Source organism: Haliotis rubra, unplaced genomic scaffold (assembly GCF_003918875.1).
Source record: "Haliotis rubra isolate DU_JTF1 unplaced genomic scaffold, ASM391887v1 Scf4, whole genome shotgun sequence".
Classification (NCBI taxonomy): Eukaryota; Metazoa; Mollusca; class Gastropoda; order Lepetellida; family Haliotidae; genus Haliotis; species Haliotis rubra.
In genome coordinates, this window is record NW_025767079.1 from 5,916,494 (window position 1) to 6,038,389 (window position 121,896).

At 39.9% G+C, this 121,896-nt stretch overlaps 5 protein-coding genes and 1 long non-coding RNA gene across 11 annotated transcripts in view; 4 read left to right on the forward strand and 2 right to left on the reverse strand.

Annotated features, from left to right (window-relative positions):
* LOC124287199 (dimethylaniline monooxygenase [N-oxide-forming] 2-like) overlaps positions 1–2,239 on the forward strand; it is a 6,833-nt gene extending 4,594 nt beyond the window's left edge. The window contains exons 5-6 of the mRNA XM_046723686.1: positions 149–390; positions 1,629–2,239. Of these exons, the coding sequence (XP_046579642.1) occupies positions 149–390; positions 1,629–1,826 (440 nt within the window). The 3' untranslated portion in view covers positions 1,827–2,239. The remainder of the gene's footprint in view (positions 1–148; positions 391–1,628) is intronic.
* Positions 2,240–9,433: 7,194 nt separating this feature from the next.
* On the forward strand, positions 9,434–16,132 carry LOC124287294 (flavin-containing monooxygenase 5-like). The gene is made up of 6 exons (XM_046723793.1): positions 9,434–9,590; positions 10,357–10,815; positions 11,611–11,666; positions 12,309–12,699; positions 13,423–13,664; positions 14,397–16,132. The coding sequence occupies exons 1-6, from the start codon at positions 9,473–9,475 to the stop codon at positions 14,730–14,732; spliced, it is 1,602 nt and encodes a 533-aa protein (XP_046579749.1). The 5' UTR covers positions 9,434–9,472; the 3' UTR covers positions 14,733–16,132.
* A 13,810-nt stretch (positions 16,133–29,942) lies between these two features.
* On the forward strand, positions 29,943–37,602 carry LOC124287295. Its single transcript, XM_046723795.1, has 6 exons — positions 29,943–29,979; positions 30,760–31,020; positions 31,674–31,701; positions 33,780–33,983; positions 35,329–35,447; positions 37,331–37,602. Exons 2-6 carry the CDS (start codon positions 30,901–30,903, stop codon positions 37,460–37,462), a joined length of 603 nt encoding a protein of 200 aa, XP_046579751.1. The 5' UTR covers positions 29,943–29,979; positions 30,760–30,900; the 3' UTR covers positions 37,463–37,602.
* On the reverse strand, positions 30,607–44,135 carry LOC124287296. The gene is made up of 3 exons (XR_006901245.1): positions 44,038–44,135; positions 43,390–43,395; positions 30,607–30,618 (listed from the first exon to the last, which is right to left on the reverse strand). It is a non-coding gene; the product is annotated as an uncharacterized LOC124287296 (long non-coding RNA).
* LOC124287293 (flavin-containing monooxygenase 5-like) lies at positions 39,280–46,281 on the forward strand. Its single transcript, XM_046723792.1, has 6 exons — positions 39,280–39,411; positions 40,780–41,235; positions 42,130–42,185; positions 42,873–43,266; positions 44,526–44,767; positions 45,618–46,281. Exons 1-6 carry the CDS (start codon positions 39,294–39,296, stop codon positions 45,963–45,965), a joined length of 1,614 nt encoding a protein of 537 aa, XP_046579748.1. The 5' UTR covers positions 39,280–39,293; the 3' UTR covers positions 45,966–46,281.
* A 1,991-nt stretch (positions 46,282–48,272) lies between these two features.
* Positions 48,273–115,017, reverse strand: LOC124287062 (flavin-containing monooxygenase 5-like). Of its 6 annotated transcripts, XM_046723536.1 has the most exons (9): positions 114,959–115,017; positions 114,178–114,214; positions 69,882–70,072; positions 54,774–54,942; positions 53,496–53,951; positions 52,810–52,865; positions 51,714–52,110; positions 50,985–51,226; positions 48,273–50,271 (listed from the first exon to the last, which is right to left on the reverse strand). In XM_046723536.1, the coding sequence occupies exons 4-9, from the start codon at positions 54,886–54,888 to the stop codon at positions 49,963–49,965; spliced, it is 1,575 nt and encodes a 524-aa protein (XP_046579492.1). In that variant the 5' UTR covers positions 54,889–54,942; positions 69,882–70,072; positions 114,178–114,214; positions 114,959–115,017; the 3' UTR covers positions 48,273–49,962. The 6 variants fall into 6 exon arrangements, with proteins under 6 accessions (XP_046579492.1, XP_046579493.1, XP_046579496.1 ...); XM_046723537.1 differs by lacking the exons at positions 69,882–70,072; positions 114,178–114,214; positions 114,959–115,017 and adding an exon at positions 59,601–59,654; XM_046723540.1 differs by lacking the exons at positions 69,882–70,072; positions 114,178–114,214; positions 114,959–115,017 and adding an exon at positions 58,784–58,852.
* Positions 115,018–121,896: the final 6,879 nt, after the last annotated feature.

The following is a 121,896-nucleotide window of genomic DNA, read 5'->3' on the forward strand; positions in this document are numbered from 1 at the left end:
TAGCTGGAGTTTCTTGCTGAGTGAGATGTGAAACAGCAAGCCACAGTGAATCATGGCAATGCTGTAAGCCTGGTAAAAATTGTAGTCACCTCAAGTACAAAAAAAACAATATGCAATTTTACTGACGCGGGGTGAATTATCCTTCCAGATAAAGGAAACCTTCCGTTTTACAAGATGGTGTTCCCCATCGTCTTGCCGAAACAGAGCCTGGCAGTGATCGGCTGCATGGACCCAGACGGACCTATCCCCCCGGTAACTGAGCTCCAGTGTCGACTGGCTGTCAGGGTGTTCAACGGTAAACACCATCTTCCTCATCTCAAGGTCAAGATGAAGGACATCAGGAAGAGAGATGACTACGTTCTGAAGAAATATGGCCGTTTTAAATACAGGGTATGTACTTGGATATCATATTTTCAGGTTAGAATTGATCTTCAGTAACCCTTGCTTGTCGTAAGAGGCGACTAATGAATTCTCACCCTCGACTAGAATAATTGCACAGCTTATAAGTGAGATCTTTTGCTGTTGACGTTACATGATGTCAAAACGGTATTTGCACACAAACCGAGATAAGCTGATCAAATTGAAAAATACAATTGGTCATCAGCACCCATGATTGTCCTAAAAGGCAACTAACAGGATTTGATGGTCAGGCTCGCTGACTTGGTTGACACATGCCATAGGTTCCCAATCGCGTAAAACAATGCTCATGATGTTGATCACGAGATCGTCTGGTCCAGACTCGATTATTTACAGACCGCCGCCATACAGCTGGAATATTGCTGAGTGCGGTGTTAAACAACAAACCAACCAACCAACCAAAATTATATTTTCGGAATTGCTTTTCAATCAACCTATTTTCATTTATCTCAAAATGGATGGATCAATCGTGTAATTTGGGGTTGGCATAAGTAGTTTAATGCAGTGTAATTCGCCGTGAAGAGTTGTGTCCCTTGTGCGTATCAGGGTCCGATGCTGGAAGTTTCGAATCGCCATGATACGTAGGGTTCACTACAGTAGTAAATGTCCTCCTTCCGACCTGACTCACATCAGGGCTCTCTTTCCACATTATGCTGATAGCCGTAAATCTAAAAGACTCTTCTGAAAAAATGCTATTGCGTCGTAAAATATGTGTTTATTTTTTGATAATTTTCATCTTTTCTTTGTGCTCAAACTAATTCTCAAATATCAAATGGAACTTTCAATATATATGACATTTCTGATCATTCCCATCAGAAGTTTGTGAAGCCCATTACTGGTGTCCCCCGCCGTGATATTGCTGGAAATTGCTGAACTCACTACCATCAGAAGTTTGTGAAGCCCATTTCTGGTGTCCCCCGCCGTGATATTGCTGGAATATTGCTGAAAGCGGCGTAAAACTAAAACTCACTCACTACCATCAGAGGTTGAGCAGTGGAGTTCTGCAGTTAAATATCATGTTTTTCGAGATACAAACACCGTTTTATCGAAGAATTGGGGGTACTAATATATCCGAGTTTCGACACAACCGCAAACTAATGACTACAGGAATACACAAGGAGCAAGATTGTTCTTCGACACAACCGTCAGTTTGACTGATCAAAGTTCGACACACCCAGAGTGTTTAACTGCATATGTCTTCTATGTTTTAGCTTCCCCACATTCCTTACCGGGACGAGTTGGCCAAGGAACTGGGCGTCACCCCTTCCTGTTGGGATCTGGTCAAGGCTGGACCCAGACTGGCCTATCAGTACTTCCATGGTCCAGCCTTCTCTTACTTCCACCGTATGTGGGGTCCAAATACATGGCCGGACGCCAAACTAGCCATCTTCAACGCCCTGGGTCACTGACATTGTGCTCAACAGTCCAGAACATGGAGTGAGTGAGTTAAGCTTTACGCCGCTTTTCAGCAATATCCCAGCGGTGGACACCAAAAAATGGGCTTTACAAATTGTACCCATGCAGGGAATCGAACACGGAACGAGAGAATGTTTTAACCGCTTGGCTACCCAAACGCCCCTGGGAACGTGGAAAGTCAAACAGACGGAAACAGACTTTTAACAGTGTACATTGTGATCTTTATTTAAAAATATTTATTTCTCCGAATGATGGGGGTTCGAGACCGCACTGTTCTTATTGAGTAATAACGATTTACCAAATATTCATGTTAATTTAATATTTTGCTGTCAGATATGCTTATGCATTACTGTAACATATCTGTAATAAATATTGATACTGTCAAAAAAAATCTTTTTAAAATATTCATGTTTGTTACGTGTTAATTCCCATGGAAAATAAAAGTCAACCGGAAATCAGTCCGTAAAAAAAATATACAAAACCAGCAAACAGTGTGATATTTCTAACAATTGCATTCACAATTTGTAAATTAACTACGTTTTCAGACCAATACTAATCACTAGAAAGGATATACAATGGCAAAACAAATTCAAAAGCAGTGATTAAAGGGATAAAGTGTTGATGAAAGTGTAGGGGCTATAAAGTATCCGAGTCCCGTGCTGGGATTCGAACCACGGACCTTCTGATCCACGACGTGCTATCGCCTCGTCGCAACAGTGGTTGATTGGTTGGGTTGTTGCAATATTCCAGCTACTGACGGCGGTATGTAAATAAATGAGGCGAGGCCAGACAATCCAGTGATAAATAGACATCCAGTGATACAATGACATGTGTCAACCAAGTCAGCGAGCCTGACCACCCGATCCCGTTAGTGGCCTCTTTCGACAAGCATGGGTTACTGCATAGGCGGATCGTGTGCGTGCGTGCGTGCGTGTGTGTGTGAAGGGGTGCGCAGGACAAATGGGGTGTATGCACCCCACCCCCTTTTGCCCTGAAAGGTTATTAAATGACCATTGAACTTCGGGTGAAAATGAAGTCTGGACTCCTCCTTTCTCAATAGTGTGCACCCCCACCCCCATCCCCCTTGGAAAACACACATGGCATCCACGCCAAGGAAATTACCTCAAATGGTATGTTTAACATGCTTAAATACTTTCCTACGCCATAATGTTAATATATCCTGGTTATAAAAAAAATCAGGAAACCCAGGAGGACTATACAATATTGTGCACTTAAAAGAACACACGAATCCGTTGGTATATGACCAGATGGTGGCCACATGGATACGTGCAAACACCTAGTTGCGGGTACAGCAACAGTAAACTTGGACAAAGTACTGTCACTATGTGTCCCAGTCCACCCAGCTGTAAATGGGTACCTCGTAAGGATGGGAAAGCCACACTAACTCGGTGCGCCTAGTGGCTGCAAGAGTTGTATGATCCCCAGGGAGTTGAGATTGATAATATGACGTGCCGTTGAGATTGACATCCAGTGATCGAGGGGAAAAAACAAAGCGCCTTTGAGCAGCTCAGCTGAGCTTGATATCGGCGCTATACAAATGTTAGCATAATGATAATACAATAATTAGAATATACTTGAAGTGTCTGGAGAAAAAATGTGCAAGCCGAAATGAAAAATATTTCAAAGACCTATTTTGACCCAATTTCTTCAGTAGGAAATTATTCTGATTGGCTGGGGGGATATATCTAGCCGGACATGGCTACGAGAGCGGTACGAGTCTTCCTTCAGGTTACGGAATCGAATACAACCGATCGTCTGCTCATTCAGTAATTCGTAACTACTCGCCTCTTTCCGTGACCTACAAGACGGCTTGCCAGAATGACAAGAGTAGTTACGAATGCTCATTCAGTCTTCTCAAGGTAGATCACGTGTTGCATACCCAAAGTGCACGAGGAGCCTGTGCTTGTCAATGTCCCGCCGTTGACAGTTCACACTGCTTGTGGGACAACAGCGTATTGTTTCTGTGCGTGTTCAAGCATAACGAGCGTCTGACAGGATATCATAAATGGACCTGTAACATCAGAGGCAAGCGACACAGATGTCTTTTTACAGATGAAAATTATTTTTATTTTTATCTTTATTTTTACAAAAAATGAGAAACATGGATGTAATTTGAATACTAAATTCCCCAGTTTCAATGAGGACTCCTGCCACTGGCCATTTTACGTCGCATTTTATCAAAACAATTGCTTTTGTTATTGGGACACAAATATGTATTACAAATACTCACATATGAAGCGAAAGCAGGTGAGAACGCACGGATATTTATTCATAGGTTCAGCTGAACCCATTAAAACGAAAACTGTTTCCGTTCCACGAGGGGCACGTGCGTTATGTTCAAAGCCATGTGCAAAACATGTGACAGCGCCACTCTCGGCTGTATCATGGGACCCTCTATTATCGCGGTAGTTAATGTTGTCGCCATCGGGATTATGAACGGCTACTGACATTTAGCATTTTATATATATTTTCAGTTGACTGATGTTTAATCTTCATTTCTGTCACAAATAATGTGACACATAGTCGCAACTCGTTTAATACCATTGCGGCAATTCCGATTGTCTCGTTTGACCCGGAAATTGAAGCAACTCTCTATTATCGCGGTATTGCTATTTTCTTACTATGGCACGCGGTACAAGCAGATGACACTGTGAAACGTTTACTAAGACAAGTAACGAATCTAAATAGTTTGATCATTAAAAATATTTAGGAATTTCATTCACATTAGTAATATCATCATGTTTTTAACCCAAACATCTGAAACTTCTATTCATTTGGATACAAGGTAACAATAACGTTACAAAATATTGTTTTTCCGCCTTAAAACGTACCATACAAGTTGCTGCCGTGTGTAGAGTGAAGTTGCATAATACGTCACTTCCTGTTACATTTTTAGCAACGGAAAATATGCAAATGACCTTATAGTTGTCGCAGGATTACTCTTGACGAAGTAAGTTTTGATTCATGCTAGATGTAATGGCAGTAGGGGTCATACTAGTTTCAAAATGTTCCAGAACTTACTGAAAAGATGAATGCTTTAATATTTCTACGATTAGACATGACATTCCAATGAAATAAATGACTTTTTCAAGAGCGATGAATATATTTTACGTAATTTGCATATGTAAACAGCCGATGCGGGGCGTGGTGTTTCTGCTTTCCCGATGTTTTCGCGTGCCGCGATAATAGAGAGTCCCAGTATAATAGTGAGCAATCAACGTGTTATTGGTTAATCCTTTGATCGGGCGTCCGCCCGGAGAGAGGAAGGTCGCGGGTTCGATCCCCGACTGCGTCATACCAAAAGACGTTAAAATATAGTACTTGTTGGTCCCTGCCTGGCGCTCGGCGTTAATGGGTACAACAAGGACTGGTCGGCTCGGAGTCAGTATATTGTGTCTGAGTGGAGTATTCATGCTTCACTGCGGCATGGTATCTCAGTGGGCTAGCACTATGAAACCAGCTTCAGTCTGAGCTAGTACAAGCAGCCGCACATACACATACACACGCATAATACGTCGTCATATGAGCGAAATATTCTCAAGCACGACGTAAAACCCAATTTCACCTCACCTCACCTTTGATCGATGTTGTTGTTTTTTAACTCAGCTGACAATTCCTCTTGCTGCACTTCTAGTCACATGGACTAGGGGGGTCAGCACTTTTTTACATACAAATATTTTATAATTATGCTTAATATTTATTGGAACGGTGGGAGGGGGCATTGATTTTGTACATGACACGCGGGGGATGGGGGTGTCACTTACTTTGTACATAAATTTTAGGGAAAGCGTTCGCTCGTCACACTGAATTAGACCCGGGTTCGAGTCCCCACAAGGGTACAATGTGTGAAGCCCATTTCTGGTGTCCCCCGCCGTGATGGAATAATCAGCGTGAAAAACCATACTCACTCTGTTTTGCCTAAACTGATGTAGGAATAAATCAGCCCATCCAACACCCTGTTGAATCCAAACCTCTGCGAATCCACAAGAAAACAACAATGATTTCACCTTGAGATCTACTGGTAGAGCAAGATATGTTAACTGTTCACGCGAACACCTGGTGTCACGACTGAGTAGCTGCAATGATTCATTCACGTTGTTTCATAACCTTGCCGCTTAATGTCCCATGAAATCTGTTTCAACAGATAAATGATTTAGATCATTTCATGCATTCATGTAACCTAGTTTACTATTTAACTGCATTATGACGGGACCATTTATGTAAACATAACAAAAAAAATTAAAAAGTCTTCTTAAAGCGGAAATAAAATTTTAATTTCAAAGTGAAGTCGTTGTTATGGGCAGGAATTCTTTATTCCCATAACTGCTGACAATGTTCAGTTAATGCTTACATTTAATCCTATAAACAATCAAGAAACAACAAACCTCAATAGCCTTATGAACTTTGAACGTTTCAAACAAAAATGGAATCCATATTTATGAAACACTTTGTGTTAAGCAAGATAGTAAGACATGCAACAAGCTCTTACAATTCACCATCAGTATGATATTTGGATTATAATGGAATTGTAACTTGTTGCGCTTTCTTTACATATCCTGCTGACTAGGCATATATTTTCTTGGGTATTTAACATGTTCTCGTATAAATCAACAACTATGTTGGCCCAAGTATGAACTTCATCATGATCTGTGGGGTGATACTGTCATTACTATCACCGCAAGTCACTACCGTCACAATTCAAATGACCAGTGATATAAACAAATATCAAGATTCTCAAGTTACACATTGAGACTGTAACATTAAAAAATGTTGAATTTTTCTTAAAATGGTGTTTAGTAATGACAGGGATTCAACATACTCTTTGGTCTGACTTATTGCATTAGATTCTTACCTTCAAATTTGTCTTGTCATGCTGGCAATCATCTTGTTCGGCAAAAGAACGTGAATTAATCACAATTATGCCCTTCACATCATTTTAAGCATTTTTTTTTAACATTTTGTATGTACAAAGTTGATGATCCCCCTACCTCCCAAAAACAAAATGGGTTGTTTGACTCAAGTTGATGCTGCTGTGTTACCTGATGCCGAAGTGATGAAGAGCTTTGATGAATCCTTGTTGTACTCCATGGTCTATGTTGCTAGGTACTCTGCAAGGTCATCCTTGGTTGGTCATGAGATAAGAATCTCTTTGATGTGATGTGCCTGATTCATGTTTCATCAGTTATTTGGTTCTGGACCGGATCCTTGCCATGACGTCGTTTTTCTCAGGTTGCCCTTTTAAGTGAATCAGGTTTATAGGTATCAAACACAAGAATGACTTCATCAAATTCTCTTGTAAGGCTCATCAGTCGGTTATTGAAACACTGAACTTAGACCCTTTACTGTCTCCTACAGGAGGTAACTGTGTCATCTTCTGAAGGAAAACCATACCATCAACTACAGCAATGCACTGTAAAATTACTTTGGTCAAGTTGAGGGGCCATTTCTGGATCCCTGATGATTTGACTTTTACCCGGCTCCTCAAGGTAGCTGATGAACTTGAACTTGTCTGGGCATTGCAACAACATGCCTTTTCACCAGGTCCGAGCACTAAAAGTCTTTTCAAGTTAGGACTGGAATCAAAAAGTTTAACAATTCGTATAGAGCCATGTCGAATGATATAACAGTTTGGTGATCTTTTCCAGTTCCAGTTTTTCAGTTCTTTCAGATTCTTAGCCTGTATCATTACCATGAGTGGTGCTGACCATTTGTGAGCAACTTCAGAAGGTAATGGCAAATCACCAACTTGTCATTGTCTTGCATTCAGACAGCAAAGAATATTGTATGCAGCCCAGCCTGGAATCATACTAGCTTCTCTCTCTTCCCTCATTCTGGGCATCACTGATGCTACTATTCATCCAAAGTGTGTCATGTTATAACCTTGTGAAATACCAACTCTATTAAAGTCCTAGGGGGTTATATATGGTAACCAACCTCTGGAGAAGGTTGGTTATTTGATAACCAGTCCCTGCAGAGGTTGTTCACAAAAATTAATAACCCCAGATATTGACCCGATAATCAACCCACGTGGTATGTCTGTACTAAACCACTAATCCAAAACCCATTCCCTTTAAGGTGAGCACAGACAAGTAATATTGAGAAAATTTATCAGCTTTAGCAGTTTACCATGTTTTTTTGTAAAAAAATTATGAAGATATATTTACATATTTTCAGAGAAATTATGCAGGTGTATATAAATGTTCTCTTCAATTCAATGGAGCGTTGTGATAAAATGTATATGAAGGCTTTGCATTGCAGTGGCTTTTGTTAACATGCATGTGGATTTTTATCAGCAGAAAATATATACTCGGCGTCAATGTTATTAGATTCACAGATAAATGATGATAAGCATTGGTTACTGACGATCAGTTCCAGCACATATCTTCACAGATCCCAGGTCAGATGATAGATAAACTCATTTTCAAGAGTACCGAGATGTAAACAGATACACAATGTTTAGCAATGTTTGTAGATACTGATGGTGAAAGAAAAATGTTCAAGACCCGCATCACCCCTGGCTTTCCAGGCCAGATGTAACGGAAACAGTGCTTAACGCGGCTTTTCCCTCATCTAACTCCCTCACTCACTCACCCACTCACCCACCCACTCACTCACTTCCTCAGCCACATACTCATGACTTTCGTCTCGCAACAAGCTCACACGCCAGATGCAAAGAAATGAGTGCAGGGGCGGATACAGCTTTTTGAGAAAGACCCGTGAAGATCCGGGGTAGAATAGGTCTTCTGCAACCCATGCTTGCCACAAAAGGCGACTGTGCTTCGGGTGGTCAGGCTCGCTGACTTGGTTGACACATGTCATCGGTTCCCAATTGCGTAGATCGATGCTCATGCTGTTGATCACTGGATTGTCTGGTCCAGACTCGATTATTTACAGACCGCCGCCATATAGCTGGAATATTGCTTAGTGCGGCGTAAAACTAAACTCATCTCGCTCACTCACTTTCGTCTCACAACAAGCTCACACGCCAGGTGCAAAGGAATTAGTGCAGGGGCGGATACAGCTTTTTGAGAAAGCGGGGTGCACACTCTTGAGAAAGGGGGCTGCACACTTCATTTTCACCCGTTCTCACGAGAGTTTCATTGGTCATTTAATAAACACCCCTGCACCCTCCCCCCTCACCCTCTGGACCCGCCTATGTAGTGCTACAAGTGGCTTTACCCCATCTCAACCACTCACTCACCCACTTCCTCACTCACTCACTCACTCTGGACCTATAACTGATCAGTATCTCCCCCGACAGCTGACCCAGCAAACTATCAAGATGTTATCACCCACATCTTGTTATCACTTACCATTTCCATTTTCCAAACCGAAATCTCTCACGTGGCTGGGTTTGGTCCAGCAATCTGAAGTCTCATTAACATTTTTCACACTTATATTTAATTATTTACTGTATATTTATGACAGTCATTTATGACGCATTCATGCAAGGGTTGTATAAATATATAACTGGAGACTCTGAAATAATTTCTGTGTGTGTACACATATAAAACATAAACGTTTGTACTTCCGGGCTATGACACCTGATGTGAAATCTTTATTGAATGTTCAAAGAATTGTTTGAAGATTGTGAAAACCGATTGGAGACAAGAAGGAAATGGAGCCGAAGAAACAAGCAGCGATTATTGGAGCCGGGATCTCAGGTTTAGCGGCCATTAAGTCCTGTTTGGAAGAGGGTTTGGAGCCTGTGTGTATGGAACAGTTTGATGATGTCGGTAAGAAACTAGTATCTCAATTTCTAGTTGTTGGTAATGATCAGAAGTATTTCCTTAATACTCAAATATACTGAAAGGCAAAAGAAACGTAGTAATATTGGAAATGACATTTAGGTATCAATGGAGGATTTGAACCTATTTTTTAAAATATACACCGGACTTCCGGCGTACATTTGAAAAAAATAGGTCCAAAATAATAATTATATATAATTAATCAACATTAGTGACTTCAATCAAATAGAGATGTAACGAAACTTATACATTGAGACAATGTTTCTCTAAAACGTCAACATTCATCAACATGTTAAATGTGTTAAAGATTTGATGAGCAAATGCAACAAATGGTTCAGGTGAGGATGCTGAAGGTCAATATCTACTCGTAAATTCATATTTACTGAAACAACGTCGATCAACAAGAAACAGATATTCGAAAAATGGTTGAGGCAGGTAGTAAAGATAAAATGCGGAAACATTTTGAGGTAAACTGGGGTCACATTAAAATTTTAAAAACATTTATGTGCAACCAGGAATCAGAAATGGCATGGTATCTGTAAAACCATGGCACAGTATCTGTATGTACTATTAAACCAGCATTTGACCAGACAAAGGCAAAAAAGACCTCCCTCTCACGCATGCACACACAGACATGCACACACACATGCACACACACACAAAGCAATGATCCAGGTAAATCTCAATTCCACTACAACTTCCTATCTACATGGATCAGTACTGTCTTGTTTTAATACTTAGTTTTGTTTTAAAGGTGGGTTTTGGTGCCACACTGGAGAATTTCAGGATGGACAAGGCGCCATGGCATTTGACAACTTAACGACTAACACCCCTAAAGACATGTTCTGCTACAGCGACTTCCCCTACGACAATGACGTCCCGCCCTACCCCACGCGACCCTATGTGCACGACTACCTCTATCGTTACTGCGACAGGTTTCACCTCCGGAAGTACATCCATTTTAACACTAAAATCCGGAACATCCGGAAGTCTGATGACTATGAGGAAACGGGGAGATGGGAGATTGAGACAACCGATGTTTCAGAGGTCGTACACAGGCATGTCTATGATTTTGTTTTTGTCTGTTCGGGGTATTGTTCTGATGCAAAATATCCCATTACCAACGGACTGGAAAATTTTAAGGGATTAACGGAACACTCAAAGACCTTCAAGGACGGATCGAAGTATGCCAACAAGCGAGTTTTGGTAATTGGTAAGTAGTTCTAAGTCTGCCATCTTTGCTCTTTAAATGTCTACAAATACAAACTGGGGTCGAGCTTTTGGTTCTCGTGTACAGCGTGTATTTTCATGGAGTGAGTGAATGAATCAGTGAGTGTGTTTTAGCAGTATTCCAGCAACAGCAGGAACACCAGATATGGGCATCACATATTGTACCCATGTGGGGAATCGAACCCAGATCTTCGGCGTGACAAACGAACGCTTTAGCCACTTGGCTACCCTACCGCCCATCTTTCATGGAGTGGTGTGTTTGTGAATGAAGTTTGAAGTGACCATGTGTTGCAGGTTCAACCCGGGAAGAAAAATGAAATGCTATTATATCAGACTAATGTTTATCTTCGTTATCTTTAATGACAAAGAAGTTACCCATTATAAAGGTGACAATCACACCATCATTTTGGGGGTCACCATTTGAAGCTGATTGTCTTGAATGACTGCTATGTGGTTTTATTAATGTTTAGTGTGTACTTATGTTTTGGTTTGCTTTTTTTATGAGTGATTTTAGTTTGCGTTTTGAACCGCAACCATGAGAGCTTAGTTGGGAGGAAGGCCCAGCTTGGTACTGACAAAACTTGAAACATAATCGCGGCGAACAGGGGACTCAAAATCACAGGGTTCCGGAGTTTCCAAGGGACGTTACTTTGCAATGCAAATTGCGGCATCTCAATCGACTTGTAGTGCATGCCCCTATTGCTTTTGAAGAAAACAATAAAATTATTGGGAAATAATTAAATCTAGTGTAGATCATTGTATATTATGTTTGTTTCAGGTACTGGGAATTCAGCAGGAGATCTGGCAGTGATGGTTTCTCACGTAGCAAAACAGGTGAGCTATAGCATGAGGTCGCTGGGCGGGATGTTTGTTTATTTGTTTGTTGTTTAACGCCTCACTCAGCAATATTCCAGCTATATGGCGGCGGTATGTAAATAATCGAATCTGGACCAGGCAATTCAGTGATCAACATCATGAGCATTCATCTTTGCAATTGGGACACGATGATATGTGTCAACCAGGTCACTGAGTCTGACCATCCAATTCTGTTAGTTGCCTTGTAGGACAAGCATTTGTGCTGATGACCAATTTTAATCTTCAATTTGATCAGCTAATCTCGGTTTGTGTGCAAATACCGTTTTGACATCATGTAATGTCAACAGCAAAAGAGCTCAGTTATAAGCTGTGCAATTATTCTAGTCGAGGGTGAGAATTCATTATTAACCTCTTCTGTTCCGCTCAATGCACAGAAGTGCATATCAAATTCCTATACCCATTAACGGCACATATGGGCCGGTAGAGCAGCCTAGTGGCTGAAGCGTTCGCTCGTCACACCGAAGACCCGAGTTTGATTCCCCACATGGGTATAATGTGTGAAGCCCATTTCTGGTGTCCTCCGCCGTGATATTGCTGGAATATTGCTAAAAGCGGCGTAAAACTAAACTCGCTCACTCACATGCTGCCTACATGTTCCAGGTATATATGACTGTGGGGAGAGGAACCTTCATAGTGCCTCGGTTGTTGGAAGGAGGGGTCCCTTGGAGCTACGCGACACAGCGCAGGGCATTCTTAAGAAAAAAGAACAATTTTGCCAACATGGTTCGCGCCACGGCTAATTCCCGGATAAAGCACGTTGCAACAGGGATCAACCTTACCAATTCCATGAAGTCAACTTCGCTGATAATTAACGATTTCTTGCATATACAAATTGCCTGTGGTCGTGTGAAGATCGTTGGACAACTGATCCGTGTGGGGGAACATGAGGCAGAGTTCGAAGACGGCACGGTTCTGAAGGACCTGGACGCCATCTTGTTTGCGACAGGGTATATGCCTGGATTGCAGTTTCTGTCGGACGAAGCAAAGGGAGGTGGGTGCAAAAGAGTGAGTGAGTTTGGTTTTACGCCGCTTTTAGCAATATTCCAGGAATATCACGGCGATAGACTCCAGAAATTGGCTTCACGCATTGTACCCATGTGGAGAATCAAGCCCTGGTCATCAGCGTGACGAGCAAATGGTTTAACCACTTGGCTGCTCCACCGCCCCTTCGTGCAAAAGAACAGAACAGATATTACGTTGAACCTTGTTTCAGTGAGCGAGTCTGGTTTGAAGTATTTATAGGCTATTAGGGCTTTGCCATCTTGACGTGGGAAGGTCGCCCCCATTTAGGGTAAGCCTCAAACGATTTCATTTTTGGTGATATCATCACTGATATGGTGCTGACCTGATGGTGGAACCCGTGAAGGTCCGGGTTAGAATATTGGCCTTCCGTAACCCATGCTTGTCGTAAGAGGCGATCAGGTGGTCAGGCTCGCTGACTTGGTTGACACATGTCGTCGGTTACCAATTGCGCAGATCGATGCTCATGCTGTTGATCACTATATTGTCTGGTCCAGAGTCGATTATTTACAGACCGCCGCCATATAGCTGGAATATTGCTCAGTGCGGCGTAAACCTCAACTCACTCACTCACTATGGTGCTGACAAACCTGGACAGATAATAAGGGGCACAACTCTGCACAACAAATGTCTTAACAGAAGACAAAAGTCACACTGAACTTGTAATATTCAACCTATTTTATGCTTTCTAAAGGGACAGACAAGCAGTACCGGTACAAGATGACCTTCCCCTTGACCTTGACCCACAACACCCTTGCCCTGATCGGGTGTTTTGAGTCCGGGTCCACAGTTATTGCGGTGACAGAGATGCAAGTCAGATGGGCGGCCAGGGTCTTCTCCGGGAGATGCAAACTTCCGGGACATGAAACAATGATGGTGGATGTAGATAGGTGGAACAAGTTTGTTATAAGGAAGTATAGACGCTACAAATACAAGGTAATCACTTATGCTTGGGAATTATGTTTGGGACCATTGGCCGTATCTTGTAACACTCGGGGCAGTGGTAACAGCATCGCTTATTCACACCGTATACCTGGGTTTGATTCCCAACACGCCGTGGTATTGCCGAAATAGTCAATCAGTGTTGATATTATAATGAATGTTTTGAGAGTGCATCACCACATGTACTTCCTTATGACCATAGTTGTTTGTACAGTAATCGCTCTTGAAAGATGACAGGTGTATGACGTGAAATTTGCATGTGTATGATTTTCATTTTAAACACACAACCCACCCGAACCCCCACCCCCCGCTTCTGCCATGTGACTGAATGTAAACAAACCAGACAATCAGGTTTGGGCACCATAGACAGTGAAGCTCATACCAGATAAATATTCCAGATAATAGAAAGTTTTAATATTTACGAACCAATTTGCATTTCACAGTTGTTTTTGGCTGAACATGGGATGTTGGCATTGCAACTATTCTCAATAAAAGGAGTGGTGGTGGTCATATATATGTAATACAACTCCACAACTGGACACAGGCAATAAATAAATAAATGTATATATATATAATATATATGACAACGTATCCCAGCTTACAGGGATTAGAATAATCCATGGATCGTTCAATCTCTAGATTTGTCTGCAGTTTCACATGTAATAAGGACGTGCGTTTCTGTTGTTTTGCTTGATATAACAATACCATTCTGTTTGTCATCAACAGGTCCCAAATCTGAAAATCCGAGACGAGATGGCCGCGGAACTGGGAGTGGCCCCTACCTGGTGGGACCTGGTCAAGGCCGGACCCCGACTGGCCTACCTGTACTACTATGGCCCTGCCTTCCCCTATTACTACCGACTGTGGGGCCCTCACGCCTGGTGTGGAGCAGAGAAGGCGATCTACAATGCACTGGGCCATGGCTACATACCCAAACCAGTGATGAAACTGAAACCAGACGTTACACCGAGGTCGTTCGTTACACAGCATTTAGCTTTGACTGGTGCTGCGGTTGCAGGTGCCCTGATGCTGGGTTCCTACCAGTGGAAAGTTCTGCAATGATGGTCTAGCTGTGATGACGATTGAGATCTGTATGCTCCGAACTGTTGATGGCAACTCGGACTCTGTATATACCTTGTTATCCATGGTCTGGAAGAAAACTGGACACATTATGCCTCTGGCATCGATCTATGTCTTAATTAAGGCAATTTGTTTTCGAATATTCTTCTCTTTTTTTTGTTACTCAATATCTGTTTTGAGAAAGACAAGAGGTGGGGGTATATTTATTACATTTATGGCACGGCAAGAGAACCCATCTGAGTCTTCTGATTAATGTTTCGATGAAAATTCCGATAGGTATGTTGCAAAGATAATCCTCATGGAAATGTTGCAGTTGTTTTATGATATTGGAGGATAATATTATGTATATGTGATATACCCTGATGAATATGTTCCTTGATTATCCGGAGGGATATGTTTCCATGATAGTCCTGGTGGATATGTTTCCATAGAGATATGTTTCACTGATAATCCTGAGGGATATGTTTCCAGGATAATCCTGATGGATATGCTTCCATAGAGATATGTTCCATGGTAGTCCTGACGGATATGCTTCCATAGAGATATTTTTCAATGATAATCCTGATGGATATGTTTACAGGATAATCCTGAGGGATATGTTCCCAGGATAATCCTGACGGATATGTTTCCAGGATAATCCTGAGGGATATGTTTCCAGGATAGTCCTGATGGATATGTTTCCGTAGGAATCCAGATGGAAATGTTTTTCTATGTCGAGGAATGAAATAATACTGTACAAGACTCATGTAAGTTAAATAAGCTCTACTCAATGCCTGATATTGAACAATGAGTTCTATTCTCTACGTAGATACAGTGCGTGAAGCCCATTTCTGGTGTTCCCCGACGCGATATTGCTGGAAAATTGCTAAACGCGGTGTTAACCTACACTCACTCACTCAATCACATCCAAAAGTTCTAAAGCAAACATTCGGTTGCATCAACTTGTTTGATAGGATTATAGGGTCGATGGGGTAGCCTAGTGGTTAAAGCGTTGGCTCGTCACGCCGAAGACCCGGGTTCGAATCCCCACATGGGCACAATGTGTGAAGCCCGTTTCTGGTGTCCCCCGCCGTGATGTTGCTGGAATATTGCTAACAGCGGCGTAAAACCAAACTCAGTCAGTCAGTGATAGGATTATAAGTACACGCACCGTGTTGATGTTTAGAAATTTCTTATTTCTTTACTCTTAATTCAAATCGTTATTACCATTTGCTGTAAGTTTAAAATACTAATATAGGTGAGCTACAACATTGTTGACTTACATTGCCAGATACTGCACAAGTGTCGTTTGTCTTTCATGATATTATCAACACATTGTACCATAAATAAATCTGCCACTCTATAGTTATTCCTATGAGTTATTAAATACATTATAAAAACGAGTATATTCATCATGGTCATTGTCATTCTCATCTTCATGGTCATCGCACCACAGAGGAATCTCACGAGAATATTTACTCCTGTCCCACATTCATACACTCAAATATTAGTTTATGTGTTCCACCAGAGACCATACTCCTGTCCCGACATTCATACACTCAAATATTAGTTTATGTTTTCCACCAGAGACCATACTCCTGTCCCGACATTCATACACTCAAATATTAGTTTATGTGTTCCACCAGAGACCATACTCCTGTCCCGACATGCATACACTCAAATATTAGTTTATGTGTTCCACCAGAGACCATACTCCTGTCCCGACATTCATACACTCAATATTAGTTTATGTGTTCCACCAAAGACCATGCTCCTGTCCCGACATGCATACACTCAAATATTAGTTTATGTGTTCCACCAGAGACCATACTGCTGTCCCGACATGCATACACTCAAATATTAATTTTGTTTATGTGTTCCACCAGAGACCATATAAGAGATTAAATGGTCTCTGGTTCCACTACAATGGTGATGATTTCCTACCTGTTTCTTAGACATCAAAGTCCATGATTTTAACACGTATTTTCTCACATTGCGCCTTGTGAGTGAGTTGGTTAATGGTTGTTGTATTAGTTCGTTAATTCGTTAATTCGTTACAGCGATCCAAGTTACAACATTCAAGGCCCCAGAAAAGATTTCAGTAACCACAGGCAAACTGTAGCGCAAATAGGGCTGCGCAACACACACAGAATGACCAATTTTCCTACATGTATTCCTATATTCCTATATAATGCTTAAAGCTTGCCTTTTGATTCTATCCGGTTTACCTCTCCATTTGAATTTAAAACATTTTGCCTGAAAAGATGTGTTTTATCCGGAGGTGATGGTATGGTTGAAAAAAGATGATTAAGTTTAGCAAGTAAAAGTGATTTCAAAATTATATTTCTTCCTATTGGAGTTGGAGTACGAATTGACCATCGAAGAAATGAAGGAGATTTGGCTAACTTTGACTCTAGTGCACGGTAAGCCTAGACATCGCCAGAGCCAGGGTTCAGTCGAAAGGGCCTATATCGACATAAAGGACATGGTCTAGAAGCCAGACCCCCAAAATGGTGAAAATGTGGTGCAGTTCTGGCGACCAAACGGGATGTGATTTTTCACAATCAGGAATGATTTAGCTTTGATTTGAAGACGGTTGTCATCAGCTACCGTGCGTGACTACCGTGCAGGGGCCCTTTTAAGGTGCAAAATATAAGATAATTTCAGCTCCATGCTTTACAAAGTATCAACAATACTATATATGTCAAAGATACTGTTGAACTGTCATACATATGTGCGTTTATTGACATTCTGGCAGAAACAACAATTCAGCTGATGTCAGAAGGAGATATATTTTGATAGGTGTCAGTATTGCACTGACATGCCGTGAAACCCTTAAAACTGATGGATAATAATATGACATCCTAATGAAACATTGCCTTCATATCAATTCGTAGTTATTGTTCTTAATAGTCATAGCGCATTCCCAGTTGACATGTTAGTTAATGTCAACATTGTCAACATCACGGGAACATGTTTTAAGTCTACATCCACATGCCGAAATACACAACAGGTTTAACCTCTTGCAGCTACACCTTCCTGTACATTGATTTTTACATGCACAGATATGAAGTTGAAGAAGGTCCACGGAAACGATTTAGCCTTAACTTATTTGCAACTTTATCAATTTTACAAATTTCTGAAAATAGGAAATTTGGATAGCAGTATATAACTCCCTGTGGGGGTCTAGACAGGCTTCACTTTGGACTATTGCATTACAGAAGGGGTTGGGCCGAAAGTTTGGAGTATGAGACTACTGGCATGTGTAAGGTCCCAGCGACCGGTGTCAGGCCGGGAAAGCCACATTTCAATTACATGTACATGGTTGTAGCCGGTAAAGCCACATTTCTAATAGATCAAATAATTAATGGATTACCGTAACCGGTAAAAGACTGTTCCTACGCTAAACGCCAAAAGAAACGTTACCCTCCTACCATGTGAATTACGTTAATAAAAATATATGTTAGAAGGTATTAGCTTTAAAAAAAACCAACTTAACAACCCAGCTTTATGCAAATCACGAATCAAATTCTCAAACGCACTCATATTTAGGTGAACTGCATCTTTTTCAGAAGATTAAATAGTCCTATTTTCGACCATGCCGAAATAAACCAATAACAGTGTTTTAAAATAGATGTCCAAAAGAAAGGTTGAAATAAAATTCTGCTTAAGACAGAGATAAACCATTTTAAGTCACCATTTTTCAATTTTTAAAACAAGTAACACCTGTTGTAGAGTGTGTAAAAAATGTAAAAGGATCATTCCTATGAATTCAGTCTTTTAAAACATTTTCTGCTTATTTGCAATAGTGAAAACAAATAAAACGTGTCTTTGATATTGTGCAAAAGTGTTTAGGAACACCGAAAATGATCTTGTTAACATTTTTGCTTGCACAGTAACATCTACACACACAGCAATATCAATCGCCAAAACGTAGCAATATTTGCATCAATTTCACGTGTAGAATGATTCTATAGGGTATAAAGAGTCCCAAGAATGCATGATATGATACACAAGCACGAGAAATGTGCCACGAGTAACAGCGGAAGAGAGGGAAAGAGCCATTGGGATGTTGCAGATGGGGTCGACATACAATGCTGTCGCAAACGCCCTCGGATGCCACCATATCACGGTTATAAGACTTATTCAGCGCTACAGACAGACTTGGGTCACCGTAGATAGACCAAGAAGTGGACGTCCACGCATCACAATGCAGCAGAAAGTTTTCATGAGAAATGTACACATGGCAACAAACTAAACCATTATCATTATTATTATGTTTTTACAGATTAAGATTTTTTATTATAATGTGATAATATTATATGTAATATCATATATTATATTGTGCTAATTATAGAAATAAAATCTGTTGTGATCTGAATAAAATTATGAGGAAACATGTCTTGTTTTGTTAAATACGGTAACCTGTTTGAATCACTAAGCATGTTTTGACAGCATAGCCGGGAGAGCCACATTCCATGTTCACGCAACCATAACTATTGTCGGGAGAGCCACATCAATTTTGGCTATCTGTTTCGGAAATGTGGCTCTCCCGGCCTGTAACCCAGCGACCAGCGAGGGAAACGCATTTAAAAAAGCTAATCTCCTAGTAATATTAGCGTTCATATTTCGGAAGATAAATACATAGATCTGGGCAAGCAGAAGATGTCCTTCATTTGAAACACACTCTGCTGATCACACCTGGTGGTTTCATAATATCTGTTGGAACAATGCAGTTGACTACAGCCGACTTCGTAATAGTCATCTGGGTGAAGTCTGTCAATATTTTAGAGCTGACGTTGTATTGTCGACGTTCATCAGCTGATGAAGATAGTGATTCACGGAGCCAATTCCACTCTGCTTGAAGGACAACGTAGTCATGCGACATACTGAAATCGGGAAATGAACGACAGTTGGTGTTTTAGTATCCATCTAGACGAGGTCACTCAATACTTTCAATATGTATAGACGATTCAAGGTTTTCCGAGCAAATATAATTCTAAAGCGTCTGTCAACTTAAATACCACCTTCTGTGCGTGTATTGAATAGCTGACAGTAATTAAATGTAACTTGACAATTGGCTCTCTGAGGTACGACTTTTGCAGAGACCAGAACAAATATTGGCGACATACATTCAATAATAGCATTTGAAATGATCTACAACAGATATCATGAGACTGACTATACATTTATTCATTAACCATTCTCACAGGTTCACAAATATGTTGGGCCAAAATTAATGTTCAGCAACCCATGTTGTAAGAGCGAACTAATATGATCGGGTGGTCGTTCTCACTTACTTGTTTGATGCATGCCATCGTATCCCACTTGTGAAGATCGATGCTCATAGTGTCATGACCATGCTATCTGTAACTCCTTTGTGTATATCATTATATATTTAATTTACTAAATCCGAGGTAGCATATTTTTATGAAAGTTACAGTAGAAGCAAGATGTTAAATGAATATTGTCTAGGAATTCCTTTGAGTTGTCCATAAAAGCAGGCACTTAATGTTTTGTATTTAAAGCAGTACGTTTCTGTCGTAAAAGATCTTCATCAAATATTCCTCTGTTCCTCTGTGATAAAGTTGCAAATATGTTAAGACTAAATTATTTCCGTGGACCTTCTTCAACATATCTGTGCATGTAAACGTCAATGTACAGGAAGGTGTAGCTGCAAGAGGTTGAACCTGTTGTGTATTTCGTAGACTTAAAACATGTTCCCGTGATGTTGACAATGTTGACATTAGCTAACATGTCAACTGGGAATACACTATGACTATTATGAACAATAAATACGAATTGATATAAAGGCAATGTTGCTTGTGTTATGATGACATGACAGACTCATCATTCTTTGATGAATAAAGAAATACATCTTGAATAATTGAATTATACATTTGAGAGCTTTCTGTTATGTTGTGTGATTTTAATGATAGTCCAACAGTATCTTTGACATATTTGCTATCGTTGACTGTGTAAAGCATGGTGCTGTTACTGTTGAACAGACATTGTAATATTTTGCTGATCTAAATACAAAGTACCAACCTTTGTTTCCTTGTAATGGTTTTTCATAAATACAATGCCAACCAACGGTATATATGATCTTCAAATGTTATAGCTGAATCTGAAAAACATAATTTTGGAAAATTTACCTTTAATTTGTAAAGTTCAACTCATATTTTCTCATCAAATGCCCTTTCAATAATTTTTTTACCTTTAACCTTACCAAAATACTTTTTGGGATGAGCATATATGTAATATTATTGTCCACAATTTTAAATCATGGTCTGAGCATTCCAAAAATATTTTATTTAAAATCGGTCAAATCAAACCAGAGTTATTAAATTAAACCATCTAGTTATCGGTTAAAATATTGCGATAACTGCATGACATGTTGCACCTTAAAAGGGCCCCTGCACGGTAGTCACGCACGGTAGCTGATGACAACCGTCTTCAAATCAAAGCTAAATCATTCCTGATTGTGAAAAATCACATCCCGTTTGGCCGCCAGAACTGCATCACATTTTCACCATTTTGGGGGTCTGGCTTCTAGACCACAATGCTCGTTGCCTGGATGGCAGACAATTACTCTCAGGATTGGCCTATAGGTATTAGATTTGTGCAGTTCTCCAAAAATTCGGCTCATCATTCGGGTATTCGGTATCATAAACCCACTGACCAAAACAGTCATTTCACGAATTGACTGAAAGTTTCACAGTCTGACTGTTACACATATAAGTTGCTCTCAGTACCGTCTAAGGGTATGATAGTGTCATCTTAAAACTGAGCTAGGGCAAATTCTACATTTCGAGCTTTTATAGCTTTAATATTTTGCCAAAGTTTCAGCGCAAAGAATAAAAATATATGGGGATACTAGATTTCCTTGACGGCAGCCTCTGCTTACAGGGAAGCGTGCGATTATGGTGTCACAATTGTATATTTACCCCCAAGACCTCACGTTGACAGATTGAAATCCTTTTTCACGATTTTTTCTCATTCGATGTGTTTGCGTCACTTATGATTTATTGCTTGGTGGTCCCAGTTTACAAATTCAAAGACAGACGGTCTATATATTTCTGGGAAGATGTTTTTCAGTTGGTTAAAAACGTTTCAGTTGAAAATATTACTATTATTTTGACAGGTGATTTATGGTCCTTCAGCATTATGGAAGCACTGTGTGAAATAATCCATATTGCAGACAGCACCCTGCCCATCATATCAAAACTACCGTAACTTCTCAGTCTTTGTCATCTGTCACCAGTAAACAAATGCCACCTTTCGTTGTCCCTGTTGGGTTTTTTTACACGTCATTTTTCATACTGTGATGAAAACCTATTAACGACCAGTCATTTGTCAGCGTTATTAACACTTGTCGGTTGAACACATTGAACATTTGGGACTGCATAATGGTTTAGAATTTAATAGGTGATAGTATCGTTGATACTCCATTTTCTAAAGTTTTATCAATATTTTGTTCTCTGTTTTAATACTAAATGGCATAACTACCAAGTCACAAGAGGAACGTTCAGTCATATATTACTACTCATTCTGAGGACAATATTGTATTACTTTTCTATTGATAGCTGGTAGTTACTTATATTACATTATTATCATGTTCCTTTAGTGGAGGGACGTTCAAAAAGTTGTCAGCCTAACCTTATTCACGATGTGCAATGTTTGAAAAGCTTGCTTTTTATTTTGAAGGAATCATTAGCAAAGACATATCCAAAATTTCACTTGTGTGGGTAATTTGGTTGACAACATATTAGTCATCACAACACATTGGGGTATAATATTTCTTTCATATCTAAATATAAAGACGGGGATGATATTAGATCTCTGACGAATAACTCTGATAATGGTAAACATCACGTCATGAAATGATTGAAACACAGCTTTTATAGTGGTTAACATCACGTCATGAAATGATTAAAACACAGCTTTTATAATGGCAAAGTCCAAGTCATGAAATTTCCTTAAGTTGCATTTAGAAGCTGGTATGAAATGATTGAAACTCATAGCTCTGATAGTGATAAAGATCAAGTCATGAAATGGTTCAAACTCACAGCTCTGATAGTGATAAAGATCAAGTCATGAAATGGTTCAAACTCACAGCTATGATAGGAATAAAGATCAAGTCATAAAATGGTTCAAACTCACAGCTCTGATAGTGATAAAGATCAAGTCATGAAATGGTTCAAACTCACAGCTCTGATAGTGATAAAGATCAAGTCATGAAATGATTCAAACTCACAGCTATGATAGGAATAAAGATCAAGTCATGAAATGGTTCAAACTCACAGCTCTGATAGGGATAAAGATCAAGTCATGAAACGATTCAAACTCACAGCTCTGATAGTGATAAAGATCAAGTCATGAAATGGTTCAAACTCACAGCTCTGATAGTGATAAAGATCAAGTCATGAAATGATTCAAACTCACAGCTCTGATAGTGATAAAGATCAAGTCATGAAATGGTTCAAACTCACAGCTCTGATAGTGATAAAGATCAAGTCATGAAATGATTCAAACTCACAGCTCTGATAGTGATAAAGATCAAGTCATGAAATGATTCAAACTCATAGCTCTGATAGTGATAAAGATCAAGTCATGAAATGATTCAAACTCACAGCTCTGATCGTGATAAAGATCAAGTCATGAAACGATTCAAACTCACAGCTTTGATAATGATAAAGATGAAGTCATGAAATGATTCAAACTCACAGCTCTGATAGTGATAAAGATCAAGTCATGAAACGATTCAAACTCACAGCTCTAATAATGATAAAGATCAAGTCATGAAATGATTCAAACTCACAGCTCTGATAGTGATAAAGATCAAGTCATGAAATGATTCAAACTCACAGCTCTGATAGTGATAAAGATCAAGTTATGAAATGATTCAAACTCACAGCTCTGATAGTGATAAAGATCAAGTCATGAAATGGTTCAAACTCACAGCTCTGATAATGATAAAGATCAAGTCATGAAATGATTCAAACTCACAGCTCTGATAGTGATAAAGATCAAGTCATGAAATGGTTCAAACTCACAGCTCTGATAGTGATAAAGATCAAGTCATGAAATGATTCAAACTCACAGCTCTGATAGTGATAAAGATCAAGTCATGAAATGATTCAAACTCACAGCTCTGATAGTGATAAAGATCAAGTCATGAAATGATTCAAACTCACAGCTCTGATAGTGATAAAGATCAAGTCATGAAATGATTCAAACTCACAGCTCTGATAATAAAGATCAAGTCATATAAAGATCAAGTCATGAAATGATTCAAACTCACAGCTCTGATAGTGATAAAGATCAAGTCATGAAATGATTCAAACTCATAGCTCTGATAGTGATAAAGATCAAGTCATGAAATGATTCAAACTCACAGCTCTGATAGTGATAAAGATCAAGTCATGAAACGATTCAAACTCACAGCTTTGATAATGGTAAAGATCAAGTCCTGAAATGATTAAGATTCACAGCTCTGAATAACTTAATGATACAATGTCAAGGAGTCTAGCTTCAATGGCTGCAATAAACATTCATTTTAAGTTCATTGGTAAAACTTATACCGTTTGGATTTTACTTGTTCTTGGAACATTAGTTCTTGGAGTGCATGACGTAGTAAGTTCGCTCAGGTACTCAGTAAATGGTGTTTCACTATCCAATTACAGTCGAGCACCGTTGTGTCGAACTCTGATAACTCGATATGTCGGTTGTCTCGATATAACATCTCGATCCCGGCAAAATCCTTCATAATTTATCAGTATTCAAGCTCTTTTAACTCGATACGCATGTCTCGATATTTCAGATATCTCGATATAATTTCATGGTCCCAAGAAGCAAACTCCCCCTTTTAACTCGATATTTGCAAAGAAACTCGAAATTCACCTACCTTTCATGGGCATGCACCTTTGGTGGATATTCCACAAACATTGAAAAGAATCAGCTTTGTTCAAATATAAGCTGTGCATGCAACGGAGGGTAGACGACGAAGAATTTTCTGCTTAGAGTGCAAAGTAATAGAAAAAGGACTATGGGTGATAGTATTCAAATAACTCACGTCTATGCATATTAGAATTCTCAACATCACCTAACCTATGAATACACAATGCCATTTAGAAAGTGGTCAAAAGTAAAACGTGTTATATTTGGGATTACACTTTCTCAGTCAAGTACAGATTCTAGTACTTTTTGTGGGGTTGAGTCCCATCCGGGACTACCACAGTCGGTTTACTCATGACTATCTGCTGAAAACGGATGGGGATGGACCTCCCATGTGTGTCTCTTGCGATGAAGTGTTCACCATCAAGCATATCCTGCTTGACTGTGTGGACTTTTCGACTGCAAGGGATTCACATTATGATGCGAGAAATCTGAAAGATCTGTTTTCCCGCGTGAGCAGGCATCTCATTGTTAACTACCTGAGGAAAGTTGACGTGTATCATAAATTGAAACTGTGTAATGTGCTTTTGGTGCTATGATATTTTCTGCTTTTAAACAAGAATGTGATGAATATATGTGTTTTTTAAACTAAAGCTCATTTGGACTTTGTACTTGAAGTGTTCATGACTTGTTCTCGTCACTATATGACCGAAATAAATGCCGATGACGGAAAGCCCAACTCAACTCAACTCAACCCATCCGGGATTCGAACCAACACCCTCAGAGTCAGGCACAAAGTCAGCCGTCTAACCCGCTCAGTACTAGAAACTATACTTTATTGAGCGAGTGTAATTCCAAATATATGTTACTGTTACAAAGCTTGCATATTATTGTATAATAATTCAATTACTGCACATTGTGAATGACTATGAATTTCCAATGTAAACACAAATTTGTGTCAGGTGTCAGTTTAAATTTCACGGACCAAACATTTTTTTTATAGTTGATACAACACAAGAATACCCAGTCTCGGCTGTCCTCAGAAACAAATTCGGAGTGGTGTTAAGGTAAAAAAATAGCTGTGCAAATTGTGTGAATTGACTAAATGTTCACAAATTGAAGTGTTGAGCTCATGATCACACAATCGTATCCACCGAAATTCAAATCAAGGTATGGATGGGCACACGGTTTTAAACCCCATTGACAGAAATGAAGGACAGAACCCATTTGTAACAGAGCGTCGATTGTTAAATGTTGAAAAACATCGAGGCTGAGTTATTGGGCTGCTTTAAACTGACAATAATCAACGTAAAGTGGTTGTACATTTTAACGCAGTATGATTTGAAGAGACCGGGGAAGCGGTTCAAGGAGGTAACAGGCCGGGAGAGCCACATTTCCGAAACAGATAGCCTAAGTTGATGTGGCTGTCCCGGCAATAGTTACGGTTGCATGAACATGGAATGTGGCTCTCCCGGCTATGCTGTCAAAACATGCTTAGTGATTCAAACGCGTTACCGTATTTCACAAAACAAGACATGTTTCCTCATAATTTTATTCAGATCACAACAGGTTTTGTTTCTATAATTAGCACAATATGATACACTAATAGGTATATTACATATAATAATAATATCACATAATTGAACGTGTTCATCTTAAATTCCTTAAATTAGCTACCGGTCTTAGATGTAACACCCTGAACTTAATGGTTTATAGAGAACTTGGAAGACAACCTATTCAGCTCCAAATCTCTAAACGATTAATTACTCATTGGTGCAAATTGAAATTTTCCTGTCCAAACAACAAAATAACAGCTTTCATTCTAGATTATATTATGGATGATGCTCCGTGGCTAAATCATGTGAAACCTATATTTTGTAAATGCGGCTTACCGGATGTATTTGTAAACCCCTTTCATTACACTCAATCCTGGATCATATCAAAATCTGAATCAATCCTGAAAGACCAGTTTTTTCAATCGTGCACCAGTGAAATGAATAATTCATCTAAAGGACAATATTATAAGATTTTTAAAAACTCACCTTCACTCGACAAATACTTACTGCTAACTGAAAATATTTGGAAACCTATTCTATATTTTAAAACATTTAACCATAAATTGCCAATAGAAAGTGGGAGATGGACGAATCTCGCATGAAAAGAAAGAGTATGTAACCTTTGTAACTCGCAGTTAACAGGGGATGAATTCCATTTTATATTTAGATGTTCGTATTTTAGCCAACAACGCATCTGTCACCTAGAAGATAGCTCTTGTTCCTTCCCTAATCTCTCAACATATAAAAAGTTATGTCAAGTACTAAAATTTCAACAATCAAACACCTACCTAATTTTATCAAATGTATATTTTCTAGTATTCAGTAATCATTGCGTATATTCCCGGTCACCTTCTTGCATACTTAGCATATTCTGCATTATGTACTCATGTACCACCGGAGGTGGTTCCATTTTGAGAAATAAACTCTGAGTGAAGATGCTAAACACCGCGTTTGTGAGTAGGAAAGACTATTAGTTTCTTGTGAAAACAATATTATACAATGTGGTTTAGAATCATAAATAGGGACAGTCTTTAACCGGTGTTGCTAAACACCACCCTTGTGAGTAAGAAAGATTATTCGTTTCTTGTGAAAACAATATTATACATGGGTACACTCTTTTACTGGTCAACTGTGCAGATCGATGCTCATGCTGTTGATCACTGGGTTGTCTGGTCCAGACTCGAGTATTTACAGACCGCCGTCATATAGCTGGAATATTGCTGAGTGCGGAGTTAAACAACAAACAAACAAAGCTAAGGCAATCCAGTGATCTACAGCTAAGACCAGACAATCCAGTTATCAACGGCATGAGCATCGATCTACACAGCTGGGATACGATGACATGTGTCAACAAAGTCAACGAGCCTGACCACCCGATCCCGTTCGTCGCCTCTTACGACAAGCATATCTAACCCGGATATTCACGGGTATGCGTAAGAATAGATGGGTATGTAATAAATTGCACGTCCATGTGTGTAGATTATGACTACCCTACATACTGAAGATACTTAACCCCTCTTACCTCTTCTGCACGCAGCCCAGACAGCGAATGGGACTTCTCCCATAAAACGCTGACTAGTCGAACACACTAGGAACATTCCGTAGAATATGTAGACTCCCCGACACTGCAGCCTTCTGCATTACCCAGAGTGTCAGAAGGGATGTGCTCCCGGTGGAAAACCCGGGCATTCTCCTGATCTGCGCTAAGGGATCAGGAGGTACCAAACCAAGGGCATCGAGAACAATGGGGAGCCTGGCGACAGTGTACTTGGGATGCAAGCGAGACATTTAAAGGCGAGATATGCATATTTAGCATGTTTTTTCCTGAATCTTGCCAATCACGTTGCTGTCAAAAGGGACAGAAAAATTCAATGATATAGATAAATTCATTAGCTTTATCAAAAAGGACAAGATCAGGTTTGTTGGCTGGAATTCTTCTAAAGCTGTATATGGGCCAATTCCACAAAAGTTTGAAAGCATCATTTTCCATGACTCCCTGGACATGTTCAGGGTCGTATCATGGATGGACCTCAGAGTCAAAGCCACAGGCACGGCGAACCATACCATCGTGTCGTTGAAGATATGCTGTTTGTGCCAAGGAAGGGCATCCACTGACAAGGTGTTGGACAGTCTCTGTAAATTCATTGCAAAGTCGACATTTCATATTGATATTTTGTTTAACTATCACATTTTGGCGACCAGGAAGTGACTGGTCCTGGGCAGCGAAAAGAAAGCCCTCAGTTTCACCTTTCAGACCAGCCGACTTCATCCAGGTGTCAGTTGGATTGCTATACTGTTCCACACACTGCATGTACACACGATGCGATGGTTTCCCAGAAAGCTTCTCCACAAAAGACCGACTCTGGGTAGACCTGGTGAAGGACTTCACTTGGTTTACTCCCATCGATGTACTGTCCAGCAGTACATCGCCATCAACAAAATCAACCTCAAATTCCAGATTCTGTCCAACAACTTTGGCACGCTAAAATAGTTGAATTCCATACTTTCATCATGAGTCTTGACATGCATCACCAGAGGATCATCCGATAAAGAAATATGTGCAAAAGTACACAATATAATTCTATCATGAAGAGCCTCCACGTTAATCAAACCCCGACCTCGACCTCGAGGATTGATTGGCATATATAAACGATTAAGAGAGGAACGAGGGTGGCGGGCTCTGTTATCAGACATGATCCTTCTGGTCAGGCGGTCTGACGATATCTTGTCTTGTCTAATCAACTACTCAATAGGAATAGGAAAGGACGGGCATAGCAAAAGTATTGGTAGCTTTAAGCTTCTTTCGAGCATTTAGCTCTGAGCTCCAGATTTTCTTTAAGCGAGATTTATACTCGGCCCGAAGTTTGTCTTGAATCTGAGCATTGTGGACCTTGTCTCGAACTTCAATTTCCAAGATACGTGTAGGCCTGATTTGCACAAGATGCTCAGTAACTCCTCCCTAATGTAACTTGACCGATCCATCATTACTGGCAAACAAGGATAAGTTGGACCGGCGCAGGGAACGCGTTTTATACGAGACGTAGGCGGTGCAGTGCAATGAGCAAACCCATTTGGTTTGTGAAAGGTAGAGCAGATGACATGACGATGAAATTGATTCTGCGCGTAGCTGCACACGCCTTGCTCATAAGACTCTCACGTCGGTGTAGCAAGTCGTACTACACTCGATCGCGGACAACCCGGGCCTCCTTTCACAAAGCACTAAGGTGATCGTAGGTCACTGAGGTAACCTTAGTGCAATGTTAAAGAATGGGCGTTAAGGTTGACCTTAGTAAAGGTGTTCGTGAAAGGAGCCAATGGGGCCCCTTCGCTAACAATGGCAAGCGCCATCGGGCGGCACTCATACATGCTAATACGGGTCAGTTGTCAGGTCGGTGCTCAACTTATCCTTGTTTGACAGCAGTACATGCATAAGGCCTTGTGTAGATACTGAGCTGCACGTTAGAGTACAATACGCGTACGCTACCTGTACGTTACGTAGTGCAGATTCTCAACCTGCCATCAAGAGTGCAATCAGTGCATGCCACAATTCAGTTTGGTGCAAACTGCGTCTAAGCAAGCCCTGTATTACAAAGATTATCTCATAAATATTCATATATGCAAACTGTGAAATTGAACACATGTTCACATTTCCCCTCCTTGTGTTTTGCTGTCATGCGCAGCGGGAATTTCGATTAGAAAGACTATACATGTATATATTTCGATTATGTATATTTCGCGGCAGTCAACTCACAAACACCAGTCAGCAGACTGTGTTCAGCATCGCCACTGTTGAAAAGGTAAAATTAAACAGAAATATTTATTAGATATATTTTTTATGTAATATTGAATATGTACCTTGATGTGATTAATGGGAGATAATCTTACTTAACATAGGGGGTCCTTGTCGTTACAAACTAGATAACGAACAGTTACACTGGCTCAGGCAACTCGGTCCCCTTTCGTTGTCAGAGAAGGTAATATTGTTTTATTATACCTGTAAATAGTTCTTTGACGACAATGTTCAACCAAAAGATCCACGTGCAGTTTTCGTTTCCCTGACCACTGGAAATCAAATCTCGCAATATTTTAAAGCAAAAGTAGTCATCAACATACGCAATATTTCTGAGAATTTTGAAAGTTTGAAAATCTTCTGTATTCTGCTGTCTATAATTTTAAGCAGCGAAAACTTGAGTGCGAAGCTTGGTCTTTTTGTCTGTGTGGCAAAATTTCGGTCGGCAGCGTTAAGATGCCCCATTTTCTCATCCCATACTTGCAAAGGTCTTGGATGAATTTGCGAGATGCACGTGGGTCTTTTATTGTCATAAGTTGTACTCGTGCTTTGCATGTGAAAAGCAATAATTGCGGCTTTTGGTTGTGTTCCATGACAGTCAAACACATCATGATCGATGAAATCATTCAAAATCGTTGATGGTAGCCTTCGTCCACGCATGTTCTTCTAAACCATACCAACAACAATATTCAACCATCACAACATGTATATTTTGACAATTTTTTATCATTATTTTCAAATTAAATTTTGAGTTTCTTTTTTTGAAGAGTGTATATTCTTTCTGCAGCCAAAAGTGCGAAGCCTAGCCTTTTTGTGTATGTGGAAACATTACGATTTCACAACAATGTTCACGGTCCTCTTTGGTCTCCTCGCACTGTCGTGTCTCCCCCTGTCGGTGCTCGGCGCCCCTGAAGATTGAGATGCCCGTATGTACAGAGTGGACATCACCCTTCCCCCGAAGGAAGGGAGGGACGAGAATGCCGATATACTGGAGATTAAAACAACAGTGGCGGGGTTTACTGACATCAAGGTTCTGTTTTCATTTAAGGTGAGCAAAGTCATTGAATTATTGAAATGATACTGGGAAGACTTATGTGGATCGGTAGCATAGAGTGAATGTGATTTTGTTTTGTTTTTTTAACACCGCACTCAGCAATATTCCAGCTATATGGCGCGGTCTGTTAATAATCGGGTCTGGACCAGACAATCCAGTGATAAAAGCATGATCATCGATCTACGCAACTGATATACAACCAAGTGTCAGCCAAGTCAGCGTGCCTGACCACCCGATCTCGTTAGTGGCCCCTTATGGCAAGCACGGGTTCCCAAAGACCAATTCTATCCCGGATCGTCACGGGAAGGTGGAAGAGATCCTGTTCTGATGTTTTTAATACTTTGTCCTCACTTGCTTGTGTACTCAACAAAATAAGAAACTAGACACCAACAATATTGGCGATAATTGCGAGGAGGGTGATTCTTTTTAATTGCTTGTGCCATACACACGCCAATGGCAAGAAGGTGTGCGCATGGTTTGGGCGTCCGACGTGAATCAGTTGGTAATAAGCGTGAAACGTGCATTGGAATGCATGCGCGCACGCACACACACACACACAAAACACACATACAGTGTACACTGACACTGACTATGCTGCTCTTTCTCGCTCAGTCTCACACACTAACAAATTGATATTTCTTTAACAGGAACTCGGGAATTCAGTGGTAATTCTTGGTAAGTTCAAATATGAAACTATTTCTGTTTGATTCTTTCAGACAAATTTGCTTTTAAAGGGGAAGTGTACTCGAAAAAATCATGTTTTTTCTTGCGTGAAACAAAATGGAATTTTGAATTAGTTAATATCAATACTTGGAAATACACAGTTATTTATTTTACAATGAAAGCATAACAATCAATATAACTGCTGAAATGTTATGCCATTATGAGTTACCCACATGTGATTATGACGTAATTGGTGCCAATTGATTTAGTCTGGTGTCCTTTCTAGTCCCAAAGCAAAAGATATTCAGACTGGAATTAATATTATTAAAAAAAGGTGTGTAAAAAAACGAAAGAAGCATTATTATTAAACATGTAAACAGCAGGATCGATTGATCGTGTGTATTTTCATTCGACTATTTGTCATTATATTTTGCACTGTATCAGGAATTGAAAACCACGACAACAAAAATACCTGTGATTGCAATGACACGGGGTTTTTTAAAATAAAACTGGGGATTTAAATTAAGACATACACCAAATTACACAAAACGCCGTGAATGGTGAATAAGTAATGTGTCAAAACTGACGAGATGTACGATGTATGTACGAGCTTTCTGGCAGGCAAGGGTTTTCAATAAAATTGTCCTCCCGACTATGAGGATAAATCTAGAAGAGAGAATATCAAACAGAATTCAAAACTATGCACTTATCATGTCTTTCAGTGGCATTTAGAAGTTGTACATTGATGTACAAGATATTTTTATGGATTAAACTTCTTTTTTAATTTCTCTCACGACGTTTCGAGACCATTCCAGGTCCCTTCATCAGGTGAACTGGCAGTTAGGACTATGACGTCGTCACTATGACGTCATAACTGAGATATGACGTCACAATGCAAGTGACATCACAGTACACTAGGGAGAGTACTGTATAAGTGAGTTTGAAGAGTTAATTACATAATGATCAAAACATTCATGCTAAATAATAGAGTTGAAAGTTGAATTGTCAATACACAACAACTGCTAATTACACAAAAGTTACTTGATAGCAGGCTTTCCAAAAAGAATAGTAGACTCGTTTTTCTTTTATCTAAAGTTCATCCAAAGTTAATCAAGAGGTCCCACGCACTTGGCAGGTATACACCTTGATCACAATTCATTGCTGGTTTATGTCTCCTTATCTCCACAGCCTCCTGTAGTTATCGTTGTGATGTATTTGAATATGGTTTCGACATCAAAGTGAGGACTGATCGAAGAGGAGGGACATAAATTGTACGAATTAAGTAACAAACTCAGAATGCCGGCACATTCACCGATGGCTAGCTAGATGAAGTGTACATATGTTTTAATTTTGAATTACGAAGATACTGCAGGAAAGACGACCGACCCAGTTGAATGTTGTACAATTTGGTTACGTCCTAAGACTTTTTATACAATATATACGTGTTTGTCAAACCGCAACATCACCCCAGTGTGGAACTGACAAAGCCAGCGGACGGACAGGTAACATGAAGGTTACAGTAGCCTGAGCATAGAGACACAAGAACCATACACCTATACCTACACCACGTGAAATTGGTCTAATAAGTCTAATGACGTCATTCGTTTATCAGTATGACACCAATGACGTCATATTGCAAGGGACGTAAGCCATGTATATTGTGGAGATAGAACTATCGGTAAATGTACAGATTATGAAACAGTATACATGCCAAAAACTGATTCATTACTATTGATGTCTGTACTGTTTTGACTATGAAACTAATTGACAAACACATTTTATGCTGAAAATTTGCAAGACAAAAAGGTTAACTTTCCTGTAAACTTGCCCTTCAAGACACACAACTAATTGTTGCTCAACATGTATTCGCCGAGTACAATATGTTACTATAACACAAAACGAGGTAGCAACGCAAAATCTTTGTATGTATTTGTAGTTTACTGTGTATTGCGAAAATACAGCATTTATCTTAAGAAATGAAATTCGGTGTGAGCTATTGCCTGAATTTCTGTCTGTTTAACTGAGACATTTTCAGAGTAGGATCCTGAAGGTCAGTAAGACAAGAAACAACAATTATGTATCACTTGCAGTTCTTCGTGTTGACAAAGCGTGCAGCTGGCCACAGTTGACGAGCTTTCTGGCAGGCAAGGGCTATGAGGTCAAGGTGACGCCAATGTATTACTGCAGCGACTTCGCCCGGGAGCTTGGTCTAAACATGACCAGAGACTTCTATGATACGTCTCTCCCGGATGATGAGGACTTAATCATCGGCAAACAGATCATTCCTGTCAAAGGTATGCCTGGCAGTTCAACTCAGTTTTTGTGTATTTTGTGATATAGTGGAAGCTGTCAGAACCGGCAGCTGTCCAATCCGGCAAGTTGTCAACACCGGCATAAAATCTCAGTCACGTCCTCGGCTAGTGCATTTATCATCATTTAAAATCTTTGCAATCCGGCAGCTGTCAATTCCGGATCTCGGCATGAAATGAGCCGCCCAAATATGTGTTTACACAGTAATCAGCGCTGTCTAATCCGGCACGTGGCGAGGAGTCGGCTGGATGTGTATTGTCACCAATTAATCCGGCGTTGAAACTACATGGTTGCCGACAAAGATAATTTAATCTTAGTTCAGTATGGGTATACTTGTACATGTAATTAGTGAACTAAGTAAATATGTGCAGTAATTGAGAGAACCATGTGATACAATAATGTATATGAGAGTAACAAAACTGGTTTAGTTCTGGTTGTAGTTTTACGCCACACTCACAACGTGACAGCTCTACAACCCGGTACGCTGTCTAAACCGGATGATTTCTTCAGTCGGTTTAGACAGCTTCCACTGTACATCTATGGTTGGAGCTTCACTAAATGCACATACAACCTGATGTAATACCCCGATTGTTGAACTATCCCCAGGTGTTGATATGGGATTTGGGTAAACACGGCAGTCGTCCAAAGGAGCGTAGTCTAGGTCCAAATTCACCAAAGAACTGACATTCTTTCATGCAGAAATCGTTTTTGGCATCTCATTTGCTTTTGAAATGATGCGTAAATGAAATTAGTGTCCAGTTCCTATTCAAAAAACATAACAGACAAGCAGGTTTTCTTTCGTATATGTGGTCTGAAGGCATGCACTGAAACATATTGACCTTGAGTGAGTGAGGGAGTTTGGTTTTACGCCGCAATATTCCAGCAACATCACGGCGGGGGACACCAGAAGTGGGCTTCACACATTGTATCCATGTGGGGAATCGAACCCGGGTCTTCGGCGTGACGAGCGAACGCTTTACCCAAAAGGCTACCCCAGCGCCCCCTATTGACCTTGGTGCGACACAGTAATAGATATATATAATTTTATAATGAAGAAGGAAGACGGTTGAAGGTACACACTGCAATCTAAGGTGGCTTACATTTAATCAACCACTTAACGGTGGATTTAGAGTTGTACAGTTTACGTTAAATTATCACCCTACTCAATCCTGTAAACGTGTTGTGAAATTAGCGCCCTATTCGGAAACATGCCAGATGGACAGTTTGTTTCGTACATGTAACCTGAAAACATGTCCACACGGATTTTGTATACATTTGCAGCGCTATCCCAGAAACATGTTTTTCGTTCAAATCATTCTTATATTCCAGATATGACAACAACTCAGTATGACGCTATGCTGAAAACAATGTTTGAGAAAGAAATGAGCATCGTGAACGCAGGTCAACGGGCGGCATGTTTCAGAACTCTAGCAAGTCTTCCAGTGGAGGTAAACCTTGCACAGTTCATTAATCTCATTTGTTTGTTTCTAGGTTTGTTTCTGTGTTTCTAAGTTCCTCATCGCCACTGTCTTCTCTTCCCCATCCTCTCCTTTTAAATTGTGATCATTTAGAAACATTCGTAGAAGATTTTTCGAATTAATTATAATGTTGCAGCAAAATGCTTTCAATTGATAGAGTAATATAATTCCCAAAGGCCACGATTAAGTGAGTATAACACACGTTTGGTTTAGTCTGAAGGGTTAGTCTGATGCAGTTGTTGTTAGTCAATATCATTCCCATGGTCACTGGTTTGACCAAAGAGGTAATCATCAATTCAATTTGATGTACAATATTAAAGTATTGTCCAAAGGCAAATTCCCTTGCTATCGTTTGTTGAAGATACTATTGTCCAAAGACAAGTTCCCTTGCTATTGTTTGTTGAAGATACTATTGTCCAAAGACAAGTTCCCTTGCTATCGTTTGTTGAAGATACTATTGTCCAAAGGCAAGTTCCCTTGCTATCGTTTGTTGAAGATACTTTTGTCCAAAGGCAAGTTCCCTTGCTATTGTTTGTTGAAGATACTATTGTCCAAAGGCAAGTTCCCTTGCTATCGTTTGTTGAAGATACTTTTGTCCAAAGGCAAGTTCCCTTGCTATTGTTTGTTGAAGATACTTTTGTCCAAAGGCAAGCTCCCTTGCTATTGTTTGTTGAAGATACTATTGTCCAAAGGCAAGTTCCCTTGCTATTGTTTGTTGAAGATACTATTGTCCAAAGGCAAGTTCCCTTGCTATCGTTTGTTGAAGATACTATTGTCCAAAGGCAAGTTCCCTTGCTATTGTTTGTTGAAGATACTATTGTCCAAAGACAAGTTCCCTTGCTATCGTTTGTTGAAGATACTATTGTCCAAAGACAAGTTCCCTTGCTATCGTTTGTTGAAGATACTATTGTCCAAAGACAAGTTCCCTTGCTATCGTTTGTTGAAGATACTATTGTCCAAAGACAAGTTCCCTTGCTATTGTTTGTTGAAGATACTATTGTCCAAAGGCAAGTTCCCTTGCTATTGTTTGTTGAAGATACTATTGTCCAAAGGCAAGTTCCCTTGCTATCGTTTGTTGAAGATACTATTGTCCAAAGACAAGTTCCCTTGCTATCGTTTGTTGAAGATACTATTGTCCAAAGACAAGTTCCCTTGCTATCGTTTGTTGAAGATACTATTGTCCAAAGACAAGTTCCCTTGCTATTGTTTGTTGAAGATACTATTGTCCAAAGGCAAGTTCCCTTGCTATCGTTTGTTGAAGATACTATTGTCCAAAGACAAGTTCCCTTGCTATCGTTTGTTGAAGATACTATTGTCCAAAGACAAGTTCCCTTGCTATTGTTTGTTGAAGATACTATTGTCCAAGACAAGTTCCTTTGCTATCGTTTGTTGAAGATACTATTGTCCAAAGACAAGTTCCCTTGCTATCGTTTGTTGAAGATACTATTGTCCAAAGACAAGTTCCCTTGCTATTGTTTGTTGAAGATACTATTGTCCAAAGGCAAGTTCCCTTGCTATTGTTTGTTGAAGATACTATTGTCCAAAGACAAGTTCCCTTGCTATCGTTTGTTGAAGATACTATTGTCCAAAGACAAGTTCCCTTGCTATCGTTTGTTGAAGATACTATTGTCCAAAGGCAAGTTCCCTTGCTATCGTTTGTTGAAGATACTATTGTCCAAAGGCAAGTTCCCTTGCTATCGTTTGTTGAAGATACTATTGTCCAAAGACAAGTTCCCTTGCTATCGTTTGTTGAAGATACTATTGTCCAAAGGCAAGTTCCCTTGCTTTTGTTTGTTGAACATACTGTGATGTTTATCGTTTCATAATGACGTCATTTTCTGCCACCTTTTCAGATGATATACTTCGCTCCGGTTCGCCAAAAGAAAATGTCGGCTATATCGGATACTATGAACGCAAAGGGTTACAATGATTTCGAACTCCTTCGAATCGAGAAGCTCGATCATTACACTGGAGGATGCGAGTAACTAGATATAATTTCCGAATGCAGACACGTATGTTAAACTGAGAAAACAAAGATTAAAATTGTCATCAATCTACTGATCCACCATAAAAGCAGATGAATTAAAGGAATACATTTCAGACACGTATGTCAAGTAAATAATATGTACTCATCTTTCACTGAATAAACTACAGCATTCCGTGACTCTTCCTGTAAATCAATGAATGTAGTCTCACATTTACAGTTACATTCTACATGTAAATTGCACATTTGATTGAAGAATGCTTTACAAAGTTCCTGTTGAAAACCTCTTTTGTTTAAACAGGTAGAAGACATTCACATATAACTGTGACGTCGAATTGAAAATCCGTGTTTGGCTGTTTCATAAGTCAGACGAATGGAGCCGGGGCCCCTTTCACGAAGCAACCTTTACTAAGGTTAACCTTAACTCCCATTAGGTGGGATAGCCTCGTGGTTAAAGCGTTCGCTCGTCACGCCGAAAACCCGGGTTCGATTCCCCCACATGGGTACAATATGTGAAGCCCATTTCTAATGTGTGCCCCGAACGTGATATTGCTGGAATAATGCTAAAAGCGGCGTAAAACTAAACTCACTTACGATCACCTTAGTGCTTGGTGAAAAGAGGCCTGCCCTGTCCACTACGTACTTGCCAATACAGTGCCAACTGTACGACTATTCCGATATGGAAAATATCGATCCTGGGTTTATTGCGTTACCTGCAGCTGTCTGGATATAGGTCATTATACCTGTTGACTATAGTCGCTCATGACATCAACCACTGGTATTGACACACATAGAATATCAAAGTACTATGAAAAAGAGATCCATTCGAACTTAATTCGATAATCAGATAAGAGAAAAAAGATAGAAGGAAAATGATAATTGGATACTGATTGGAGACGATTTCAATGCATATCATTGTGGATATATTGATATGAAACATTTCGTAAAAGTCGTACTTAAGAATATTTCGTTCATACAACGACGTGTATGTGTGGCTGCTTGTACTAGCCCAGACTGAAGCTGGTTCCATAGTGCCAGCTCACTGAGACACCATGCCGCAGTTAAGCATGAATACCCCACTCAGACACATTATATTCAGACTCCGAGCCGACCAGTCCTTGTTTTACCAATTAATGCCGAGCGCCAGGCAGGGACCAACAAGTACCATATTTTTAACGTCTTTTGGTAAGACGCGGCCGAGGTCGAACCCGCGACCTTCAGCTCTCCGGGCGGACGCTCCAACCACTACACCACGGAGGCGGTTTTATGGATAAGGAAAGGAACGTGTTACTTTTTATTACACACAAACAAAAGTTTTATCTTAGTTATAGCTGGATGCTGTTTCAGCACAATGTACGGCGCAACCTTCAATTTTCAGACCTAAAAGCAACACATACTCACAAATTCCGAGGCACAGAATGTGCAATGTATGTTTTCTGTTTGTTGTTCAACGCCGGGGATATTAGATGAAAATCGTATGTTTCATTTATCAAAATATGTTCATTATAAACAGACTCGACAAAATATGATATTATATCCATGAACATTGACACACGCCGTAGATTTGGAAACTTATTTTGAAGCTTTATCAATTAATGAATCCAAAATATTATGACAATATATACGTCGATGTTTTTTTATACCATATGTTTGAACACCTTGCACAAGACAAACGAACACATATTTTTTGGTGGATGATTGATTCAACGAACTAGTAACATACAAACGACCAACATATGAGTTTTTTAATACAATCACGCGGGATATGCTGTAATGATTATATTGTTCAGTTCGTACAAAGCTTCCAACAGAAGAGCGGGTCAGTCATAAGGATGGGTTCAAAGAGGAGAGTGGTCATTGTTGGAGCCGGGATCTCCGGTTTAGGTGCCATCAAATCCTGTTTAGAAGAAGGTCTGGAACCAGTGTGTCTGGAACAGTTCGATGATATCGGTAATTGATCTCCAAACATTTTACGTTCTCGGGGCGATGAGGTAGCCTAGTGGTTAAAGCGTTCGCTCGTCACGCCGAAAACCCGGGTTCGATTCCCCACATGGGTACAATGTGTGAAGCCCATTTCTGGTGTCCTCCGCCGCGATATTGCTGGAATATTGCTAAAAGTGGCTTAAAACCAAACTCACTCACTAACATGCTACCGCTATGTTCCAGGTGTGTGGGCAGAGGAACTGATTTCCAAATATTTGACGATGCTCAAACAGATGTTTTATTGTAGTGTCATTGAAACAACGTACAGCTCAACAATCAGACGGGGTGGTTGGTAGCCTAGCGGTTAAAGCGTTCGCTCCTCAGGCCGGACACCCAGGTTCGATTCCTCACATTGTTACAATGTGTGAAGTACATTTCTGGTGTTTCCCGCCGTGATTTTGCTGGAAAACAATCCGACAAATATTCTGGCGCCTTGAGTGACTGGGGTTTTACGCCGCTTTTAGCAACATTCAAACCCCTTTGGCGCTAAGAAAGGAACTACCAGATGAAATTGTATAAGTCATGTGGGGTTGCAAACAACTGGAAACTTTTCCCTTGTGTTCACACTTGTCACTTCGCTAATTCGTTCCCTTTGTATGAGGTGGGGTGGTTTAGTTGTTACCATGTTCGCTCTCTCCAAAGGCCGGGTTCGATTCCCCACATGGGAACCATGTGTGAAGCACATTTCTGGTAACCCCTGCCGTGATATTTTTGGGATTTTGCAACATGGGACGTAAAACTATACTTATTCACTCTTTCGCAAACTGGGTACATTTATAGCGGAACGAATGTAAGTCAAATCCAGGTTATTAAAACAAATATTTCTTTCATCCTTTCGATTCTGAACCAAGATATACTTTCCTCAAAAAAAGTAATTGGGAACAGTTTTAAGCCGCTTCTGCTATGTCTCGGCGATGGGACACCAGGACCCGGTGTTTAGGTGTGACGATCGAACACCTCAACCACTAAGCTAAGCTTCATCCTGATCCAAATTTGGGAAGGGTGGTTTGGTAGCTTAATGGGTAAGGCGTTCGTACCCAAATATGTTGTTATGATTACATCGTGGACCAACATGGGTAGAATATTTGAAGTCCATTTCTGGGCTCCCGTGCCGTGAAATTGCTTGAACATAGCTAAAAGCGGCGTAAAACCATCCTCACTCACTCACTCACCCGAAGTTAGTAGTCTGATGTTAGCCTCACATTGTTAGTTACAAACTGTTTTTGACAAATTTTGACAACCTCTCATTTTCCGACACTATTTTCCATGAAAACATGGCATGTGGTTCCATGAAGACAACGATGCAAATACAAAACTGTTGTTGCTATGCTGTAGGCGGAATATGGTACTACACTGAAGGATACAGGGAAGGTCAGGGTGCACGGGCATTTGACAACTTGACCACAAACTCGCCCAAAGACCTGTTCTGCTTCAGTGACTTTCCATACCCAGAGGATTACCCACCTTTTCTGACCCATGAGTTGGTTCACCAATATCTCAACCTCTACTGCAAGAAGTTTGACCTCCGGAAGTACATCCATTTCAAAACGAAGGTTCTCCATATCCGGAAGTCAGGTGACTATGACGTCACTGGTAAATGGGAAGTTGAAGCGACGGATGCATCGAAGACGGTCTATCGGGACGTTTATGACTGCGTCATAGTGTGCTCCGGGTTCTCTGATGCCCGAATTCCTGAAGTTGAAGGACTCCAGACATTTGAAGGGACTGTCGAACACTCGAAAACGTTCAAGAATGGGACAAAATACAAGGACAAGCGAGTGTTGGTTGTGGGTATGTTACACAGAGAGAGGGTGATAGGGCTGGGTTCCTTTTTAAAAAGTACGTCATTCGGACCAGGGTTTTATAACATAATACTGTCTGAAAGACAACGCGATCATCTTTATCACTTTGATAAAACCCATGAGTAATGGTATGGAGCTGACAGCCCAAGGATTATTTTCGGGGCTAAATTCTGGTCCGAAATGAACTAATACGGGCAAATTCACATTATATCGTCAATGCTACAGGGATTTATGTGCATCACACCCTGCTCTATCCTCGTCAAAACATGCGACCGAAGCCCGTGAAGATCAGGGTTTGAATTGATCTTCAGCAACTCATGCTTGTCGTAAGTGGCGACTAACGGGATCGGGTGGTCAGGCTCGCTGACTTGGTTGACACATGTCATCGTATCCCAGCTGTGTAGATCGATGCTCATGCTGTTGAACACTAGATTGTCTGGTCCAGACTCGATTATTTACAGACGGTCGATGTACAATTGAAATAATGCCTATTTGCGGCGTACAAACAACAAACAAACAATGGTGATTCACATAAATCCCACCTGTTGGAAACAGGAACGTAGGAATCGAAAACCATTTACGTTCCCTCTCCCTTTGTGCCATTTTACAGAGAGGTAACTTTGCGACTATGACTATATTTTGTGTATATTTATTCTGCACGATTTTTTAAAAGGAAATTACATTAGAATGTGAGCTGTCAATCGGCTAAAGTTTGCACATTACGTCTTGAAATCACCTTGATGCATTGTGACGTGTAAAACATATGTAATAATTAAAACTGACCTCCAGGCCATGTTGCAAAAGTTTTACTCTCAGAAGAATTTCAAACGTTTTACTGGAACCTGGTTAGAGACACAGGCCCATGTCTTCTATTTCTTTTCAGGCACTGGTAATTCCGCTGGTGATATGGCCGTAACATCATCCCATGTAGCTAAACAGGTATGGTCATTCATGGTGGAGTTTCCTGACTGGCTGTACTATTGCCTTGAACTAAAAAAAAACAAACATGAAACTATTGGAAATGCTAGACGTGTAAACAATGGGAGTTGACAGAAGCCCATATTATGTAAAACGCAACTGAAATGTGTGCTCATGGGAATGTGTTTCGCCAGATAATCAAGGCGGTATATTCTCAGGCGTTGACGTTGCAAGCCTAAGTAGGAGTATTAGTGGACGTAGAAGTAGTTGTAGTTGCAGCAGCGGCAGTTGTAGTTAACGTATGGCAAGCTTGATAACACGGAGGCCAATTTTTGCCAAACCGTGGTTAACCAATGTGAAGACTGTTGCGTCCCTTCCCGCATTAGGATTTCGTTTTTCGTGGGATCAAAAGTTTCTAATTATTATGAAATACTTTCATGGGTTTCAGCGGGAGTAGCCAAGTGGTTAAAACGTTCGCTTGTCACGCCGAAGACCCGAGTTCGATTCCCCACATGGGTACAATGTGCCCCCGATGTGATTTTGCTGGAATATTGTTAAAAACGGCGTAAAAACATACACACTTCAGCGAAGTCCTGTCTTCCGTTTGCAGTTCAATTTACAACCAGCAGTTTAATGGAAACACTGTCAAAAACGATTTTACACACGATTACCTCATTCGTGACACTGAGTGCTTCCTTTTCCTTGCAGGTCTACTTGAGTGTGGGGAAAGGAACCTACATAATCCCTCGACTGCTTGAAGGAGGTCAGCCCCTCGGCTACGTCACACAAAGGAGGTGTAACGTCAGGAATAAGACAGCGTTAAGCAACGTCATTTGTGACATAGCTAATTCTCGGTTAGACCACACAGCCGCTGGAGTGACGACCGGCGTTGACAAGGTCCCAGATCTCACCATGATGATAAACGACTTCATTTACCAACAGATTGCATGTGGTCGGGTGAAGATCGCAGGCAAGCTGATGAGGGTGGGCAAAACCGAGGCTGAGTTCGAGGACGGTACTGTTCTCAAGGATATTGACACTATTTTGTTTGCAACAGGTTACAGTCGCGGACAAAGCTTCCTACCTGATGAAGCAAAAGGAGGTGAGTAAGAGAGTGAGTGGATTTAAAGGTACATTTAAACAATGCAAACATTAACACGGATACGGAGTTTTAGAGAAAAATAATCAGCGGATCCTGGTGTACCTAAGGGACATAACTCATGACAATATTCTGTTTGATATCGGCTGGCAAAATCTTACTGAACAATTTTCAATCTTCCTGTTCGTAAAACTATTCTTAACATAGACCTTCGATTTCCTTGTTTGTTTAACGCCGCCTTCAGCAATATTCCAGCAATATGGCGGTGGGCTGTAAACTGTAAATAATCCAGGCTGGACCAGAAAATCCTGTGATTAACAGCATGAGCATCCATCGACACAACTGGGGTAAAATGACATATGTCAACCAAGTCAGCGAGCCTAACCACCCGCCTCTTACGACAAGCAGTGGTTGCTGAAGACCAATTCTAACCCTGATCTTCATGGATTACGTCCCCTTGTAAAGGTCGACCAAGAAACCGGCTGTATGTGCAAATACACTGGAAACTTAGGGTGCTCAGACAGGATAGGGACGGGACTGCCTGGTTGAGAGATATCGTTATAGCATGTTGGTGTGTGTTTTTGAGCATTTAGCAAGTTGACGTTAAGTGGGTCTCGCGATCATCGTCCTTGGATGAGAGACTGTGTTTGGCAGCTTGACTTGAGAGATTCTAGGACTTCAGTCCTGCCCAGTCAAGCACACGTTACACATGTTGTCTCACCGTAGGCAAAATTAAATAAGTTCGTTCCAAAAAAAATTCTGTTCACCTGGTACCAGTGTGCGAAATAATTTCCAGATTTTGCTAGCCATACGGGCTAGCTATGCCTGAAAGTTACAAGCCCACAAAATTATTCACTGGCCCGAAATTTGTCGCAAAGAGTGATATATATGTTTTTACAAAATGACCCCATGAAAATTCACGAGCCACTCGGGCCAGTGACTATGGAGATTTACTGGCCCGACTGGATTTTTACTAGCCACGGGCTAGCGGGCCACTGGCTATTTCGAACACTGCCCAGTACCATTAACCTCCTGGCGCCTCACGGGCAGCTTGGATTATCCGGGATGAAAATGTCCATCATGTTGTATGCGCATAGAGCATGCACGTGCGGCATAGAGTTCGGCACTACACGAGTGGCCGTATGATATATATCGATGGCACTTACAAGAGACCTCAGTGCATCAGTATGAAAGTTCATATTTATGAATTATGTAGACATTTTGATAATGACCTTCACCTTCACCTTCATGCATGTTTCCAGGTAAAGACAAGCTGTATCTGTACAAGATGACGTTTCCGCTGACGCTGCCACATCATTCGCTGGCTGTGATTGGATCTTTCCAATCAGCTGCGACAGTTTTGGCCTTGGTTGAAGTTCAAGGCCGACTGGCAGCGCGAGTGTTTTCTGGAGGACACAAACTGCCACCCTACCACGTCATGATGGAGGACGTGGAACGATGGAACCAAAACATCTTGCAAAGCTTTGGATGCTACAAATATAAGGCAAGAAGTATTCGTCACGTCACCCATGGACACGACTTACGTCATATGAGCTAACGCCGTCAACGCCTGAGACTGTAGAATCGTAAAATGGCAGTTTACATTTTGTCATTAATATCTAGATAGATGTGCTTTTGGCGGATATTTCCGTGATTATATTACTCGGCTAGTGTATTTATAGCGTGTCAAATGGTAAGATCCATTATTTGCGTTTTTAAATGTAGAAATAGGCTACCTGGGTATACAATCATACATCGATCGTAAAACGGCTAGTCTCGGATCTGACTGTACAACGGTGGCGGTGAAGACGTTTTAAACTTGGTTCCTGTCTACAAATATCTGTAAAATCGCATGACGTCTTAAACTGGGTTCCTGTCTACACATGTCAGTAGTATAAAATCGCATGGCGTCTTTAACTGGGTTCCTGTCTACACATGTCTGTAAAATCGCATGATGTCTTAAACCGAGCTCCTGTCTCCTGCCAGCAGTGGAGACAGTTACAATATACATAGCACAGCCCTTAATCGCACCTTGAGAAATAAGCACCGAGTTCAAGGAGAAAAACACTTATTGTGGTTTAATAACATTGTCATTGACTTTTACAAAAGTGTATTACTTCAAGTTGGACGACATACGTCAACCGCGAGTTTTTCAGTCGCCATTCTCCAGTATCCTCGCCTTACGATGTTACCCATTCAGCGAATCGAACCCGGTTTGTCGTCATAAGGAGTCAACGCTTTTACCACTAGGCTAACCTTTCCTAAAACGAAACCGAGGTCTTTGCCATATTTTTTGTGAAAACGACACTAGCAAATAAGAATTTTAATAACATAATTTCTTATCAATCAATTAGATCCCAAATCTGAAAATCCGAGACGAGATGGCCGCAGAACTGGGCGTGGCCCCTACCTGGTGGGACCTGGTCAAGGCTGGACCCCGACTGGCCTACCTGTACTACTATGGCCCCGCCTTCCCCTATTACTACCGACTGTGGGGCCCTCATCCCTGGGGTGGTGCTAGGGATGCTATTGAAGCTGCCCTCACAGAAGGATACCTGTCTAAACCTGTTGGAAGGAATAAACACCTGCTTCCAAACACTGGGTGTTCCTGTGCGACCGTTGGACTGTCTTGTTTCGTTGCCATGGTGATCGTAGCTCTTTGGAAATACCTAGGAATGAACTGTTGGTGGTTGAGTTTCTAGTTGTACACATCAAAGGTTCATGCAATGTGTTTATGTTTGTTAAATTTTACGATATTGTTTCAGTTATTTATTTATTTACTTATTTATTTATTTATGTTTACTCTTTTGTTTGTCATCACATTCGTGTGCATAAAAATGACATGAACCAATTGTACATATATTTTGAAGTTGTGTATTTTTTATTTATTTTTTGTGTGTAGATGACCAGGTTTGTACAATCATCTCAAGCGTGCTTTTGAAGATTCATTACGGCGAGAGGGGCGATGGGGTAGCCGAGTGGTTAAACCGTTCGCTCATCACGCCGAAGGCCCGGGTTCGATTCCCCACATGGGTACAATGTGTGAAGCTCATTTCTGGTGTCCCCCGCCGTGATATTGCTGGAGTATTGCTGAAAGCGGCGTAAAGCCAAACTCACTCTCTCCAGCTTGTTTGCTGAAGTACCTGTGTGTCTCTTCCATTTTTGACCATATTATGAGTCTTACAGCATTACAGCTCGAGCTCAGTATGAAACACACTTTTGTCGTATTTGTGAAAACAAGCTGATAATCATATAACACTGTCAATACGTTGAACCAAATATCACGAGATATAAGCTAACATATATAGTTATACCAGAGTATTTTTGCTGTTCACATGTCTGCGTACGTACACATAAGGGGCTGCAGTGGTTAAGAACATTCCATGCTGCAGTGACCTGTGAAGATCCGGGTTCGATTTGATCTTCAGCACTTCATGCTTGTCATAAGAGGCGACTAACGGGATCGGGTCTTGGTTGACACATGTCATCGTACCCCAGTTGCATAGATCGATGTCCATGCTGTTTATAATTGGATTATCTAGTCCAGACTCGATTATTTACAGACCACCACCATAAAGCTGGATCACTCACTCCTCATGCTGTAGTCATAGACACGGGCAACACAATACATTAAGCAATATACTCAACCAGTCTAAGTATAATTAGGCTCAGTATTATTCGTTAGACTGCTGTACCGTATAGCTGTATAACGAATAATGCTGAGCCTAATTATACTTAGACTGTATACTCAGCATGAAACTACAGTCATAACCAAACGTGACTATTTTACAATAGTGACAAATTTAAGGATGACAACTATTATTTTGTGAGTGCGAAGTTTCTCTGCAGATTCTTGTTATCCATAAATTGTCATTATTGTTCTTCCCAACTTCTAAAATCATCCTATTTTCAGCCAGCAGGGGCGTAGCTACCATTATGAAAAAAAAGCCCGGGCTTACACATATTTGCTAAAAAAGTGTGTTTTTTTCTAATTCTTGCCAAAAATACCTATAAACACGTCATCAGAACTATTTAAAAAATGGCAATCCCTCTATGAATCATATTGACTACAATATTCTTTGATAACCAAGCATTACCAATACAGTCACCATGTATAGTAAACATGTTATTCTTCATATCACAAATTTGAAAGATGTCTTTGTTTCAGTGATGATTGTTTTTCCACCATCATGTATGTGAAGGTGTTTGTTAGAGGTGCGTGAGTCCATGTGAATCATAACTGAAATGCAGGTATTTACAATCGCCCTTCAACAAAAACGTGTACGTTATTCCCTTCTGTAGTCATTCTCAGGCTTTTAGGTGCAACCTATCGGGCTTACACGGATACATTTGCCTGCTACGTGCCTGGCCAGTGTCCGCGACCAGTTCGTTATATCCGTCAGTTCGTTACATACGTGTTCGTTATAAGCATAGTTTATTATATATAGTGGACCCTCAATATAAATTGAACAAAATAAGGGATTATGAATAAGTTAAGGTCTATTTTTTGTGTGATTTCAATACAAATACATCCACTAAAAGAATCAAGCTCCGTAACATGTTTTCAGTACACATATCGTGCTAACATAATGTATCATGAAGTGACGTTCTTTTCAAATATACCTCAACAACAAAATTTGTATATTAATAAATATACCTTGATAACACCATCAGATTGCGTGAAGGTATTTAACAGACTGTAATAATGTACATTTCCTTTTTTGCACTTCCGTGCGTGTTGAATGGATGCACAGTGTAATTTATTCGATATTACAAAATGGTATTGAAATATATAACGTTGTGTATTTTTGTCGAAGCACTTTATGACATCGAGTGTATTATGACATGTCGTAATACAGTCATGCACAAGCGTGCGTGTTGAAATCATAACCAGTGTCATTTTTAATATTAAAAAATGTTATTTTAATACACGTGTATATCATGCTGTGAATTTCATTCCGCGCACTTTATGATGCAAGGAAATCTGTTTGGAATCAGCAAACGAATTCTGAAGTTTTCGAGTTTTATTCAGCATTCATTGAAACCTATCCTGTCGTGTGTAACATGTGTGTCAAATATTAGACATACATATTTCTATGACAATTGATTTTGTCACTAATTACAATATCACTCTCAAAAAGATCAATAATAGGATTGCTACGGGATAGACAAGTGACACGTGTTCTTTCTATCAAACGCCACATAACAAGGGTGGAGTTAGTTTAGTTTTACGCCGCTTTTAGCAATATTCCAGCAATATCACGGCGGAGGACACCTGAAATGAGCTTCAAACATTGTACCCATGTGGGGAATCGTACCCGGGCCTTCTCCGTGACGAGCCAACGCTTCAACCCACTTCTCGTGTCCCCAGCCGTGATATTTCTGAAATCGGCGTAAAACCATACTCACTCACTCACTCACTCATCGAGCACAAAGCAACATGACCCGTGAATATTGAAAGAGTTGATATTCAGTAACCCATGCTTGTCGTAAGAGGCGACTAACCGGATCCGGTGATCCGGCTCGCTGACTTGGTTGACAGGTATTATCGTATCCCAATTGCGTAGATAATGCTCATGATGCATGTTGCTCACTTGATTGTCTGGTCCAGACTCGATTATTTACATACTTCTGCCATATAGCTGGAATATTGCTGAGTGCGGCGTAAAACAACAATCCAACCTCCTTTCAGTTAACATCGGGACAGGAACTTTTGAGGTTTCGATATGGCTTTATTTAATTTCATGGAGGGAGATTGCTCTTTAAATTGTTGATCACGTGGCTTCGCGAACACCTCTCGTCATCACACGGCTGTATCTCTCTTTAATTATTTTATGATGTATATATAATTTAATCCCTGCATATAAAAGCATGTCCTATTGCACTGTTACATCGTTTATCACAGCCTCCATCACTTTCTCAAAGACCCGTGGAGATCCGGGTTATAGAATTGGTCTTCGGCAACCTTGCTTGTCATAAGAGGCGTCTAACGGGATTGGGTGGTCAGGTTCGGTGACTTGGTTGACACGTCATCACATCCCAATTACGTAGATTGATGTTCATGATGTTGATCACTGGATTGTCTTGACCAGCCTCGATTATTGAGAGACCGCCGCCATACAGCTGGAATATGGCTGAGTTCGGTGTTACCAAACCAACCACTGTCTTCCGGTTCCGGTCTTCAATTTTCCCGTTTCTTTTCTCAACAACATTTATTTTCGGCTGAAATATTTAGCCGTTTACTTTTGATTTTAAGTTTTCAGTTCTCTGGTTTCTTTAAATCATCCATTTGTCCTGACTTATTTTATGTAATATATCTTTCCTTACTTTAAACCTTAGCGTCACTGGACTCTGGCTCCAAATGTTTCCGTCACAATGATAATGTCAACATAAAAATACCAATGATCAGCTAGCCCTCTAAAGAGTGATCAGATCACGTTGAAGGCTGTTCTGGCAAGCACATTCATCTTGGTCTTGGTTGGGGGCATATAGTATCAAATGAATAGTTGGATTTGTAAATTCTGTACAAATACTGTCTCTCTTTGACTGGTCAAACACGTAGTGTCTCTCCTGGAAGCAAAGTCAGAACCTCCAGGCAAAATACTATGAGGACATACATACACACACTGTCTCTCTTTGAAGAAATAGCAAGATCTCGGCGGCAAATACTTGCATGTCAAGCGGAAACATGGATGTTCCCTACATAACAAATAACAAATATATTCCAAACAAAACAGGTAAAAGTAATAGCGCTCGCAGAAAATAATTATTCGTTTTAATCTCCTGCACTTTCCGTAGCTGATTTGCATAGGCGCCATGTTGTGCCTTTGCGCATGCTCGGATGGCTCCGTCCCAAGCTCCGGGTCCAGTGAGACGATGATGAACGTTGAAAGCTGGGCCAAGGTAATACTGGAATGCAACGGTTGGTCCCAGTCTCAACAGTTCCAACAAAGATGGCTTTACCCCTAGCTCTGCAGCTATTTCGTCCCTTATCTGGATATTTGGAAACTGGAAAAGAGAAGAGGCTTGTTCAGAACATTTTTTTCAGTGGTACCACGCCGTGACAAGAAGTAAATCTGATGGGAGATGTTTGCGATATTTGGTGACACCACGGTGTTCCTGCAATATGAGTACTTGCTGATTCCGTTTAACAAGTTCTTATTTGTAGTCTGTTAAATATCTAGCTGTTTATCGTGTCATATAATAAATTAGCTCCCATGTAAAAAATAATTTGCTTCCAGAAAATCGATTTCATATTTCTCAAAAACCATCGAAATTACAAATAATAATAGTGAGTGAGTGAGCAGTTTACGCCGCTTTTAGCAATATTTTAGCAATATTCCAGCAATATCACGGGGAGGGACGCCAGAAAACAAATAATAATAAGAACAAAATAACGCTCGCTTGTAAGAACAGGCTACTGAAAGAATTAATCGTCTGGCTCGGCGCCCTAGTTTATGCATTCAAACATCGACGTTGCTCATGACGTCAATCACAAGTTTGTCTGGTCCAGATGCGTTTTTACAGGATTTGGTCATAGAGCTGTAATATTCCTGGATACAACCTTATACAACTCACACATAACTATTTACTCAACAATAAACGGCCAGAGAATGAACAGTATTGGGACTGAGAATAAACGTTACGTTACAGCTACGTCACCTTGTGAGTGAGTAGGGTTTTACGCCGCTTTTATCACTATTCCAGCAATGCTGTCTTACCGAGTATCTGTATTTTCCATATATTCGTAGAAAGCTTTTATTCCATTTGTCAATATCTTTGAGCATCACAGTTTTGGTTGGAAGTTTGTGTTTCTTGGAGACAACTCTTGCCGCCAGTCGCGCTTGAAGCTCGGCTATTGGTACCAGAGATCCATGAGTTCGGAGAAAGCCAATCATGGCCATCGTATCATGTGAAAGATGAACAGGGAACACCATCTTGTACCATTCCAGTTTCTCCTCACCTGAAAGTAATGAATGAGTCAGTCTGGTTTTATGCTGTTGTGAACAGAATTTCAGTTTTTGTTTGTTGTTTTACGCAGCACTCAGTAACATTCCAGCTACAGGCAGCGATCTGCAAATAACCGAGTCTGGAGCAGACAATCCAATGATCAATATGAACATCGATCAATGGGGATACGATGACATGTGTTAACCAAGTCTACGAGTCTGACCTCTCGATTCCATTCCTTTTACGACAAGCATGGATTACTGAAGATCAATTTTAACCCGGACCGTCACGGGTTAAATCCGCACAGTTAATTGTGCTGGTTTCGACGAATGGACTAAATCTGCTGGCTACATCCTGATCATGAAATTCTATACGGGAGGAAATCGAAGTTACGACATGCATGGTGCAAACAAACTAAGAAACATAACTAATGACGAATATCGAATTTGAACCCATGATCATATGTTTCTGTCACGTCTATGAGGGTAATATCTTCATACTTGCTCCTACGACAGGGTCGAGAAATGGAACACTCCGTTGCAGTCCTGTTGCAAATATCACACCATCAAGGTCCGAGACTGTTGTCCCATCATCGAACTCCGCGTGTCTCGTCCCAAGTCTCGCGAGATTTCCTGCGATCCTAACCTTGCCACAGACAATCCTCATTTGAATTTCATCATTAATCATGACAGCGCCAAGAGGGACGGGTATCCCTGAGTGCAGTTTGTATTTAACATGGTCAAGTCTTGCGTTAGCTTTGCTGACGATTGCCTTGCCAAAAACAGATTCCGGAAGTGGTATCAACGTGAAAATTCGCCTCAGCATGAAGTCCACGGGAACACCACCCCCTTGACAACGATTGAGTATCCATGTTCCTTTCCCAACAGATAAATAGACCTGTTAAACAGATGGGGGAAATATTGCCATGAAACATGGATTATAATGTTAACAAAGCACATAGAATGGTAAGAATCAAATATGGTCAAAAATAGAAGAGACACACAGACACTTAAGCAAACAAGCTGGAATAAGTTAGATACTCGAGATCTGTCAAACATTTTGTTTACAACGCGGGATCATCTAGAGGCCTTTTAATTCTTCAGCTCGAGTGACTATAGAGCAGTATAACTGAGATTTATATCTCGAAAACGAAAGTGAACGGGCAGTTCCGAAAGTAGATAAATAAAACGATTTCATGTACTGTCCGGTTTCCTCTCTGAATTCCATCATATGAACGTCGAAAAGGATGCAATATCGAAGAACTCTTGAGTTAAAGGTAGGTTTTCTTTAGGTCAGACCGAAATCCCAAAATGGTGTGATGACAATTTCTGTGATCGACATTGCTTGAATAACAATCTTACACACTCACTCATTGCAATGAATCGAGGTGACAAGACTGTTGGGGTCTGTGGGGATTGGCCGTATGAGTGCTCGTCAGATCTTAATAAAGAGAGGTATCGAACTGGATTGATTGACTAATCAATTAGATTGGCTGATACACCTTCAATACCTGACATGTATTTGGAAACCATTTGTTAAAAAACTTTGTCTTTTAATAGGCGTTAACATTTGGGAAAAAGAGTGACAATAACGTACTTGCTGAGCGTATCTACTGACGTCGGTGGCTACGTCTCCGGCCGAGTGGGCATTGCCTGTAAACAGATGGAACTTCAAGTGGGCAGTAATCATTCGTGCATATTCTGTACAGAATAGCTGGGGTTAAGTGTGGACGGGGGATGGGGGTGGGGCGTTGTTTACGCAATATTAGTTACTGTAGTAAAGGTGGTATGTGCGTATTGCATCTGCTGTTAGACTAACCGGGGCACTGAAGCCAAGTCGTCTGAGGCGACGCAATTCCCCAATGTAATTTGAGATGAAAATGACAAAAGGCAAGCTTTTACCTTCCTCTATATAATAGTCTCACTACAGTTACAGTTCAGTAACATCTATAGTATATACATACATTCAAAAGGAAAATAATATTAAGCATAATCCGGACCCAAGGTCCTACTTATTATGTTATTACGGCAAGAAAACAACGTAATTAAGTTGACGGTGTTACCAACGAGTGGGGGTAGGGGAGGTATTATTGTGCCATAGTATCATGCCGCATGTTAACATAAACACCTCGCAGACAACTCCAAAGCCAACCTCTCTTTGTGTTACCCATTGATGCACAGCGCCAGACAGGGTAACAACAAGTACCGTCTTTTAACGCCTTGTTCATCGAGAAGCTACGTGCGAGGTAGGAGACAAAGTAAGAATATTAACGAATGCCTTACCAACAACAAGTATCCTCTGGTTCCGATATTTGGACCCTGATTTGAATGTCTGAGAATGCTCCACAGTTCCTGCAAACTTCTCAACACCTTCTATGTTGGGAGTATAAGCCTTTGAGTAAACACCAGTGCAGACTAACACCGCAGCGAATGTGGTCCACTTCCGGTCGCCATTTAATTCCGTTTCAATGTCCCAACTTCCGGTGGTTTCATAATTGCTGCTTCTCGTTATATTATGCACCTTTGTATTGAACTGAATGTATTTCTCAAGCCCAAAATTCGCCGCGTAGCTTTTGAGATACTGATACATATCTTGTCCTGTTGGGAATGGCGGAGCATCCTCGGGAAATGGGAAGTCACTGAAGCAGGTGATTCCCTTGTTCGTGTTGAGTATAAGTGAATCGTACGCCCTGGCACCCTGGCCTGGCCTGAAGTCTTCCGTGGCGTAGAATGTTCCCCCTGCAACAGAGGGACAGTTAATTGTGAACTGAATTTCAGAACGGCAGCTTGAAGTGAAAAATCCTGGGAGATGCAAATCTGCACAGTGAGTGAGTGTAGTTTTACGCCGCACCTAGTAATATTCCAGCTATATGGCTGGGGTCTGTAAATAATCGAGTCTGGACCAGATAATCCAGTGATCAAGAGCATGAGCAACGATCGACGCAATTTCGATACGATCACATGTGTCAACCAAGTGAGCGGGCCTCACCACCAGCAAGGGTTACTGAATCTTAACGGATTAAATCTGCACAGTTAATTGTGCTGGTTTCGACGACTGGACACCAACGGTATTCTAAATGTGATGACTACATCCTGAGTTCGTGGGGAAGAGATATGACTTTGTAACGTCCGCCTATTCCTTGTTACATCTAACATAGACTAACTTGTATATGAACTTGAACAATATCAACAATGATAATCGATTAATCCTTCTTTAACCAAAAATACTGGAGAGATCCAAAATGACAAAAACACGTTTTATTTAAGTCAACCTGTGGATTCAGAAAGTACAATGCAATAATAGAGAGATGTATTCGTAAGAATGGGCGGAGAATACGGAGTATGGGTTATACCAGTGTCTGACGTATGTGTAATACAAGAAGTTTCTGTTTTAGTTTCAAACTGTAAAACCTCGAGTGGACGTAGTTCGAGATAAACGGACTGTCTATATAACAACATGGGACCGATTTGGGATCCGCCCAAACCTTTTATTTAAGGAGAGTCAGTGTGTTCGGAGTTACACAAAAAAAAATTCAGAGCGACAGAGCAAGTACTACAAACCAATATCATTGTGCTGTTCAAAACAAACAGGCTCCAGTCCTTCTTCCAGGCAGGACTTCACAGACGCCAGACCTGCAACTCCGGAGCCGACCACAGCCACACGTAGACCCGCCATGTCGGGTTCGCTTTTCCTTCAAGACACTCTCTTCTCCTCGATTTGCAATGCCACCTGCAACGAAATACGTTATTTTAGACCATCTCGGCGCCATTATCCCGAGTCTCCGCCTTTTCTTGTGCAGGATGCAGCAACTTAATCTGAGGACATTATTGGCACTAACGTTGTGTCGTTTATGTTGACACTTGTGATATGAATTAGTTTAAAAGCCCCTATTTAACAAACATATGAATAACAAACAACGGGTTACTTGAACTCATCCTTCGGCCAACAAAGGGACATAACCGGAACCTTTCATGAAGTGAACAAAGGGATAACTGGAACCCTTCCTCGACCCAAGAGGGACATAATTGGAACCCATCCTTAAGGCAACAAAGGACATAACTGCAACCTTTCCTCGACCCAAGAGGGACATAACTGGAACCCATCCTTCTGGCAACAAAGGACATAACTGGGACCCTTCCTTCAGCTAACAAAGGACGTAACAGGAACTTTTCCTCGACCCAACAAGGGGCAGAACTGGAACACATCCTGTAGTCAACAAAGGTCATAACTGGGGCCCTTCCTTCGGGCAACAAGGGGCAGGACTGGAACTTTCGTTAAGTCAACAGTGGAATAACAGGACTCCTTCCTCGACCCAAAAATAAACATAACTTGAACCCTTCCTTAAGGCAACAAGGGGCATTACTGGAACCCATCCTTCTGCCAACAAAGGGATAACTGAATCCCTTCCTCCACCCAGGAAGTGACAAAACTGGATCCAACCCTTAAGGCAACAAGGGACATAACTGGAACCCTTCTATAAGGCAACAAGAGACATAACTGGAACCCTTCTATAAGGCAACAAGAGACGTAACTTGAACCCTTCTATAAGGCAACAAGAGTCATAACTGGAACCCTTCTATAAGTCAACAAGAGACATAACTGGAACCCTTCTATAAGGCAACAAGGGACATAACTGGAACCCTTCTATAAGGCAACAAGGGACATAACTGGAACCCTTCTATAAGGCAACAAGAGTCATAACTGGAACCCTTCTATAAGTCAACAAGAGACATAACTGGAACCCTTCTATAAGGCAACAAGGGACATAACTGGAACCCTTCTATAAGGCAACAAGGGACATAACTGGAAACCTTCTATAAGGCAACAAGGGACATAACTGGAACCCTTCTATAAGGCAACAAGGGACATAACTGGAACCCTTCTATAAGGCAACAAGGGACATAACTGGAACCCTTCTATAAGGCAACAAGGGACATAACTGGAACCCTTCTATAAGGCAACAAGGGACATAACCCATCCTTCTGCCAAAAACTGGATAACTGTAGCCCTTACTTCAGCCAACAAGGAGCATAACTGAAACCCTTCCTTCACCCAACAAGTTACATAACTGAAACCCGCCCTTAAATCCACAAGGAGATAACTGTTTAAGTTGTAATTAACCAGCAACTGGACAGCTCCTCTGAATGACGACTGATTGAAACCAATACGCCCTGGAATTGTAACTGTGAATGTTGAGTGGGTAAACGAACCACAGGACTTGTGGCACCTCAGAGTGACGATTGAATGAACACACCACTGGGCCTGTAATTCAATGGATGAATATATCTCGTACATTAGAGCTAATGTGGTATTTGTGAAAATCCTTATCGTTCAGTTCCTGTACTCTGTGTCAGTGAAGGTATCTACAGTTTTACCGTTGTCACATTGATGTCAAATTACTGATATTATCGATACGTACAAGGAATAATTAAACGAATCAATGTCACAAATATGACATGAAAGGCATATCTCATTCACATCCTCGTTTTCAGTGAGTTTTGATTTATCTGAGTTAATATATAGATCATTGCCGTGTACCTTCAGCACTGTCTGTGTGATAATGTGCGACACGACACACTTGACTACACAAGTTGTTAGAGAAATACATACGTAATGACAACTCAATTAAAAGACAAATATACCTCCTAAATTACCAACTGAAAGTCCCCTGTACTCACTCTTTTGCGTGATAACCTCCTATATATCTCACTGAATCTGTGCACAGAACGTACCACAGTAAAGGTTAATTCCTCGAAAATATCGTTAAACGAGATGCGGAAGGAAAAGACCGTTCAGCTTTGTTGCCAGCGTGTATTGAGGAATGGGAAATGAACAATCATTTAGAACGATGATGTCACTTCATTTACATATACTTGTAATGTTGCCCGAAAACAACTGTGGTTATTAGTTTATCTATATTTAAGGGACCGTTCATAAACTATAGGTAGGGGGGAGGGGGGGTATAATGATTTTTATTAATAAGCATGTACAATGTGAATGACACTCCCACTCCGAAAGTTTATGTACAAAGTTAAGGACACCCCCACCCCCTGCACGTGATGTAAAAAAATCAAAGAGTCATCATCCACCAAATGATTCTTGATAGGCGAGTTAATTACTGCAGTACCGATTATCACTCGGGAATGCTTCTGTTCAGTGGCCAGCACATTCATCCCTTGCCATCAGGATCCTCGAGTTGAGCAATCAGTTCATTCCTGAGTCACGCAGACACCGCATGCAGTTCTATTTATGAGTCCTGGGTCGCGTTACGAATTATCTGAACTTTTATTGTTTATCATTGGCTTAGGAATGTTGGCTTAGGAACGCTTTGCTAAGATATGCGATGGGGTTGATATCGGGGCAACGAGTTGATGTCGGGGCTCCTTGCGAACCATGGTAATGTTTGATGGCGTTGTGCTGCAAATGGGTTTTGACGTCTCGAGGACGGTGATATCTATCGTTGTCATACATGAATATCGTACGACTGGCAAGGGGATGGTTATCAAAAAGTGGCACGACGAAGGTATTAGAACTTCCTGTTGATAACGTTGTCCGTTGACTGGCGCCGAGTGCCCCAGGTGCTGTAATGAGATCCACCTTGAAGTTACAAGTAAAGCAGCCCCACACCATTAGTCAGTACCAGCAAAGGGTCTACCTGCAAAGATCATCACCTGGTGATATGCCTCGTTACAACGTCTCCATACGCGATAACGGCCGTCGGTAACGTGACGATGATCGCGACTTGTCCTCACGTTCTCTCAGTCTGCACCTGTCTGTGAATATCAGTGAGTGAGGGATGTCTGATCGGAGGGTTGCGTCTTGCAAGTGTCAGTAAAATCGGCTTAGCGGCGATAGACCTCCTTTCACTGATGCTGTTTATGTCACGTGGTCGGAACATTCTTACTAAAGCAGATATGATATAGACCTGATTTCAGTCTTAGTATTTATCGGAACATTCTTAGTTATGTATATAGACCTATTTTCAGTCATGGTATTTACCTTACATGGTCGGAACATTCGTAGTTACGCAGATAGACCTCCTTTCAGTCATAGTATTTATGTTACGTGGTCGGCGTAGTTATGCATATGGACGTAGATTGACCTCCTTTCAGTCATGGCATTTCTGTTACGAGGTCGGAACATTCGTAGTTACGCATTTAGACCTCGATCCTTTCAGTCATGGCATAGGTTTATGTTACGAGGTCGGAACATTCGTAGTTACGCAGATGCCGTATATCACTCACGCTATAAATGCTGAGTTGTCGGAACATTCGCAGTCAAACTGTTTGTCATTCTGGGTAAAAATGCCCCAGCAGTCGGTTCATTCGTACTTATGAAGAACAACCGCATTATTTCCGTCACTGAGATTATGTTCATTCGTAATGACGTAGACACCGCATCTCATTCAGGACGTTCTTTCAGTAATAAGTGCATTCGTTGTCACGCAGGCAGCTTTTCAAATGAAATCAGTTGCATACAGTTCATTGTGGTTAGGAAAATAAGCAACATCGGGATTAAAAATCCCTGCAGAAATAAACACATCCAATTTTCGTAAACACGATAACATTACCTGTGCTCCAGCCCAGCTCGGCGCGTCCTTCAGATGTGTTTACGTTACATCCTCAGTCAATATTTATATCATGAGTGAAGGAATCCTTTTAATCTGTCTGATTACAGTCAACCTAAGGCCAGTCACGCGCACAGCCCGTGCTGGTCCGAGAGCTCATGTGGTCTCATGCAGCTGGTGTTGATCTTCCGATGTTCTAACATCAGTGCAATAGCTTTGTAGATGGCGGTTATTCGAAATGTATCTGTAGACAATTTGATATTTATCCTCAAACAACCGTAGCTGATACACGAAACAGATATTAGTGTTTTGTTTCTAAAAGGTGATTGATTAATGTCATGCATTTACTTCAAAACATTAGAATATTCCAATCTGAAAAAGGGTCACTCAAGCTTCAATTCCATATCTCGTTCACAACATTCTCACTTCGTTGCTCTTAATTAACGAGTTGATTTTCTTCCGCGTTCATTACGACGGAAAAGTTTGGATTACACAATCATGTATCTGTTTTCACAGCAAGTGCGTAATTTTATGTTTTCTGGTATGACGATCTTGTTTTGGGGGGAATGTGGTCATCGGCATGTTTTGGTCACGCCTGTCCGTATCGTACATGCCACGAAATCTGGGGTCAACTGATTCATAAACATGACTGTGTGGCCGAGTTCCGTCTCGGTCTAATAATAGCGCAGTGCGAATCGTCAAGTGCTGAAATTGCCACAGATCTGCCCTTAGCTAGCGAAATGTAACGATCTTAACGACATTTGTTGACAGATGTTCTGTCATGTGAAGAAAAATCACTTTTCCATGACAACACACTCACCACGCCCACTGACTCGATAAACAGACCGGATGCTGGGAAGATTTAATCAAAGGGAAGTAACCCATGTCTACCATTCTTTGTCTCATGATTGGGTTGTTGGGTTTGCAATGCCAGTTCGATTCTCAATTTCATTTTTATCCCCATTTATTTCACATCTTTTACATTGGAGATGTCTGAAATGCAATGTTCTCAAAATTATTATACTGCTTATGTTAAGTATTATTGGTAGAAATGTGAACTTAGGGCTATGAATGTAATATTTAACTTTCAGAAAAGTTCGCGATGGAACAACCGCCTTGAACAGATATAAGAGGAAGCGGACATAAAAGAACTACTAACCACACAGTAATGTCTTAATTTTGTTTGAGTGTTTAAGGTGAGGTGAGGTGAAATTGGGTTTAACATCGTGCTTGAGAATATTTCGCTCATATGACAACGTGCGTGTGTGTATATGTGTATGTGCGGCTGCTTGTACTAGCCCAGACTTAAGCTGGTTTTATAGTGCTGAGATACCATGCCGCAGTGAAGCATGAATACCCCACTCAGACACATTATACTGACTCCGAGCCGACCAGTCCTTGTTGTACCCATTAATGCCGAGCGCCAGGAAGGGGCCAACAAGAACCATATTTTAACGTATTTTGGTATGACGCGGTCGGGGATCGAACCCGCGACCTTCCGCTCTCCGGGCGGACGCTCTAACCACTACATCACGGAGGCGATTTGAGTGTTTAAGTGAGAGTCTCTGTGGATGAGATTATAATAGCGCCGCACTGAACATTATGTCACTGTTTGTATGCTTGTTGTTTAACGCCGCCAACAGCAATATTACAGTTATATGGCAGAGGTATGTAAATAATCGAATTCGGACCAGACAATCCAGTGATCAATTGAATGAACATCAATTCCATCCCAGATCTTCAGAGGTCCAGCTTTGTCACTTTTTTGTCGTCGATCATTATGGAATTTCAAAACACGACACAACTTATCCCAATGCAGTTAACAACAATAATAAATATACAGTCCATACTAGTTGGTTCATTATATTAACCACTGGTTCCCTATCATTTCCATTCTATAGCTGATACAGTGCCTTAACATTTCATAGTGAGTGAATAAGTGAGTGAGTTTGGCTTTGCGCCGCTTTTAGCGATATTCCAGCAATATCACGGCGGGGGACACCAGATATAGGTTTCACACATTGTACCCATGTTGGGAGTTAAACCCGGGTCTTCGGCGTGACGAGCGGACGCTTTAACCACTAGGCTACCCCACCGTCCCTAACATTACAAAGTCAACAACAACAAACTCAATGCACTTTAAAGGTTTGAGAAACAAAATTGCTCCATATGCCGGAAGTGATGTAACGTAATATCATATATGACCGAAAAATAACATTTTGTATCTATGCGACAGAGCCTCAACAAACACAACGCAGGTTTACGCATATTTGTTTCTCTTGAAAAGCTCACCTCTTCACATGTGAACGCTCGTTGCTTCACCCGTGTGAAATCCAAACACCAGTTTTCACAAACCGTTCTTTCATAATGGCTTTTTTAACTGGCCATTCAATCTTAATTCAGTGAATAGAAAAGGAGAGCAGATTACAGTACTGTTTGTACAGCCAGGCGACTAGATTTTTATCAGACTTTGTACGACGGCGAAAGACATTTTCTTTCCATGCGATATGGGCGAGAAGTGGAGCGGCGCAGCAGGTTAGAGTGACCGGCCCTGATTAAATGACGTAATTTGTCCCGTTATATAAACAGGCGTGTCAGTGAGAAGAGAAGTCATTCTGTCTTTGATTGATGTGAAATAATTCATTGCAGCGCTAAAAGTTCCACTTACCCTGGGAGGTACTTTTACATGCACGAGAATCGAAAGTTGTTTTATCTCGTGTAACAACACAAATCTTGAATTCACAAAAATATTTTATAATCGTTTAAAAATCGTTTTAAAGATATAATTAATGGTACTTGTTGCCATAAACCAGTATGAATACACGTAGCAATAATAGCAACAGTAGAAATAGAAGTATTAATATTAAGTGATATCGTTAGTTATAAAAGTATAGCAGTATTAATAGCAAGTGATATCGTTAGTTATAAAAGTATAGCAGTGGTAGTAGTAGTAGCAGCAGCAGTTGGAGTCGCGGTAGATGTATAGTAATTATATCCTCTGGAGAGGCAAGTCTAGATAAGTGGACGGTAAGGACGCCTGGATATTAGAGGGATATTTTCTATTTTTAGAAATTCTCATTTAAACTATTAATTATTACCGTAGAGACTTGTGCAAGTCTATAGTAGTAGCAACAACCACAGGCCCTCGAGTTTTTTGTATGTAATATGTATGTTATGTATGTATGTATGTATGTATGTATGTATGTATGTATGTATGTATGTATGTATGTATGTATGTATGTATGTATGTATGTGTATGTATGTATGTATGTATGTATGTATGTATGTATGTATGTATGTATGTATGTATGTATGTATGTATGTATGTATGTATCCTCTAATGACAGGGATGTTTTTCCAACACCAGCTTGTACCAGATATGTATCCTACACTCACGGGGATATACATTCCGCATCAGCTGATACAAAGGTAGACATGTATCTACTTAAAACATCGTCGCTGTATGGCTGAAATGATGGCTGTGCGACGTAAACCTTTAACTCACTTATAATGACAGGGAAGTACATGTATATACTATACCAGCTCATACCAAGGCTGATATATATCCTACATTCACACAGACGTATGTCCAACCAGCCTACATAATAAAGACAACATTCCCTTTGTCAACAAACAAAACTGAATGTGTTTCTTTTCAGTTTCTGGTTGGTAGTTCATGTTCTATATAGGGTCCCTTAGTGCAGGACGCTTGGTTACAACCATGTCATTATCTGAAGGATAGTGCCCCGCGCTGTATATGCCTGTCTAAATACCCCTAACTACTGACCCGTTAAGTGTGCGCAAAGCTGGGTTAGCTGAACCGCACAAATAATTAGTTTTAAAAATGAATACAATATGAACCCATGTGTCGAGCTGCCACGGTACATGTCAATATTTCCTTTCTTCCTTTTCTTACGTATGTGTGTGGTTGAACCAATACCAGAAATTAAAATCAGAGTGTGCCATACCTTGAACACTGCGAGATAAAAACACCGAACCATACCTAGAACACTGCAAGATAAACAACACCGAACCATACCTAGAACACTGCAAGATAAACAACACCGAACCATACCTAGAACACTGCAAGATAAACAACACCGAACCATACCTAGAACACTGCAAGATAAACAACACCGAACCATACCTAGAACACTGCAAGATAAACAACACCGAACCATACCTAGAACACTGCAAGATATACAACACCGAACCATGCCTGAAAACTACAAGATAAACAACACCGTACCATACCTAGAACACTGCAAGATATACAACACCGAACCATACCTAGAACACTACAAGATAAACAACACCGAACCATACCTTGAACACTGCAAGATAAACAACACCGTACCATACCTAGAACACTGCAAGATAAACAACACCGAACCATACCTAGAACATTGCAAGAGATAAACACACCGTACCATACCTAGAACACTGCAAGATAAACAACACCGAACCATACCTAGACAACTGCAAGATAAACAACACCGTACCATACCTAGAACACTACAAGATAAACAACACCGTACCATACCTAGAACACTACAAGATAAACAACACCGAACCATACCTAGAACACTACAAGATAAACAACACCGTACCATACCTAGAACACTGCAAGATATACAACACCGAACCATACCTAGAGAACACTACAAGATAAACAACACCGAACCATACCTAGAACATTGCAAGATAAACAACACCGTACCATACCTAGAACACTGCAAGATAAACACCTAGAACGCTGCAAGGATAAACACGCCGAACCATACCTAGAATACTACAAGATAAACAACTAGAACACTGCAAGATAAACAACACCGTACCATACCTAGAACATTGCAAGATATACATCACCGAACCATACCTAGAACACTGCAAGACTTGAACACCGCAAGATAAACAACACCGAACCATACCTAGAACACTGCAAGATAAACAACACCGAACCATACCTAGAACACTGCAAGATAAACAACACCGAACCATACCTAGAACACTGCAAGATAAACAACACCGTACCATACCTAGAACACTGCAAGATAAACAACACCGTACCATACCTAGAACACTGCAAGATAAACAACACCGTATCCACTTCATAAAACTAAGACTGAGAGATCACAGACTATTAATTGAACTGGGGAGAAGAACAAGACCACCTAACCTTTGGAGGACCGTTTCTGTGATCAATGCCCAGTCCTTGAGGATGAAGAACACTATTTCATGTCTTGTACTAAATATTCAGATATAAGACACTCCTTATTTAATTCCCTTTCCTCTCAAATTAATCACTTTCAAAGCCTTACCACCAGAGAAAAAATAGCCTCCTGTAATGAACCAGATACAATAGAAATAATCTGCTACCATATATACAACTTCAAACAAATCTAGAAGATCCCTTGATTGCCCTTTGTCATTGTACACATTTGTATCAGTATATGTATTGTTACTCTGACGTATTATATATCTCGTTTATGTAGTTTACAGAATATTGTCACTGTCTCGACATGGAACGTTTGCGCAATAAAATATCTTGTATCTTCAACTTACTTGTATCGGCTGAATCAGTTGTAGAAACCCTTCCTCGATGTTTCGTTATTCTAGTCTGAGGGCTCGATGTTTGTTTTTGCCATCTTTGAAGCTGGATGTGGAAACGCTTTTGGTGAGTTTGGTGGAGATGGTTGATAGATTTAGCAATGGCGAATCTTGCCGTGAACGATACCGTAACTGCTTCAACAGATAGCAGAGAGGCTGTGCATCTACTGACTACTGAATTCTGCCAAATCTCCAGAGATTAGAAATGATGAATGTGTGCCATATGAAGATTATTGTGTGGAATATTAACCGAATTCTGACTTCTTTAAGACATACACTCTAAGATCTCTCTTGATGTAATTCATCATCTTGATACACGCTTGTTGTTTTACGCCGCAGCCACTTTCCAGCCGAATGACGGCGGTTAGCCTGTCATACAGACCCTGAAAAAATATGCCCAAGAAAGCCCATGCAAGTCTAGAATATGTGGCAAGTCTAGATTTCCCCAGTTTCTGGTCTGAATATGAAGAAAGTCTCTGGGCTCCTTTTCATTATATCTTATGATTATTATGAGCACGAGCATCTATCTACGCAACTGGGATACGATGATATGTCTCAAGCAAGTCAGCGAGCCTGACCACCTGATCCCGTTAGTGGCCTTTTTCGACAAACGGGCTGCTAAACTAAAAAGATCGATAATCGTAAAGATCTTCGATGGGAAGAATTAATTATGAAAATCGATATGAAAATTGCATTATCGATAATATCGGGCATGAACTATTGCTATGAAATGTAGTTTGAATTGCCTTGCAGAGGGCACAAAGATAAGCCCTTACATGTGTATTCATGACCTACTTCTAAATTATTATGAGGCCCCTGTATTGGCACTAAACCATGCATAAACGGGTCACCACTCAGTGATGTGAAACATGTCGATATCTCTCAGACGTTTTCTTATCAGAGTTCTTCTTCGATATTTATCGATAATCGATCGATGATTGGTTAGCGATTACCGACCTCTGTGATCTGTATCGATAGCCAGATCAAGTTGAACATCACTACTTTGCATTTCTATCCACAGCAACTTAAAACAGGTATTTTATTGTGAGTATACCACCTGACATCGTAATCGTTTACCGTTAGAAGCTCAAAGTGCCCCCGAACTACCGTCCCCCCCCCCCAAAAAAAAAAAAAACAACAACCTGGAAACCTTCCTTACCTCTAACCGTCAGTTTGTATCCACCGCTCACGTCACATCTAAATAAAACGTAGCCTTTTAAAATTTATCATGCTCAAGAAAGCTCCACCAATCGGTGACTTGATCACCTCTACTTATCTTAAGTGTAAATATAACCGATTTGCGACCCGATTTCCAGAAGCCCCATTCCTTTTATAACACACAGTCATGTATACAAAGACTAACCCGTTGTTTGTATAACTTGGGGCGCTAAAATTAGCTATACCAATCCAGAAAATTAGCAAAGTGGTGTTAAGAGTGTTATAACGAGGGAGTTGGTCATATACGACAATGCGCGTTAAAGCGAAGTACGTCATGTCGCCCAGTTGATTGTGGGAGGCATGGAAGTTAGTCGGTAGTTGTGAAAAAGTTAGTCAAGTCAAAATCGGACTAAATACTCAATCACCAACAACGATGTCGCTGGATAGAAGGGAAGTCAAGAGGAGAAGGTCTTCCTCCTTCCGTCTCTCATTCAGAAAGAAAAACAGTAAGTGATTATGAAGCGTTACGTTCTACATTTCAGATAAGCGTTTATTTCTGTTAGTCGATTTGCTGTTGGGACAAGCCAGCATTTCTAATTTATCAGTGCACTGTGGGTTTACTGTGGGTCAGTTGTTCATAGCAGCTGATATGGCTTATTGATGACGAGTTATGCAATAAATAACTTGCTGATTGCATGTACATTTCACTAATTGTACCGCTTTAGGTCATTACCGAGGGAGATATGAGAGCATCGGATGTGCATTTAATTTCAGCTCATGAATACCTAAACCTCATATCGTCTTTTACCTCATATAGTATGCAAATATAATATTTCAAATTAAAATAACATTTGGGTGTGGCTTTGATTGCAAACTGAACGCCCAAGAAAGGAAATGTGTCATAAATTTTAGTAATGTACATGGAATAGTCAGGCAGCCACTTGACATGAAACGTTCAAAGCTTTGAAATGCGTCATTTAAAATTAAGACAGTTACGCATCAACTGGTGTCATATAATTTCAGACCAGCTTGAGCCTGGCAATAATGTAATTGTGGGATATTAAATGACAACATCGCCAGAAATTGTCATCGGCAGTGAAATGCCCGCCAAGCTGTTATAATGACATGTCGATATCAGCAATGTGTCATGGAGAGACGTCAATATGTGCAATAGACATGCTAAGTAAACACGCACCACGTGGGTGGCGGGACAGCTGGCAGATATGAGACGACACAATAAGTATTGAATTTAAAGGTCGAAACCAAATGGTTGAATTTTTTTTAACACGAATTTATTGCAATTTTCACAGGGAAATCAGATACGTGTAAACAGGTTTGAGAGTGAGAGAGTGAGGTTTTACGCCGCTTTAAAAATATTCGAGCAATATCACGGCGGGGACACAAGAAATGGGAGTCACACGTACCCATGTAGGGAATCGAACCCGGGTCATAAGCATGACCAACGAACGCCTTAACTATTACGCTCCCCCACAGCCCCTAAACAAGTTTGAGATTGTGTTATCAAAACGGTCGATGTTGTCATATATGGTCGGAATGATGATGAAAGGTATTTGTGCTCACATGTAAAAAAAGAATAGTTCGTAAACAACAGGTCGTATAGTGACAAGACACTGATGATTGTATAGATATCATGATGAGGAATGTATGTCACGTGAACATGAAAAGATGATGACGTGGGGAACGTTTTTGCTAACGTGCCGAAAGTAATGGCGTGATGATGGTGGGGATGTCGTGAGGATGGTAATGAAGAGCATGGGAATAGAGGACATCATGATGATGATGATGATGATGATGATGATGAGGGTGGTGGTGATGATGGTGATACCTATATAAACATGCATTTCATGGTATAGTGACGACAATGATGTAGAGTGAAGAGAGTGATGACGATTAGGACGACGACGACGATGTTGCTGATGATAATGATGAAGATTAAGACAGTGCTGCTGAATGATGATGTTAATGGCGATGATGATGATGATGATGATAAACGTGATACTGCACTGACGATATGAACGTGACTGTAATGAAAATATATACTGATGTTCACGAAGATGAAACGCCTGGGTGGTTTCGCTATATACTCTGCTAATTCAACAAGACTGACACAACAGTACATCAGCGACGGGATGTCTGAGTTCAATTATATTTTGTCTGGTTCGAAAGGTTCACTGGTAGGCGTTGTCGACTTAGAAAGGAAATCAATTAACTGAAGGCACGATCGCGACCACCGGAGAGGGGGTGCATAAGTTAAATCAGTCGCGGTTTGAAGTTCTTCACCATGCCTTGCGCCGATACACCCCCTAGCCGATCCCCGACCTGATACAAATCTTCCCCTGGAGGTTCCGGGTTAAAACTGTCCCCAGCAACCCATTCGTGTCGTAAGAGGCGACTTAGGGATCTGGTGGTCAGGCTCGGTGACCTTGTTAAATTTTCTTGTCCTGGGACGATGCTGTCCATATCAATCACCTGTTTGTCTGGCCCAGAATCTGTCATGTATACAGGCAGTGGTATTTATGGTTGGAATGCCGTAGACGGGCGTTAATAGGGAAAATAATCTGCCTTTACTACTTCTGGTTCAATGCCAGCCATATCTATCACGTATATTCTACTTCTTCTTCTACTACTACTACTACTGCTGCTGCTACTACTACTACTACTACTACTACTACTACTGCTGATACTAATTATTCTGCTACTACTACAACTGCTAGTAGAACTCATACGACTACTGTTACTACTGCCACTACTAATTCTGCTACTACTACAACTGCTAGTAGAACTCATACGACTACTGTTACTACTACCACCACTGCTGCTATTACTCCTACTACTACTACTGCCACCACCATCATGACTCTCCCGACTGCGACTCCGTCTACCCCTACTATTTTCTTTTACTACCACTTATACATGCACTGCTATTTCTTCTCGATATTATACATTATTCTGTACTTAGTGCTAAGAGATTCGTAAAATATACGCCGCCATATAGCTGGAATATTGCTGAATGCGGCGTAAACCTAAACTTAACTCACTCACTCGTTAAATATATAAACACGAGTGCATGCTTGTTGTGAAAGACTACTTAACCTATTAAAACGAAATGATTTTAAATAAATACTTCCATAGTTAGTTTTCACTATCACTGCCCTGCCTTGCGTCAGTATAATAACGCATGTTATTCATCCCTGCTTCTATGCCAGTAGGGGTCTGATTCACCCTATGTTTAGCGCGAGTTGTATCCTGGTGAAGTGTGTCGGCGGATTTCCTTCATCACTGTTAGACGACCCTGACAACAGGTCATCAGCCAGCGTGGAACCGACCCTTAACACTTGTACAGCTGTACTTTGGGTCACTGAGAGCTGGAGCAAGTGATGTTGTGTGTCTGATTGCTGTTCAAGAGTTAAACACAATTTGTTAAGATCCAGTCTAGTGTTGGGACAAATGTAATGTACATAAAGGTACCCAAGGCTATGGACATGTATTTGTGACATCGTTCTTAAGTGCACCATGAGACACGGTGGTGGTGGTGATGATGATGATGATGATGATGATGATGATCCTGATGCTGATGATGATCCTGATGCTGATAAAGATGACGATGACGACGATGGTGATGATGGTGGTAGTGGTGATAATAATACTCATATAAACGGCTATGGTGATGATAATAATGCTTAATTATAACATATGACAGCGATATGATGATGATGATGGTGATGAAAAATTGAGGGACCTTTGGTCTTGTTTATTGCTGTAAAACAACATAACTGTTTTCCAATTAAAAGACTGAGGGACTGAAATGCGAATATCTGGGAAGTTCATCAACAGTCAAACAAAACCTGGTCGCCATCCAGATAACTTCATTTCCGGCAACAGACCTGCCTCCCATTATACAGTCGTCCCTTTGCCATCACATAACATATGGCCTTCTAAACCTAACACACGAACAACATTCAACAGAACCACGCATCAATCTAAAAGTCAAACATCCGCCAGCCCATCCTACAGACACTGAAACAAAACTAATCAGAAAGCATCCCGAGTAATTCTGTATGAATTTGGCAGATAACTTTGAATGAACAGATTGCCTTATACCCTTTCTACAACATTCTAAAACAAATTTAACAACGTAAACATATAAAGATATTTTTACTTCCGGGATGGTCAGCCAACCTTTCCCGCCTTGTGTTGTGGCGACTTGGACCGCCCACAGTGACTGAGTCCGTCATTCATGGACTCGTCAAACATACACTCGTTCCTGGCTAAATAGTTATACCCACTGTAACACGCTAAGTTAGGAACCTACGTGTCCATCCTCGTTGTTCATGATTGTCCCCGACTAAATCCATTTAGGGCTCCTTCAGTGGACCCGCTTAGTAAACAGTTCTGTCGTTGAAGGTTTACACTCACCAAACAGATGATCCACAGCCCCAGTCAGCTGATCGGTCAGTTGTCCAGTTAGTTGACTTCCGTGTTTGGCGACTTTGATCTGGTAAGCTGAATCAAAACAAATAGGAATACAACTCTGGATTTTACAGAATCCCCAAACCTTTCCTTCCAACGAGTCAACACGAACCATTCTTGTAGGACAGTTACTTTTTGCTAGGACAGTTACGTTTGCCTTTCTTATTGAACGTTTACCTTTCTTATTGGACGCTTACCTTTCTTCCTGGATATTTACCTTTCTTATGTCACAGTCACCTTTCTTGTTGTACTTTCCCCTTTTCTATTCGTCTTCTTTTACCAATGGGTCAGTTACCTTTCTTATGGGACAGTTGCCTTTCTTATGGACACTTTCACCTACCCTGTAGAACATTTACCTTCTTACGGCACAATTTTCCCCCTTCCCCCTTGTGTTACAGTTATGGGACAGCTGCCTTTTTAACCACACATTTTAAGGACATTTAGCATGTACAACCAAGAATATTGTAATGCCTGAGGTCAAATTGATCTTGTCCGTTTTATTTCTGAACACGTCAGTTTCAAATATAATCATTTACTACTTTTGTCATGACATCTGTGCCTCACCTACTCAGACATTTGGAAACTTTTCCTTCTCGATCTAGATGCTGTAAGTTTACAACAGCTGTTGAAACTGGTCGTTCTGGCTAGAAGTGTAATCAACACCTGTGCATATATTGTGATTCTAACAGTTAATAATATGCTAAGTGCATGTTCAATTACTTATCATTTACATTACTGTCACATGCAATAAGACAGACACGCGCACGCACGCACGCACGCACGCATGCACTCACGCACTCACGCACGCACGCACGCACGCACCCCTAAGCTCGGTTGAGAATTTTATTGAAATCGCAGTCAAGACACTAAGCATGCTCCAGTTACCACGATGAACATCAGCAACATTCTCAACTTGGAGTAATGGATAAAACGTGAACAGTTTCCGAACTTTCTCTCGGTAGTAGACTTTGAACTCCAACGTGTTTCAGCATCAGCATTCGTAATCACTCGTGTCATTGCGGAACAATCCGATTGGCCGCGAGGAGAAGCGAAGGTAACAGCCTGTTACCATTCGTCACCATTCGCCCCTTTCCGTAATCTCCAAGACCTGTCCCGGAAAAACACGAGTTGGTCACGAATGGGCCGGTTACGTGAGCATCTGCAGCTATCGGTCAAAACATCTCGAAGCATAAATTAGGGCTGCCAGCATGACGTGAGTCTTATCATCATAAGTTTTCCGTCACACACGAACCATGTGCTACTTGCTGATAAACTGTCCTCGGTATTTTCAAGAAGTACGGCTTCAGCTGTAAACAACGACAGTTGAGATTTGGCTTATCTCGACACAACGTAATAAAGATATGGTCAATCGCTCGACCGCCACACCTCCGTGCTGCTGCCAAGACGTTTTTCTCGGATAATGTTAATGTTTGTTAACATAGCTTGCTGATAGACACACGGGATATGAGTAACTTGAATTAGATCGTTAGAACCTGTCAAAAGTCACACCAAAATTCTATTGGTTGTCCCCCGCGGCGTTAAGACTAAAATAACATGCTGACAGTTTATAAGTCGTCGGTAAATAGAGTTTGTATATATTACTTTGGAATTTCACATAAGAAATCATTTATTTAGGACAGGAATTCTGTGAAAAACGTCTATGGTAAATTTGTTTGAAATGAGTTTTATCTATTTATGGATAATTGTACATTCCGTTGAAGCTCAGCAGTCCAAGTCTCGTTACGTTGCACAGGGTTTCCGAAGTTCACAGGGAGAACCACAATGTAAAGTCGCTGGCCTTTTGTCACATTTTACTGGGAGACCCACATTTCATTGTTTCGCATTTTACTGGGAGACCAGTTTCATTGTTTCACATTTTACTGGGAGACCCACATTTCATTGTTTCACATTTTACTGGTAGCCCAGTTTCATTGTTTCACATTTTACTAGGACACCCACATTTCATTGTTTCACATTTTACTAGGAGACCCATATTTCATTGTTTCACATTTTACTGGGAGACCCACATTTCATTCTTCCCCATTTTACTGGGAAACCCATATTTCATTCTTCCTCATTTTACTGGGAGACCCACATTTTATTCTTCCCCATTTTACTGGGACACCCACGTTTCATACCCATATTTCATTGTTCATTTTACTGGGACACCCACATTTCATTGTTTCACATTTTACTAGGAGACCCATATTTCATTGTTTCACATTTTACTGGGAGACCCACATTTCATTCTTCCCCATTTTACTGGGAGACCCACATTTTATTCTTCCCCATTTTACTGGGACACCCACGTTTCATTCTTCCCCATTTTACTGGGAGACCCATATTTCATTGTTCAGCATTTTACTGGGACACCCACATTTCATTGTTTTACATTTTACTGGGAGACCCATATTTCATTGTTTCACATTTTACATGGAGACCCACAATTTCAATTTTTTACATTTTACTGGGAGACCCATATTTCATTGTTTCACATTTTACTGGGAGTACCGCATTTCATTCTTCAATAATTTACAGTGAGACCCATATGTCTTTAGGAGACACGCAGCTCTCAAACAGACAAACATTTCATAGTGAGAGACCCATATTTTACAACAGACCTACATTTATAGTAATTCTACGACAACTTGGAGACCATAGTTCACTTCGAGGTCGACATTCCACTGTTTCACATTTTTCACATTTTACTGGGAGACCCATATTTCATTGTTTCACATTTTACTGGGAGACCCATATTTCATTGTTTCACATTTTACTGGGAGACCCATATTTCATTGTTTCACATTTTACTGGGAGACCCATATTTCATTGTTTCACATTTTACTGGGAGACCCATATTTCATTGTTTCACATTTTACTGGGAGACCCATATTTCATTGTTTCACATTTTACTGGGAGACCCACAATTTCAATTTTTTACATTTTACTGGGAGACCCATATTTCATTGTTTCACATTTTACTGGGAGTACCGCATTTCATTCTTCAATAATTTACAGTGAGACCCATATGTCTTTAGGAGACACGCAGCTCTCAAACAGACAAACATTTCATAGTGAGAGACCCATATTTTACAACAGACCTACATTTATAGTAATTCTACGACAACTTGGAGACCATAGTTCACTTCGAGGTCGACATTCCACTGTTTCACATTTACTGGGAGACCGACATTTCATTATTGTTTCACATTTCAGTTTGCAGCCCAGTTTCATTGTTTCACATTTTACGAGACACCCACATTTCATTGTTTCACATTTTACTAGGAGACCCATATTTCATTGTTTCACATTTTACTGGGAGACCCACATTTCATTCTTCCCCATTTTACTGGGAAACCCATATTTCATTCTTCCTCATTTTACTGGGAGACCCACATTTTATTCTTCCCCATTTTACTGGGACACCCACGTTTCATTCTTCCCCATTTTACTGGGAGACCCATATTTCATTGTTCAGCATTTTACTGGGACACCCACATTTCATTGTTTTTACATTTTACTGGGAGACCCATATTTCATTGTTTCACATTTCCACCGGGGAGACCCACAATTCTCAATTCCTTACATTTTACTGGGAGACCGATCCATTTCATTGTTTCACATTTTACTGGGAGTACCGCATTTCATTCTTTCTTCTCTTCTTCTCTCAATAATTTACAGTGAGACCCGCGTTCACTTGTGACAAGACCGGGTTCGATTCCGACATGTGTACAATGAGTGAAGCCCATTTTTGGTGTCCCCACTGTGATATTGCTGGAATATTGCTAAAAGCGGCATTGACTGAAACTCACTTACTTACTCAAATTTATGATACCTTAGTTATGGTTATTTGGAAAAAACTATCAAAATATTTTCATGGATAGAATTGCTTGATCAAAATAAGACATGCAATACTTTTTGCAAAATTAGATGAATGGACTGTAAATCATGCACTTTTGGGGTTTCATGGCTAAGAGTGAGTTGGGTTTGATGCCGCTTTTAGCAATATTCCAGCAATATCACGGCGGGGAGGACCAGAAATGGGCTTCACATGTTGTGCCCTTGTGGGGAATTGAACCTGTGTCTTCAGTGTGACGAGCGAACGCTTTAACCACAAGGCTACCCCACCGCCCCTTATGGCTTAGACAAATACTTATGTTCTGCCACAAGACCTTAATTGATTCATGCATATTTCATTATTTGTATGATGCCTGTACAGCTGCTATAGTGTTGACATTGACAACTTGATTCTCAACTTTAACTGATCTCAGTTTATAAGCATGATGATCTATTTCTTATTTTTATCTTTAACAATATGTAAGGCCATTCACCTTTCATACTGTCTTGAACACTGTATTTTCATGTGATGTTATTGAGAACATATTGATAACCCATTCATTCACTTTTGTAAACTTATGAATTCATTAGTGTTGTGGTACTTCAATAAAATGTACAAATGGTTCGGTGACATTTTAAAGTTAATATAGTTGCCTTAATGTCCATATATTGACTGACAGGTCAACACACTCAAATGTTCTAGATTTTAAGGCAATATTGATTATAGCTTTTAGCTTTGTATACAATGCTTGCTGTTGAACCTCTGGATTGAGAAGGATAAGGGAGACAACTCTTCCAGAACTGCTTCATATGGAACCAGAGTGATGAATACTGCATCAGAATGTTAGATACACCAAGCTTTGTCTCTGGATATATGTCATTTTGATAGAAACAAATAATTTGTAATAAATAGAAAAGTAGCCCCAAGAGAATAAGCCACCACTGTATCTTCATAGTATTGTAGTTGTAACTGACCGAACCTAAGTAACCATGGTAACAGATTTGTGATGCGGATGCTGTGACGTGTTTGTTTTTTGTGACTCATTTGTCATTCTACACCTACTTGAGCTTGACCGCCGTCAGTCACGCCCTGGCCTAATCAGGAGATGGGATGGGCTTCATTTGGTGAAACATGATAAAGGATAAATGTATTGCTCTCATCTGGAGATATGATCTATTTTGTCTTTGCAAATTAGCATCAATATATACTGCGCAAAGAACAGTTGTTTCTGTCATATTTCTATATCTGACTGGTCATGGCAGATTTACTACACTAATGCCATGACAGATATATACTAGCAACTAGTGTCTGAAAAGAACATATTTTACAGAAATAAACAGTTAATAATGAAATGAAAAAAAATAATGAAAAGGAGCCCTGAGACTTTCTTCATTGGAAATCTGGACTTGCCACATATTCTAGACTTGCATGGGCTTTCTTGGATATATATGTTTCAGGGTCTGTATGACAGATTACATGACAGATTAAATGAAGTCACATGAAAGAATCTACTGTTCTTTAAGTTTTTTGAGAAGTATATATATATATGTTATGGATCCTGTAATAAAACAGAATAAGAAAACTCTGTTGTCGGCATTTGTTACAAATACTTTGGGGGGCATTGATAGCTCAGTTGTCTTAGGCGTAGCTCAATTGTCTTAGGCGAAGCAAATAGCTGTGAAGAGTTATGTCCCTTGAGCAAGCCAGAAACCAGTGATTGTTGGTTTGAATCCAGTTTTGCCCAGATTGGGTTTGAAGGTTTGTCAGCACCAGCACCATACCCATGCATGTGGTTTTACCAAAGTGTTGAATGTTTGAGATCAGCATTATTTCAGGCTACTGAGCTTTTAGGCTGCCACTTAGTCTCTGAATATATATAATTTGGTAAGAAGCAAACTAGTTCTATTCAAATCGAAAAGGAGCCCCAGTGAGATGGGAGCTGAACCTGAAGAAATCTAGACATGTAAATTTACCGCAGACTATGAAGACCTACACAAATATGAAACTATGTACCCGCCATGTAATCTACATGCAACGACCCACAAGAAGCATGTATTTCAAACACTGCCTGAATGTTGCTTTAAAGAATTGTTATTATTTGACCTTATACCAGAAACATAGGGGAGATATATGTTAATTTATTAGAGCTTTACATCACCACAATATACTGACTCCTAGCTTGGCTAATGCTTAGGTTCTGGATATATATAATTTTGATAGAAACAAATAATTCTGTTTAAATTGAAAAGGAGGCCCAGTAAGATTGGAGATTCAGAGCCTGAGGAAATCTAGACTTGCTTCATTTAGGGATTTAGTATTGCAGGGAGGTCTGGGCAAAAAGAAAAAAATGTGGTTCATGGACCGTGAGACTACTGATATGTATGATTGTTTGAGTATAATCTTTTCTTTCAGTCCTCATTTGCATTTGTTTGAAATCGTGTCAGTTTCATAATTACTTTCGTTAATTTCAGTGGTGGTGAAATTGACAGGCATCCGTCAACAGACATGACAGTGCTGTATAGCATGTTATCATGTACATGTCAGATCACTCATTTATACTGCTAATTTATCAGCTTTATAGGATTACTCTCCTGTTGACATAGCCGCACTGCCAATCAAGACAGATTGCTTCAGAGAGAGGCAGCTCACAGATCTATATTGTCAGGTCCCTATTGTGAGATCCCCTCTGGCCGACATAGGACAGCGTCTATTTCAGGGCTAATCACTGGATGCCTTGATGGTAGTAGCTATATCCCGCTGATTTGATTGTTGTGATCCATATGTCAAGGTTAGTGTGGTCAAGATATTTATAACTGCAGCATGTGTTGTGATTAACCCATTTCTCGGAAAATTACAACCCGAATACATTTTCCTACATGTCCATTATCAAGCTTTTATGACTGTCTGCAAATCTGTCTTTCAAAGATGATAGTTTCAGTTAAAGTAGGATTCCTTCAGCAGAATTTTAGCACGGTATCGCTGCTTATGATACTGTAAGATGAAAATTTATTTTGATTGCAAATTGTTAAATATGGATTGATGTTTTAATATTCACAATCCTCAAACATCTGATAATGTTGCTTTTTGTACAACAAGTAAAAGTTTGTGATTTTCATTGATCCATTCATAAAGTTTTCTCCTCAGAGTGTTTTGCTTAGGTCAGCATTTGTTTCAGCAGATAATTTACACTGATTATTCTTGTGTTTTGATATTTTTTGTTTGTGCTTCCACTGCTCCTCTTGAACATCCACTGATAGTTAAACAATTCCCTTCTGAAAATATCCTTCTGAGCAAATGTAGAGAGGATACAAAAGTTTGTAATTTAATGTGTTTTGCTTCAGAGTGTTGTAAGCAGAGTTTCAGATCAGTATATTTCTGGAACCTTGGCAGACTGCTAACGAAAATGTCCTGAAGATGTTTTTAAATTTTGATGATATATTACAAAAATAATTTAAAAAACAATCATTAATAATATGAAAAAAAATCATGAAATTTACCCAAAGAAATTTGTTTCCAGCAAGATCACTAAGTTTAATTCAAAATTATGAATTTTATATCAAGTTCAGCAATGTCTGACAAACAGTAATTGCTTCAGAGATAGTCAAACATTAGGTGAGGTGAAATTGGGTTTAACTTCGTGCTTGTGAATACGATAGGAGTGCAAGACATCTGCTGCTGTAGTTCCAGTAGCGTAGGAAACCTAGAGATCCAGTGTTTATAATGATTGTTATTATTGTGAGTGAGTGAGTTATTATTTAACGTCACATCGGCAATATTTGTTATTATTGTGATCATTCACAGAATTATGTTTGTAATGTGAACAAAGTCCCAGCATAATCATAGAATATATCCACAACGTTTATCAACACAAACATAACTGGAAGTTTTGTTGTTTTTGACAACAATCATGATATATAATTAGGGTGTTTTCAAAAATTGACATGCTATTTGTTCTGACCTCATGCTTCTGATTGGCTGTTATTAATTTTTTATGGAGTAGACATATGGAAATATGTACGCCCATTTACCATTATCATGATTATGTAAATATATTGTTTTTTAGATTTAATGTATGCAAATTTATGCATGGCATATTTAAGAAAGCTTTCATTTTGTATGTTTTGTTTCAGAAATTCCCATGTAGGTCTCCACTGAACTTTTCCTGTAATATTTGGAAATTTTGAAAAAAACCTGTTGATTTGGATGCAGCCTATCAATATTTAATTATTTACATGAAATATATTTCAAAATAAAAATTGGGAGAGTATTATTGATTAATTTATTCATGGCTACTTTCCATGTTTATTGTCAATTTTATCATCCCATCTTCTTATTGGGAATAAACACACAATATTAATAGTTGACTCGAAACATATCTCTTAATCAAGGCAGAATTCAGGAATAAATCTTGTCCTTGTCTGCAACTGTGAGCACATGAAACAAATCCCCTCCATGTCAGTATTAGTTGTTATTGATCGTATTGATTAAGACAAAGACGTTGATTGCAGTCATACTCGTCCATATCAGTATATTAGTTTGCTTGATGGGGCGGTGATGGGGTCGTACAGGGCACTTCAATCACCCTGCTGCTTGTCAGTTGCCATGATTAAGAGACTATTGATCATCTGACCACATATAATGAGATACTTTGTCCTTTCAATGACCACTGATGACCACTGTCCATGAAACGTCTTCTGTTTCCAGTACGCTTGGTGTGAGATTTCTATGTGAAATGATTGACTTGTTGGGAAAGATCATATCTCAAGCAATGTTTATTTTTCATTCCATGAAACTAATTCATATTGTTTGATCAGGAAGATTTGGGAATAAAGAGTTCAATGTTTTCAAGAGGAAGAGTGAGTGAGTTTAGTTTTACGCCGCTTTTAGCAATATTCCAGCTATATCACGGCAGGGGACACCAGAAATGGGCTTCACATATTGTACCCATGTGGGGAATCGAACCCGGGTCTTCGGCATGACAAACGAACGCTTTAACCACTACGCTACCCCACCGCCCCTCAAGAGGAAGATGTTACAAGGAGAACATTTCATAAACCTATAAACATAATAACTCTAAGAACAAGGACGGCAATAACACTTCTTTTCTCTTATTTTCTGCTGTAATCGAGTGCAGGGAACAAAATTTAGAATTATTTTTTTAAATATCACTTTTGTCAACAGTTGAAACTTTGGTGAATTTTGCAAATCAAACAATTTAGAACAAAATAATCACTTAATAATTCAGTTTGGTTTAGCGTGAAATATAGTCTTTTCTCTGTCAAAAAGCCTTTCTCTTTGTATCAGTAATTTGTATTGAAGTCTGGAGCATTATGCTTAAAGTGAAAACACATTGATACGGTCCGATTTCAGTTCCATTTGTGATGCCCGTTCTGATGATAATATTTGAATATGGATGCTACTCTTCTGTAGCCTCCTCGGACATTTGCTCGACCAGTTGACCACACACAGAAGGCACATTCACCCTGACATGCAACAACTAAATGGGGTTTTGTCCTGGCCTTTATTAAGTTATGTATGTGAAACCTTTATAAAGACAGATGAGCTGTTTGAGAAATATTCTGGAACCGGAAATGCATTGAATTTCAAGAAAGCCAAAAATGTGTGTCAGCCTCTATGAACATTAAAGGAAATGCTGACAAAACAGTGAAACCCTGAAAAGTGGAAAACATTACATAGGTCATCCTTTACAAGTGGTATCTGTATTTCCTGATAAGCAATTTACTGATTATAGATTTCAGCTATTTATGAGTATATCCTCGGAATGTTTTACCCACAAAGTATGTAATGAGCAGATCAACAGTTGAGGATTTATTTGGATTAGCCACAGTCAATTGTTAACACTACTTTTGTTACTTGCTCCTTTCTTGTTTACTTTCATTATGTCATCATACCCCAATTGCATAGATTGATGCTCATGCTGTTGATCACTGGATTGTCTTGTCCAGACTCCATTATTTACAGACAGTCGCCATAAAGCTGGCAAATAACTGAGAGCGGTGTTAAACAACAAACAAAAAAACCCAAAAAACTCCTAAAAATTCTGAAATTATGCTTTTCCAACCTGTGAACATTGAAATATCTCTTTACATTACACCCTTGTTTTCGTCTGATGTAATGGGGAAATCAAGTTTTTCTGTCCTTAATGACTTTTCAAAACTGATGATTTTTTCTTGCAATTATTTTGTATTGAGTTTGTTCGTAGAGGTGGTCCATTGTTACCTTCGACCTTAGAAGTCTGGTGTAACTGCGTTTTAAAGGTTGAATTTGTCTCATGGTTTTAAATGACCACAGACGCATAATGGTGGACTATGTTACTCAATACCATAATAATTAAACCACACCCTGAAACATTCACAGCAGTTGGTGACGGTGCCAGTGCTCAACTCAGAACCAGTCCCTGAACCATATTATTTTCACTCTGCCAAGACTGACATTTAGTCAGAAATAGAGTCGTCTTTTTAGAAATAAGTATCTGCAAAAATATAAATAAGTTTACAAAGCGAACCAGAACAATTCATGATTTCAGGCCGAGTTCTGTATCAGTCTTGTTTATATTGGAGTTCTTTTTAAAATTTATTCACTAAAGATGATTTCAAGAAATTGGATTATTATACAATCTAAATAAAATCAATGTCTAAATATCAAATGTCTTAAATAACTCCTGCCGACTGTAAGCCTTAAATCTGACAAATGGCTCAAGTGGAGATTTCAGCATTACCCCAAGCATAAATGGCGTTTTGAACATGACTCCCTATGATGTGACACAGGAATATGGGATTGACATGGCAGAGAAATGCATTGATCTGCTTGAGGAAGAACTTGTGACCAGATATTACATTTCTTCCTTATTTGGCCTCAGTCAAACTCAGACATGAGTATTGACTTTCTTTGACTTGGTCAGCATGAATTCACTTGCCGGTCTGCCTGACCCTGTTGTGACCAAGGTGAAGGTCATCTACAGCACTTGTTTTCGAGATTTGTTCGAAATTTTCATTATCGTGATAGAAATTGATCAGATATTTTGGAATGCTGAAACGGTGTACAGTTTATTATGGTCTTTGCAATTGGACATAAATCGAATTTTGTGGTAAATTTTTACGTGAATGCTGAAGACATCTGAATATCGTAGAGCATGAAATATTGATTGCAGCAGAAGATAAATCTGATTAATTGGAAACCTGTTAGTTTTATTTGCAACCAAACATGCCGCAGTGATACTTGGGCTGAAGATTCACAGCGTTGAGGACTGATGATCGGGAGCGGTGCGGTAGCCCCGTGGTTAAAACTTGAGCTTTTCACGCTGAAGACCCGGGTTTGATTCCCCATATGGGTACAATGTGTGAAGCGCATTTCTGGTGTTCCCCGCCGTGATATTCCTGGAATACTGCTAAAAACGGCATAAAACTAAACTGACTCACTCACTGATGAAGGCCTGTTTCTAAAAAGTTTGAAATATTGTTTTTGACAGTTAATAGATGTATTCACTAGCAACACATTATTTAGTCAAAAGAGATACAATTTCATAATTTTTCAAAGTAATATTTTTACAGTTTTAAATATTTCTCAGTACAAATGTACCTGACCAGAAACAAGACTTAGTGTGTGTATAACTTTTGAAATGAATCATGAACATATCAGCGAATCTGGTGATCAATGAAATAGCATGACTGATTACTAAGTCCATCCTGGCTTCACTATGGGAGCGGTGGGGTAGCCACGTGGTGAAAGTGTTCTCTCATCACACCGAAGAGCCGAGTTTGATTCCCCACATGGGTACAATGTCTGAAGCCCATTTCTGGTGTCCCCTGCCGTGATGTTGCTGGAATATTGCTAAAAGCGGCGTAAAACCATACTCACTCACTGTCTTCACTGTGGAAATTGGTTTAATTGCAGTAATGCGGTAATGTTGCTGGAATACTGCAAAAAGTGGCATAAACTAAACTCACTCACTCTCTCACTGATGAGGGCTTTATTTCTTAAAAGTTTGAAATATTGCTTTTGAAAATTAACATGTATTCACTAGCAACACATTATGTAGTCAAAAGGGATACTATTTTTATGTTATTTGGGTACAATATAAGAAGCCCAATTCTGGTGTCCCCTGCCGTGATGTTGCTGGAATATTGCTAAAAGCTACATAAAACTAAACTCATGTCTTCACTATGGAAATTGGTTTAATTATGGTTTGAGAAATATATCCAAGTTCTCAATTACAAATTACCACGCTGTGATTCTGTTTGTTCGGAGATTAACATTATAGTATGTAAATATGGTTGAAAACTGAGAACCTGCTGGGCCATTATTTGCCTTTAATACCAATAAATGTCCAACCAAGAAGGTGAAGCCAGGCTGAAATTGATCCTCACCTCTCAATCAGCTGTCGCTTGGACCACTGTGTAGATTTCATGTAGATTTCATGCTTGTTGATTGCAGAGAATGGGCTTTGTGACTAGCACTGTATACATTAACCTTGAGTCAGGAGGCTATTCATGGTGGCTATTTCAAATATCAACATCATCTGAGGTGAACAATAGGTTGCTGGTAGCTGATTCAGAGGTTAGGGAAAGAACACAGATGGTGATATGATTGCTGTCAAAACTGTCACTGTTTATATGGTATGAAAAATGATGTTAATATGTGATTCTGTCTTAAGATTAACTCTTGTCAGGTTGACTAGTAAGAGGTGAGGTGAGGTGAAATTGGGTTTAACATCGTGCTTGAGAATATTTCGCTCATATGACGACGTGCATGCGTGTGTATGTGCGGCTGCTTGTACTAGCCCAGACTTAAGCTGGATTTATAGTGCTAGCCCACTGAGATACTATGCCGCAGTGAAGCATGAATACCCCACTCAGACACATTATACTGACTCCGAGCCGACCAGTCCTTGTTGTACCCATTAATGCCAAACGCCAGGCAGGGACCAACAAGTACCATATTTTAACGTCTTTTGGTATGACGCGGTCGGGGATCGAACCCGCGACCTTCTGCTGACTAGTAAGAGGTAACTAACAGATTTATGACTTAGTTGAGGCATGTCTCTCTGTCCCAATTGTGACGTTGATGCTCATGACATCTATCACTGGATTGTCTGGCCCAGACTAAATTATTATAGACCTCTGTAAAAAACTAATAAATCTGAGAGTAGTGTCAGAAAACAAAAACAAATGGTTGACCAGTTCTCAATGAAGCAGAAGTGCAGTGAAAAATCATTTGTGACTATTACATTTATTAACCTATAAGTCATATAATATACTTTTGTAATATTATACGAGTTAGCAGGTAAAACCAATTTTTTCCATCTTTTATGGACAAGCTCATTTGCCTTAAAATATATAATATGTTTTTTTCTTTTGTCTCAATTTTGATTGAACGCTATAAGGCACTATAACACTTTCATAGTGTTAATAAAAGTTATTCTTAAATCAGTCTGGACAAACTAGTGGTTTTGTGTGGTCATCCTCGGCAGAGTATCCAAGAAAATCTTGGTCTGTGGTACAGACCCTGAAATAAATGTACCCAATGTTGCATGCAAGTCTAGAATGTGTGGCAAGTCTAGATTTCCACGGTTTCTGAAAATGAAGAACGTCTCTGGGCTCCTTTTTATTGTAGTTTATTTTACTTTAAAAACTTTCTGTAAAATATGTTCATTTCAGAGACTAGATGTTCGTCGAAAAAAGTCCATAAAACTACACAACAAATTATGGTGGTGGACTTGTTAGAGTATTTCCGGTATTGCACTTACTCATTTCCTTGTTTATCTGTGGCAATACAAACCCACCCTTCTGGAGTAGACTCCTTTGTTCCTTGCCAGCCATCTGGTGGCCATTGCAATAAATTATGTATAACGAACAATGAATACTGCAGACCACCACTTGACTAAACGGACAGTCGGATCAGAAAAAAATCCATATGGTTTTATATTGTTCAGTGAATTATTTAACAAAACCACCCAGTTTGTTGTGTCAGAGGCGTAATTGAACAAGATGAAAGTGTTGAGACTTGGAAAACTCGGGAGTGTTTTAAAGCAGGAATGATTTTGTCTTTGAAAAATATACCTTAATCTAATCTGTCTCACAGTCCCCGAACCACATTGTATTTCCTACTGCCTAGCCCTACCTGCAATGCAAAAGCCCTAAATGAAGCAAGTCAGGATTCCTTCAGGTTCTGAGTTAAATTCCATCTGACTGGGGCTCCTTTTCAATTTATATTGATTTATTTGTTACTGTCAAAGTTGTATATATTCAGAGACTAAGTGAGTGAGTGAGATTGGTTTTATGCCGCTTTTAGCAATATTCCAGTAATATTACGGCAGGGGACACCAGAAATGGGCTTCACACAATGTACCCATGTGGGGAATCGAACCCGTGACAAGTGAATGAACCTGCTACCACACCACCCCTCTACACACATGAAAGAGAGTTACCGCCACATAAACCACATAAATAAATATGAGTGTCCTGTAAAGTAGTGAATTCTTTGGTGTGACGAGCGAATCAGAGACTAAGCGTAAGAATGCTTTAATCCTGTAGTTTTGACTTATCATCCTGTGACCTCCACTGCTATCTGGATGAGGGAGAAATCAGTTTCACATCTGTGTGTTTGAGATTGGGAGCTGTTAATCCTCTAATGACAAGCATGGGCACTTTCTGTAAACAGTTTGGACAAGGGTTGTGTTGTCCTTCCTGTCTCAAGTGTGGTCAGTGTTCCAGATGGGCAGCTGGTCCAGCATCGGTCTTGGGTTTCACTTCTGATTCACTGGCTGATTGATTTGTTGACTTTGTAGAAACCCGTCCTCCTCTTTATTGTGAAGATAATGAATAAATAGACATATAGAATCCAAGCCTTGACATAGTTGTGTTACTCACATGTAGCCTGTCTGCAGGTTGTTTTGTACTGGTGGTTTATGGTGCAGGATCAGGTTTGAGGAGGAAGCAATTACTCCTTCCAGATTTCCACTTCCATCAATACTAGCCAACTAGTTGCTGTGTCTCAACCCGCTGAAACATCCACTAAAAACCCATGGTGAGGACCAGATTTTCATTAGTACATGCATCAAGACTAACTTTAGTTTAATGAGGGTCCAGAATAATGAAGTTTTGAATTAGTAAGTGAGTGAATGAGTTCAGTTTTACGCCGCACTCAGCAATATTCCAGCTGTATGGGGGCGGTCTAGCTGTAAATAATCGAGTCTGGACCAGACAATACAGTGATCAACAGCATGAGCATCAATCTGTGCAATTGGGAGCCGATGACATGTGTCAAACAAGCCAGCGAGCCTGACCACCCGATCTTTCGACAAGCATGGGTTACTGAAGACCAATATTCTAACCCGGACCTTCACGGGTCTGGATTATTGAGGTTCCATTGTACAATCAGTCACTAGAGACTAAGCTGAGGGTGTCATGCTGTTTGGTAGTTTGGAAGGCACAACCTGTAGAAAACGTAATTGTCTGCACGACTCTTGAAAAACACGTTCTGAATGTTTCTGGCAAGTTTCCATCAATCTCATTATCAATGACGTTATTCATTTCCCATTATTAAATGAAAGACTGAATGTCATTGTATCTGAATTCTTCATCAAACATCAAGGGTGGACCTTCAAGCTAATCACAATACCTGCTCATGTCAAAGGTCTTCTTCCACTCTCCTTTAAATAACAATAACTACAGTCAGTCTCAGATTACTATTGATTCTCCTGGAGAGTTTACGGTAGTTGATAACACTCCCATGCGTGTGTGTGTGTGCCATCACACAGACCTCTCCAGAGCTCTGTCACAGCCTTGAAGTTCCTTGGTCACCCTGGAGCTGCATATTTGACCACTGATCAACAGATCGTCAGTGTCCAAAGTCCTTGACCACTGGTCAGTGGGGATGTGAGGGAGATTTGGATACTGTTGCCAGCCGTGTTTTATCTGCGAATGTGTCACGCTGACCATGCCCGGAGTTAACAGGTATTGTCCTTTGTTTGTCCGCAGACTGACCATTGTCCTTGTTGTTTGACCAGAGATCATCAGGTGTGATACCCAGGAATGTCGGGTGGCAGGATGGATGTCTTATATCACAGGAATATACCCAGTCTGTCAGATATGTTGTCATGAAGCTGTATGTTAATGATCACTGCACCAGACATGTTTGTGTCAGCAGCTTTCCATATTCTTCAAGTCTGTCGTTCAGACGATGTAATGTAATTTTGATCACTGTAGTTCATGTGACAAGATAATAATCAATTCAGCTCAGAATCACATGAAATGTTCAGATTTGATACCAGAAACGAACATTAATTGCATAATGTGATGTGACATATGTTTGGAATCACGTCATGTTATTTGAACAGAATTCATATAACCAATTTGTATTTCTTTGTACAAGGAAACTGAATATGATTTTTTATTAGGTCTTTACATTTCTAAATAAAATCCTGACTTAACCACACATATTTATCATTGTAGTTGTAAGTTTTGTAGACATCCCATAGTGGTATTTATCCAGAGTCATGACAAGCCCCAGCCAGCATGATTCTCATACAGATGTCCAAGTCTATATACAGTTGAGCACATTTGTGTCGAACCTTGTTGTGTCACACTTGTCTCGAAGTAAGACTGAAGGGGTCGATGTCGGCACAGGTACTACAGATATGTACCCCAGAAATACACCCTTAACAAAGTCAAAATATCGAAATGTACCCAGTACCATACACAGCGGATATTCCACATCCCAAAACTGAAATTGTATGTAGTTGTTTCCATTAAACTGATTTGCAAGTGGTATTGTGCACCACGGAATATTCGTTGCTGGGTATGGTCATTTCTTATATAACGCAGTCAAACAGTATGACGGTTCTGATCAAGAAAACAACACTGCAGAATGGAATTGTACCTGGGGTACACATCTGCAGTACCCATGCCGACAACAACCCCTTCAGTCGAAGTAAGGGCTTGTTTAGACTAACAACTAGTCTCTGAAATGAACATATTTTACTGAAAAAAGTTCATAGTAAAAAAAAATATAATATAATGAAAAGGAGCCCTGAGACTTTCTTCATTTTCCTGAAGCTGAGGAAATCTAGACTTGCCACATTTTCTAGACTTGCGTGGGCTTTCTTGGATATATTTGCTTCAGGGTCTGTACGACAGACTAGGGCTTGTTCTCAGTTTATTCTTTCCTTATTTGTCGTATTCGGTAAGGGCTTGTTCTCAGTTTATTCTTTCCTTATTTGTCATATTCAGTTGTGTCAAACCTTAGATAAGTCATGGTATTTACACTGGATCCTTCAACTTCCTCAAAAGGGTGTTTGATTGTATTAAGCAAAACATTGTTGCCATCCAGCTGTCACCCCCCTTGTAGCCCATGGCTGGAACTGCCTAATATTACTAATTGTTTTCTTTGGAGTTTTATATAATATCAGGCTGCCATCAGGACCCACTTTCTTCAGAATCTGCAGGCACCAACTAAACTATTCAGACCCTCATTGAAAAACATGAAGCTTATTTTGACAAGTATATTGACATGTAAATGTACCATAGGCCACAAGTACCTACACAAATATGGAACTAAGTACCCGACATGAAATCTACATGCAACGACCCACAGGCAGGCTTGTATTTCAAACACTTCCTGAATGTTGCTTTAAAGAATTGTTATTATTTGACCTTCTACAAGATATTTAGGGGAGATATATGTTCATCTGTTAAAGCTTTCTCATCACCACAATATACTGACTTCTAGCTTGGCTAACGCTTAGGTTCTGGATATATATATCATTTTGATAGAAACAAATAATTCTGTTTAAATTGAAAAAGAGCCTCCTTGAGCAAGAGATTCAGAGCCTGAGGAAATCTAGACTTGCTTCATTTAGGGATTTAGTATTGCAGAAAGGGCTGGGCGGAAGGGAAAAGAATGTGGTTCAGGGACTGTGAGACAGACTTATCCCAAGGAGACAAGCCATATTTTAGCCCCTTAATGCCAACTGCAACAGGCTTAACAAGTACAATCAATCACCTTCTTTTAGGATAATGTGGCAAAGGATTGATCCACAAACCACTAAGCTGGAGAGTAGGGTTAAAAAGTTAATATATATCTTGAAAACATAGAGATAAAAACTTTTCTGCTCCATATCTTTATTTAGGGACAGTGGATTTTGAATTTGGATCTTTAATGGTCATGACAAAGTCCCTCTAAACTTGCAGCTATTCTGTTCAAATGTTTTGCCAAATATTTTGAACTTGTCCCTTGGGTCATTTTTAGTGGATTTTAGTGTTAATCATAGTTAGATCTGAGCTTACCAGCAGCCTTTACAAGACTTGGTCTTCAGACAAGTGACCGAAGTCACAGCGTGTTATTAAGTCTTTTGTTGAGAATGTGTTTGCTTGTTAATGGTGACAGACTGACCCAGGAGGCCAGTGTACTGGTGATGGTCCACCTTGGCTTTGTTAAGGCAGGTCTTTGTAGGAGTACTGTAATTCAGGGTTATCAGCAATATCATTATCAACTCCATTATATTGCTATTGTGATTATGAGAAATACTGAGGTCAATCCTTTCCTCCTTATAGTCACCCAGATCTTATCAAAAACGTTTTTCATTTGAAATTTCATTGAGCCTTGCGGACTTGTAAAGTGTGGGGGAAGGCAGGTGTTTGGGGGTCATCTCATAAATTTTGGGGTTATTTTATGAATGTGTTTTTTGTCTGATAACCCAAACCTTGACATAATAACTGTGACTGACAGATGTAGGAAAGTGAAGGGAGGCAGGTGGTATGAAATTGGAATTGATGTGTGTCACAATATTTCTGCTTTGTAGCGGATATACTGAAATAGACCAGGAAATGGTGACAGTAGGAGCTGTAGTCTAGTAGGTCATTCACTAACTGTGTTACAGTTGAACAGGATCTCGATGTGAACATGAATCACTCATGCAGCTCCTGATTCTAATTTGAGGTCTCTTGCTACTACCATTGCTGCTTCTACAACTACTACTACTGCTAATACTGCATGTGTCTTCACTACTACTACTACTACTATTACTACTACTACTACTAATACTACTATTTTGTGCTGCTGTTTCTATTATTACCATGACGACTACCCTTACTAATAGTGCTAAATGTACTACCACAACTACTACTACTACTACTACTACTACTACCACTACTACTACTACTACTGCTGCTGCTATTACTACTGCTACTACCATGACAACTACCACAGCTACTAGTTCTAAATGTACCAGCACCACCACTACTGTGCCACTTAATACTGCTACTACTACTACCACCACCACCACTGTTACTACTACTACTACTACTTCTCCTAAATGTACTACTACTACTACTGCAACTGCAACTTGCTGTTCCTTCTAACAAAGTGTTGACATTTGTAAGGCAAGGCTTGCACATGTCCCTTGTGACCTTCCTTCTACCTGACTAGAAACGAAACGAAACCTAGAGCTCCAGATTCCTATCACAGCTCTGTGATGACAATCTGGTCACTTAAACCACAGATTACTGCTGGTTAGTTAGCCAGCTATTCTCATTGTGTCATCAAGCTGTTTTATTTATGGCTTTTTCCCAGTAAATGAATTCAAACAAGCAACCAGCAATTCAACCATGGAGTGTAACGTCACGTTCAAGTGTATACATAGTTTAGACGTCTCGGGCATACCAGTCTGCAGGATGAAATTTATGTTTGTTCTCATGTATTCATGGTTGTATCTACAGTAAAGTCTTTTAGCTTAGATTAAGGTTTAGGCTTAGAATTAATGTAATCCTTAAAACAATATACTTCTTAAAAATATGTTCAAAATGGAACCCAGAACAATGCTAAAATTCATCACCAACAAACATAAGTTTTCGCCATCGTAGACTTGAATTAGGGTCATTCTTGAATGAGTGAGTGAGTCATTCTTAATTGTATTCCAGCAATATCACAGGGTCTGGACACCAGAAATGGGCTTCACACAGTGCATGTGGGAAAACCGGGTCTTCAGCGTGACAAGTGAACGCTTTAAGACACCCCACCCCCCAATTGTATTATGGGTCTGCAAGAGAGACAGTATAAATCTAAGTGGTTTTAAGACACTACATTGACATACTGTAGGAAATGAAAGTTTAAATAATTTTTTAAAATGCCATATGATATCCCTCTGTATTAGCATTGTTTCAGGGGTCAACTGTCCATAGCCAAATACCAGCAATACCAAAATCTCATTTCAGACTGATGTTACAGGTTTTTGACCATCTGTTTTTTCTTTTGTGGAGGGGTGGTGGGATAGCCTAGTGGTTAAAGCATTCGCTCATCACGCAGAGGACCTGGGGTCGATTTCCCACATGGGTACAATGAATGAAGCCCATTTCTGGAATATTGCTGTCCCTTACTCACTCACACTACTTTGGTGGATTTGCAAAGAATATATTATTCTGGAATATCGCGATCGTGACACTTAGCGGTTGTTTACATCACCGACTGGTAACTAGGAAGTCCAAGTCGGTGAATAATCAAAATCTTGCAGTCACAATATTGGGAGTTTATACCAACTTGGACATATTTGGTGGATTTGCACTCAATAACGAATATAAGAATAGGAGAAGCCTCATTTCATTGGCTGGCATTGTTTATCACCGGCTCAAATTCACAATCTGGCAGAAGATGTAGATATAATCAGGCCCTTCATTTAAAAACAACAAGCATTCATCCGATAAGAATTGTTTAATTTTTCACTATCCGTAATTGAGAATAGTTTTACCTATTCTGATTGGAGAAAAACAATCTGGGAAAAATATAATCAGTATTTCTATGTTAATCACTATAGGTGAAAAGTTTTGAGAAATCGTACTTATTGAGACTCATATGTTACTCCCTTGTATTGTCCCGCACTTCCTCATTTATGTCAATAAAGCTGTCAAGTGGATCTGCCACCTGATCCAAAGAAATACTGTCACCAATGAAGGAACTGTTCCGTGTGAATTATCAACCTGGTACATAGAGGTAGTTTGGATGTATATTGTGTTAGATTTATGTTTGATTTATGGAAGATTTTGAATTATAGTAATAATTTGACCTTTGTCAGATACATCGGGGACACAGGTGGCTCTGCCAACTGAGGTGCTGCAATTTGCTGTACGGAGTTGTGCCCCCTGGATGTGCCAGAAACCGGTGATTGTTGTGAATCCTGGTTTACCCTGATGAGACTATGTATTGTCAGCTCCATACCCAAGTTTGTGGGTTTAGACAAAGTTGTTAACATCGATCTCAAACCTGTATCTTTGAGGGATTTCCTCCATCATGCAGCGACATGACTGGAATACTGTTCAATTGGTGTTAAATGTGACTCACTCGTCATATAATGGCTTGGATTTGTATGAGCCCTGTTTGTTTGTTTGTTTGAGGAAGTGGTTGTTAATAATTGATGTAGGAAATTCAGTCTTTTCACTATCAGTATGAGAATCCAATGTGAGTGGATAAACAGCCTTTTATGGAAATTTGGTACTCTCACATTTCGTCCTCGTGTTTTCTATGTGTTAGAATATGTTAGTTCTACCAGGGAATCATTGATCGTTAAGGAACCTTTAAATTTCTTAAGTCCAGAGTTGAAAAGAAAAGTAGAGGTGGTTTGAGCTGAAGATTGGATAAGTAGTGGCTGCTGGAGATGAGATCAGAGTTGGAAGTTATATTAAATATATACTAGGAAGGAAAAGACGTTCAGCACAGATACAACCAATTTGGATAAAAATACATTAACTAGTGATTTCCACAGATGTCAAAGGATCTGTTTTTGGTGTTGGTATGAATAACAAAATTTGAAAGTACACTCTTATCATGTCAGAACATTATGAAATTGGTCGCTAATTACAGCTGCTTGACTTGACATTGTTTCACCTGGGACAAGAGATAAATATGACTTTGTCAGAAAGAAGAGACATTTTCGGCAGAAGTTTTATGTTTTTGTATCCAGAAATGATTTGAAAATACATTTCTTCCTGGAGTGTTGTATTGTCAGGTGTTCCATCAACAGGCAGACATGTTGCTCGTATCGTACATTACCAAGGTGACTCATTTTTCAGTATGTTCCGCTCAGATTCCTCCTGACATTCTGCTACTAAATTTGTTTTGCTTGTTTAATGGGAATCTGTCAGAATGAAAAATACCTGGCTTTAACAAAGAATTTCATCCACCAATTTCTTCAGGACGTGTGCTGTGGATGCATCGATCATGCTTGCCTGTGGATGTGTCTCGTTTGTTCTTGCAGTTGACGTACATGGCGCAGTAATTGATTGGTAATCATGGTTAGTTAATTATCGTGTGCAGATTGTGTACATGAAGGAGACTTGCCTCCGATAAGTCTGAGAAATGATTGACATTTTTTGGATATGTTAAAAAGTGGTCATCTCTTTCAGTCATTGTAAGTGTTATACGGTTTGAAGGATGGCATTCTATTTGTTGATCTGATTTGCTGTCCTAGATCTGTCACACTTTGACGAAATTGATATTCTATCATTTTTGCATATATTTAATGAAGAATGTAGGCTTACAAAGCTAAGGGACCGCCTCCGTGGTGTAGTGGTTAGAGCGTCCTCCCGGAGTGCGGAAGGTCGCGGGTTCAATCCCCGACTGCGTCATACCAAAAGACGTTAAAATATGGTACTTGTTGGTCCCTGCCTGGCGCTTGGCATTAATGGGTACAACAAGGACTGGTCGGCTCGGAGTCAGTATAATGTGTCTGAGTGGGGTATTCATGCTTCACTGTGGCATGGTATCTCAGTGGGCTAGCACTATAAGACCAGCTTAAGTCTGGGCTAGTACAAGCAGCCGCACATACACATACACACACATATGCACGTCGTCATATGAGCGAAATATTCTCAAGCACGACGTTACACCCAATTCCACCACCACCACAAAGCTAAGGAAGTTGCAGGTAGAAAAAACGTGTTGTATCAGTACAGAGTTGTCTCCCTTCAACTGTGAAGCATGGACAGAATTGTGTTCAGCACAACTAGCATGATAAGCCGCTCAGTTGAAAAACATTTTCTTAACGATAGGTACTAAGCAGAAAATTATTATACATATTTAGATTCTTATATGCCTTCTTAAACAAAGCATCTAAAAAAATTTCTTGACAATAATATTGTAAATGTTGACTTAAGCTGCAGTGAGATACATTCTTGCTTTGTCATAGTCTAGATTGGACAAACCAGTGATTGAAAGAATGAACAACAACGCTTGCCATGTTTGCGTGCTGTCAGCAAAATTGCCAGGCCTGGAGAACCATGATCTGTAACAGTTGTTTCTTCTGAAGAACCTGTGAAGATCTGGGTTAGAATTTGCCTGAGCAACCCATGCTTGTCATAAGAGGCAACTAACAGGGTCGAGTGGCCAGGTACTTGGTTGACGCATGTCATTGTATCCCAATTGTGTAGATCGATGCTCATGCTATTGATCACTGGATTGTCTGGTCAAGACTCTACTATTTACAGCCTGCCACCATATAACTGGAATAATGCTGAATGTGGCTTTAAACAACAAACAACAACAAAACCCCCCAACTCTTCAGAAGATCAATCAGGGATGGTCTTCAGCAACCCATACTTGTCGTAAGAATAACAGGACTGGGTGATGGGCATGCTGACTTGGGTGATGCAGGTCATCGTATCCTAATTGCATACATTGATGCTCATGATGTCAATCACTGGATAGACTGTAACTGTACTGAACAATAAATCCATGTGTGTACAGAAATTCTGTACCACTACAGGCAAGTGAACATAAGTCTGATAACATCGGTCTCTCAGAGGGACAGCTTGTTCATATTACCTGTAGTATCTAGAAGTTATGATTTAAACTAGTAATTATTGCTTTAGAGACTTGAGTAAGTGTAGGCCATTATTCACAGGGTGTTGACCATTAGGAATCCTGTTATGTCTGTGTGGCCACTCCTAGCTGACCTCTCTCAGGCCAGACTAATAATAGTCCCATGGAAATCAGAGTCTGGCTATCTATTTGTCCTGTTGACATAACTAATTGCCTTGAGCATGTTTGGAACTTGGGCTTCCGTCTATACACATTACCTGGCCAGGGAGCCTTTGAGACACTGTAGAGAGTTTATTGTTTTCATCAGTTGTTGCTGATCGTCAGTTTAAACATGAAGTGCTTCAGAAGCAGTGGTACAAAGCTGTGTTGTCTGTACACGTTGCCTGGCAGGGAGCCTTTGAGACACTGTCGAGAGTTTAATGTTTTCATCATTTGTTGCTGATTGTCAGTTTAAACTTGCAAGTACTTTAGGAGCAGTTATACAGAAGCTTCTTTGCAGATATATATTATCAAGTGCTTGATGTGTCGTCAAGATCAACGTTACAGATGCCCTGCACCAGAGATGTTAGTACTATGAATCTTTGCCTGAACTCATGCACCATCATTCCATGTTTTTCTCGATTAAACTATCATCCTTGAATAACTAATGGGATCGGGTGGTGAGGCTCATTGACTTGGTTGACACATGTCATCGTATCCCAATTGCGTAGAACGAGGCTCATGCCGTTGATCACTAGATTGTCTGGACCAGACTCGATTATTTACAGACCGCTGCCATATAGCTGAAATATTGCTGAGTGCGGCATAAAACTAAACTCATTCACTCACTCACTCATCCTCGAATAAATGGTGGGGTCTCAGGTTCTTTTTATACATAGTTTTTCTTTGATCTGAAATGTAGCCACAAATATATGCAAATATTGCTGACGCAGCTTAAAGTAATATTTACTCGCTCACTGATACGTTTGTTTGTTTACTGTTTAACACCACACTCAGCAGTTTTAAATTGTAAATAATTTAAGCCTTTACCAGACAATCCACTGATTGACATCATGAGCATAGCAATCAGGATATGTGTCAACCAAGTCAGCGAGCCTGCCAACCAAATCCTGTCGGTCACCTCTTATGACACGCAACTTGCTAAAGACCAATTCTAACCTGGATCTTCATGAGCATCTTACTGATATTTAATGATGGGACTAAACTGTTTTTACACATCTCTGTGGTGTAACTGCATTGTAAGTCATTAAACAGGAGCATTTAATTGAGGAAATATGGTGCTTTCATTCAGGAAGTGATGTCATCGCCTTCTCTCTCTTATCACAAGCTCATCATGGAATGTCAGTTCATCTCTTTATCCATTGTCTATTATCAGATTCAGATTTCTTTATTACAGTATTTTTCAAGTTCTATGTTAATTCAACCAAATTCAATGTTACACAACATGACACAAAAACGTCAATCACTAGCCAAGTTTAACCGATTCCTGACCCTACAGTCATGTTTCTGTAGGCTGGCATTCATTGTCAGGGTCTGAGACTAATTTCCTGGTAGGATAAGTAAACACTGATGGGCCATAGATAAATTGTTTATATCAGTCTTGCCTGCCACGGGCCAAGGATGCTGCTATACTCACAGCTTGTACATAGCTCATACATAGCCTGTAGATTACAGATGTCCTACTCAAGGGCTTTGTGGATGTTTGTGATAAATTTCCTGCAGGTTTTTGTCATCTAGGGAAGGTAAAATGATATTTGTGTATCAAATTAAGCGTCCGGTGCTTCCCAATTTGGTATATAGTGTCAGGATTTCCATGTCAATAGGGGGCGGTGGGGTAGCCCAGCGTTTAAAGTTGTTGTTCGTCACGGCGAAGGCCTGGGTTCGATTCCCCATGTGGGTACAATATGTGAAGCCCATTTCTGGTGTCCCGGCTGTAATATTGCTAGAATGGTGGGTGAGCTGGCTAGGGCGCCAGGCTAGTGATCCAGCGAGCTTGAGGTGACCGGATCGAGCCCACCTGTGACCGGGTGTAAAAAACCTTGGAGTCAACTTTGTGTGCAGACTCTTTCAGTGTTGTCACAACCCCTAGCGTACAGTACACAACCCAGTGCACTTAAGAACCCACGAATCCGCTGGGATATGACCAGATAGTGGCCACATGAATACGTGCAGTGAACTTGGACAAAGTACTGTGACTATGTGTCCCAGTCCACCCAGCTGTGAAAGGGTACCTCGTTAGGATGAGAAAGCCACAATAACTCGGTGTGCCTAGTGGCTGCAAAAGTTGTATACTCCCCAGGGAGTTGAGGTTGATAATACGATGTGCCATTGAGATTGACATCCAATGATTGAGGGGAAAAAGTACCAGCGCCTTGAGCATGCACTAGTTGCCTGGATATGTGCGCTATATAAATATCCTATAATAAAAATAATATTGCTAAAAGTGGCATATAACCCAACTCACTCACACACTCCATGTCAATAGTGTTTCCCTGTCAACTGCATCTGTATGATGTAGGCAGATTAGCGCATATGTTTTGATTACTCATTATCCAACTCAGGGACTGGTCATTTATGGACCCGTGCAGATCCGGGGGTAGAATAGGTCTTCAGCAACCCATGCTTGCCACAAAAGGCGACTATGCTTGTCGTAAGAGGCGACTAACGGGATCGGGTGGTCAGAATCGCTGACTTGGCTGACACATGTCATCATATCCTACTTGCACGGAGCGATGCTCATGCTGTTGATCACTTTATTGTCTGGTTCAGACTCGAATATTTACAGACCGCCACCATAAAGTTGGAATATTGCTGAGTGTGGCGTCAAACTAAACTCACTCACTCACTCACTGGTCATTTATGATGGGGTGGGTGGGTCAGTGAGGATCAAGGTGAGGGTCAACAAAGATATCAGTCTCCAGGGAAGAGTCTTTTAAGATGTTACACATATTCATAAAGTCATGAATAAATGGTCAGTTTTAAATAAAATATAAAGTGCTTTTTGATTTTGTCTTTTCAAGGGGGTTCATTGAAAGAAATACAAAGACATCAGGGGATTCAAGCTTTAAGGGAGGTCATTATGTTCTGTACATTAGCAAATCAAAAAACCACTGACACCCCTACAGTTTGTCCACACTAGTTTGTCTGTGTCTGGATGATGTTAATGAAATTGTGCCTGCTTGTCTACTAACACATGGTAATGCTGCATTGTTTTATGCATTATCCTAATCAAACTACAGATGTTTTGTTAAAAAGTTGTAGACCAGCGGTCAAGGGTTTGCTGTCTAATGAGGACCTGTGTTTAGATCTTGAAATGGAAATGATTTGTGACTTGCTGTCTTGTTTTTCTCAACCTTAATGTTGTTGCGGTACTGCAGAAAGCAGACTCACCAAAATACAGCAATGTGTCATGGTTGCGCATGGTCTTGTTGCAGAGGTCATAATTAAATGAGGTTGCATTTGTTGGTGGGATTAGTTGGAAGGGTAATTGTGTTTGACAGACTAACTCTTGGGAGTTTGTATTGCTTTAAAATTTGGTCTTGAAGCTCCTGTCACAAATTTATGGTGCCATTAAGGGCAATTAACTTTGAGAACGGTCCCTGGTCCCTCATCAGATAATGGGTACCCGGTAGGATGAGATGTTAATGTGACTGTTCTGGGACCTCGCTAGACTAACAACTAGTCTCTGAAATGAACATTTTTTACTAAAAAAAAAAGACTTTCTTCATTTTCAGAAGCTGAGGAAATCTAGACTTTCCACATATTTTAGACTTGCGTGGGCTCTCTTGGATATATTTGCTTCAGGGTCTGTATGACAGACTACGACCTCGCTGGCATCTTAGGTTGTATACTTCCCAGGGAGCTCAGAATGAAAATGCGTGTTCACTGATCTATTGACTAAGGTCATAATAATGTAGCACTTTGGTTGGTTGGTTGATTTGTTCTTTAACGCCACTCTCTGCAATATTCCAGCTATATGGTAGAAGTCTGTAAATAATCAAGTCTGGACCAAACAATTCATTGGTCAATAGCATGAGCATTGATCTACTCAAGTTGGATACGATGACATGTGTCAACCAAGTCAGCGAGCCTGTCAGCGTTAGTCGCCTTTTACAACAAGCATGGGGTGCTGAAGAGAAATTTAACCTGGAATTCATGGGTGTTGTAGCACTTTGAGCAAGCCCTGTGTTGTAGGGCTTTTTATCAGTATTACATGATTTTAGAAACACAGAGGCTAGAACACGTCTCCTGTGGGATAATTACCATGGTTATATAACCATGTTATACTCACTTGGAGAAATGTAAAAGAAATGATCTGAAGAACCAGATGATGCCTCACCCACAGCAACCAACCAATCAATGCCCAATTTCACGATGAATCCATTCTATCACCAGCGAAGCCATGTCCATTCAACAAAACATTCCATCGCATGCCTGAAGCATTCAACGATAACCAAATTACAGTCATCTCAATATTTGCCTGCCACAGACCAATAATTCCAGCCGTGGCCTGGTGAACATCACCACCCAAGTGTGGCTTATTTTCTGGCTGATCAACTGCATTGTTATAGGCGGACTGTTCTTGTGTCAGCCGGTCTGGAAACAGGATCTTGATATAGTTCTTGGATCTGTTTACCTCCTCCAGCCTGCTGCAGCTTATCTGGTTTAATGAGACCCTGTCAGAGTTCTTGTTTTAGTTATGGGGAGTGTTGGGTACTTCGTGCCTGTGGGGAATGGAGAAGCTGGTTTACTATGGTTATTGAGTTCAGTTTGTTAAAGTTGGCTTCAGAAGTTTTTCTGTTTAAGGCAATGGTGTAAGTTTAGTTTCAAAGGATTGTGTAGACTGGCAGTCTCTATGGCAATAATTATTAGTTCTATTCATAGTTTCTAGATTATTTAGATAATAATGACTATGTTGTCATAAAAATTGTTTGTTTTCTGTTTAAAACAGCACTCAATATTCCTGCTATATGATGCAGTCTTTAAATAACCAAATCTGGACTAGATAAAACCTGTGATTGACATCATGAGCATCGATCTACGCAATTAGGACATGATGACCAAGACAGTGAGCCTCACCACTGATCACTCATAGTGGCGTCTTAGACCAATTTGGTGTGTGTGTGTGTGTGTGTGAGTGTGTGAGTGTGTGTGTGTGTGTGTGTGTGTGTGTGTGTGTGTGTGTGTGTGTGTGTGTGTGTGTGTGTGTGTGTGTGTGTGTGTGTGTGTGTGTGTGTGTGTGTGTGTGTGTGTGTGTGTGTGTGTTTAGCCTAGTGGTTAAAGCGTCCACTCGTCACGCCAAAGACCCGGGTTCGATTCCCCACATGGGTACAATGGGTGAAGCTCATTTCTGGTGTTCATCATCGTGATATTGCTGGATGATGCTAAACAGGGCGTAAAACTAAAGTCACTCACTTACTCACTTAGACCAATTATGACCCAGATATTCATGGATCACAATCAAGTATGGATAAGGCAATCCAGTGATTGACATCATGAGCATCGATCTATGAAAATGGGACATGATGACATGCATCAACCAAATCAGCATGGGTTGCAGACACCAATTCATCGAGGTATCTTTACAGGTCATATAGTCTCTTCCATTCTTCATGGCCCGTTACGATGTTGCAAGAATACTGATAACACCATGTAAAACCTCAATTCCAGTAGGAAGCATCGGTTCACAGTATTGCATGTTCCATGTATTGATCAACCATCAGGAAGTCCCCCTGATCATAAAGGTCTGAGATAAATGTTGTTAGCACAAAGGCATAAAGAAATGATCAATATTTGAACAGCTTTGATGTCTTGCTAGACTAGATCAGTTTGAAATTTCACAGGGACTCAAAATTTTAAATTACGCACACAACATGGCGGGATCATACAAGGGAGGTAATTACAAAAACAGCCCGAAGTGAAAAAAATACTGTTTGATTAGAGTGTCCATTTTAGATTTCTCAGAAAATTGCTTTTTTCACATTCGGGAAGTTTCTGTTCGGTTTCTTTGTTCTCATTTTTATCACGTATGTATGAGGATATCCAAGAAAACATTTCATATATGTCACAAAACTTCCCAAAACATTTGTACAGAGGTACAGATAAGCTGCATATCTGCGTACATTACGCAAATATTTATGTGAAAACTCAATTCCTATTAAGTCTATTGTGTACAAGTACGCTTGAATTTTTGTAAATACTCAATAAATGTGATCTTACATGCGTACGTACAAAAATGTCAGATCTTAGCTTGCGTACCTGTGTATAGATAAAAATAACTGAGGTATATTGAGAGGTATTATTTCAGGACATTAACTTGACAACTTGCAGTCTTTCTTATTGTTTCTCATATTACAGATCAAATATAAATAACAAACACTAACATTTAATCTTTATTATATTTTTAAAATTAATGGAACATGGCAAAATACCCAATTGAGTTTGAGTGAGGTGAGTACAAATTATTTGGTTACTCAAAGGAAAATTAGGATACCCAATTGACATGAACACAAGCGAGTACATAACTCAATGACCCAAAAAGTTATCTGTAGCTGTGTTTGTAGTCAAAGTGTTCCAGTAGATTTTTTCTGCAGTGTCAACTAATCTTCATAACCGGATAGCTCAGACTCCATGGCATTGAGTGATGAAGTCCACTGATATTTGACATTGCAACAAAACTTACAGAGAATTCCTACATTCAGAACCTGACTGCACGTGATATGGAAAACATTTGTCAATGATATGAATAGATTCATACGCGAGATTAAAAGAACTTCGGGTTCAATGGCTCCAAATACCTAGAAAGTTCAGAACATGGGCAAATATGTTTTTTCGACATCTGAGAATTTCACAAATCTGTCCCGTGATGTGAAGCTACCCTCCTTTAACTGCAGACCATGCCCATTGCTTTGATTGTAAATACACCTTGGGCTAAAGGTCCTTAGTGCATTCTCCAAGTTCTGTTTCGAAGTAAAGCAGGCATCCATGCTCTAGGTATTCCCAGATGCTGAGAGCTATAAATAGCATATTTACACTGCATTCCCAGCCCAAGAACATTTTGCTCAAGGTGAACGTAAAATATCTTTCAAAAGGAAACAATCCCATTTCGAACGTCCATGACGACTAAGTAAGGAGATTGCTGTGGATTTGAGGTAAGCAGATGTTAATTTCGTTACCATATGATATGTGTCCGTCAATCCATGTTCCCGCGCATGCTGTGAACTCCTTCCTCTGTGGAAGTCATGGTAATGAGTTTCCGAGAAATGGTGTACATTTCAGTGCATGTATCTTTACCAGGCAGCTCGGCTGAGGGGTTGAAAGTGTAAAACTGTCATTTGCGACAGATGAGGTTTCAACATTTTGGTCCTTTGATTTGCAGATTGTTTTTTTGGAGGGAGGCTTTGGAAGATGTACGGGAAGACGTAGAACGGGTCAGGGAGCCAGTGCCGTTGGTGATAAGATTTGGGTGGAAATGGGTTTGAAAAGAGGAGCTTGTTGAAGTGATAACTGTGTCCAACTGGGGGGAAATATTGAAATTTACATGCAGTTAGCGTCATGTGTAATATGTGTGTTTGTAGACAAACAGTGAAATAGACAACACATCTGTTGTTCAGTGGGACTGGTAGTCTGTCATGGGACTTAGCAGGCAACAGAGATGATTTTTGTCCTGCTCTGTTTTCATGTTCTGTGAAAACAAGCAGTTGATATATGTAGTGATATCTGCAGTTCATGCTTTTTGTAATTTCTTATCGAGGAAAAGAATTGTTCCACTCTGAAAATGCTGAATGTTCAGAAAATTTGTAAAGACAGGTTGAAATCATACTGAAATAGGAAGTTTTCAAAGGGCTCATTCTGTCCAAATTGGAAACATCCACTTTAGAATTTGAAGTAATAAGCTGTTATTTTTCAGAAAGTATGGGTAGATTTTGACAAAAACGTGAAGAAATTCTTTCTGATTGTTAAGAGTAAAAGGGAAACTATTCACAACCAGGCCCCAGTGTAGAATGTGCTTAGTATTTCATACATTGTAACCATAGCTACATCCCACAAATTGACAAACAGCAATAAGGTCCAAAAATGACTGGTAAATAAGAATTTACAGATGAGTGAGTGAGTGAGTATTGTTTTATGCCACTTGTAGCAATATTCCAGCAATATCACACCAGAAATGGGCTGCACATATTGTACCCCTATGGGGATTTGAATCTGGGCCTTCGGTGTGACAAGTGAACACTTTAACCTCCTATTCCACCTCCACAGTTTGCAGATGAGTGAGTGAGTGAGTATGGTTTTATGCTACTTGTAGCAATATTCCAGCAATATCACAGCGGGGGTCACTAGAAATGGGCTGCACATATTGTACCCCTATGGGGATTTGAACCTGGGCCTTCGGTGTGACAAGTGAACACTTTAACCTCGAGGCTATTCCACCTGCACAGTTTGCAGATGAGTGAGTGAGTGAGTATAGTTTTATGCCACTTGTAGCAATATTCCAGCAATATCACAGTGGGGGACACCAGCAATTGGCTTCACACATTGTACCCATGTGGGGAATTGAACACAAGTCTTGAGGGTGACGGCCAGCACTTTAACCACTCGGCTATCCCACCTCCACAGTTTGAAGCATTCTCTTCCCACAGAGGTTACTTGTCATATCTTCCTACGAACCTCTGTTCTAATACGGCCATATTTCCCGGTTCTCGTAAAATCCCCTAGCGGCAAAAGATCACAACACGAATTATCTCCCTTCTTTCTATCCAATCAGTACACGTGTTACATCGACTTAGATTCAACTTGACTAACACAAGCAAATGTGGGGCCACAAATATCCCCCATCTGCCGGGGACTTGTGTTGATATTACACACAAGACGTTTAATGGCTAGCTTGTCCGTTGTCAACAAGGGCGATGGAGACGCCACTGATTCGCCATAACATGACTGAGTTCTGTCTAGAAGAAACGTTTGCGCATCGCGCAGGGGAAGAGGTTTAGTTTTCTCGAAGCATACGAAAATTACCGAGGCCTTGCGAATGATCACTTTTGAAACAACGTCGCTGATTGCACAACTAAATCTGATTGCCTCCAATCACGAGTCTTGAACGCTCACACCATGAAAGGGCCGTATTAGAACAGAGGTTACGTAGGAAGATATGACAGGAGTAACCTCTGTGGGAAGAGAATGAGTTTGAAGATGAAACAATCATTCCTATTGGCTAGGATCAGGTTTCGAGATTATAATGCATGGAACATGGTTGTTGTGACATATATTGGTTGTGTGAACAGCTGATAATGGAGTAGACTAACGCTTAGTCTCTGAAACAGTCACTTTTAAACTGAAAAGGAGCCCAGGGAGACCAGAGATTCAGAACCTGAGGAAATCTAGACTTGCTTTATTTAGGGCTTTAGCATTGTAGAGAAGGCTAGGCTGTAGGGAAAATAATGTGGTTCAGGGACTGTGAAACAGACTAACAATGAAGGAGAGGTGCTAGACTAATGCTTAGTCTCTGAATATACAGTTTTGATTGTAACAAATAAACCCATTTAAATTGAAAAGGAGACCAAGGGAGACCAGAGATTGCTTCATTTAGGGCTTTAGCATTGCAGAGAGGGCTAATGAAAATAACGTGGTTCAGGGACTATGAGACTGACTAGAGAGGTGCTTGTCCAAACCCCAGAGAATAGATTAAAATGAGTTCTACACAAATCTTATTGATTTGTCAAGTCTAGATTGCCTCAGCTCTTGGAATTAAAGATTGTTCATGGCACCATTTAATTTGTTCTGAAGGCAAGTCGACAAATATACCTTTTTAAGTTTTTAAATGAGATAACTATATTTCTGACACAAATGTCAGCCAAGAGGGGCATGTTCCTGTGTTGTGGATGCCTGGAGGGGGAGGATGTTGCAAGATGTCGGCAGCTGCATCTCTTCCATGTTACATGATGAAGTGAACCTCCTGGAATGCCCTTTGTACTGTGTGGAAGTGCTCAACCTCGGTGGCAGGTTGTTGCACGTAGGTATAACATAGTTCCAGCTTGGTTATTTGCCAGGGAGGAGAGTGCGGCATCTCCGACCGTAGTCTCTGTAATAACGGATAGTCTGCGATGCTTATGTTGAAGGAAATAAGTTGGTTGTGTCTAACTTTCTTGTATTTTCAACATTACTGAAATCTACTGTCTTCTTTTTAGTTAAAACTGTAGAAAAGATGGGTTCCTTGGGCATCAGAGGCAGTGGGGTAGCCTAGTGGTGAACGCAGTTGCTTTTCGGGCCAAAAACAAGGGTTCTATTCCCCTCACTTGGAGTGTGATATTGCAGGAATATTGCTTATAGTAGCATTGTCAGTCGTAGCATAATGGTTTAAGCATTCGCTCATCACGATGAAAACTTGGGTTCGATTCCTCATGGGTACAATGTGTGAAGCGCATTTTGAGGGATATTGCTATAAATGGTGAAAACCTCATTCACTCACTCATCGAAGCAGCTTATCACCAAACTTACTCATGTTGAGAAAATGATTTGAACTTTCAAGCAACATTGTGATAAGTTCCACTGATCCAGAGCTCAACATGTCTGGGGTTTTGACAAAAAATTGGTGGTTGTTGAAAAAATAACACACATATGTGGAGGGTCTTGAAGAAACTTGAAAGGGTAATTTTATGATAAAACAGAAAGTGTCTTTGGAAAGGGTAAATGTATGATAGTATGTCGAGTTTTGTCTTTTCAGGAAATGTGCTGAAAGAATTAGTGTACAAGGGCTGGAGAGTCATAAAAATTATGTCAATAATTTGGGGAGGGTTATTTTTTTCAGAAATTCAGTATATCACTCAAAACAAATGACAGGTCCCCTAATGACATGGATATGTGACCACTTCATTTTTAATTACATCACTTGGTAGCAGCATGGAAGATGTGAAATTACTTGTTATATCATGATGTGGTCGTAGGAAGTGTTCTGATAGCCACGACGTTGTGGGACTATGTTACATCTATGATACACTGTTCAGATACGGCATGCTTGTCTTCCTTGGTATTAGGTTGGCCAATTATTCCAGCAACAGTATCAGTACTGCCCCACCAGTTTCAGAATGCTGTGCGGAGAAAGAATGCCTAATTCTAGCGGGACTTTCTCCCCTTCCCTGTGCATCTCTGTATGATGTCTTCATCCTGGCATCAAGTGTAATTATATCAGTAATGTATCATCCTCATTCTCTGTTGTGGCACAGACTGGAGTTCATATATTTGTAGGCATGTGTAACACATGAATTCAGACTGTTCCCTTTCTGTGATGGTGTGTGTAACTCTTAGTGAGGAAAGATCTAAATCTACCGTATTGTACAGATACAGTAATTGTCATTACTACTACTTCTACTGCTGCTGCTACTACAACCTCTACTACTACCAGCTTTTTGAGAATGGGGGGTGCACAGTTCATTTTCACCCATTTTCATGAGAGTCTCAATGGTCATTTAATGAACTTTCAGGACAAAAGGGAAGCTGGGTGTGGGGGTGCATACCCCTGCGCCCCTCCCCTGGATCCACCTATGTACTACTACTTCTACTACTACTACTACTACTACTACTACTACTACTACTACTACTACTACTACTACAGATGTTTCAGCTACTTCTACTGCTGACCGCCTCCGTGGTGTAGTGGTTAGAGCGTCTGCCCGGGGAACGGAAGGTCGCGGGTTCGATCCCCGACCGTGTCATACCAAAAGACGTTAAGATATGGTACTTGTTGGTCCCTGTCTGGCGCTCGGCATTAATGGGTACAACAAGGACTGGTCGGCTCGGAGTCAGTATAATGTTTCTGAGTGGGGTATTCATGCTTCACTGCGGTATGGTATCTCAGTAAAACCAGCTTAAGTCTGGGCTAGTACAAGCAGCCGCACATACACATACACACGCATGCACGTCGTCATATGAGCGAAATATTCTCAAGCACGACGTTAAACCCAATTTCACCTCACCTCACCTACTTCTACTGCTATTTACAGCTGTTGCAGATGCTGCTACTATTTATTATCATTGGATATTTATATAGCGCACATATCCACGCACTCGTTCATGCTCAAGGTGCTGGTATTTTTTCCCTTGATCATTGGATGTTAGTCTCAACGACACATCTTATTATCAATCTCAACTCCCTGGGGAGCATACTACTAGTACTACTACTACTACTACTACTACTACTTGGACTACTACAAATCATCTTTGGAGTTTTGAGTTAATTCAATATTTAATGTCCCAACTTCATAAATGCCATTCGATAAAAGTGAGTTAATACAGCGGAATTCAAGTAAACTCTTAGCTCTTGGCCTCCAGTCCATTGTCACGTAAATCTCTTGGATTCAGACTCCATGTTCATGATGATGATGATTGAAATAGTCATGATAGTACCACATTTATTCTTATTTAAATGTCTGTCACAAGAAGGTATCCTGGATGATGTCCATGCTGTTTATGCTGCTCCACAGACAGGACAGGTTTAACCCTGGCAATCCTCTGTTTGGTATTACAGTTTGCGTAGTGTTGATTCCTTGCTTGTTACACACATGTTAATACTGACTTTGTCACCAGGTCGTCTTGTTGGCAACTTGTCCCAGGTAATGCCAGACAGTGTGAAAACCATATATCACCTTGGTGGTGTGTGTTACCTTTGCTAGGAATCAGTTTACTGTTAATGTCTCTATAGGATGGACTGATAGGTTTAGACCTATTGGATGACATTCAGTAAAAAGTTCAAGAAAACATTTCTCAAACCCGGGGTTTATGACAACATAATTGTAGAAAACAGAAAAAGATGACTGATTTAATGCCTGCTAGATTTTACCATGGTCTCTGTGCAGAAAATGTATGAATTACCCAGTCATCCTTATAGTGGTGTTCCGATGATCGAAAATAATCGAAAATTGATCGAAAGAAGGATTAAAAATGATAATCGATTGAAAAAAACATTTTTGATTAATCGGAATTTTGTTGTTTTTGTATAACACCCTTGAATGAAGTAAACTAACCATCAAATTTGAAGAATATTCACGAACAAACATGCGTTCAACAGCATAAAGCTATGCACATTGTAAAATTTTAACCACTTTTATTGTTTAATTACAATTCCAGTGTCTTTCTTGCATGCGTGCATTTCATTGCATGACAGCATTAGTTATAAAAAACAACAACATTAATTAGAATTTTTTTGGGGAAAACCCTTAAAATTGGTGATTACATTAAAAATGTATATATTTCAATTGTAATCGATAATCGTTCACCACAATCCTCCGATGATCGATAGTGATTCTGATTCCCAACACTACATCTTCATGATAATCATTCTGGCAGTTTAAGTAAAGTCAATATCAGTGAGAAAGTCTGTGCCCAAATGAAGTTTAGTCTTTAACGGTGAGAAAGTCTGTGGCCAACTAAAATCAAATTTATTCAGAGAAAATCAATGCCAGTTTTAATCCAATCTTTAGCAGTAAAATAATCTTCCCACTTCTAGGTGTCTTTTGATGATTTGTTTTATATTAATGTCATCAGGTTATCTTAATTCAGCCACAATTATTTTCATACTTCAAACAAATATAGACAAAGCTATGTTTCTGTCCTAGCTCGCTTTTTGTCTCTCATTTGTGGTAAATCTACAATCTCACTATCATTGCTTGAGTAATCTATCTCAGCAAATTATCCCCAGGCAGTTTCTTTGAAACATACATGATACCACCAAACCAGTATTTGGGAGGAACTAGACTAACGCTTAGTCTCTGAATATATATAATTTTGATTGTAACAAACAAACCTATTATAAATTGAAAAGGAGATCAGAGATTCCTGAACCTGAGGACATCTAGACTTGCTTTATTTAGGGCTTCAGCACTGCAGAGAGGGCTTGGCAGTGGGGAAAATAATGTGGATCAGGGACTGTGAGACAGACTAGGGAGGAACATGCAGCTAGTGATGAATTTGCGATGTCTACACAACTTGCCTTCAAACACTCTTGACATTTATAACGACAAGGTACAATTTTTTTTCTGTGTCTCAAGATAACAAGGTTTGACCTGTGTCGATATCCTACCAAATCAAGAAGATTTCACCACACATGGAGAATCTGGTGTTTGTTTCCTGCTCAGGATTGGATGGGCTGTACAAATTTGAAATCTGACAACTGCTGATATATGCTTATTAGGCAGGTACGTGAAACTGACTTTAAACGGCTGTATCATGTTCACCTGCACATGTGCAATGAGGTGAAAGAGATTGATCTCCGAAACACCTACTGGGACAGAATCAAATGTCAGCATGTGCAAGAGATTCATGTGAATATTCAACTTTGAGGTATGGTCAGGTTTAAATTCTGTATCTGCACAGCTGCTGTGTTTATATTCATATGGTTAAAGAGTAATGAAGATGCTTGTGGTGATCGTTGATAGATGAATTTGCGTTTGGTATGTTTACTTGTATTAGTTTTATCAAGATGTGATAAGGTTTATGAGGATGCTTTGATATGAGAACACGCACATGGTGCATTTAACACATGCACATTTGTTGACTGCTGGTGCAAGTTTGTTTATGTTTTTCTAAATATGATCGGCATAAAACTCAACTCACTCACTAACTCTTAAATATGATCATGATTTTAAGTCTCATGAGGAGAAAATTTATGGATGTAGGTCTTTTTAGAACGAGGAACACTATAGTCTGTTTGTCTCAAAAGCGGACCGATGAATTGCAATCTAACTCGAAAACTAATAAACATATAATACTCAATGAAACACTGATCATAATCAAAGCATCAGACCAATTGTGATGTTTTTTGCAGAATTTATGCCTTAAAAATAAAAAAGTTGTTTAACAAACTATCATTAAAATATTTACACAGTTCACTATTTGTTACGAGGGAGGAGTGTAAAGAGAGGAACAGCCAGGTGTTAGAGAAGCACGTGCTCAAGTGCCGACAAAGTTATAGATTCGTCAACCTGTGCTGTGCCGTCTTCATCGTTTCTCGCACACCTGGCTGTCCCTTTTTTATTTTTAAGGCATAAATTCTGCAAAAAATCAAAGAGTTGGTCTGATGTTTTGAGTATGATTAGTGTTTCATTGAGTATTATATGTTTATTAGTTTACGAGTTAGATTGCAATTCATCGGTCCGCTTTTGAGTCAAACAGACTATAATAATGTTGAGGAGTCTATCCTAACTTTCTTCCTTTACTTCATCCACAGCTGATGATGAAGAAAGTTAGTGAGTTAGTAAGTTCAGTTTTACGCCACACTCAGCAATATTCCAGCTATATGGCGGCGGTCTGTAAATAATCGATTCTGGACCAGACAATCCAGTGATCAACAGCATAAGTATTGATCTACGCAATTGGGATACGATAATATGTGGTCAACCAAGTCAGCGAGTCTGACCACCTGATCCCGTTAGTCGCATCTTACGACAAGCATGGGTTACTAAAGACCAATTTTAACCTGATCTTCACGGGTCTGATGAAGAGAGCATGTACTCAAATATGATGTGTTCTTAATAATAGAAAGGACGGTGGGGTAGCGTACTGGCTAGAGTTTGCTCGTAATGCTGAAGACCCAGGTTCGATTCCCGACATGGGTACAATGTGTTTGGCTCATCTCATGGAGTTCCCCACTGTGATATTGTTGGAATATTGCTTATGGTGGTGTAAAACCAAACTCACTCAAATGATACAAAGTTATTCTAATGTGAATGCTTTTTTGTTATATTGTTTAAAAGAAATGACGACATGTACAGACTGAACTCTGTGTTCAAGATTGAAATGATGCATTGCCAAGGAAGCTGCACCTGATCCCTTTGATTGGTTCAAATAACAACTACTATTTTTCTATCACAAATAAATCCATTTTAAACGGATCTCAGATTTAAATATCAATAACACTGACATAACACCACCATGCATGGATATCCAAAATTTCTTTGATCAGAACGGGTACCAGTCATTGAGGGTTCAAAAAGGGTTTAGAGTTATCTCCCCTTTGCATTTTGAAGTGAGTTATTACCTGTCTCAAACACATCACTCAACTATAACCTTTCCTCAGTCACCCTTGAGTTCACTAATAAACTAAGGGTTATTTTGGCCTTTTCTCAGACAGCTTTTCACTGCTGGCTGTAGATAATTTTTACCATTTATCTTGTCATAGCAAGTATTTCCAAATGACTCAGTAAGATAAAGTGCCTAGATTGCCTGGTATAGATCTAAGGGAAATGAAGTCAGGTTGGTCTTCCTTTAGATAAAAGACAAGGGAGCTGTTTCCTGCTTTAGTGGGGAGAAGAAGGGTGTTGAGCTTGTTTACCACAAGCTATCATGAAGCATCTTGTTTCAATCACACAGTGATCAATGTTTGCTTTCAGTGTGCATGGGTTACCTGGTTTTTTAAAATGTTTTCGTTTTGGATGTTTTCCCCAATTAGATCTGATAACCTCTAAATAACAGGTTTGTCAGGTTGAGTTATCTTCCCTTGTCACAGAGGGCAATCTGTGTCAGATTGTTGCCCTGTGTTATGACTGCTGGAGTCAGAGGGGGAGAGGTGAGGGTTGGGTTTAGGGAGGAGAATCTGTGTCAGATTGTTAGATTGTTTCACATGGGGTGGGGATGTGATGGTTGGGGGTGGTGAAATGGTGGGGTGGGGTTGAGTTACTGAGGGGTAGGGCGTGAAAGGTCACATGGTCATTGGATAGGGTCATGGAAATACTGAAAAGTCTGTTCCTGTCAAAATATCATTCATATCTTTTTATAGCAACCTATCTACTACTTAAAAAACAAGGTAAGGGGCACCCCCAACTTGAAAACTATTTTACAAACTCAGGACCATGTAATTAATATCCCATTGGCAACCTTCACAAGATATGTTCACAAGATGTGTGTAAGGAATGTTCGTTCCACGGTGATTTTGGGGCGGTGGGGTAGACAGGTGGTTAATCATTCGCTCGTCACGCTGAAAACCAGGGTTTGATTCCCCACATAGGTACACCATGTGAAACCCATTTCTAGTGTCCCCCGCTATGATATTGCTGGTATACTGCTAAAATGAGCGTAAGACAAAACTCACTCACACACTGCACAGTGCTTTAGTTATAATACCACCATCCGTAACAGTATAAATTATAGCCCTGAAATAATTAGACATTCTTTTACTTCTTTTAAAGTGTATATTTAGAACACAGGAAGGGTCGTGAAAACATGCAATAGGTATTAGGTGACAACGAAACAAAAAAAGCAGAATACAAATAATAAAATGGCAGTTACGCAAACCTGACAGGTCGGAATTGAGGTATGTCTGCCATAGTGGAGTACATTAGCTAACTTACTGTAACAACAGCAATTATGTCAGCAATAGAGTTAACTCACAGGTAATCAGAGCGATCAGAGAATGAAGCCGGAGACCGATACTAATCTACACAGATATCTTCCATGCATGCCAAGTGCATTTGTAAGCATGTTTTTTTCGTTGTCGAAATTGCCATATAATTATCTTTGCGTTGTGTCTGCTTGCTCCATGTACTTTGCAGAGCGAAACAACCTTTGGATACAATGATAGGTATCCTTTGTCCTGATGGTGTAATAATGACAAAACTTGAACCTCCAATATGCATTTACTGTGCAACAAATATCAGCTTTGGTGTTCCTGTGGATCTTAGTCAGAGTTTCCTTCTCACTCGTCTAATTGACACACATCACACATCGGAGCATTTTTCAAATGCGGAATGATTTTCTTAACAGCTGGTGAATTAACCCTTTAAATTTCAAATGAGCAATATTGTGTCTGTTTTTGTTGCTTAGGATCTAATAGCATTCAGTTTTACCCAGTTTGTGGTTTTCTTAATAAGCTTTTTTGTGAATTCAGTTGAATAATGTTTGTAAATATGTTGACATTATAATGCAGTGGTTACTATAACTAGGGTATTTGAGATTAAAATTAATTTAAATTTTATAAACTTTGCTTTAGTCTATGCTGTTTGTGGAGTAAGGAGTACTAGTTTGACTAGTTAATTTGCTAAAACTAAAAACAGCATACAACCATGCTCATTACGTGAACCTAGACTAACGCTTAGTCTCTGAATACATATAATTTTAATTGTATCAAATAAACCCATTTAAATTGAAAAGGCGCCATGGTGCGTGAGTGAGTTTAGTTTTATGCCGCACTCAGCAATATTCCAGCTATATGGCAACTGTCTGTAAATAATCGAGTCTGGACCAGACAATCCAGTGATCAACAGCATGAGCATCGATCTGCGCAATTGGGAACCGATGACATGTGTCAACCAAGCCAGCAAGCCTGACCACCTGATCCCGTTAGTCACCTCTTACTACAAGCATGGGTTACTGAAGGTTCATTCTAACCCGGACCTTCACGGGTCAAAGGAGCCCCAGGGAAACCAGAGATTCAGAACTTGGAGAAATCTAAACTTGCTTTATTTAGGGCTTTAGCATTGCAATGAGGGCTAGGCAGTAGGGAAAATAATGTGATTCAGGGACTGTGAGACAGAGTATCAGTGAACCAGGCTCGGCCAGTTTTGACCTTGTTGCTGGCCACACAGGCTTGTTTTCCAACTCTGCAGTAGGGCATGTATGCTGTAGTTGTCAGAGGCACTGTGATTCCCTGTGCAGAGTTACATCCCTTGGGCACACTTGCCACCTTTGATGTGGGTTTGATTACCACTTGGCCCTGATTAGGTTCCTGTATGTGTCAGCACGTACCCCTGCTTGTGGGTTTCACGGAAATGGTAAATGCCGGAGACCTGCATCACCTCGGGTTCTCCGCCCCTCAAGCTGACGCGAGGCATAACAAAAATACTAGACTAACGCTTGGTCCCTGAATATATAGAATTGTTATTGTAACAAAGATACCCATTTAAATTGAAAAGGAGCCCCAGTGAGTTGGGAGATTCTTGGGAAATGTAGACTTGCTTCATTTAGGGCTTAGCATTGCTGGGAGGACTAGGCAGTAGGGAAGATAATGTGTTTCAGGACAATTAGACAGAGTACAAGAATATTAACTCACTTATTTTCTATAGTGTTGTCTTTTTACAAATACATATAGCCTTTAAGTTGCCGATCTTCACATCATTACCACAACATCACATTCACTGTCATAATAATCTACAGATTCGTATAATCATTACTTTGTCATGTTATTGTCCAGGGACGGTGGGGTAGCCTAGTGGTTAAAGCGTTCGTCACACCAAAGGCTTGGGTTCGACTCCCTACATGGGTACTATGTGTGAAGCCCATTTCTGGTGTCCTCCACCGTGATATTGCTGGAATATTGCTAAAAGCTGTGTAAAATCATACTCAGTCAGTCAGTGTTATTGTCCAGTTTAAATTGCCATTAATATGTTTGATTGACATTTAGTCTCTAAAAAATATAACTTTGATAGAAACAAGCCAATAAATTGAAAAAGAGACCCATTGAGACAGGAGATTTGGAAACCTGATAAAAATCTAGACCTGCTTTATTTTGGGCTTTTGCATTGCAGGCAGTGTTGGGTCAAGAGTAGACTTGCACAAGTCTCTAAGGTAATAATTAATAGTTTAAATGATAATTTAAAAAGAAAAAGAACACATTTTGATTCTAACAGACTTCTTAGCTGTTCTTTTTTCATGACTTTGCTCTTCAAAGCAAACAATCACTGTACTATTGGCTTAGCATTCTGAACAGCCTTGGAGCAAGGCTAGGTCAAGGGTAATGGTGTGTTTCATGGACAGTGAAACAGACTATAAAACTATTAAGAAAGCATCTTTCAGTTTTGTTACAGTAAGGGTTAACCATTGACTGTCAGTGTTGTGGTGGCCAGCTAATGCACAGGAGAGCCTCGCTCTGGACCAACATCTTCAGCCTGTTCCAGACTTCCTGGCAACTTCCATGTTTATTTACAGCTCAGGGCAATTCCAGAGTGGCTGTTGATTTCAAACTAACCATTATAATTGCTAGTTTACAGAGCTCTTGAAAAACTAACAAACATGACTACAGGTGATAAGACTGAAGCAGTTAGTATGTGCATCACTGAGCTGAGGAGGATGCATTTGTCAGAGCAAGATATTTATTGTGTTTCGTTGCATTTTTTAACAACTGCAGGTGTCTGAAGATATTTTGTTTATTTTGTGGTTTACAGATTAGTGTAGCCTTTCTCCCGGGCTGTAATGAATGCTTAGTAATTCTGGGCTTGCAGATGCTACTGATTTACAGGGACAATTTATTCCTGATGTATTTTTAATCAAATAAATTAGGATTTAAACCAAGATTTGTTGCTTTTGGGACTTGTGCAAGGTTGAGATTAATGTTCAGCTATTTGCTTGGGTTGGTTGAAATATAAATACAAACCATGTACAATGTAGCTCAATAGGTTTTGTTTTTTGTTTGTCATCATCGAAGTTTGGGATTATAGTTTGGTTATACTTGTGATCTGTCAATAAACTGACAGCTAGAAATGTGTTGCCTTACCTTAAGTCAGCTTGGGAGCAGCTCTGTGTTCAGCAGCCTGAAGCAGACGGACAAATAATTGAATGTTATCACAGGCAATATTAACGTATTTAACAATGGACTTTAAATAGCTCTGTCTTGATCTACATCCCACTTCAGATACGATTATTTAAATGATCAGTGAATAATTTAGTACCAGTAGAGGATTGTAATGCAAGTGAAGTATTTTGTATTTGGATGATTAAGTGGATGAGTGAGTGAGTGTGCGAGTAAGTGAATGAGTGGATGATTCAACTAGGTAGTAAATGAATGAGTGAGTGAGACAGTTTGTATTTACATGAGTAAGTAGTTAAGTGAGTTGGTGATTCAGCAAGTGAGTGTGAGTGTGTGTGTGTGTGAGAGAGAGAGAGAGAGAGAAAGGCATTTTGTATTTACGTGAGTGAGTGATGCATTTTGTATGCAGGCTCATGAAGACTGAAATCACTGTTGGTGATTTTCTGCCTGAATTTAAACCTGTAACATGGAACTTTAACATAATTCACAGAAGCAAAAGACATATTTGGATAACAAATTTCTATTGTGTATGATTCACATGCAAAAAAGGTATTTTCAGCTGAATATGGGTCAACTGCCATTAAAAATGTATCCGAATGATGCAGATAAAACACAGTTATCTCCAACTGGCAATGAGTCATGGTGGATGAGTGACAGAATTGTCCTATCTGTCACCAACAACAGTTATAACTTCATCTGACCCCTCACACACCTGGACTGTTTGATTGTTACGTCCAGACGAGTTTACCTGGGAAGTGATCCACCTGCAGTCTGTGGCCGAGGAAGATCATGCGTAGTGTGGAAACATTGTGATCACGTCTGCTGTACCTGATGTTACCAACTGGCATAGACCGGATCTATGTAGTTATGTAATTAGCTTTAAAAATACACAGGGCTCCAGATAAGGGCCGTATCAGCGTATGTACGGATAAAAAAATATGCACGATATGGTAGGAAATAATTTAGGAAACATGGCACATACGCACCACAGCAATGCTGTACAGTCTTGGAATCATTTACAGACGTATTTATCTGAAAGAGTGTTGTTATCCCTCGCCGTCTTAGGCTCCGTTCGTCCGTCCATCCGTACGTACGTACGAATTGGAATATCTTAAGAACCTTTCACTAGATTCTTTTCATATTTGGTACCTAGGTTCATCACACTATAAGAAAGGTCCAAGTCATGTTTGGTGACCTTGACCTTCCTTTAAGGTCACAGGGGGACTTTCACGTTTTACATGCATGTTAAGCTATCTCAAGAACCGTTCACTGGATTTTCTTTATATTCAATACCAAGCTTTATCTCGGGAAGGCGCAGGGCCCAGTCGATTTTGGTGACCTTCACATAATTTTCAAGGTCATGGCGACATTTTGAAGATTTCAGCATGTAAACCTGCATGTACAGCAATCTCAAGAACCGTTTACTGGATTTTCTTCATATTCAACCCCAAGCTTTATCCAGGGAAGGCGCAGGGCCCAGTCAATTTTGGTGACCTTCACTTAATTTTCAAGGTCACAGAGACACTTTGAAGATTTCAGCATATTAAACTACATGTTATGCTTGTCAGCGAGATACCTCAAGAACCATTCACTGGAGTTTCTTCATATTTGACACCAAGCTTCAACCAGGGAAGGCGCAGGGCCCAGTCAATTTGGGTGACCTTCACTTAATTTTCAAGGTCACAGAGACACTTTGAAGATTTCAGCATATTAAACTACATGTTATGCTTGTCAGCGAGATACCTCAAGAACCATTCACTGGAGTTTCTTCATATTTGACACCAAGCTTCATCTAGTGAAGGCCCAGGGCCCAGTCAATTTTGGTGACCTTCGCATAATTTGTATGGTCACGACGACACTATGAAGATTTCAGAATGTTAACTTGAATTGTCAGCAAGATATTTTAAGAACGGTTCACTGGATTTTCTTCATAGACTTTCAAGACCTCCCTTGAATGTTTTTCAATAAGCAATTTCTTTAGTACTAGTTTTTCATATTTCATACACTATGACATTCATGTCAAGGTCAAAGTCAGTCTTGAAAATATGTGTGTGTTTGAACAACTAAAGAGCAAGATAATGTTTTTGTTAACATTTAACTTCATCTTAAACTTTCATTACTTTATAAGTTTGATTTGATAATTTGCGGCTGGGGATTATGTCACCTTAGTGACAATGCTTGTTTTATTGTTAGTTAACCTGTTTACACAACTAGTAATGTTGTGGTGCCTATATGAAACGAAACACAAGATTACTGATACGCCATTAAATTCCATTCAGTACTCAAAATGTACTCTTAAGTTTATCCAGTACTCCTATATTGAAAAAATAAGGAGTACTACGTACTCCTGATGTTGAAATATTATCTGGAGCCCTGATACATATTGATATGTCTGAGGCTTTGATGAAGTTGTTTTTTTTTGTGGAGTTTAGATAAGCATTGTATGAAATTGTTTTTTGCTTAAAGCAGTTGTCTCCTCATAAAATATCTTTCCTGATGCTGATTTCATTAGTCAGCTTTGGTTTTGCTCTTGATACCTGTTGTCATCACAATCATCATCATCATCATCATCATCATCATCATCATCACAATCATCATCATCATCATCATCATCATCATCACCATCATCACAATCATCATCATCATCATCATCATCATCATCATCTTCATCATCATCACATAAGTGCTCTCGTACTTGTTTATTCATGATCAAGCCTGGTTTTGGTTGCATTGAATACATATGTTCCACTGTCATATGGGTGAAACGGTATTGCGGTCATTTAATAGCAGAACCGCATTCTTTTGCCTACGTTTCGGTATACCGTCGTGCAATCCAAAAATTTAGTATTTTCGGTTTTCACACCGTCATTTTAATAACCTTTTTGAACCATTTTAAACTTTTTCTAAAATGTTTAGAAATAGAATCATTTTTCAAAATCTATCTATATTCAGCATTATTATCATATCTCATATATACCAAACCGAAACGGACCGAACCAAAGGCCTTCTACCGCCATATGTACCGCACCATGGTAAGAGCATACCGTTTCAACCCTTCACTGTCATGGTGCACGATTAATGTGACATTGTCATGATCATGTTGATTTAAATCTTCTTCTCTTGTTGTAATATGGGTATCAATAAGGTACAATTCAACAGTAATATGACACATAAAAAATCTTTATTATGAAGTATGAATTTCAGACTTTGTTTGGTTGAATTGTCTTTTACATGACATGTGGAAGATACCGGGGAAAAAAACCAACACTGATCAAATCAGTATTGTAGACTCGCTTGAGGTTCTCAGATGTTGAAAATTTAGGACTTTGCAGGATCTTTAATTGGGGCTAAGATATGTGTAGAAATGTGCATCTCTCTTACAAATACATGCATTAGATATCAGTGCAAACACAATATATACTTCCACCATAAGATTGGTTGGTTGGTTGGTTTGTTGTTTAACGCTGCACTCAGCAATATTACAGCTATATAATTAACTAATCCACCATGAGTATCGATCTACACAATTGGATTACGATGACATTTGTCAACCAAGCCAGTGAGCCTGACCACCCGATCCTGTTAGTCGCCTCTTACGACAAGCATGGGTTACTGAAGGACAATTCTAACCCGGATGTTCACGGGTTCCCCCATAGGAAATGATTCAGCTATCTGACCGCTGTTGTTGTGGCTGCTTGTGAGAGAAAAAAATGTCATGAACAGGATTCTTTGAAACTGGACCTTGTTCTTTTGAAATTAGAAACTACTGTTGGCAAAAATACCAGATTGTTTTGGTCAAGCATGCACTGTCCTATGGCCTTCCTTTAGACAGGTTTCTCTAAGTCGGGGGGGGGGAAGGGGTGGGGGGCCGTCCAGGACAGCCGCAGGGTGTCAAGCCAAAAATAACCACTCATGTTGACTGATTAATTTAGCGCTGCGGAATTATTTGGATGGGGAATTTTCTCCTCGATTGCATGCATTATTCATTGGCAAGTGGGAGGTCAGCCTTGCACTTAACCTTTCATTATTGGACCCGACATGCACAGACTATCAACATCTCAGTATGCTTACAAGTCTTTTATTCACCAACTATCAGTCCCCTTTCAAGGGTGAAAAAACATCCCTTTAATCTGCCTTGACCCCACTGTGGTTTTTGTCAGGTGATAAAGATGCACGAGACTCGCTTGTTTATTGCTACCTGTGTTGGATTAGCGGGTGTCCTGTCCTGATAATACCAGCTCACCCTTGTATTCGCATAGCCCAGCGCTGGGGAGATTGACGTGTTGATATGGTCACACTTGAAATTGACGTGTAATTGACGATGCGGGGAAAGAAAGGTAAATGCAACTATCTGAGATTGGTGGTGGTATTGATCTGTGTATACAGTGTTTTTCTGCTGGAATTTGAATTATTTGTTGGACATTGCTGGCTGGTTGAGGTGACAGATGGTCGTCTAAAGGTTACCTCACATACCTCAGGTAGATAGGAGGTAGAGTATTGCAATCAGCATCAGTAGGATCGAGGCAGGACATTTAGTGAATATAGTTACAATCATCATTCTTGTGACTTTATGAAGTATATGTTGAGTTTCATATGATTTGGACTGGATTTCGTTACAGATCACATAGATCAATAATCTTTGCGATTAAATTACCAGTGAGTTTAAATTTAATGTCAAGTCAGCTTTATTTCAGCCATACAGTAACTACTAAATTATTAAATGACATTTATCATTATGATTATTACAACTGGATTGCAAAATACTGTGTTTTGAACATAATTTAGAGATGGCCTTGAATAAAGACATAACTTTGTATTTTGTGTGTGTAAATTAAAATTCTATTTTGTCACAATAGTTATTCACATTCACTTGTAATTATGTAATCAGATCAACAAGCATTACATTTATTCCGGTATTCTCTTACTCATGTCTGTATTTTCTCTGTGTAAATGACAATCTGATTTTTAAGACTGGCCTATGATTTCTCAATCAGCATATATATTGTTTCTCTAAACTAAACAAGTACTTCAGGCTGGAAACAGAGATTAGAACTACAGCTGGTGTAGAAATGATCACACCTCACATGTTCAGCTTCCTTCTCTGTGACTTTAGTCATACATATGAAACATGATCCTTGTCGTTTCTTTCTGTTTATTAAACAGCTAATGACCATCCTTATGTTAAGACTAATATGTAATGAAAGGTCTCTCAAAGACATGTTTAGATTGCTAATAGGCTGCTCATTGTGTTCGGCACATCATGTAAAAGTTCCTGGTAGAAAAGAAAAATTCTCAAACACTGAATTTTTAAAATAATTCTAAATATTCTAAGAGCCTAATTTAATGAATTTGTTATCTGAAGAGCACTGTTCAAGTGATGGTTTTGATTCTATTCATCTTGCCTATGATCTCTATTGTAAGGGTACTCTGATTTAAAGTTTAGGATTGCAACCCTTAGCTATGCCAGGATCTGCTGATTGAATGTTTATGTTCAAGATTCAACCTGATTGTGATCTTGCATGTGTTATATGTGCTTGTGGAATGCTTAGAAGATGTCTTCAATGTGTACCACCTTCACAAAATATGTCTTTCTTCCATTTATTAACCCGTGAAGATCCGGGATTGAATTGGTCTTTAGCAACCCATGATTGTAAGAGCCGACTAACGGGATCGGGTGGTCAGGCTCACTGACTTGTTTGACACATGTCATCGTATCCCAGTTGCACGGAGCGATGCTCATGCTGTTGATCACTTTATTGTCTGGTCCAGGCTCAGTTATTTACAGACTGTCACCATATAGCTGGAATATTGCTGAGTGCGGCTTTAATGAACAGCAAACCAAACCAAATCCTCTGTTTATTGTTTATATAATGTAGAAATTATGATTTTAACTATTAATTATTACCTTAGAGACTTTACAAGTCTAGCTATAAGACTGCTCTGAATGAAGTCATGGATCAATACAGGGATTTACTGGACGCGAATTCCTGCGTCCTATATGCATAAAAATTGACAAAGGACGCAACAAAATTTATTAGCGCATCCACAGGGACTAAAAAAAGATCTAAATACTTTTTGTACAAATTCCAATCAAGTGACAATAAGGTATCACTGATTTTGCTTCTAGCTGGGTTATGGTATTATTTGGAGTTTAATTACCGAAACATGATGCACAATACGATGACAGTATTAATAATAATATTTAAGTGTCTTAGCTGGGACACCCATTTTTGCCTTAGAGAACTGTTCAAGTCCAGGAGTTGGTCATAAATATGGATTATTCTGCGAGAAGAATCATCACAATGTATTTCATCAGGTAGATATTAATTATTACTGTCTTCACAGACTGCTGGCTCGGGAATAATGCTGACTTGACAAAATCGGTAAATGTTGCAAGTTGGAAAATATGGCAGTTAGATTGAATGATTATTTTTCTGCATGGTAAAACTGTCCCATTTTTCAAAAACTGTGTTTATTAACCTCTAAAATACCACAAAAATCTCATCTTGACTGTCAGATTATAGTAGCAGTCCATTTGTCAAACTTAGTGTCAAAACATTTTGAAGATAATTGGATTTCACCATATTCAGTAAAGGTTTTCTGTGAGTGTTTTCAACACTGTCACTCAATGTTGGATGGAAGAGAAGAGGTGTTTCTTCACAACTGGAACTAATATTTGTGGACTTTACAAATATACTGAAGGGAAATCTGTATTTTCACAAGGGCTGATTTGATTCACTCATTTATTTGGTGAATTGAAGCGTAAACTTGCATTAATTTGTTTTCGTATTCACTAGAATTGGATATTCATGACGGTTTTGTTAAGGAGTATTTTTACTCGAGTTTAAGTGTTATTTGTCAAAGCAAGATGTTCAAAATGGAATGTGTCTAACCCAGGCAGGATAGTAGTCAACTTTCTTATATGTGAATAATAGTTCTCAGTATTTGTTATCCAATATTTGTTTTCGTTACCGAATATAGGTGATATGTATCATTTGATATAAATAATCAAGTGTGGACCAAACAATCCAGTGATTGACAATATGAGCATCAATCTACACGAGGAGACGATGACCTGAGTCAACCAAGTCAGTGAGTGTGACCACCAAACAACGTTAACATGATGGTCGCACTTTTAAAGAATATGTTTTCAAAATCTTTATCCCCCAATTTTTCAATGCCTATAAGTAAGTCACAATTCTGTTCAGAGGAAAAAGGGGATGAAGGTGGAAGATGGATCTGGACGATGATTACAAAATGATTCAGATGCTGTTTCTGTATCTCCTGAAAAGATTCAGTTGAGATTCTCGGTAGAACTATTTCGGCTGATAATCAAGATTGATTACTCTCTGACATTGATGCTTCACCATTTTTCACCATGTTTTCTGGGGTCTTATACACAATGCGGTCATTGACCTGAGGTTTAGCTCCTATGCTGTTAGAAAAACCTACGCTGAGGCCAAAGTGGGCTAGAATCTTCCCAGAAAGGGAACGTGGCTCTGTGTTGTTACTACAGAGCTATGTAGTTTACGTTTTACAGCTGCAGAGCCAAGAACACTTGTGGAACTAGGCCGAGGATGTTGTGTGTCATTGTACTCTGACAGTGTGGATCGTTGCCAGTGTTGTAAACCACTTGTTTATATTAACTCAAAGTTTATAATGTGTAGCCTTTCATGAATAAGCTGG

Coding starts and splice junctions, on each gene's coding strand:
- LOC124287294 (XM_046723793.1), top strand. CDS start 9,473: ATGGAGCCGAAGAAACAAGCAGCGATTATTGGAGCCGGGATCTCAGGT. Junction 12,700..13,422: donor GTCGGACGAAGCAAAGGGAG/GTGGGTGCAAAA, acceptor TGCTTTCTAAAG/GGACAGACAAGCAGTACCGG. Junction 13,665..14,396: donor ATAGACGCTACAAATACAAG/GTAATCACTTAT, acceptor TGTCATCAACAG/GTCCCAAATCTGAAAATCCG.
- LOC124287295 (XM_046723795.1), top strand. CDS start 30,901: ATGTACAGAGTGGACATCACCCTTCCCCCGAAGGAAGGGAGGGACGAG. Junction 31,021..31,673: donor AGGTTCTGTTTTCATTTAAG/GTGAGCAAAGTC, acceptor TTTCTTTAACAG/GAACTCGGGAATTCAGTGGT. Junction 35,448..37,330: donor TAGCAAGTCTTCCAGTGGAG/GTAAACCTTGCA, acceptor CCACCTTTTCAG/ATGATATACTTCGCTCCGGT.
- LOC124287293 (XM_046723792.1), top strand. CDS start 39,294: ATGGGTTCAAAGAGGAGAGTGGTCATTGTTGGAGCCGGGATCTCCGGT. Junction 39,412..40,779: donor GGAACAGTTCGATGATATCG/GTAATTGATCTC, acceptor GCTATGCTGTAG/GCGGAATATGGTACTACACT. Junction 44,768..45,617: donor TTGGATGCTACAAATATAAG/GCAAGAAGTATT, acceptor TCAATCAATTAG/ATCCCAAATCTGAAAATCCG.
- LOC124287062 (XM_046723536.1), bottom strand. CDS start 54,888: ATGGCGGGTCTACGTGTGGCTGTGGTCGGCTCCGGAGTTGCAGGTCTG. Junction 53,952..54,773: donor TGAACAGCACAATGATATTG/GTTTGTAGTACT, acceptor CCTCTGTTGCAG/GGGGAACATTCTACGCCACG. Junction 51,227..51,713: donor CGACCCTGTCGTAGGAGCAA/GTATGAAGATAT, acceptor CATTACTTTCAG/GTGAGGAGAAACTGGAATGG.